This window comes from Taudactylus pleione, unplaced genomic scaffold (assembly GCF_031769625.1).
Source record: "Taudactylus pleione unplaced genomic scaffold, aTauple2 ptg000316l, whole genome shotgun sequence".
Lineage (NCBI taxonomy): Eukaryota > Metazoa > Chordata > Amphibia > Anura > Myobatrachidae > Taudactylus > Taudactylus pleione.
In genome coordinates, this window is record NW_028284717.1 from 1,576,320 (window position 1) to 1,720,498 (window position 144,179).

The 144,179-nt window shown below is 45.5% G+C and overlaps 1 pseudogene; it reads right to left on the minus strand.

The window, feature by feature from the left end:
- Positions 1 to 3,854: 3,854 nt before the first annotated feature.
- On the minus strand, positions 3,855 to 70,485 carry LOC148510552 (uncharacterized; annotated as a pseudogene).
- Between the last annotated feature and the right edge of the window lie 73,694 nt (positions 70,486 to 144,179).

The window sequence follows — 144,179 nt, forward strand, 5'->3', positions numbered from 1 at the left end:
GGCTAAGTATCTGTCCTGTTAGTTTAAAAAAAAAAAAAAACCAGCATGCCACTCTCAGCATGCCTCGTCCCCGTCGCTCTGCTCCCCCACCCCGGCAGCTGGCTGATTATGCCAGGCCACTCAGCTCTCCCCCTCTGTGGCCGCGCACCCCCCTTTTTCCCCCCGTCCTCTCCACGCGTCCTCCTTCCCCCCGTTACCTCCTGCTGCTCACCCGTCAGCCCCGACGGCTTCTTCCCCATCCAGGCATGCTGCTGCGGCCTTCCCAGCGGTCCTGCCGGGTCCCGCATCTCCGGCGGGGTTCGTGCGCTTGGCAGCCTCCTCTGTCTGGAATCCCCTACACGCGGCTCAGGCGGGAGCTCCTTGCCGGCGCTGCACAGTGACGTGGCGGCAGTCGCTTACGCTGCACCAGCGGGAGTGCGAGTGCTCGCGGCTCCTGCTGGTCACTCTGCATCTGACCTGCCGGCGGTTAGCGCCACGGGTCATGTGGGGGCATTAGGTTACAGTCACCGGGGAGCGGGTGGTACCGGTGGCCTGGTTGGCACGACGGGCCCGGCGGCCATTTTAAGGAATTCCCCTGCAGGAAATAGACAGTCCCACAGCCCCGCAGTAAGGCAGACTTCCCCTTCACCGTGGTTGCCAGGACAAACAGTCTCTGGGGCCACGGGTGCTCTACACCCTAACACCTATCAGTCCCATTGGTTCCCCGCTGTCAGTGACCCCCCTTCCATTTACAATGCACCCCCCTTGTCTATGGCCGGCCCTTCCTGGGGTCAGGCTTCATGGAGCTCTGGGGTGGCGCCCCTGTTTATCCCTCCACCTCAGTCGTTTCTTCTTCCCCTTTTTATCCCACCTATACTGCACCCACTTTTGGATCTTACCCTTACCCAGGGTTTTATCTGCAACTTTACTACCCTTATTTGCCAACTTCACAACAGAGTTCAACAATAGCCTCCATGCCTCTGCTCCCTTCCGCACCACCTGTAATGTATAGTGAAACCCCCACCAGTGTGCCCTCGCATCCAGCCTTAGTCTGGTTCTGCCAGCTTGTCTGTTAACCGCGCCTGCACCCCTTCCTCCTGCCCCCATCATGGCCAACCCCCCTGCGCAGGAGGTAGTGCCTGCCGGTTCTGTAGCTCATCAGTCTACTCCAGTTGCAGATAACGGCTTGACGACTGAGGCTCCTCCAAGTGACCCGTTACATGGTGCGTCTGCTGACCCTGTGCGCGTGGAGACGGGACCGGCAGGTGAACCTTCAGCCGTGACGAGTGATCAAGTCGAGGAAGCTGTTCCGGGTCCTTCTGGTGCTGGTGAGCATGATTTGTCTTGTTCGTCAATGTCTGACTCTTCCTCCTCTTCTCATTCTTCTGGTTCCCCTGCGCGCCCGCGTAAAATAGCCAGAATGGTTGCTAGGCGTTTAGCCAAGAGGTCAGGTGGTACGGCTACACAAGGCGTTAGTGCTCGTTAGTGCTGAGCAAGTAACATTGGTGGCAGGGGCTGATTCGGTGCATTGCGCAAATACCACTGTTCTTCGCGATTTGCGTAAAAGTGTGAGGGGGAGAATTCGCAAAGGTAAATTTGTCGACTTCTTTACCCTATCCGATGATATGAAGAAAGCTTTTAGTCAAGCTAAGAAGGCAGGGGGTATTGGTGAAGAGGCTTTCTGTAGTTTTACCAGTTGGTTGAATGGCATGCTATTTGCGGCGTGCTATTTGGAGACGCGGGCGGATGAACATGTTAACATAGTAAAATATATGTTTTTGGTCCTGGACATGTTTGTCCATTTGCGGGCCTTGGCATGGCGTGAATATGACGTACAATTTAGAAGGAAGCATGACGGTAGCATGATCATTCCTTTCGGAGCAAAAGAAGTGGAGGTGTGGCTAGAGGTGTCGTAGCCCCCCTTGGATACGATGCCCTCTCGCAGGGGATATCCTACCAGTAAACCGGGGGTGACAGGAGTTATGAGGGGCAAATGTTTTGCTTTCAACAACTCCCGGTATACACGGGGGTCGGCCTGTCGTTTTTGACACTCCTGACGCATATGTGGAGGGGAGCATCCGGCCAAGGATTGCAGTTGAGGGTCTGCTAGTGCCACCCAGGATCGTAGTGAGGAATGAAAAGGAGCTGCTTAAGGCTAATTCTCCTATTTGTTTAGCTGCACTGGCTCGCTGGTTGGATTTATATCCTCACAAGGAGGATGGCTTTGTTTCTGTTAGAAGGTTTTTTGTTTGGTTTTCCTCTGCCAATAATGTGTCCTTTATGGGTCAGGGCCCCCCGCAACTTGCGCTCGGCTAGAGACTACCCAGAAGTTTTGCAGGCTAAGGTAGGGGCGGAGGTGCTGCTGGGGAGGATGGAGGGTCCTTTCCCTGTTCCTCCGTTGCAGGATCTTTGTATCTCTCCGGTGGGTGTATTGCCCAAGAAGGCACCTGGTAAGTTTCTCTTGATCCAGCACCTGTCATATCCGACGGGTTGTTCGGTGAACGACGCCATACCGGATAGTTTTTGTAGAGTAGAGTATCAAAGTTTCGACGAGGTGTTGGGTTTAGTGCGCAGTTTTGGGCATGGCGCTCTGCTTGCAAAATTAGACATTGAGTCAGCTTTCCATTTATTGCCGTTACACCCAGACGCTATGCAGTTTAGGGGATTCAAGCTGGATTCCGGTTACTTTGTCGACAAATGTTTGCTGATGGGTTGTGCGGTTTCCTGTGCCTATTTTGAGAAATTCAGCTCTTTTCTACACTGGTGTGTTCATTCCAGCACAGGACAAGCAGGCGTGGCGCACTATTTGTATGACTTTCTCTTCATAGGTCCAGGAGGGAGCAACGTCTGTTCAGACCTCCTCTTTTCCACGCAGGCTCTTTTTCGCGTTTTAGGGCTTCCCATTGCATATGATAAGACGGAAGGTCCCGTTTCTTGTCTGTCATACTTGAGGATTGAGATAGACACAGTTGCAGCTTGTTGTAGGTTGCCAAGTGACAAAGTGGACAGATTGCTGGAGCAAATTGCGGGTTGCTTGGCAGTGGACATGGTGAGAGTGCGCGGAGTGCAGTCACTACTAGGTTCCCTTAATTTTGCTTGTCGTATAAATCCCATGGCCAGGGTTTTCTGTAGGAAATTGGAGAGGGCCACTGCTGGGTGGAGACGGCCGCATCATCATGTTCGTTTGTCGGCGGAGATAAAGGATGATCATCGTGTTTGGATCAAGTTTCTGGTTCAATTCAATGGTGAATGTATTTGGCCAGCTCCTTCGGTAGCGAATGGGTCATTACAGCTTTTTACTGATGCAGCTGGATCGTCTGGTTTTGGGGCCTTTTTCAATGGGGAATGGTGTGCTGCTGCTTGGCCTTTAGTTTGGCGTGAGGAAGGCTTAACGAGTAATTTGCCAATTGTTGTGGCTGTGGAACTCTGGTCAGCATGACTCAGTAACCAGCAGGTGATATTTTGGTGAGACGATCTGGGAGTGGTACACGCCATCAACAACCAGCGATCGTCCTCTCCATTAGTTTTGCATCTGCTTTGTCAGTTAATTTTGTGCTGTTTAGAGGCCAATATACGATTTAGAGCTCATCATGTGTCAGTTGTTGTTAACGAGATCGCAGGTGCGTTGTCTCGTTTTCAATTTGAGCATTTTCAGGCGCTTGCACTGTCTGCTTCTGCTGTTGGTTTGATATGCCCCTCATTTGTGTGGCAGATCATCGGGCTGGCTTGGAGGCTTTGGCGATGCAATCGCTCGCTCCATCAACTCTCCGCAAGTACTCGGCTGCATGGCGGGAACGGAGCGGTCACTGAGTGCGCCGAGATTTGGAGGGTAAGTCTCCAAAGGAGTTGCTTTCCTCCTTTGTTTGGGAGAAGTATCAGCAAGGGAGGTCCAGGGCCTCCATGGGGTCTGTGCTGGTGGGAGTCTCCTTCTTTTGCGACCTAAAAGGTTTACACGACCCAACCAAATCTTTTCTTCTAGTTAAGGCTCTGAAGGGTTGGGCGAGGGAGGCTCCTGCTCGCTCCGATTCCCGTCGGCCGGTTGACACCCAGCTTTTGGCAGCGTTGCTTAGTATCATGAAGAAGGTGGCTTCTGATATGTTTGAGACTGCTCTTTTCCGTTTGGCTTTTTCTTCTGCATTTTTTGGAGCTTTCAGGGTTAGCGAATTAGTGGCGGTGAATAAATCATCTGTGTCCTCTGGGCTGTTGTTCAAGGACATTGTGTTTAGAGATTCAGCGGTGCTTTGCAAACTTCGCTTCTCTAAAACAGACCAGACAGGTAGGGGAAAATGGGTTACGCTTGCGCAGCAGCAAGATAGTAATATATGCCCGGTTCATTTAGCATCTCAGTACATGATTGTACGCCCAGTTGGGGGGTTTCAGTGGTTGGTGCATGCGGACTCCAGGCCTTTTACGAAGCTTCAGTTTGCTGCAGTTTTTAAGCGAGGTTTAACAGAGTTGGGTTTAGACCATTCAGCTTATGGCACACATTCGTTTAGAATAGGGGGAGCCACTTGCGCAGCGCTTGCTGGGTGTTATGTTCTGGGTTGTTTTTGGCCCGGGGTGGTAGCAGGAGCGATCACAGAAGCGGGTTTGAATAAAAAACTAGGATTTTTAATATGTGCTTGAGTAGACAAACTATGGCAGTAATTAAAAGTCCAGGAATATATAAATGTGCAAAAAAGTTCTGTGGTGGGAGCAATGGGTTAATGTCCAGGCAGAAACAATTAGAGCTGTCCAGGTGTGCAGGTAGTGAGACTGAAAATGATCAAGCAGGTATGCAGGTAGTGATGCAGGAAATAAAAAGCCAGGTATGCAAGTAGTGAACTGAGGCAAATGAGCAGGATGTCAGCAGGCTCAGGCACTCAGGTATGGGCAAGGGTGATGGAGGAAGTGGGGTAGTCCAGCGGAAGCTAGGAGCTGACGGGCAGACTGGCAGACAGCGAATTCACAGGAACAGGATAAGCACAGAGAACTCCCTCTCAGCTAGGCTGAGATACACGTTGCACTGGCAATGCAAGGGAGCTCTGAACTCCCTTAAATCCTCAGTGCTCAGCTGTGAATGGTCAGGGAGGAGCATGCTACACAACAGGATAGGGCACCTAGGTCACCTGACCGGAGACAAGATGGCGGCGCCCATGCCAGAACGGAATGGAAGCACCCCCAGGCCTAACCAGACCAGAGTGACAGTATTCCCCCACAGAACCACGCACAGCCAATGCTCTTCGCCAGGCACCACAGCCACCGCCAGACGCCCCTCGCCATAGCGTCCTCACAGGTATTAACCGTTGACTACCATGCCGAGAGACCCTGGTCGTGACACTGGGGCATCTCCTTCGGTCATTCAAAAGTTGGGGCGTTGGAAGTCAGGGAGTTATAAGAGATATGTGCGCTGCGATAAGTTGTAGGTGCGCACCTTGCGATAACCCGAAAACGTTGCTTACCTGCCAATCGTTGAACGGCTAGCGTTCAACAATTGGGGGTGTGAAGGGATTTTTTAATTTTTCCTCCCGTTAGCCATGATCTGGCCCAATTTGGTTCACGGGTAGGTTATTTAGTTTTTTCTTCTTCACTCGGGTTCCTGTTTTCCCCCCTTTTTGCATCCCTGCTAGTTAGTTGCTATGTGTTGTTCTTAAGTTGTGTTGTTTTGAGTCAGGTTTGGTGTGGTACTCATGGCCAGGGTTTCTTCTTTTACAGTGTTGGCGAAGGAAGACGGGCAGGTGTGGCTAGTGGGCCACTCATATATTTTTTGGGCTGAAAGGCATGTCTCGGGTCGGAGTAGTGGTTTGTCATTTGGTGGTCGGACGGTGCGTTGGATAGGAGTGAGAGGTTTGCGTGTGGAAGCTGTTTTGGCACTGATTGTTTCCTCTGTGGCAAAGTGGGGAATGTCTGACTGGTTGGTTCTGCACATTGGTGGGAATGATGTCGGTCAGCTGACAGGTGTGGGATTAATTGTGAGTTTGCATGAGATTTTGGATACGATTTGCATGCGATGGCCGTCTGTTCAGATTATGTGGTCAGAGATGATGCCCCGTTTGACATGGATAGGAGTGAGAAAGTGTGGTGCTTTGGATAGAACTAGGGATGTGCGCCGGACCATTTTTGCCGGATTTGGATTTGGTTCTAATTCGTCGTCCGGCTTTGGATTTGGATTTGGATTTGCCAAACTGCGGTGACTGGCTTTGGATTTGGATTTGGATTTGGATTTTTTTACAAAAATTGACAAAAAAAGCTAAAATCACATAAATTGGTCTTTTTTTTCTTCCTAGAGTATTATTAACCTCAATAACATTAATTTCCAGTCAATTTAGACCATATCACAGCTTATAATATTGTTTTCAACATTATTGGCCAAAGGTTGCAGTGAGCTGACTGGTTACTAAGCGACAAAGCAGCGGCACAACGACACAGACACCACAGTATAAAGCACATCTATGACACATTGCCACACAGCAGTGGCAGAAATGAAAAGTAGTGCACCCACCCAGTGGGGTACGGCCAGCAGAGTCACAGTACTTGTTTACAAAGTGGGCTACGGCCCTAGGAGTCACAGTGCACAATCTTATTAGCATTACACCGCACATAGGGCCTGATTCACATTACACCATAAAGTAGTGTCTCTTATTTATGTTACGACACACAGTAGTGCCCCTTTTACACAATGCCCACAGTAGTGACCCTTTTACACAATGCCCACAGTAGCGGTGTCCCTTACACAATGTCCCCCAGCAGTGGTGCCCCCTATGCAGTCCCCTTAGTAGTACGGTCCACTATGCAGTGCCCCCAGTTGAATGCTCCCCAGTAGTATGCCCCCCATTAGCAGGCCCCCCCAGTAGTATGTCCCCCATTAGCAGGCCCCCCCAGTAGTATGCCCCCCATTAGCATGCCACCCAGTAGTATGCCCCCCCAGTAGTATGGCTCCCCCAGTAGTATGGCTCCCCCAGTAGCAGGCCCCCCCAGTAGTAGGCTGCTCCAGTAGTAGCCCCCCCTGTAGTATGGGCCCCCCCTGTAGTATGGCCCCCCCTGTAGTAGGCCCCCCCAGTAGTATGGCCCCCCCCAGTAGCAGGCCCCTCAGTAGTATGGCCCCCCCAGTAGCAGACCCCCCCCAGTAGTATAGCCCCCCCCAGTAGCAGGCCCCTCTGTAGTATGGCCCCCCAGTAGTATAGCCCTGCCCAGTAGCAGACCCCCCCAGTAGTGCAGACCCCCCCAGTAGTATAGCCCCCCCCCAGTAGCAGGCCCCTCTGTAGTATGGCCCCCCAATAGTGCAGATCCCCCCCAGTAGTATGGCCCCCCCAGTAGCAGACCCCCCCCCAGTAGTATAGCCCCCCCAGTAGCAGGCCCCTCTGTAGTATGGCCCCCCCAGTAGTATTGCCTCCCCCAGTAGCAGACCCCCCCCAGTAGTGCAGACCCCCCCCAGTAGTATAGCCCCCCCAGTAGCAGGCCCCTCTGTAGTATGGCCCCCCCAGTAGTATAGCCCCCCCCCAGTAGCAGACCCCACCAGTAGTGCAGACCCCCCCCCCCCCCCAGTAGCGCCCCCGGACCTTTGACAAGTAAAAAAATAAAAAAAATAAAACTTACCTGTATCCCCGCTCCCGCGCCGTCCGCTCTGTCACACGCTGAGGAGGGAGCCGGAAGACGGAGCTCATGTGTGAGCTCCAGCCGGCTCCCTCCGTGCAGCAGCCAATGAGAGTCTGTGTGACTCTCATTGGCTGCTGTAACAAACACACAGCTGCCGCTGGCGGCTGTGTGTCTGTGTCTGTGTAGGGCAGAGCGCTATCACTGCGCTCTGCCCTACACGCGAGGAGACCTGATGTCGGATTCTCTAGTGAGAATCCGACATCAGGCGGCCGCCGTTCGGCCCCGAATGGGGATCCGAGTCAGGCGGTGAACACCCGAACAGGGTTCGGGTGGACTCGGATCCCCAATGTTCGGAGCGGTTCGGATTCCACAGAATCCGAACCGCTCATCTCTAGATAGAACGTGGAGGAAGGTGAACGTGGCAGTGTCTAAGCATGTCGTGTCTATAGGTGGCTTGGTTGTGAGTCATGGCTTTTTGGAGGGTGATCTAGTACATTTCTTTCGTCATGATGGGGTGCATTTGAATGGTCTGGGTATGAATCTTTTCGTGCAGGATTTGTTTTCTTTTCTTGGTTTGTTATGTTTGGGTGGTGGGCCAGTCTCTATTAGGGCCTGGCTTTGGCGGGAGTACCCTGCAGCTCAGTGGCTTTATGGGGCGCAAGATAACTGTGCGGGCACTTGCCCTCTATGTACATGGTGAATTTGTCCTGCTCCGCACGAGGGGATCCGGGCGTTTTTGCACGAAGCGCTTTGGATTGGCCCAGGAGGGAAGTGAGACCCTCACGGTTTAAGTGCGTCTAGAAGGGGGAACGTGTTAGTAGTTCCCTGAGTATTTTGGAGTAAGTTAAAAGCTAGAACTGAGGGTCTCATTCAGACCCGCTTGTGAGCGCTGAGCGCTCGCAAGCGGGTTGATATTTCCCAAATGCGCATGCGCACGATGGAGGAGCCTCCGGCGTGCGCATTCGCGAGACCCGAATAACGACGGGGTAGTTGTCGTTATGGGTCTCGCACCAAAGGGGGCATGCTGTCGATGGTGATTGACAGTACGTCCCCTTTGGTGGGTGTGCCGGGGGCGTGGCTGCCCAGACGGAGGCGTTCCCATGGGAACGCCTACCGTCTGGGGCCGGCCCCACTGACATCACTAGTGATGTCAGTGGGAGTGATTTTGGCTCTGATAGAGCCAAAATCACTCCAGGGCTTGCGGCAACGAGACCCTACTGCAAGGGTCTCGTCGCAAGCCCGATGGTCGCGATGGTCTTGACCATCATCATGGATGCTCGCATAAGCTGTGGGTGGTAACCCACAGCTATGCGAGCGTCCAAGAGGCCGCCTCGGAAAAAGAAAAAAAACACGCCCTGATTCAGAGCGGGCGCTCGTTCAGAGCATCCGGCTCTGAATCAGGCCCTGAGTCTGCAGCGTCTCTTTGCCACCCTGATTAGGTTGATTGATTCAATTATAAATAAAAGCTGTGTCCTTTTTAGCCAAGCTATGGTGTCTATGGCCCTCATTCAGAGCCGGACGCTCTGAGCAGAGCGCTCGCTCTGAATGAGGGCCGTCCTCCATAAAAATGGAGCATCCTCCTGGACGCTCGTATAGCTGTGGGTCACCACCCACAGCACATACGAGCGTGCAGGATGATGGTCACGATGGTCTTGACCATCGCGACCATCGCCACTGCGACCAGAAGCCTGTGGTCGGGTTTTTCGACCACAAGCCCTGGAGTGATTTTGCCTCTATCAGAGCCAAAATCACTCCCACTGACATCACTAGTGATGTCAGTGGGCCGGCTTCTGACGGTAGGCGTTCCCTTGGGAACGCCTCCGTCTGGGAGGCACGCCCCCGGCACGCCCACCAAAGGGGGCGTGCTGTCAATCAACATCGACAGCACGCCCCCTTTGATCAGACACAACGAGCGAAGGAAAGTCCTTCGCTCGTCGCGTCTCGCGCATGCGCACCATCGACCCACTTGCGAGCGGACAGCCGCTCGCGAGTGGGTCTGAATCAGGCCCTATGTCTTTATTTGTAGTTAAGTTAAGTAAGCTAATCAAGGTTGATAAGGTTTGGAAGTAATAAACATGTGTAATTCTTATAGCAAACACCCCATGTGTCTGGTGCTATTTTATGTATTACGAGTTAGCAGAGAGTGACTGGCACCCTGAACCAAATGGGCTATCACAGCATTTTGTAGGACCATGAAATACTCTCTGGTCGACACCTAGTTGGTCAGGCATTCTTCCAATGGACGATTTTCTAAAAACAACTACTTGCAGCATTTCCATCTCGGACTATCTCGGCATTTACATCTCGGACAATCGGTGCACCATCGAAATTTGTGCCAGACCTATGGGCACTGTAGTTCTCCATCTGCGTGTGGCATCCTGTGTGAGCGGTTCAGCATCTACGGATGCAGCTGCTTTCAGTGACACACACATAACACTCCAGCGTCAGCTTAGCCACCCCCCTGTTACATCCCAGGCATGCCAACTAAAATCCTCAGACCCTGCGCCAAATACTGTACTGCATCTCTGAGCACTAGCAATCGGTACGCAATGTACTCTGTGACTCAGACGCATCATCAGAATTACAACATCGGGCAAATGGTGCTACATTGACATTGGGGCCTATTCATTAACACATAAAATTCGATGGAGGTAATTAGGTTTAGAACTCGCATGAAGTTCTACCTAATTACAGGAGGAATTCATCATTCCTCCTCTCCATCAGTATCTATTCCGAAAAGCTGTCATTTTTGCAATGACAGCTTTTCGGCAAATAGATACTTTTCCCTATGTACCCAAACTTACCGCAGCTGTAATCAGTGCTGCGCATGCGCCGTTACATCCGTAAAAGCAGCGCATGTGAAGCACTGACTACAGCTGCGGTAATCCCACCTTCCTTACCAAACAGCCGCCCCCTTACCCCCCCCCACTTTACAATGCCAGTAATCTCGCCATTGTATAGCAAGGGGCGGAGCCGCGATGATGCAGTCGTGCCGCAAAAAGTGGGCTACAAAATGTCTGTGTGTGGGTCTGTCTTTTAAATAATCTCTATCAGTGCTAGGTCCTAAATGTATGTACGTGGGCAATAATCATTGCGTAGAGGAAAAAAGGGGTTAAGAAGGGTTATTGACTCTCAGCAGAGAAAACAGTAGCAGCTCACTTGAGCTTAAGTCAGTGGTTTTTAAAAAACATTCACCAAGATGCTTTCTCTATTCGTTGACTGGTCTGGGATCAAAGTGGTTGCAGCATATCCATGTAGAGTCTCCGCTTTCTATCAAAACACTGCAGGCAGTAAAGCCTGTAAAGAATCAGCTGTTTGTTTTGCAGCTAAGGACAGGCTTAGCTGACCAGGACTATAGACAGCTAATACAAAACAAGCAAGACTGTACTGAATGTTTATTTTATCAGCTGAATTCTAGCACTAGAGAGATGAATAGGATGTTATGATGTGTTTAAAGTCCCACTGCAAGGTATGGCAAGGCAGACGGAAGCATTAAAGATGTATATAGAACAGATTTAGAACAGTGCATTTAATAATAATTTCTTAAATATAGGAGTAAAATTGATCAATCCATTTTTTTTAAGAATATCTAAAAATTTGGGGCTGGGGATGTTGATTGGGGACTGGGGTTGAGACTGATATCCAGTGTGCCCAAATAAAATTCAGAGGCTAAATTACCTGTATCCACTACTGGGGCAAAGGAAACCGCTGAAGCAGGCGGGGCTGCGAGGGAGAGGCCGCACATATTCCCTATCTGCTGTAGGAGGGGACCTAACTGCGCCCACATATTGTATGACGCAGGCACAGACGATGCCGCACCAGATGACTCCGCTCCCCCAGACTGCGGAGACAGCAGGGGTGTAAGAGCACCCACCACTGCCACCAGCAGCCCCGCAATGGCCCCAGTATCCAGGGCAGCAGCACCAGCGTGGCCAGCTGCGCCTACATCAGAACTACAAGAGTGGAGGACAGGGGCTGCCATAGGGGACCCCATGACAGCAAGCAGCCCTTGCTGCACTTGATCCGCTCCCCTATACCGGGAAGATGGCAGCTGGCCCCTCCCCCGGTCCGAGAGGATGGCCGTTGGCCCCGCCCCACCATCACTATGGAGTGAGCTGGCGCCATGACAGGCTCCCGACTCACTCTCCCATGCCTGCGCTTGGTCCCCCAGCTGATTAGATCCCTAGAGCGGGACTCAGCCAGGGTGACAGGGACTGGCGCCGGGTTAAGGCCGCTCCGCGCGAGCCCGCGAAAGCGGTACTGAGCGGTGGCTACAGTACCAGCCGCGCCTGCCTCCCCAGAGTGTCGGGAGGACCGGCGCGGCTGCTGGGCTGTGACAAGGGGAGCAGGGGACAGCGGCACTAACGGGGAGGATATGATCCCAGGCCCGGCAGCATCAGCCAGCCGGGTGGGGACAGAACGGGCATGCTATGGGCGAAACATGTAGAGCAACAGAGAAAGACAGAAGAGAGAGGGAAAGAGAACAATGGAGAATATGAAGGTTGGATAGAGAGGTAAAGAATAAAGAGAAACAGAAGTAATAAAAAACCAGAGCTCTACAACCTGCGACTGAACAGCAAGCAGATCAAATTCAAAAGAGGCAGTATAACCTTACAGACCAACCCACACTCCTACTAACCACACCCCGTAACACAACACTCACTAATCCTTTCCTAATGCCAACCTGCCCATCATAAAACTAACACTCCCTTCACTAACTTTATTAACTCCACGTATTCCTGCCTAGGGGTTTACATGCCCTCTGATATTTCCGAGCCTCGTGTAGAGAAGCCCTTGTAATTATACAAATATCAGCTGAGCTACTATTAAACTTTAATATTTCAGCGCATTTCTGACAGAGCACACTGCTGAGCATTCAAAGTGGAGAGTGTACAGGGACATATTAATGGTCACATGGGACTATAAGGGTGGGCCTATAAGGGTGCCTAAACCTAACCCCCCCCTGCTCATGCTGCACATCACTCCCAGCTAGTGCTGAGGTTTGTCTGTGCTGCTCATGCCCCGTCCGCTCAGTGTCCTGTCAGTGAGAATGGAGATGGCTCTCTGCAGCCCCTTGCTCACAGTGTGTATTCCCAGCATGCTGGCATACAAGCTACATGCCAGAGTTTCCTCCTAAACCACAGTAGCCATGTTGGACTCTGTCACCTGACGCTCTTCCTCCACTCAGAGCTCTGCTCCTAGACCAACTGATCGCAGCATCCAATCCCTGGGGATCCTTTCCTATAAATTCCATTTACTGACTGGCCTCTGAGGCCAGTACAACATTGTTTCTACTGAAGCTACAGCTCTGTGCAAAGCTCCACAGAGCTGTAGCTCTGTATCTGAACGGTCCCAGTCCATTATATTCCAGCTCCAAGTCTGGTTATCGAGTCTCCTATTCCATCTAACATTCCAGTTTGGTTTTACCAGAGAGACTTGTTAAATTAACCTCAAACCGATCAAGTTCTTCAATTCATCAACATCGGTCTGAAACCGATCAAGCTCTTTAATATATCAACATAGGTCTCAAACCGATCAATTTCTTCAATTCATCAACATCAGTCTGAAACCGATCAAGTTCTTCAATTCATCAACATCGGTCTCAGGGCCTGTTCATTACGGATCGCAACTGCGATTACGCACGCAACCATCCCAAACCGATGAAGTTCTTCAATTAATCTACAGCGGCCTCAAAGTGATCAAGTTCTTCAATTCATCATCATCAGTCCCAAACAGATCAAGTTCTTCAATTCATCAACATTGGTCACAAACCGATCAAGTTCTTTAATATATCAACATCGGTCTCAAACTGATCAAGTTCTTCAATTCATCAACATCGGTCTCAGCTAGGTTTTAAATATAGGGGGACCCCTACGCAATTTCACCCCCCTATATTTAAAACCAGGACTGGCCATACAGCCTGGTGCTGGTTCCTAAATTACGGTTGAACACCCTACTCGTTTTGTTCCCCTGTAATTTTAGGAACCAGGACTGGCTGACAGTCCGGGGCTGGTTATGCTTTTGGGGGGGACCCTACGTCAATTTATAAAAATATTTTAACATGTTTTTTTCAGGTACAACACAAGCAGCCTTCACATATCTCACTGATATAGCAGTCGGGTGAGTTTGGCAGAGAGATAAACACTGCAATCTCGGGTGAATAATCTTATCTAAACTCGCAACTAGGGGAAGGAATCTCGATCTACTTCACCATCGGAAAACTCACTTTCAGCTAAACTCACTTCTTAGTAAATTTGCGAGTTGAATAACGGAAAACTCACCTGAGTTTCGGCGAAGTAAAGAGTGTTTAAAAAAAACAAAACTCGACCAAACTCGATACTTAGTAAATTTACCCCATAGTATCTTTTTGCTCGAGAAGAAACCTCCACTTTTTAGAAGCTTTAGTAAATCTACCCCTTAGTATATTTATGTGCGTGAGTCACATTACCAGGAACATAATTGTTACCTCATTAACAAAAATGTATCACCAAATTAATCTTCTGGCGCTAAGACAATCCCGGAGAAGCATGTTGTTCTCCCAATCTTCTCATAAGGTTTCACAGGGAAATACGGCGTGTGACTTTAAGAGAAGATTGGGAGAACAACAGACTTTTCCAGGATTGTCTTAGCGCCTGAAGATTAATTTGGTGATACATTTTTGTCATTTGATTGTTTTAAGAAGGTGTGTTTAGGTGACACTACTACACCACACGATCTATGGGCTGCTGTAGTGCCCACCTGTTTCTGTCTCAATTATTTTTTTTTGTATTTAACAAACCCCATTACATATAGCACTTTGACAACCACATTGCATACTGTAGATTTCATCTCCAGCCACATTGTACAGACAATCTTGCACTGACCTTATTGCAAGTACATTACACAGAAAACCACTTCCAACCACTTTACATGGAACCAATTGATGACTACAATGTCCAAATGTCATTGCATGGATCCTTAAGGCGCACATCCACTAGCAGATATTAATGGACAACTGAACGATAATGACATCGTTATCATTCAGTCGTCCATTAATTGTGTATGAATCGGGCACTAACATGTCGGAAACGACCAGCGATGCGCGCTCCTGTTGGTCGTTTCCGACATCAATCATCACCTGAACATGCCGATCAATCTGCCGATAATGACAGAATGACCATATTCAGGGATAAGCGATATATCGGTCAGTGTAGGCACTGCACAGTTTAATGAATGACTGGGTGATAACGATATCGTAATCGTTCAGTCCTTCACTAGTCACCTAGTGGATGTGCCCCTCAACTTTAGTTACATTGCAAACACTCAATCACAAAATCAGACCCCATTGTATAACTAACATTGCAGGCTCCGTGCAAAGTAACAGGGCACAGCACAATACAAAGTGTGTATGGTGCAGCAGAGACCCAGAGGCACACAGAGGTAGGGAGTAGATGGACAATATTTGAGCTGTGTTGCATATATGGGAAAGTAACCTGAGTTGTATTGGTAGGGTAGAAAGAGGAGAGGATGGTGGGGAACACAGGACATGATTCAGAGTTGTACACTAATGCCAACGTCACTGGCTCTGTGTACCCAGCTGCTGTGGGAAATATTGAGCAGCCCACCTGCGGCTTTGCAAATCCAAGCACCTGAATACAAAGGGCCTTATTCACAATATTGCGTACGCATGCAGTTCAACTTCGATAGTATGCTAATCCATTGCGATCACAATGCAAACTCAGCACTTCATAAGGACGTCCACTTTACATTACACAAATCTATACTTAGCAGAATAGCGAAACCATTGGTACCATCGAGTACCATCGCAGCCTCACGCACCCTGCAAAGGCGTGCATTTCCCCTACCACCCCCCAGGTAACCACCCACAAACGGTGCTTCCTGTCAATCAATCTCCGAGGGGTCTGTGTAGCCCCTGCGACCGTAGTCCCGATTGCAATAGCTAGTTCGTGCACACTCACTGTGATGCATACGCATGCGCAGTACTCAACAATCGGCGATTGCGTGCATTTTAGCAACTGTGGGGGTCATTCAGACCCGCTCGCGAGCACAGGACGCTCGCAAGGGGGTTGATGTTCCCCCACTGCGCATGCGCACAACGGAGGGAGCTCCGTCGTGCGCATGCGTGAGACCCGGCGAGCGACGGGCTCTCCATCGCTCCGGGTCTCGCACCAAAGGGGGCGTGCTGTCGATGTTGATTGACAGCACGCCCCCTTTGGTGGGCGTGCCAGGGGCGTGGCTGCCAGACGGAGGCGTTCCCATGGGAACGCCTACCGTCTGAAGCCGGCCCCACTGACATCACTAGTGATGTCAGTGGGAGTGATTTTGGCTCTGATAGAGCCAAAATCACTCCAGGGCTTGCGGCAGCGATACCCTACCACAGGGTCTCCGTCGCAAGCCCGATGGTCGTGAAGGTCTTTGACCATCGCGACCATCTTTTTGGCCGCTCGCATAAGCTGTGGGTGGTCACCCACAGCTATGCGAGCGGCCAGGAGGCCGCTCCAAATTTAGCTGGGACGGCCCTGATTCAGAGCGAGCGCTCTGGTCAGAGCGTTCAGCTCTGAATCAGGCCCTGTGTTCCTTGCTGAATCAGGCCTAAAGTCAAAGTATCAGTTGCAGATTATTCATTTAGCCTAGGGGGGGACAATAAGCGGCCCTCCAGCTGTTGAAGAACTAAACATCCCAGCATGCCTTGCCACAGTTTTGCTATTTGGTCATGCTAAAACTTGCAAGGCATGCTGGGAATTGTAGTTCAGCAGCAGCTGGAGGGCCGCTTATTGCCCATCCCTAATTTAGCCTATGGTCCTGCAGAATGGGCACAGGAAGTGAGAATCTGGAGCCATATTTCTTGCATATGTGAACACAGGCTTCCTCCTAAAGAACATAAATACATTCCAATGAAATTCAGAAAAATAAAAATATCTTTTAATACAAACCAACTTTGTCGGGTGGGTGGGATCACAAACTGGAAAGAGGAAGATGAATCCTGGCCCAGATTATATATAACAAACTAAAACCCACCTACCAGGAACTACTGATTGGCTAGCTAAGTCCACTGACAATTAAGTACACCAATAACAAACTACAACAATTAACCAGTAACAGCTATCTTTGCTCCAATAAAAAAAACAGGTGCTTATATCCTCTCCAGCTTAAGCAAGCTCTTCAGTGTATTAGGGGTCTATTTATCAAGCAGTGAAAAGTGTGGAGAAGTGAACCAGTGGAGAAGTTGCCCATAGCAGCCAACCAGCTCCTACCTATTATTTTATAGACTGTACTTGATACTGAAAGCTGATTGGTTGCTATGGGCAACTTCTCCAATGGTTCATGCTAGTCCTGCAACACTAGTTTACAGTAACCAGGTAATACTGAGCAGTGCCCTTACCACCCTGAGTGGGAGATGCATCAAACTTTCTAAGTGGATAATTTGCCAAAACCAACCAATCAGATTTTAGCTATGATTTATCCAGCATAATCTATAAAATGACAGTTAAAAGCTGATTGGTTGTCATGGACAACACCTCCACTTGATACACTTCCCCCTATGTCTCATGTCTGCACCTTTATATCTATCACAAATAGATCAGCCATGTTTTTATGTTTAACTTGTATTTTATGTTATCATGTTTTATGTATTTCGCATTTGTATATTTGCTGCTTATAATTGTACTTGTGTGGCTTATACTTGTAATTTGTATTTGTATGGTTCTTTATTGGTGGCGGTTCCTACCTTTATCTCCCATGGGGGGCTGGTGCCCACTACCAGACCGGTCTGAAATATGCGCAAATCAACAAGCAGGCTTCTAGGGACTGCATCAGCTACAGCCTGTAGAAGGGTATCCAGTCAATTGGTCGAATGCATTCTCATTGACAATGGAAAGATCGACAATAGAAGATCGACAAACAGTACATCGTCTGGTTTAATTCATAGACAAGTGGAACATCGACCCTGGCAAAAGATCGACAAAGAATTACTCAACGACAATAATAGATTGACCATATCTACACATGCTAGCTCAAGACTAGTAATGGTCGACTGTAGAAGTCAGATTGGGCAGTCATGATAGCAGGGGAGTGGCTTCCCATTGGAAGTGCCCTCTCCTCTAATTGCAGTCTGGCCTGGCAGTTCCAGAGGGAGAAAACGCCTTTCCTGGGACTGCCTTTCCGGCTGTGATAAGCAGGGATCACTTCCAATAGGAAGCCACTGCTAGCCTGTCCCTGCAGGTGGAGGATTTTACTGGGGATGCTGCAGCCCTGTAGTCCCTACATAATATCTGCCACTGTATATTATTAAGGGGTCTATTTACTAAGCAGTGTTAGGAGACAGTGGGCCTGATTCAGACCCGCTTGCGAGCGCTGAACGTTCGCAAGCGGGTCGATGGTGGCCCAGTGCGCATGCGCACGACGGAGCCGGCTCCGTCGTGCGCATGCGCGAGACCTGGATAGCGACAGGCAAACCGTTGCTCTGGGTCTCGTACCAAAGGGGGCGTGCTGTCGATGTTGAGTGACAGCACTCCCCCTTTGTTGGGTGGGCCAGGGGAGTGGCTGCCCAAAGGGAGGCATTCCCATGTGAACGCCTCCATTTGGGGGCGGCCCCACTGACATCACGAGTGATGTTAGTGGGAGAGATTTTCGGCTCTCTGGGGCTTGCGGCAACGAGACCATCGCGACCATCTTCCTGGCCGCTCGCTATAGCTGTGGGTGGTTACCCACAGCTATGCGAGCGGCCAGGAGGCCGCTCTAAAAAAACAGAAGCCGGCCCTGATTCAGAGCGCGCGCTCTGTCAGAGCATCCGACTCTGAATCAGGGTCAGAGTGAAAAGTGATAAGGTGCCAGGCAATCAGCTCCCAACTGTCATTTTTCAAACACAGCCTGTGAGATGGCATTTTGGAGCTGATTGGCTGGCACCTTATCACAGACTTATCACTTTTCACTCTGTCTCCTAACACTGCTTAGTAAATAGACCCCCTATATCTTGAATATGTGTAATTTGTGTGCTGACTGTCCATCGCTGCAGAATTTGTGGCGCTGTATAAATAAACACCTATGGTATTGGTGAAAATTTAGGCGGTGTCACATTTTTGTCCTGAGTGCACCATTTCCAGCCACTAACTCCTTATGCATTTTTACAACACACACATTACTGCAGTCTGCCAGTTAAGTAAATGACTGTTACACAAAGTGATATGCCTTCTGGAGAAATGTAACCTTGTTTTTATCATACAATATGACTTTAAATATGCAAAATGCACACAATATAATATTAGGAAATGTGTCCTCTGAGAATGACGTGTTCAAATAATAACAAAATGTAGTATTATCTATACAAATGTCACAATTCAGCTCTGTTTGTTCTCACTCTTTGCTTTATTTTCAGCATATTTGTAACAGTTACCTAATTTTTAAACAAAAGAATGTTTACCCTGCACAGAGTGATGGACAGAGAGACGCCAAGTACTGTACACACCGTACAATTACAACTCTAAGACATATTTTGTAGGCTCTCTAGACATAAGAACATTTATATAATTAAAGGACAATCAATCTCTCAAAGCAATACAAAGATGTTGACCTTTGCAAAGTAAATGTCAGCATCAATATTTGTACATTATGTAATGTAAAACATCACAGTGAGCCCTAAATACCTGACAGACAACAAGGGTAAAACATATCAGTACAGAATTGTTACATGGTACCATAACATCAACAGGAAAAATTGCGTGAGGCTCATTTAAGGTTGGAGACATTTGTGCATCGAACTTTTGTAGGAAAACACAAATGCAAGAAATATCGACTTGTGTGTTTGTGTCAAGAAGTGCCCAGCTCAAAAACAATAGGAGCCCTGTACCTTGAAAAGCCACCACGTAGAGTGTACATTGGATGTTCCAGGCACTATGCTTCCCCTAGTCCTGGCATCAAGCCACCGCAGAGCCACCCGGAGCATCCTTAGGATGCTTCAGATGCTCAGCTTATGGCAAGAGGTGCAGAGCCACCTGGAAAATACTAAGAACAACGTGGATGGTTAGCTTTCCTCTAATCTCAGGGGTAAAGCCAACTCAAAGCTTCCCTTAGGGTCCTGCTCCCTCGTTGTGATACCACAATGTCACATTTTTGTGGGCAGGGCCTGCACAATGCACCCTATGGACTGGTTGCAGCCCTACTGTAACTATCTATCTATCTATCTATCTATCTATCTATCTATCTATCTATCTCATATCTATCTAGCTATCTATCTATTTCATATCTATCTATCTATCTCATATCTATCTATCTATCTATCTATCTATCTATCTATCTATCTATCTATCTATCTATCTATCTATCTCATATCTATCGATCTATCCATCTATCTCATATCTATCTCATATCTATCTCATATCTATCTATCTATCTATCTATCTATCTCTCTATCTCATATCTATCGATCTATCCATCTATCTCATATCTATCTATCTATCTATCTATCTCATATCTATCTATCTATCTATCTATCTATCTATCTATCTATCTATCTATCTATCTATATATCTCCTATCTATCTATCTATTTCATATCTATATATCTTCTATCTATCTATCTATCTATCTATCTATCTATCTATCTATCTCATGCACAGAATAGCACTGCACCAGAGCCTACTATGCGTGTGCAGATCTCTGTGAAAATGGAGTCGGCAATTTCTCCAGTACGTACAGTATGCACAGATCTTCGGGAAAATGATTACAGCGGCACTAGTGGAGAGGTAAGTATATAGACTATGAGAATAGGGCTACGCTCATTATAGATACGCAGGTATAGCGAGTATGCTCGCAGTTTTCCAATTAGTAGAAAACTGCAGATGTGCAGGACACGCTCACAGATCTCCCAAGTCACAGCATGATTGACATAATGTGGTGTTTGGGGGGCGGAGTGGGTGCATGCCTGCCCAGCATTCACGGAAATGTGTTTGTATGCGGAAATACTGCTGTCATTTGCATTGGACATATCTTGAGACATGTGAGATTCAAGACACACATGTAAGTTTGCAAGTGTCGGTTCGGGACAAAGATGCCAAATTCAAAATAAGAGCCTTAATGGAAATCTAAAGTGAAGTTTCAGGCTCCAATACCTGAATGGAAAAGTAGGAACATATAAACATATGTAAGTCAGAAACGTGTTATTAGGAAGAAGGATAAAAGTTTCTTTAGCCAGATACTCAATAGATGCCAAGGAATAAATAGATAGAAAATGAGGGAATTATATTTTGGACCTTTCGGACGCATTCATCATGCCGTGGGGCCCGTTACACAGGTATCTCTGGGGGCCCCTCTACCCCCTCAACACAACCCACACATCCCTCCCAATACATGTATCACCAAATATATACACTGTAATTGTGCTATCTATCTATACAGCAGTAGAAAAGGCCAGGTGCCCTCCATGGTGAATCAATAATCAAAGACGTTTAGGAAGACAGCGACACTCAGAAAAAGGAATATACCTGTATATAAGAAAAAATATTAGATTACCTTGACAAAAGGGCTTGCAGGCCCTGAAACGTTGGTATGTTTAGATATGAACTTCTCATAGTGCTGCCATCCTCCTTCACGTCTTTGTGGGGGAGAGAGAGAGAGAGAGAGACAGAACTGGATGGCACTCTGGAATAACAATGCAATATACCAACCCACACAGGAGTTGTAGACTACAACATCTGTGTGGGCTGGTTTATTGCATTGTTATTCCGGAGTGCCATCCAGTACCCTTTCTCTATATGTTGCTGCACAGGGGTGTATCTACCTATTAGCCAGGATGGCACTCGCCAGGAGGCCAGCCTAGGGGGGGAGCCATCTAGCGGTGCCACCCGCGGCCAAGGTGTAGAAAGTCTTCCAATGAAAATAGGCCCGTTGCTCAATCAGGAACCGCTGGTGACACAAGCATTTTTTTCCTTAAACAGCCTGTCCGAGCTAGCCGAGCGAGGTCCAGCCCATTAAACACTGCCGGGTCACCATCAGTGTCTCTTCCTGGTGACGTCACCTACAGGGTCAGGTATGCTGCCGGCCTCCTGCCCGCCCGTAGATTCAGTGAGAAGCTAGAACTGAGTTCCATGAATGCGGCATGGGAGGGACTTCTACTCATCGAGACCTCACTACTGGCATCGCACTGCCTTTGCAATTACTCACCAACACATTTAGAAAGATCCTTGGGACTTGTGGACATCCACTCTAATTAAGAACTATTGTGGAACGGAGATTGTCAAAGGACCGTGAGCCCTGTTTTATACACCTGGGATATAGTGATATATGCTTATCTTATTTTGTTGAAATGTGAGAGTATTGTATGAATAAAACTTTTTGTTTGGATATAATTCAATATTACACTATGTGTCTCTATCTTCTTTCTTCGTTGAGATAAAAATGGGTTTTTCTTTGGAGATCATTAATCTGGATTAGAAGATGCTAAAGTCTGAAAAAAAGAAAAAGACTAAGTGGAATATTTATGTAAGAATATTTACACATTGGGTGGACAATTGTGAATGCGCCATTGTTGCACACTATTTTTATTGTCAAGTATCTATTTTAGAGTGTGGTGAAGGCTCTGTTTGTGTCATACAGGGCGGCTTTACGTTAGGAGTTTTTACACATTACAGATCACCTTGTCTTATAAACATTTAGAAAGCTCCACAGGTGGAGTTAATTATTACACTTGTGATTCTGTGAGGAGACCTAGAAAACATGCACTGTTGGCAGCTCTCAAGGACCAGGGTTGACTACCCCTGCCTTAAATCATAGATCTTACACTTGAGGCCACTAACTATGTTTTTTTTAATGTCCCTGTACAGGTTGGGAAATTATTTTTCATGTGGAAAGCACAACTAGAAGTCTTCCTAGTCCCCTTCTGGGATGAGAAAATCAACTCCCAGCAGCAGCAGCAGCAACAGCAGCCATGCTCAAGGATTCTTCTGTGGCAAGGACTGATGTGAATGTATCACATTTTTTTGTAAATGCCTCCTCCCATCCCCTTCTCCCTCATAAATTTTCTTCAGAATCAATAAATTAAATTAAATTTACAACCAATCAACCCTTCCTGTCCCTGCTCTGCCTCCAACTACATACATACTCCAACTCCCTCAGAGCTCTCTTGAATAATAAGTGTTTCCTGATGTGCCATGTTTGAAGTTAAACTGCCATGTGTTTGTGCCGCCCACTGCTGCAGCTTAGTTTAGTCAGCCAGCTAGTTAGGTGCAAATTTTGGGCCTAAACTGGATGAAAACAATATAGTGAGCTGTGAGGTGGTCAAAATTGACTGGAAATGAGTGGAAACAAATGTTATTGAGGTTAATAATACTGTAGGAACAAAAAAGGCCCATTTTATATTTTATATGATTTTAGCTGTATTTATGATTTTTTTTAAGAAAAAATCCAGATCCAAAACCAAAACCGAAAAACAAAACACGGAGGTGAGGTTTTGTCAAAACTAGGGGTGTGCACCGGCCACTTTTCGTGTTTTGTGTTTTGGTTTTGGATCTGGATCTTTCTTCGTGTTTTGGATCTCGATTGGTTTTGCCAAAACCACCCTTCCGTGTTTTGGGTTCTGGGTTTTGTGCTTTGGATCTGTATTTTTTTGAAAAAAAAAAGCATAAAAACAGCTAAAATCACAGAATTTGTGTGTTTTTCTGCTCCTATGCTGTTATTAACCTCAATAACCTTAATTTCCACTCATTTCCAGTCTATTCTGAACACCTCACACCTCACAATAGTGTTTTTATGTCCAAAAGGTTGCACCGAGGTTGCTGGATGACTATGCTAAGTGACATGAGTGGGCAGCACAAACACGTGGCCCATCTAGGAGTAACACTGCAGTGGCAGACAGGATGGCAGTTTGAAAAACTAGGCCCCAAACAGTACATAATGCAAAGAAAAAAAAGAGGTGCAAGATGGAATTGTCCTTGGGCCCTCCCACCCACCCTTATGTTGTATAAACAGGACATGCACACTTTAGCAAACCAATCATTTCAGCGCCAGGGTCTGCCACACGACTGTGGCTGAAATTATTGGTTCGTTTGGGCCCCCACAAAACAAGCTGGCAATTAATCTGTCACTGCACAAACTGGCTCTACGGAGGCAAGATGTCATCCTCATCCTCCTCATCCACCAATTCCTCTTCAGTGTTGTGTACATCCTCATCCTCACAGAGTATTAATTCATCCCCGCTGGAGTCCACCACCACAGGTCCCTCTGTACGTTCTGGAGGCTGGTCTCCCTGGAAGAGTTGATAATTCATTTTTATGAACATCATCTTCTCCACAATTTGTGGAAGCAACCTCCTACGCCTTTCGCTGACAAGGTTCCCGGCTGCACTAAACACTCTTTCAGAGTACACAGTGGAGGGGGGGCAACTCAGGTAAAATAGAGCCAGTTTGTACAGGGGCCTCCAAATTGCCTATTTTTCCTGCCAGTACAGGTACGGACTGTCTGACATGCCTACTTGGATGCTGTCACAGATGTAATCCTTTAACAGACAGACGCATGCTTGTCGCTGCTGCTTTGAGGATGCAGGTGCGGCTACAGCCAACACAATTCACAAAGACAGAAAAAAAAAGAATTTTTTATTTTTTGTGGAGCGCACTTTGAGGGTTGCGCCACCCTTTAACAGACAGACGCATGCTTGTCACTGCTGCTTTGAGGATGCAGGTGCGGCTACTGCGCATACTTTTCACACACAAACACAGAAAAAAAGATTATTTTATTTTGGTTGGAGCGCACTTTGGGGGTTACACCACCCTTTAACAGACAGACACACGCTTGTCGCTGCTGCTTTGAGGATGCAGATGCGGCTACAGCCCACACAATTCAAAAAAAAAAGAAAAAAAAGAATTTTTTTTTATTTTTTGTGGAGCGCACTATGAGGGTTACACCACCCTTTAACAGACAGACACACGCTTGTCGCTGCTGCTTTGAGGATGCAGGTGTGGCTACTGCGCATACATTTCACACACAAACACAGAAAAAAAGATTATTTTATTTTGGTTGGAGCGCACTTTGGGGGTTACACCACCCTTTAACAGACAGACACACACTTGTCGCTGCTGCTTTGAGGATGCAGATGCGGCTACAGCCCACACAATTCACAAAGACAGAAAAAAAAGATTTTTTTATTTTTTGTGGAGCGTACTTTGAGGGTTACACCACCCTTTAACAGACAGATGCATGCTTGTTGCTGCTGCTTTGAGGATGCAGGTGTGGCTACAGCCCACACAATTCACAAAGACAGAAAAAAAATAATTTTTTATTTTTTGTGGAGCGCACATTGGGGGTTACAGCACCGGACAAGCCATCCATCCCTTTACTTATGACACAGGCGCACGTTTGGCGCTGCTCCTTTGTTGATGCACATGCAGCCACAGTGCACACAATTCACAAACACAGAAAATAATTCCTCCACCATTCTGTCAGTGGTGACAGCATCATATGCAGTGACAGTTGACATGTCAGAAATTGACATTGTTGGCACATCCTTCAGTCCGGACCAGATGTCCAAACCGGCCTTTGACTTATGACACAGGCGCACGCTTGGCGCTGCTGCTGTGTTGATGCACGTGCGGCTACTGCGCATACATTTCGCACGCAAACACAGAAAAAAAAGAATTGTTTATTTTTTGTGGAGAGCACTTTGGGGGTTACACCACCCTTTAACAGACTTATGAGACACAGGCACACGCTTGGCGCTGTTCCATTGTTGATACAGGTGCAGCCACAGTGCACACAATTCACAAACACAGAAAATAATTTTTTATTTTGTTTGGAGTGCACTTTGGGGGTGACAGTACCCTTTAACGGCCCTTTACTTATGACACAGGTGCACGCTTGATGCTACTTTGTTGATGCACGTGTGGCTACTGTGCACACAATTCACAAACAAAAAAATTATATTTTTTTATTTTTTTTGGAGTGCACTTTGGGGGTTACAGCACCCTTTAACAAACAAGCCAGCCGGCCCTTTATTTATGGGACACAGGCGCACGCCTGGCACTACTTTGTTGATGCACGTGTGGCTACTATGCACACAATTCACAAACACAAAAAAATATTTTTTTTTATTTTGTTTGGAGTGCCCTTTGGGGGTTACAGCACCCTTTAACGGACAAGCCAGCCGGCCCTTTACTTATGACACAGGCACACGCTTGACGCTACTTTGTTGATGCACATGCGGCTACTGTGCACACTGGGGGTCATTCAGACCCGCTCGCGAGTGGAGGATGCTCGCAAGCAGGTCGTTGTTCCCCCAATGCACATGCGCACGACGGAGGGAGCTCCATCGTGCGCATGCGCGAGACCCGAATAACGACGGCCAAGCCGTTGTTATGGGTCTCGCACTAAAGGGGGCGTGCTGTCGATGGTGACTGACAGCACGCCCCCTTTAGAGGGCGTGCCGGGGGTGTGGTTGCCAGACGGAGGTGTTCCCATGAGAACGCCTACCGTCTGAGTCCGGCCCCACTGACATCACTAGTGATGTCAGTGGGAGTGATTTTGGCTCTGATAGAGCCAAAATCACTCCAGGGCTTGCGGCAACGAGACCCTACCACAAGGGTCTCGTAGCAAGCCCGATGGTCGCGATGGTCTTGACCATCGCGACCATCTTTTTGGCCGCTCGCATATGCTGTGGGTGGGCACCCACAGCTATGCGAGCGGCCAGGAGGTCACTCCATTTTAAGGTAGGAGGGCACTGATTCAGAGCGAGCGATCTGGTCAGAGTGTCCAGCTCTGAATCAGGCCCACAATTCACAAACACAAAAAAATATATTATTTTATTTTTTTTGGAGTGCACTTTGGGGGTTACAGCACCCTTTAACAGACGAGCTAGCCGGCCCTTTACTTATGACACAGGCACATGCTTGGCGCTACTTTGTTGATGCACGTGCGGCCGTAGTGCACACAATTCACAAACACATAAAATAATTTTTTATTTTGTTTGAAGTGCACTTTGGGGGTTACAGTACCCTTTAACGGATAAACCAGCTGTCCCTTTACTTATGGGACACAGGCGCACGGTTGGCGTTACTTTGTTGATGCACGTGCGGCTACTGCGCACACAATTCACAAACACAGAATAAAAAAAAAATTTTTTTGGAGTGCACTTTGGGGGAGCACCCCTGATGCACAGATCACCCCCTGGACAACACTAAGGCACCCCTCTAGGACTACAGCCTTTATGGGACACTGCACAACACAGTCCTGCCAGCCCCTATAGACTTTGGAGTGGACACAGCCCCTATGACTGCAACTGACTGCACAACACAGCCCAGCCAGCCCCTATGACAGCAGCACAACACAGCCCAGCCAGCCCCTATGGACAACAGCAGCACAACACTGCCCAGCCAGCCCTAGCTCCCACCCTCCCTCTTCACTGTCCACAGCCGGAGTGAGAAATGGCGCCGACACAGGGACCTTTTATAGAATCCAAAACCCGCGAGATCCGGAAGGCGGGATGATGACGTTTTGCCTCGATTTCAGATCCGAGTCAGGCGGGAAAAGTCGAGCCTGACTCGGATACGACTCGGATCAGGGGGGCTCGGGGGGTTCGGATTTCAGAAATCCGAACCCGCTCATCCCTAGTCAAAACCAATCCAGATTCAAAACCAGGGGAGATCCAAAACCAAAACACGGGGGTCAGTGCACATCTCTAGTGAATTTATGTATGTTTTTTTTTTTCCTGTGGGGACGATGAATTTTTCCTTTGGTGGACAATGTATGTGTGTTTTTTCCTTTGTGGACAATGGCCCTCATTCAGAGCCGCACGTTAACAACAGTACGCTCGTTGCGTTCCGATGTTGACTAACCGCGCATGCGTCGGTGTTACACTGCGCATGTGCGTACGGCAGATTGCGAGTTTTTTTTCTCTCGTTCCTAAAATAGCGTACAGGAAGTGACATGTCAAATGTGATTGACAGAACAGGGCGTTTTTGGGTGTTGACGGGGGTGGAGATGAAAAAACGCAGGCGTGGCGAGGCGTTTTTGGGGCGTACATACATTAGCAGATGCGAACGTCAAATGTGTTCGGACCGTCTCATACGTCACTGGAACATCCGCTTTCCCTTCAAAATGCTCGCACAGCTTAGGGTCAGGATTACTCGACCACATTGGCGATGGCCTTCTCCTCCGTCCCGGGACTCAACGATGGTGCTGCGATTAATCGCGGCTGGTCAGTAAAGTAATTAGTGTTGGATTGAAAACCGGCTTGGTATGTGTTTGGAAAGCAGTTTATTGGGATAGCACAAAAGCGTACGCAGGTGGAAATCAGAGCTGCTAATGTCATGATTACACAATCAATTAGCGTACATTTTTGGTGTTTTATTTTGGCCACAATTTGTTGGTTATGGCCTATTGTAACAATAATGTCATCATGTTTTAATTAGCTCCCCTTTTTTTTGGTTTACTGTGGAATTTGCATCGCTATGTGATTTTTTAAACGTTCCTTAAAGAGGCCTTTTTTTTTTTTTAAGAGGGTCAGTTTTTGCCTTTAGGGCCAGGATTAAATGTAACCCATTTGTACAATAATGTCACAATACAATCTCAGTTTTTTGTTTTAAATTTATTGTTTAAACACAAACAAATTGGCCTAATATTTTGTTGCCTTTTTTTTGTGGCAAAGATATTTGTTAAAAAAAAAAAAAAAGCCATAACTGGTAACATAAACGTAAATACCAAATGTAAAAAAATTTCACAAGAAAGGAGAGGGAAGTTTTGACCAGAAAGGAATATGAGCCAAGCACAGAAGGAGTGTGGGCAAAGTCGCCATTGCTGTCACCGTTTTCTCGCCCGTTTGGCTGGGTGAGGGTGGGCGCCAGACCGGGTCCGGGATGCCATCGGGCTGGCCTGTCCAGAGGCAGATGTTGTGGCCTCTGGACTAGGCACAGGGCTAGGCACATTTGGAGGATTGGCTGATGTTGTGCCAGAGGTGGAGGATCCGGATGTTCCGGCAGGAAGGGAGGTCGGCTCCACCATGTGCTGGCGAACGAGCTGCTCCAGGGCATCGGCGATGCGGATGTTGGCCCTGGTATTTTCCGCCAGGGCCTGAGCAATGGTCACGTTGGCCGCAGCATTTTGCTCCAGGGCCTCAGCCACCCGTATCAGACTGGCGTCCATCCTCTGCAGAATCTCCGTATGGAAATCCGATTTAAAATTGAGTTCTGTGAGGAGGCCCACTGCCTGCGAGGGGGCACGCCCTGGACTGGCTTCTGCAGGGTCCTCAGCCGGATGTACTGGTTCCTACCCTGCAGAGCCAGCAGAAATTCTGCGGCCAAGGCTCCCCTCTGGAGCAGACTCATCCGCCTCTGTCTCTGTTAGGAAAATTGCGAAAAGACTCACATTAGAATCTACATATTGGCACAATAGCATTTCAGAGTTGGTGACATCACAAGACTTACCTTGGCCAACATGAGGAGCCGCAAAGTCTGGCATGTCCGTATCCATGTTGGACACGCCAAACACCTCCACAGCCTGCACACACCCCTGTGCCAGCTCTTCTAAGTCTGTCAACTCCAATGACACAGGGGTGGGACCCCCACCTGTCCCCCTTGCATGCCTAGCCCTGTCGGCAAGTTTTTGCTTGAGACGATATTTGAAGTCTGCCCATCTGTGGAATGAAATTGGAACCATTATCCTTTTTTTTACAATGGGGTTTGTTTATAGGATGGGAAAGTGTTTACTTACCGCCGTTTGACATCCCGGGCTAGACGGACATAATCACCCACCCTATTGACAGCAACGGCGACCTCCTCCCACATTCTCCACTTCTGGCTTTGGCTCATATTCCTGGCTGCCTGGGGCAGGATGTCAACGCACTTCTGGATCAAAACCTCCATCTCCTTGCTTGTGAAATGTGGCTGCCTTTTTTTTTTGGCAGCTTTGGCGGGTTGACTGGGGCCAGCAGTCTCTTCCATGTCATCCTCCTCACCTATTTGGGTAAATATGCAGATTTAGCCACTTCACAACTTGCCCAATATTATGTTTTAAAATAATCATTGAGACAAAATGCATGAAGGCCTTACCGCCGGATTTTTGGCCATTGTTTCCCTGGTCTGAAGCCATGTCTCTGCTTCCAGAATGAAATCAACCAGAAATTCAATGTGATTTCGTGACGTATTTATACATGCGTCCTTTGTTTGCGGCCGCATCATTGATTGTGCGTCCCTATGATTCATCCTTAATTTGTGCGGGAAAATAAACACTATTTATGGCTTGGTGTGTGTGGAGTCGAGGTTGGGTTGTTGGATTGTTGGCGGTTAAGTTGGTTGGATTTGGTTGTTTGCGGTTGGAGGATTTGGCAGAGTTGGTTTTTTGTTTGGTTTTGCTACAGTTGTTTTGGTTTTCCGTTCGCATTTTTTTGCTTTTTTCCCCATCCTTTCCTGATTTGGTAAGTTTTGTGCAGTCTAATTTGTGGCCAATTGGTGTCTACTTCTGTTTTTTGGTTAGCTATTTTTTTTTTTACACTAATTTCATCTTTTTTAGTTTGTTTTGGCTTTCGGACCCAAAGACCTTTTTTTTGGAAATCTTATATATTCGAGTTGGGTAAGTCCATTTTTTTTCTTGCATTTGCGAACTAATTAACGCATTTTTGACTGTTGGTGTAGTGACTTGCATTTGCGAACTAATTAACGCATTTTTGACTGTTGGTGTAGTGACTTGCATTTGCGAACTAATTAACGCATTTTTGACTGTTGGTGTAGTGACTTGCATTTGCGAACTAATTAACGCATTTTTGACTGTTGGTGTAGTGACTTGCATTTGCGAACTAATTAACGCATTTTTGACTGTTGGTGTAGTGACTTGCATTTGCGAACTAATTAACGCATTTTTGACTGTTGGTGTAGTGACTTGCATTTGCGAACTAATTAACGCATTTTTGACTGTTGGTGTAGTGACTTGCATTTGCGAACTAATTAACGCATTTTTGACTGTTGGTGTAGTGACTTGCATTTGCGAACTAATTAACGCATTTTTGACTGTTGGTGTAGTGACTTGCATTTGCGAACTAATTAACGCATTTTTCGAGGCTTATTCATCATGTAAACCAGTTTTGCTTTTCCCTTTTCCATTTTTGGGGTCCATTTGAACCCTATTTGACGTACGGTGTGCAATGTCGTTTTCATCGATGGCCAAATGTGTGTTTCGCCTATTTTATGTGTTGGCTTGCAACAATTTGACAAACAAAAATTCACCCTCTAAATTTTTGATGTCTCATTTTTGGCTTTTTTACAGTTTATACGTATCATGACAATACCCCGGCATGTAAGCAGCTATGGATGGTATCAGAAAGCTAAGTTGTTTTATGTTACTTTTGGGGTGGCTCAAAAGCCTTACATTGTAAACTTTGAATTTCAGGTAGATCTGGGGCGAATTGTTCTGGCCCTGCTCCCGGAAGACGACCAACCTCAAACTCGTCCCAGGCGTAGGCATCGTAGGCATGCAAGGCCCCAGATATTTCGAACACGTGTCACCCTTTTTGGAATGCCCGATGATGAGGTTTTAAGACGCTACATTTCTGTGCCTCAGGATCGTTTCAAACAACGGTGGGAATAGTGGCGGGCATCTCCCAATCCTCCTTTTCCCGGATCCTGAGGGCAGTGATGGAGGCACTTTTCAAGCACCTCCATCATTTTATTAAAATGCCTTTGGATATGGGTGCCCTTAGTGTGGCCAAGGCCAATTTTTACCAAATAGCTGGCTTCCCACACATCATAGGGGTTGTGGATGGTACTCACATACCACTTCAGCCTCCAGCACGGCTGGTGGCCATATTTAGAAACCGTAAACACTATCACTCCCTGAATGTAATGGTGGTATGTGATGCCTCCCTCCAGATCCTGTCCCTGAATGCTAAATTACCCGGAAGTGCTCATGACTCCTTCGTCATCCGGCAATCTGGGATATGGCAGAAATTAACCAACCTACAAGCTGGTGATGCGTGGCTTCTGGGTAAGTGGAGACCTTTAGTACATAACAATGTTAAGCTTGATACACAGTGTTCCTGATGTGGTATATTTTTGTTCACAGGAGACAGTGGATACCCTTGCATGTCCTGGCTGCTCACTCCTTATTTGGCTCCCACACCAGGGCCACAAAGTGCGTATAATTCCACACTTACAGCCACCAGGCAAGTGGTGGAGCGCTGTATCGGCCTTTTAAAAGGCCGATTCAGATGCCTCCACCGCTCTGGTGGCGAGCTCATGTATGTGCCGGATATGGTGTCTAAAATTGTGGTCCTGTGTGGGATATTTCACAACATTGCCATAAGGAGTGGTGTCCCAATGCAGCCAGAGGATGCCTTACCTGAGGATGGCCCCCCCGAGGTTGGTCGAAGGTCAGTATGTGGGGGGGCCATACGCGATGATGTGGTGGCCAGATTTTTTAGGTAAGTTTGAACAAAACTACAGTGTTTATACCTAATGTGTTTGTGTTTGTTTGCGAACATCTAATTTTGTTTTTTTTTTCTCACCATCTTCTGTTTGTTCACATAATCTTTGGCACTCCAACGCTCACTACTTCCTGCTACCCTTACCAAACCTGGATCTGGTCCTTTTGGGCATATATTCTGGAACACATATCGCAATGCCATGTTTGTGGAATCATGTTGGCATGGTCCTTCGTCAACCAGTTCTTGATTTTTTGTTTTTATTTAATTATTTCTTGGTATGTGTTGTATTTGAATTTATCACTGTGTTCTTTTTTTGGGAGTGACCACTTTGTTTTCTCTGTTATGTTGTGAATAAATGTTTGGAGAGTGAAATGGTCTTCCTTTTTTGGGACGTTAACAGCAAGTGTAACCAGGTTAACACAAGTTACTTTTGACTAAGGGGTAAACCAGTACTGACGCCAGTTGAGCTAAACTGAAATATGTTTTCAGCTTCCCAACCCACACCAAAAGGAAGCCTGGCCCAACCTTGGGATTTGTAAGATTGGCCTAAGCAGCTTGCGCACCAACTAGGAACCTGTAAAATGTAGAAATATGTAATTGACACTACACCCAAAAAGGGAAATGACATTGTTACTGTTATGTTTTTCTTGTGTCTGTTTGACATACAAAGACAAAACACAATCTAACTTTTAAAAAAGGGAAATCCTTGCAGGAACAGTCTACTTATGTCATGCTAAACTATCTTGGTTTTGGATTTTAAAAATGAGCCACAACGTATATTTGTCTGAATAAATTTATTTTGAAAAGATAACAGAAATAAAAAAACTACTGCCGAAGGAGGCCAGACAGCCGGTCGAGGGCCACCAGAATGCCGATGACATGTTGCCGCATCTGCCCCACACAATCCGCCACCTCTTGCCGACGCCTCTGTTCCTCTGTGGGTGAGAAAAGTGTGTGGGTTAATACAACAATAGGGAATCCACATTAAAAAAAAAAAAACACAACCAAATCACTCCTAAACCGAAAAAAACAAAACAAAAGGGGGGGCTGGCAAAAATACAAGGCCTAGGTACAAATTCCCACAGGTATGATATGTGTATGTTGAAATCACCAGGAAGAGGTAAAGGCAAACCTTCAAAATCACCAAAAGTCAAGCCACAAAAACACGAAGAAAGGCACGACACATGATTACATACAAACAGTTTGTGCTTTAAAAAAAAAAAAAAAAAAAACATACCGGGAGCCAAAACGGGAGCTCCGGAAATACCTCCATGATCCTCCTCGGAGGATCCGTCATTCCCCAAAGAATGGGGAGGAGTTATGATGGACTCCGGGGAGGGGGTAATTGGAAGAGGGGTGGGTGGAGGAGAGGGGGAAGTGGGACGGAGGGGAAGGAGGCCCGACATTTCCGGGAGAGGGTCTGGGAAGGATGGGGAGGAGTGGGGAATAGGGGAAAGATTTGGGGTGGAGTGTTGGCTGGGGGTTGGGGATAGTGGCCGGGAATGCCGTCTGGACGGACGGTGACGGCGGAGTCTTGGCTGTCCCCCTAAAATATGACAAAGAAAATGCGGTTAGTTTATGGACAAATCCGGGCAACAAAACTAAAAATAAAAAAAAAAACAACAAATAAGCCAAATAGCAGTAGAACGAATAAATCAGAAATAGAGGGAAAACATGCACACGCAGATATGAGTACAAATAATAAATAGGACAGACAGGAAAACATGCACACGCAGATATGAGTACAAATAATAAATAGGACAGACAGGAAAACATGCACACGCAGATATGAGTACAAATAATAAATAGGACAGACAGGAAAACATGCACACGCAGTTTGCCCCACAAACACAAACATTAAAACCACAATACATAACACTTACTTTCCAGGATCTGCATGCGAAAGCATGCCAGCAAGCGGGGCGTTCCCGTTGCAGGTCGGACCACCTGCGCTCCAGCTGCCTGATGTTGCGGCGTGAGCCGAAGGACCGCAGGCGGGACCGTGCCTCCGCATACGCGGAGCGCTTCTGCCGGTTGGTCATGGGTTGAGGTTGGCTGGTGATCCGGCGATCCATGACCTCCGTAAGCACCAGCAGCTCGCGCCTGGTGAATGCGGAGGCTCTCATGATGGCAATGGTGTTTTTCTTAAAAATCATTTTTGATAAAGTGTGTAAAAATTTTCTGATTGGCTAATGTATTTTGGAAATTAACAGGAGCAATTTTATTGGTTAGTGTATGAGTCATGTGTTCGACAGGGCCAGAAATCTCTGGAGAGTTATGATAGGCTTGATGCAGTGACATGCGTAAGCAAATTTAAATAAAGAAATGAACCCTGGGAAATATGCGGGGATCCACAGCAATAGTAAAATTGTTTAATTGTGGTTCACATGTTTTTTGAACAATAAAAGCGAATGTTTCATCCGTACGTATTCTGCGGGTAAACACAAACACGGACAAGAGTAAAGTTTCTTGCATTGTGTTGAAAAAAACAAACAATTAAGCTAATTGATACATTGATTGGCATGATACGATTGATGGAGGTAGGCAGAATAAAGGAGCAGGTAATCGACATCTGACAAGGCCACTTCCTGTTTATACTTGTGCGTGCGTTCCTTTCAAACCATTTCGGGGATGTACGCTCGCTATTTCGTACGCTCGTTAGTTAGAGGAGGGGTCGTCAGAGTTTAGGGAGGAATTTTAGATGCGAACGAAAATACGAGCGAGCCATTGAATTTAAATATTTTTGTACGTACGCCTAACGTACGTGCGCCCGCTTGCGAGTGGGTCTGAATGAGGGCCAATGTGTGTGTTTTTTTCCTGTGGCAGACAATGTATGTGTGTTTTTTTCCTTTGTGGACAATGTGTGTGTTTTTTTCCTGTGGCAGACAATGTATGTGTGTTTTTTTCCTGTGGCGGACAATGTATGTGTGGTTTTTTTTTCCTATACCGGACAATGTGTGTGTTTGTTTTGCTGTGGCAGACAATGTATGTGTGTTTTTTTCCTGTGGCGGACAATGTATGTGTGGTTTTTTTTTCCTATACCGGACAATGTGTGTGTTTGTTTTGCTGTGGCAGACAATTTTTGTGGTTTTTTTCCTGTGGCAGACAATGTGTGTTTTTTCTTTTTGTGTGGTGAACAATGTGTGTTTTTTTTTTTTCCTGAGACGGACAATATGTTAAATTAAAAACTGGGGAATATCTTTTTCGGTTAATAAAAGTATTAATTATGAAAATAGCTGAATTTGGGTGGAGGGAAGGGGTGGCCCAAAATTTCTTGCACAGGATGCAAGTAGACCTGGGGACGGCCCTGACAATCATTGAGGGGCACTGATATAAAGAGCCGTATTCAATTAGAGGCAAAGTTTTCGCCTGTCCAACTGTTCGTTTCATTCGCCTGTTTCAGAGGCGAATTTATTCCGTGCTCGTCCCCGCTTTTCGCCTAATTCAATTGCAAAACAGGCGAAAACGGAAATAGGCGAATGCGGAACAGGCGAAAAGTACTGATAGAATTGGGGAAATCAGTCTGTACCCCAGAAAAAGATATATTAACCTAGGGAATCAATATAGATGTATACTAATAGCCCTAATAAGACTATTTTGGGTACTTAAGTTGTGTAAATTGCTTGCTATTAGCGTCTTTGTAAAAGTGGTGAAGAATGGCATAAAGCTGTATTTTTTGGTGAAAATAAGTAGTCCTGTCAAATTTGGGGTACTTGAAAATGGGTACTAGCATGTTTTTATGTCTCTAAATTGAAATTTTAAAAAACGTGAAAAATCCACCTGCTGCATGCACCTGCAATCCCAAAAACACCTGACCCATACTTGGGGACCACCAAGAATTCTATTTCGTTACTTTTATGTTTATCCCCCCACTTTTTACATTTTGACCCCAAAAATTACATGTCTTTTTTGGGGTGTTCTTAGGTTTTAGTTTCTGGTTTTTTTTGCGTATTTGTCCTTTGGGGGGCTGTCCCAAGGGGTCTGAGTTGTTTCCCCATGTTTGCACCCTAAAATATAGATTTTGCATTTCTTTTCACCAGCTATTGATTGGAGAATCATTTCTGGAGAATTGTTTCCACTTAGGCAAAATTGTCCTGGAATTGAATTTGGCAAAATTTTTTTTAGGCAAATTTTTCACAAAAAAACAGGCAAATATGGCGTTCCGCCTCTATTTGAATTCCCCTCATAGAGCGGTCACTTATGGCCCTGGGTGTAACAATAAGTATTGATGGATGGGTGCCAGTGCCTGCTACAATCAGTGTGTGTGTGGGGGGAGGGGGGTGACACTGATATATAAAGAGGTCACTAATGGGTGTAATAAGTATTATAAGGGATGGGTGCATGCTAAAATCAGTGGGGGGCACTGATATATAAAGAGGTCACTTATGGGTGTAATAAGTATTATAAGGGATGGGTGCCTGCTACAATCACTGAACTAAAATGTGGCAACTGAGTGGTATAATAATGGAAATGAAAGGGATATGGTGCAATCAGTGTAGGTGGGACAGTAATATAATACAGTCAGTGAGTGAAGAGTACAGTATAATAACAGTAATTAGGGGGATAGGGGCCTGGTACAATCAATGAAGAAGGTACAGTAAAATGATACAGTCATAGAGTGAGGGTGCAATAATGGGAATTAGAGGGTAAGGGACATGGTGCAATCAGTGAAGGGGGAAAGTAATATAACAGAGTCTGTGAGTGAGGGGTGTAATAATGGGAAGCTGTGCAGTCAATCGTAGAATGATAACCTAATGTAGGCGGGCTGCGAGCCCTAATGAAGTACAGTAAATGATCAATTCGCATGAAGCCTGGCTCTGATGAGTTGTGAATCTTATATTGCTTTTATACCTAAATTCCGGGTCTGACCCGGAGGTTGGAACAGGGTTCTAAACCGGATCAGACCCAGAATTTATCCGGCACTAACCCAGAAAATTCCCGAGTCGGCGCTGTCCACACAGGAGCCGGGGTCTACAGTGACCCGGCTCTTCCAGCATGGAAGTGGACGCTTGGAGATGACGTCACCTCCAAGCGCCACTGAAGCCAGCTAATCGTCTGGTTTGCGGCACGCTCCAGTTCACCGTGACCCAGATTGCGCCGTTTACACTGCAGGGTTTCACAAGTTATTCCCATGTTAAACCCTGCAAGTTACCTGGGTTGGATGGCTGGGCATGAATCAGGAACGAAAATATAGTGCTATGGATTGTTTGAGGTTTAGGGTTACCGGTATCTTGCCTAGGGTCCCATGAGGCCTGAATCTGGCTCTGAATGGGTCACACTATGAGGAGTGCAGCACAGAAGTCACTGGGTGGGCCTGTGTGCTCTGAACACTCTGCACACATGACCAATATAATAGAATAGTAAAATATATAGTTTATTTTTCTAGAGGCACAATTTCACACAAGAGATTCAATACTTCCTTATTTTATTGTTGAAACCTGCAGCTGTTATGATTGTACATCTTCTCTCACGGTTTCTTTGGCTTGTCATGTTTCATTATGCCATAGAAAGATATGTGGACGCATTATTCTTAATTAGCTGAAGTCTTATCCTTAATTTAGATAGCTTGCGCCAGAGAACATGACTGCACATAGCACAATATTGTATATGACAAATAGAGGCATAACCGCTATACAGTTCCCTGGCATAGATACAACCAATCTGCAATTATAAGTCAACTAAATGGAGAAAAAAACAGTAATTAACATATTATTTCTGTGACGCTGATTACAAGACATTACAGTATAAAACCCACAAATAAGCTCTATGCAAACCCAAATATACTCGCCCAAGGTAACATGAAATATCACCCACAGGCTCCAGTTACCAGTATATCATGGAGTATAAAAGAACAATTGCTGATATATTTTATCAAGCATTAACCTCTTAGCAAAGAATACATCAGTAATGGAATATGCCTTATATTTTTTTACAGTAAAAGTATGAATTGTGTTGAAAATAGGTGATAATGTTTCTGTCTGCCAGATATGATTATTTCACAATGTGATTTTTAGTCTAGCATTTATACTTCCTTATATATATTTCTTGATTTAGGTTATTAACAACAAGACAATTTGAAAAGACCCAATAGTCCAGCATATACAGCAGCTTTTTGCACCGCATAGCAGACGATTTGAAAATAACCTTTGAAGGGTCTCAATTGGGTTCTTCTCACTGTGTCCTCCTGTTGCCCCCATTCTTACAAATACTGTATAGACACTGATGTGTGCACAAGTCATTATCTGTACTTGTCTTTTTGCATGTTTTCACACTGTATATGCTACAGAGCTAAGGGCCTGATTCAGACCCACTCGCATGCGTGTCGACGTTAGGCCACTGCGCATGCGCGCGCTGTAGCCGGCTCCGACGTGCGCATGCGCGAGACCTTGCTAGCGACGGGTGCTCCGTCGCTCCGGGTCTCGCACCAAAAGGGGCGGCTGTCGATTTTGATCGACAGCTCGCACCGTTTTGGAGGTGTGGCGTGGGGATGGCTTCACAAACAGAGGCGTTCCCATGCGAACTAGGGATGTGCGCCGGACCATTTTTGCCGGATTTGGATTTGGATTTGGTTCTAATTCGTCGTCCGACTTTGGATTTGGATTTGGATTTGCCAAACTGCGGTGACTGGCTTTGGATTTGGATTTGGATTTGGATTGTTTTACAAAAATTGATAAAAAAAGCTAAAATCACATAAATTGGTCTTTGTTTTCTTCCTAGAGTATTATTAACCTCAATAACATTAATTTCCAGTCAATTTAGACCATATAACAGCTCATAATATTGTTTTCAACATTATTGGCCAAAGGTTGCAGTGAGCTGACTGGTTCCTAAGCGACAGAGCAGCGGCACAACGTCACAGACACCACAGTATAAAGTACATCTATGACACATTGCCACACAGCAGTGGCAGAAATGAAAAGTAGTGCACCCACCCAGTGGGGTACGGCCAGCAGAGTCACAGTACTTGTTTACATAGTGGGCTACGGCCCAAGGAGTCACAGTGCACAATCTTATTCACATTACACCGCACGTAGGGCCTGATTCACATTACACTATAAAGTAGTGTCTCTTATTTATGTTACGACACACAGTAGTGCCCCTTTTACACAATGCCCACAGTAGTGACCCTTTTACACAATCCCCACAGTAGTGACCCTTTTACACAATGCCCACAGTAGCGGTGTTCTTTACACAATGCCCCCAGCAGTGGTGCCCCCTATGCAGTCCCCTTAGTAGTAGGGTCCCCTATGCAGTGCCCCCAGTAGAATGCCCCCCAGTAGTATGCCCCCCATTAGCAGGCCCCCCCAGTAGTATGCCCCCCATTAGCATGCCACCCAGTAGTATGCCCCCCTTTAGCAGGCCCCCCCAGTAGTATGCCCCCCATTAGCAGCCCCCTCAGTAGTATGGCCCCCCAGTAGTATGGCCCCCCAGTAGTATGGCCCCCCCAGTAGTATGGCCCCCCCAGTAGTATGCCCCCCCCAGTAGTAGGCTGCCCCCAGTAGCAGGCCCCCCTCAGTAGTAGGCTGCCCCAGTAGTAGCCCCCCCTGTAGTATGGCCCCCCCAGTAGCAGGCCCCTCAGTAGTATGGCCCCCCCAGTAGCAGACCCCCCCAGTAGCAAACCCCCCCAGTAGTATAGCCCCCTCCAGTAGCAGGCCCCTCAGTAGTATGGACGCTCAGTAGCAGACCCCCCCCAGTAGCAGACCCCCCCAGTAGTATAGCCCCCCCCCAGTAGCAGGCCCCTCAATAGTATGGACCCCCAGTAGCAGACCCCCCCAGTAGCAGGCCCCCCCAGTAGCAGACCCCCCCAGTAGTATAGCCCCCCCCAGTAGCAGACACCCCCCAGTAGCGCCCCCGGACCTTTGACAAGTAAAAAAAAAAAAACAATAAAACTTACCTGATTCCCCGCTCCCGCGCCGTCCGCTCTGCTGTCACACGCTGCGGAGGGAGCCGGAAGACGGAGCTCATGTGTGAGCTCCAGCCTGCTCCCTCTGTACAGCAGCCAATGAGAGTCTGTGTGACTCTCATTGGCTGCTGTGACAAACACACAGCTGCCGCTGGCGGCTGTGTGTCTGTGTCTGTGTAGGGCAGAGCGCTATCACTGCGCTCTGCCCTACACGCGAGGAGACCTGATGTCGGATTCTCTAGTGAGAATCCGACATCAGGCGGCCGCCGTTCGGCCCCGAACGGGGATCCGAGTCAGGCGGTGAACACCCGAACATGGTTCGGGTGGACTCGGATCCCCAATGTTTCGGAGCGGTTCAGATTCCACAGAATCCGAACCGCTCATCTCTAATGCGAACGCGTGCCGTTTGTGGGCGGCCCCACTGACATCACCAGTGATGTCAGTGGGAGAGCTTCCAGCTCTATTAGAGCCAGAAGCTATATGAGACTTGTGGCTATGAGACCCTACCACAAGGATCTCGTTGCAAGCCCGATGGTCGCGATGATTTTGACCATCACGACCATCATCCTGGCTGCTCGCAATAGCTGTGGGTGGTGACCCACAGCTATGCGAGCGGCCAGGAGGCCGCTCCCCCCCCCAAAAAAAAACGCCCTGATTTCAGAATGTCCGGCTCCGAATCAGGGCCTAAGTGCAGTGATATAACTTGGGGTGTGCATGCAATGACGCTGCCCAGGGCGCTCAACCACAGCACCTGCATTTGGCTTTTATGGTTTCTGTAATCAGCGGCGCCAAGAGGGGGGGCGGGAGCTAATTACCCGGGCCCGTGCTTGCTGGAGGGGCCCGGGTCTGGCACCAGTCCCCCTCCCTTTTACGTCACAGCAGCCCAGCACATGCTGCTGTGTGCTGGGCTGCACTGAGAGGCTCGAGGCTGCTAATGCAGCAGCCGGAGCAGTCTCCTATGCCTATGGGGGGATAGATCATGCTGATCGCGCCCCCATTGGCTGTGCGCCAGGCTGAGGGGCACACAGCGCTGCAAAAATAGTTTTTTTTTTCTAAGGAGGCGTGGCCACGCCTCCCATGATTAGTTCACGCCCCCTGTCATCTAGGCCCGGCGCGGCTGTCGGTGACCCTGTCTTTAATAGTGGAATCCTTAGGACACTCAAATGCATTTTTCAGATGTATATTTTGCACCAAGGATAGGGCTGATGTAAGTGTGCATTGATAAAAATAATGAATATCGAACCAAGTAGATAGGGGAGAAATTCTGCTTTCAGTTCTATGTATGCAATGTGGGAGCAATGGCGTCCCATTTAAATTAAACTGTGCATCAGGCCCATAATGATTTCAGATCCAAATGCAGCAGTGTATATAAGTACCTTAAATGTGTGTGCTATTTGGTGACGGTGTGTTAATAGCACAACTAGCGGAATTAAGACACACCAAACAGTTCAGGTGCTGAACCAGGTGTCAGGTTTATTTGAAGTCTAGTAGTTACTGCTAAAGCCCTACTCACAGTTATACACTGGTTGATCTGAATTAACTGGAGTATATACATCACCAGCCGGTGTTGGACGTAGGTAGCGGAACTTGTATACATGGGATGCTGTTGTACAAGTAGGCCAGGATGCAGGATATTCTGGCAGGGCCTCTAGAGCTAAGTGGAACAAGTCCATGTCCCACTGTGGTGCTTATACACATTGACAAGATGGTGCTGTGAATGCGCAGAACACCAAGCAATGGCCATCTTGGTAAAGGAGAATGCTTTAGTGATGGAGCATTCATGAATGTGTGATACCCAGTTGGTAAGAATACAGATGGTGTGGTGCAATTGTAAGCTGGTGGCAATTCCTAACTCAGTCCATACCCAGCAGAGAGGCAAGGGTACCCCAACCAGACACAGACAATGGGAGACAAAATGTATGCAAAGGCAATCTGGATTTATTTCTAGCAACCAACCTCACTGGAATGGGTCACTGTTATAGAATGGTAGGCATGGTAAAATGAAAACACAATAAATCACATAAATTACAATAACAAACTATTACCATTTATCTAATTGACTAGTCCTATAATAGCAATGTCCTTTACAAATTAGTAGAATGTGCTAATACCCTAATATAGATGACATATAATTTATAACCCAGGTTATGGGTAACTCCTTGTTGGGGCCCTTAAAGCGTATTTACAACTGAAGGTCAAACAGCAATGTTGCAGCATTGATATATAAAGTAGGAGCATTGGGGGAGACATTCTAAGCCTTGGAGAGTAATAAGGGGAGAGAGATAAAGAACCAGTCAATCAGCTCCTAGCTGTCATTTTTCAAATACAGCCCGTAAGCTGATTGGTTGGTACTTTATCTCTCTCCACTTTATCACTCTCCAAGGCTTAGTACATCGCTCCCTATATCACTCACAGAAGGTCTGTGTAATAATGGGTTCCTCTCACCATCTGAGGGCCTAAATCAGGATACGACTTTCCATCCAAAAGGTAGCCACAGCAACAAATGATCAGGACTCTCATCTTTGCTTTCAATATGGCACTACAAGTCCCAGCCACTATTCTATTTTTCTCTGCCTCTGTCTCTGCTGCCTATCACTGTACAATGTCACCCCTTCAGCCCTGCTCTCTCCACAGCTCCAACTGTTACTCCTCCAACTCATCTTTTTGTTTTAAATTGACTTTATTTTAACACAGATGCAGCACAGTAGTGCACTCCATATTTCAACTAATTGGCTATAGTGTAACAGGTGCTTCCTCTGTCTGAGCTGATTGTAACAACTACGAAACTACCATCCAAAAGAAAGATGGCAGTCACAGTAGTAGGCAGTGATAAAGAACAGACAACAAAGCCTAGTGAGCGCAAACAATAATAAAATATGAGACCAATAATAAAATATGAGACTGTTCAGAAGTTTAAGTATCTTTATGTTTCTAAAGCTGGGTACACACCTAACAGATATATCTGCAGATGGAGATGTAGTTATGTCGCGGCCGCCTTTCTCAATCCCGATGCTGGAATCCTGACTAATACCGATACCCATCTTAATCCCGATGCCAGAATCCAGGAGGACACGTGCCCGAAAGAAGGTAAGCCGGGGCGCCCTTAGTGGTAGCCGTGGGGGGGGGGGAGATTAGCGGGGTTAGTGTTAAGTTTTGGGGGGGTTAAGGTTAGGCACCCCTACGGGGGAGGGTTAGTATCAGGCACCACTGAGGGGGGGAGGGGTTAGAGTTAGGCACTAAGGGGGGAGGGTTAGGTTAGGCATGAAGGGGGGAAACTTAGGTTTAGGCACTAACTGGGTGGGTTAGGGTTCAGGATGGGGAGGGTTAGGGTTAGGCTACAAGAAGGGAGGGTTAGGGGAAGGAGGGGGGAGGGTAAGTATACTTACCCGACCCCTATCGGAATACCAACCATTGGGATGCCGCTGTCGGATTTGTGACAGGAGGTATCCCGACAGCTGGCATTACATACCCTCTCCCTGCAGCTGATGGTTGTTCATACACACTAAACAACTATCATATGTCATCTGGCTGCAGTTCCCGCTGCCCGGGGGTCGCACTGCAGCCCCATCCCTGCAGCCTCCGCTGTAAGTGTACAGGTGGTCGACTGATCGTCTGTACATACAGCACGATGGACAAATATATCTGCAGATATGTCTGCCATTGGCTGTGCAGCACGTCGTTCACAGACATATCGCTGGTACAGACTGGCCGACGACCGGCCAATATATCTGCCAGTGTGGACCCAGCATTAGAGTTTACCGAGTACCCCACTAAGGTCTGGAAATGTTTACCAAGGTCAAAGAGAATAACAGGACTATTCAAGAATTTGTGCAGCAAGATGGCAAAATGAGTGAACTTGCACCTGCTGTTGAACGATGGATCATTGGTGATGATAGTTCCTACTAGTACAGGCTAACTGCAAGTAAAGGTACTGTATGTAGATGGCCAAATAATTAGACTTCATAAAACCACTTAACCCCTTATCAATCTTCTTGCAATCAGAATGTCACAGCAAAGTCCTGCTTACTAACAAGCTTTGACCAACCTTTTTTAAAAAAAATTTTCTCCAAAAATACTGCCCATTCTAAACTCCTTTATTTTTTGAGTTATTATAATTAACATTACAGTGACACTCAGGGGACTTTGGGACACTCTTTTACTACATGTGACATTTTTATTTTTAGATTTTTATTACATGACTATTTGGTTGCATACAAATCAGGCATGCTCAATAACGCTAGATAGCCAAAAAACAAATGCTTCCACTGAACGTATGGGACAGCTCCATTTCATTTTATGAGCACCTGTAAAAGTCTGGTACTCTTGTGGGAAAATAAGGCTCTCTGACTCTGTAATGAAAAATTTCACACTCAAAAAAGTCACATGCAATAAATTAACCATGAGCGCGTAGAGGAATCAGGTCTTTAAGCTAAAAATGAGGTAAACTTTGTAGCATTTCAAAAAAGAGAAAACAGGAAGCTAATTTAAAGAAAGTGGAGGTGCTAAGGGCAGTGGCGTAACTAGGGTCTTTGGCGCCCAGGGCAAGATGAAAAATAGCGCCCCCCCAACTATGTGTGTCCCACCAAAAGTGGGTGTGGCCACATGCCACAAGGGGCATGGCCCATGAAAAATGGGTGCGTGTGAACATGACATGCCACTGTTTCTCATCACTCTGGGAACATTCCTTTCCATCTATATGCACCTTAATTCCCCCAGTAGTAGTGCCCCTTATGCAATGCCCACTGTAGTAGTGTCCCTTATGCAATGTCCCCAGTAGTGGTGCCCTTTATGACCCCAGTAGCAGTACCCCTTATGCAATGTCCCCTGTAGTAGTGTCCATTATGCAGTGGCCCCTGTAGTAGTGCCCTTTATGTAGTGCCCCCCTGTAGTAGTGCCCTTTATGCAGCGCCTCCTGTAGTAGTGCCCTTTATGCAGTGACCTCTGAAGTAGTGCCCCTTATGCACTGCCCCCAGTAGCAGTGCCCCTGTAGTAGTGCCTCTTATGCAGTGCCCCCAGTATTAGTGCCTCTTATGCAGTGCCCCTTATGCAGTGCCCCCAGTAGTGCCTCTTATACAGTGACCCCAGTAGTAGTGCCCCTTACACATAAAACACACTGAACACAAAACTATACTTACCCGAATCCCCGCTCCTGCACCTGCCACCGTCCACTCCTCCCGTCCCACTCGGGACTATGAAAAAGACATCATGACGTCTCTCCCTTCACCCACTGCGGGAGCCTGAAGGCCCAGCTCATAAGTGAGCTCCAGACCGGTGCCGGCCCTGGGTGTAGGAGCCAATAAGAGACTGTCTGACTCTTATTGGCTTCTAAAACAAACACCGTCGCCGGGTAGTACACTCACCGTCAATGAAAGTACTAACCGGCGCCGGCAGCACTGTGTATGTTTTAGTGTGTATAAGTGCCGTGGACCGCACAGACCTGGATGGTGGCCGGTGGTGGCCCCCCCACACTACCAAGTCCAACAGCGTCCGGGGAACATGTCTTGCTCGACCCCCCCTAGTTACGGACATTGATGTGATGTGCATCTCCTTATTTTCCCTCCTTTCCACCAATGGAACCAAGAGAGGTGGCGGGTAATGACTACCAGGGCCTAGGTCTCTGTAGGGGATTTGGATTGAAGGAGATGTGTAGCCATGCCACCACTATGCCATGGCCATGCCCCTCCTGTGGCCACGCTCACCCATAGCACTCAAGCACACCAGGAGTGTCAGTGGGCATGGTGCACTACTAAGTTATAAAGTCTTTGGTGTGCTGGGAAGACGACTTCGGCACACCTGGGCTCAACATAAGCATTAAACACTATGATTTGCAAATAAGGCACAAAAGATGCAAACTTCTGTACCAAAACTCACTTTCTGGCACACACACACACACTTGTTCCTTTTAATATTTTATGTTATGTAACTATTTTTTTGTAGTATCCCAGCTTTATATCTCAATATAATGCTATAGAATATTTAAAAAAAAAAAAAAGTTCGACAGCTTATAAACTTTACTTAAATTAATGAAGGTTTCAGTGTGGACTGTTTATGATTTCCCCCCTCTGTTACTGTAGAGTACAGCTAATGCTAATTCACATTCATCTCAGTCAGCTATCTGAGGGTTCTCCATAGGCCCATTAGGCTCCAGGATATCTGACCAGCACCTTATAAATACACTGTAAGATGAGGCCGCCACTGATGCTAGTTCTGGGGGAAAAGATTTACTTGAATAAAGAACTGTAATACTGTTAGTGCATTTTATTCTCCAGCATTAGTCATTATTTATAAAGCCTACAGTAGTTCTCACTCGGCAATGAAGGTTTTCTCAGGGCGACAATTTGACTCAAACAAAAGAAAAATAGCACTAAATCTTGTACAATAACCGATCAGCAAAATAATGATAGATAAGATAAGCTTAGGTTTCATCTTATTTTCCCCAACATAACAAGTAACAAATCTGATGCACATCTGAGAACTACATACACAGGTGCGTAACTAGACATAGGGGGGCCCCATAGCAAAATTTTCTTGGGCCCCCATATGTCCCCGCCCCCGCCCTCCTTACTCCCCTCTTCTCGACTTACCTGCTCCGTGGTCGCGCTGCGCTTGGCAGGCACACCTCCTCTCCTGGTCGTCTCCATCTCTCCTCACTGACTGATGCGGCCACGCTTCCTTCCAGTATCGGTCAATGAGGAGAGCCGGAGGCAGAGCTGACCGGGAAGACGCGACTATGTAGGGCGGGGGTGCGACCACAGAGCAGGTAAGTGGAGGGAAGTACAGAGGGTGGGAGTGCGGAGGGGGGAGCATGGACTGTGGCCTGGCACCATAGATGCCGGGGGAGGGCCGGGCCCCGGGTCGGTCAGGGCCCCATAGCAGCCGCACCCCCTACACCTACGGTAGTTACGCAACTGTACATACAGTAATATGCAAGACAATAGATTTAATATGCTAGATAGTTACAGCTGCAAAATATTACTTGAGTAGTTTTTTCCGATTTCAAATTATTTTCCTAATGCATAATAGTATTTTGGCTTGTGATCCTCAGGCATTCACTCTCTGTAGCAGGGCCCCAACAATTAAATGTAGCTGTATCTCTCCATAATAGAGTAGACACAGTGGATCTACAGCTTGTATGACATGTACTGTCTGTATGTATTATTCTTATCATCAGTGGCTGATTTTGCCTAGGGGCTGCGAGGCTGCAGCCCCCCAGTAAAATCCACCACTTCAGTGTGAAGTCAATGCAGTCTGTGACTGCACTCTCTACTCTACTGTGGCTGGCAGTGGCTTCCTATTGGAAGCGCCACCTGCCAGTCAGGTCTACAACAGGCAGTCTCAGGGGGAGGTGACAGTCCGGGCTGCTATTAGCAGTAGGAAGCCGTTACTCTGCCTTTTCGCCAGCCCTAACTGGCTCCTGGGGGCTGCAGAAGATGCAGCCCTTTGGAAGCCGGTTACATGCGCGTCTCCCAGCCGCTAGTGCACATGTGCCAGTACTGGCGCCTGACAGATTGACGCTGGGACCCGCAGCCCTCTTCATCTAAGAGGGTAGGAGCCGCCGCTCTTTATCATGATTTAGTAATTTCAATCATAGCATTCAATTGTAATTGATAAAACTGGCAACACAACCCCTACTTGCATGTTTTGTTTTTGGCTTTGGATCTATATTTTTTCTAAAAAAATCATAAATACAGCTAAAATCACATAATTTGGGCCTGTTTTTGTTCCTACAGTATTATTAACCTCAATAACATTTATTTCCAGTCATTTCCAATCAATTTTGACCACCTCACAGCTCACAATATTGATTTTGTTCATCTAGTTTAGGGCCAAAAGGTTGCATCCAGCTAGCTGGCTGACTAAGCTAAGCGACAGCAGTAGGCGGCACTAAGATGTGGCAGTTCAGCTTCGAACATGGCACAGAGTGGCATTGCAGTGGTAGACAGGATGGCAGTTAAATAAACTATACGACCCATAGGAATTTTAAAAAACAAGAATGTTTTCCTTAACTAGGTCAGAGGCCCGATGGAGTTGGAATGTTTATGGACTGAAGACAGGGAAAGGACAGAAGGATTGATTAGTTTTTAAATATATTTAATTTAATGTTTTGATTCTTAAAAAAAATATAAGGGAAGATCAATCTAGGGTCAAGTTCTTCAGTTCCTAAAAGACATCTTAGATCTGGAGGAGGTTTTTTTAAAAATTTTATACATCATGACCTAATGAAAAAATGAGGTGGCCTTGCTTGTCGAGGTGCTGCTAGAACATACTGTAAACAGACGTTTACGAGGTTGTTAGGGATAATGGGACCAAGACTTGCTGTTTATATCAGAGGAAAGCAGCCTGTAGTTCTCCGGCTGAATTAGAACTCCCAGCATCTGTGATGTTTGCTGGGCCTACTGGAAGTTATTTGTCAACAAGAGGTGGCGTGCTTCAGGTTACCTCAGCCTGCTTTACGCACTGTATGTACCATGTAAATATATTTGTATGTGACCAATATACACAACTAATTTTTGTATTAAACGTATTTGCAGTGCACTTTATTGCACACATCCTAGCAGGAAGATGCTCTGTGCTGCTGCTCATATTTGCCCACCCCATGAAATTGGTGGTTCAGAATTTTATTTAAAAAAAATGAAAGGGGCATTCAGGAGATGCTGTCTGTGGCCATTACAATTTCTGGACATTCAGAAACCATAAAATTAAAAATGTCAATCACCATAATGGAAAGGAAAATGGTGCAAATGGAATTGTCTTTGAGCCCTCCAACCCACCCTTACATTGTATATATGAAGCAGGACATTCACAGTTTAACAAACCAATCACTTCAGCGACAGGGACTGCCACTTGTGGCTGAAATGATTGGTTTGTTTGGACCCCCCATAAAACAAGCTGCCAATGCGCAGTGGACATTGGTGGCAATGATCCCATCCCAATGTGTACATCCTCTTCTTCACACAATATTAATTAATTCCTGCTGGAATCCACCATTGCAGGTGCTTCTGTATTTTTTTTTACTTAATTGCTGGTAAAGGTCTTCTTCGTGGAATTTGTAATTCATTTTGATGAACATCATCTTTTCCACATTTTGGGGAAGTATCCTCCTATGCCGATCACTGACAAGCTTCCCGGCTGTGCTGAAAACTCTTTCAGAATACTCACTGGAGGGTGGGCAACCTAAGTAAAGCAAAGCCAGTTTGTGTAAGGGACTCCAAATTGCCTCTTTTTCCTGCCAGTAGTGAAATGGACTGTGTGACATGCCTATTTGGATGCTATCCTTAATAGGCAGTTCCTTCAGACCCAACCAGATGTCATTAGGTTTTGCTGAGTGATCTGCATCACCACCAGGAACATTTTCGTTGGAAAATTTAGTTTTTTCCTGGCAGCCAAAGAAAGTGAAGGAGGAGATGCTGCTGTGTCACATGCCACTTGAGCTGACAATTTTTTCACCAACAGCTCTTTGCATCCTTTCAGATTTATGTCAGTCAGAAAGAAAGACACAAGGTATGACTTAAACCTAGGATCAAGTATGGTTGCCAAAATTTAGTGATCTGATTTCAAGAGATTGACGACGCTTGGATCCTGGTGAAATGAATCAAGGGCTTGATCTACAAGTCCTACATACTTTGTGGAATCACTCCAGTTTCTCCAGCTGCTTTTGCAAAAGTCTGATTAGGGGAATGACCTGACTCCAGCGGGCTGTGTCTGCACTAACTTCATGTGTGGCAAGTTCAAAGGGTTTGAGAACCTTGCACAACACAGAAATTATTCTCCACTGCGCTTGACTAAGGTGCATTCCTGCTCCTTTCCTTATGTCATAGGTCGTAGTGTAGCCTTGGATGGCCTTTTTCTGCTCATCCATCCGCTGAAGCATACACAGGGTAGAATTCCACCTAGTTACTACCTCTCGCTTCAGCTGATGGCAGGACAAATTGAACAGTAATTTTAAATTTTAAACAAAATGTTGCTCAACCAAATTGTGTGAGCAAAACATGGGATGTGCTCGTATTCGCCCACATGTAATGCTCACACAATATTGCTGGCATTGTCAGAAATCACAAATCCTGAGGAGACTCCAAGTGGAGTAAGCCATTTTGTAATGATTTTCCTGAGTTTTTCTAAGTGGTTTTCAGTGGTATGCCTATTAGTGAAACCGGTGATACACAGAGTGGCCTGCCTCTGATTGAGCTGGCATTTGTTAGATTGCTGCTGCTGTTTGCACTGTTGGAGGCAATACACCTACCTAGTGGGCTGTCACAATCATGTAATTTAGTTTGCCCTGTCCCACTTGTCCACATATCTGTGGCTAAGTGGACAGTGGGCACAACGGCATTTTGGAGGACACTAATAAGATTTTTTTTATTGTCCTTGTACAGATTGGGAATTGGTATTCTAGAGAAGTGGAATCTAGAAGGGACATGGTAGCGGGGCACACAGGACCTCAATTAACTATCGAAAACCCACTGTATTAATGACGGATACTGGACGCACATCTAATACCAGCATAGCTGTTATGGAGTCAGTATTCCGCTGTGCAACTGGGTGTTTGCTGTCATACTTATTTCCCATTGCAAAGGATTTTTGACAGTCAACAACTCCTAGAAGATAGCGTCATCCATACGCAGGTAGTTGCTATAATCCTATGGGTTGTTCTCCCTAATCTCCATCAGCAGGGGCATATGGGAGCGAGTCTCCCTCCTCGTCAGCTACTCCTTGGTCCAGCAGGACCTCATCCTCCTCCTCCTCAGCTCCTTTAAGTTTCAGCTTCAAATAACCATAGGCTAGCAGAAGCTTATAGCAATAGGAATCCATCAGCAGATGATAGAAAGCAGAATAATCACACTTTGTAAAAGGCAAGCCTTAACACAAATCAGAGCACAATAGCAATTTACAGTGTTCAGCAGGGTATAAAACCAAACCTCACTAGTCACAGAGCAGAGTATGCACAGACAAAATGGTGGCTGCCTTTTATACCCCCTAGATAAGCCCTCCCCTATTCAGATTCCAGCAGATTCATCGTGAGGATTTTGGCTATAAACGATCCATCCTTAATGATTAGCAATCGGATACAGTGGCGGAACTCCCGGAGACAATAGAGTCAATTGCCGCCGGACGCCAGCCCTGAAGGGGGCACCTGGCTCCATTGTCACTCAGGTCCTGGCCATTCCACCTACCTTCTTCTTGCTAGTAGTAGAAACAGAGCCAGAGGAGCCGCTGAGCTGAGCGCTGATCAGCATCAGCGGCACTCCTTCTCCGGCTCCACCACGTCTGCACTCTGTTGTCTCTCTGGTCACGGGCTTCTCGTATCATCTGACTGCCTGTGACCCTGTGCCTGACCCTTCTGAGGAGCCGTGGCTCCGACACTGCAAATTGGCGCTGGTGGCTGGTACAGACTGCGAGGCAGGCCGTGGAGAGTGGCAGGGACCCGGGAGAGAGGCTCTATGGGCTGTGGGACTGGAGACACTGACAGGCAGTAAAACACAATATAGTAAGTAAGTCTGTCTCAGTGTCTGACTCTGACAAGTGCAAGCCAAGCCCGATGAGGGTGGGGTGGGGTCGTTGCCTGGCGTTGGACTCGGGAGGGGGGGGGGAGTCATATTTAAAGATCATATATTTTATCACTCTGCCATGTTAAATTATTCAACATAACCGAGTGATAAAACATATGCTCTTTAAATATATCAGCCCCCCTAACATTACAGAGTGATAAAACATATTGGGCCTGATTCAGACCCACTCGCGAGCGGCTATCCGCTCGCAAGTGGGTCGATGTTATGGACTGAGCATGCGCACGACGGAGGGAGCTCCGTCGTGCGCATGCGCCAGACGCGACGAGCGAAGGAAAGTCCTTCGCTCGTTGTGTCCGATCAAAGGGGGCGTGCTGTCAATGTTGATTGATAGCACGCCCCCTTTGGTGGGCGTGCCGGGGGCGTGCCTCCCTGACGGGGGCGTTCCCACGGGAACACCTCCCGTCAGAAGCCGGCCCACTGACATCACTAGTGATGTCAGTGGGAGTGATTTTGGCTCTGATAGAGCCAAAATCACTCCGGAGCTTGCGGTTGAAAACCTCAACCGCAGGCTCCGGCTCGCAAATTCGATGGTCGCGATGGTCTCGACCATCGCGGCCATCACAATGCACGCTCGTATAGCCTGTGGGTGGTGACCCACAGCTATACGAGCGTCCAGGAGGACGCTCCATGAAAATGGAGCCCGGCCCTCATTCAGAGCGTGCGCTCTGCTCAGAGCGTACGGCTCTGAATGAGGGCCATTGTCCTTAAAAATATCACCCCCCCTAACATTACAGTGATAAAACATATGCTCTTTAAATATGTCACCCTCCCTTTTATTTCCATAGCACTGGAGGTGTATCTCATCTATCATAAAGACATTATTAAGATATATTTACACACTATCTTGCTCTTTAAATATATATAAAGAGCAATAATGTCTTTATGAAAGAAAGATCAGATATGTATCATTTTGCATGCTTGGTGTGTTTGCATAACCATAAGTCAAGTTTAAATTTGTTTTAAGTCAGGTTATAAACTTGTGGGGGGGGGGCACCAACATTTATCTTGCCTCCGGGCAACTGAGATGAAGTTACGCCACTGATCGGATACGACGCATCGGTATCGTATGCTCGAATGTACAATCGTGTACACCGGTTGACAAATCGTATAGAGAATTTCGAGGTAAGAATCTCAAGGGAAATCTAACACACATCTGAACGATGGGACATCGCACCATGTACGGCCTGCTTTAGGGTTAGGCTACAATTACTGTTAGGGTTAGGCGATAAGTAGTGTTAGGGTTAGGCTACAATAACTGTTAGGGTTAGGCTACAATTAATGTTAGTGTTAGGCGACAAGTAGTGTTAGGGTAAGGTAACAATTAGGGTTAGGCTACAATTAGTGTTAGAGTTAGGGTTAGGCTACAATTATTGTTAGGGTTAGGCTACAATTAGTGTTAGGGTTAGGCTACAATTAGTGTTAGGGTAAAGTAACAATTAGTGTTAGGGATAGGCTACAATTACTGTTAGGGTTAGGCTATAATTAGTGTTAGGATTAGGCTACAATTAGTGTTAGGGTAAGATAAAAATTAGTGTTAGGGTTAGGCTACAATTATTGTTAGGGTTAGGCTACAATTAGTGTTAGGGTACAATTACTGTTAGGGTTAGGCTACAATTAGTGTTAGGGTTAGGCTACAATTACTGTTAGGGTTAGGCTACAAATAGTGTTAGGATTAGGGAACAATTAGTGTTAGGGTTAGGCTTCAATTAGTGTTAGGGTTAGGCTACAATTAGTGTTAGGGTTAGGCTACAATTAGTGTTAGGGTACAATTCCTGTTAGGGTTAGGCTACAAATAGTGTTAGGGTTAGGCTACAATTAGTGTTAGGGTACAATTACTGTTAGGGTTAGGCTACGATTATTGTTAGGGTACAATTACTGTTAGGGTTAGGCTACAAATAGTGTTAGGATTAGGCAACAATTAGTGTTAGGGTTAGGCTACAATTAGTGTTAGGGTTAGGGGGCAATTAGTGTTAGGGTTAGGCTACAGTAATGTTAGGGTGAGGCTATAATTAGCGTTAGGATTATAATAGTATTAGGTTCAGTGTTACGGTTATCCATACTCACCTCGCCAATCGATATCCCCATGTTAAACACGTCAACATGCAAACATGCAACATGCTAAATGTCGACATAAGTTGACATATTAATGTCAACATTGAGGGTGTATGAAATCCTGGTGGCTGAAAACACTCATGCCGGAAGCCCGAACATACATAATTCTGACTGAGCAGGTAAGTGCCCTAACCCTACCATTCTCCCCCCTAACCCTAACCCTCCCCTAGGGGTGCCTAACTCTAAAACACCCGGGGTGGTGCCTAACCATAAGTCCCCCTCGGGGGTGCCTAAACCTAACCCTCCCCCTCGCACCCTAAACCTAACCCTCCCCAGGGGTGCCTAAACCTAACCTCCCTCCACTGGCTCCTAACCCCCCCTTCCCCTAGCCTAACCCTAACCCTCCCTGGGGGGCTGCCTAACCCTAAGTACTCCCTGGGGGTGCCTAAACCTAACCCCCCATGGCTAACTACTAAGTGTCCCCGCTTACCTTTGTTCAGGAAGCTGTCCTGTCGGGATTCCATCGTCGGGCTAAAGATAGTCGTCTGGATTTAGACGCCTGCCTTTAGACCCGTGTCGGGATATAGACAGCGGGATTCCGACGGACAGTTTCCCGTCCGTCGGTATATTGACTGTATCCCTGTGCCAGATATGTTCCAGAGAAAAATGCAGCCTTATACTCCGTAGGTATCGTAATTTTGAAATCAGGCAGCAGTAGATTAGTAGTTTAATACTTTTCATTATACAGCAAGTGGTAAGGCTAACAAACAAACAACTGGAAATGTGAGAAAATGACTCATCTAACTCACTAGGGCTGTATAATTCAGCCTCCCGGTAAGATAAAATGTCAGATTCAGGTGTTTCTAGACTGAGCGGTATATTTATCTTGCCTTGTCTGGGCACATCTGTGCTTCCTTATTCATGCAATATTAATAGTTATTGATTGTTTTTTTATTTATTATTTATTTATATCATTAGATGTAGCACAGAGTAATTCGGGAAGCGCATTTTATAGCAAATCCCTCTGCAGTGATGGGTATAAATTTGCAATGTGATAACGACGGCCTTTCCTCAGATGACTTGCAAATCAAAGTCGTAATCAGAGAGTAAAAGAACAGTTGTATATTTCACTGAGCAGAACCAATATCAGGCCACAGAGAGAAAAACATAGAAAAAAGAAAAATAAATATCTGAAGCTAGAGGGAATTAAGGGCAAGAGTTTTCATAGCGCCATTGTGTCAGTGTAAGCTCAATATTGCTTTTACCAATACCTAGAATTATAGTTAAAACAGTATCTGCAATAGAATGACAACAAACAGGGCAAATCTAGATCTGCTGGGCTTCCTGGATGTAAAAGATGTCAAATGCCCTTTCTGCTCTATCCCAAAACTGGCTCCATCTATATTTATGCCTGTTCTCAAAACCATGCAGTACTTCATAATACAGCATTAAAATGAGACCAAAACGAAACGAGAAACATACAACATGGAAGAAGTCACAAGACACTATGGGGTCTATTTACTAAGCTCCTACCACAGCTTAGTAAATAGACCCCTATGAGTGTAATTCAGGGGTATAGGCAATGTCGTAGTGCTCCTCCATAAGGCTGGTGCAATGTCCGATGTGCGACTGATGGTGAATCTTAGTACGCCGATGGGCGTCTTTGTACAAATCCTATCAGCTACCGGATTCGCATAATCGCGCAGTCACGCTGAGTAAAAACACAGTTGTGGCTGAATTAGCGTCCACCTTTGAATCAGGCCCTAGAGGTCACATAAAAACCACATAATGGCTGAGACTCAGTACAGAATCAGCTTTTGTCCCCCATGTGCATTGATTTGTAGATGTTGCAGGCAGATCTCTGCCCTTGCCCATAGGTTTGCAGAAGCAGAGGGAAGTATTTGTGGAGGTGCAGAAGCATGAGGGCTTTCAATGCAGAGTACAGACACATCTCCAGTGGCCTATTGTCGGAAGGAGTGCGCTCCTTAGCTGCTTCCTCCCAGTATTCAGTCAAGGTAGGCTGACTCGGCGGTCACTAGGACATGGCGGAGTCCATTAGACAGGTATGACCACTTCTGACCTGTGCTGCTGCATATGTGCATCATCTTTGCGCGTCTTTACACCCTGGTGTTCCGTGGGGATGGTAGGACCCAGGATACTCACAGCATACAGGGCCATACAGAGCCGCAATACGAAACAGGAAGTACCCTGTATCACCGCTGTTAGTGCATAGGGCACCAATGCTACCATCAGCCAGACTATTTACTGCACTCACACCCGGCGCACTACAACACCCACCAACACCCTAATCTCCAGGCTGCTGTTACTTACAAATTCTATATACTAGTGTTACACCTGACATCCCTTTTGCCAGGAATGATGATGTTTGTCCATGCAAGATGACGTTTAGCCTCTTTCTGAGTCCCGTTTTTTGGAGGGAACAATCCGAACTCGGCGTGCAAATTCAAACCTATCCGAGCCTGCACATTCCTGAAAAAAAGCTTTACACACATAGGGGAATATACAATTGCAGCCAAAATTTCGAAAAACTCTGCGATGTGGAATTTTCCCTATAGACGTAAAGTTTTTTCTATTCAATTGCCAGGTCGAAAATCAGTCACAGTAATTTCTATAGGAATCACCGCTGCTATTATCTAGCAGCCCCACAGCAGGTCTAAAAAAAATAAAAAAATCCATATTTTTAATTAAAACTGTCGGGGACCCCTTCAGGACCCCTTGGAAACCACCACCCCACACACACACAATGGCTATTTAGGCAATTAGAAATTTTCAATTAGCCTAATTGGTCCAATAATTACAAGTCTTTATTGGTTTTTAAAACCAATAATTGCCTCAAATTACCCCAAATTATTATTTTTGCACCCCCAAATCTAAAAAAAGCATTTATTTAAACAAAAATAATTGCTTTTTTTCCTTTACTTATTTAATTTTATATGGCCTAAAATTACCCCCAAAATAACTTTTTTGCTACTTTTTTTGCATTGTTCATTTTAATTGCTTGTAATAAAATAAAAAAAGTTTGCGTTTTATATTTTTTTTTGGCAAAATTCAGTCATTTAATGCATTTGAAAAAAAACATATTTTTCTTTGTGACACTGTTACCCAATATTTTTTAAACATTTTTTTTTAGGGTACAGGTTGTTTCCCATTTTTTACTTTAAATTTCCTGCAAGGTTTATCCTGAAAAAATGTTGTGACCGATTTTTGTCTGTTGAATACTAATATCGGGAGCGCGTATATCCCATGGGGAAAACCTCCCCTGCAGTTGGATATGCCCCTAAAATAAAAAGTGACACATGTATGATAACATTTCCATATTCTTATGATTAATCTAAGCAGTAAATTAGACTAAAACCAGGCAGTGTATTGATACAGTTTATTTAATAAAAATGGTGGATATAAAGTGGTAGAAGGAGGGACTGTGGCCCTGATTCAGAGCCGCTCGTTAGCGGCAGCATGCTCGTTCCGAGCGATGTTCGCACATCTGCGCATGCGTACGGTTTTTAGTACGCATGCGCGAACCAGTCAGTGCGGCCGAATATCGTTTGTACGCTATATAGCGAGTGCCTGCTATTTTTAGTGACAGAATGAGGCGTATGTGGGTGGTAACAGGGGAAGGTGCTTGAAAACAGGGGTGTGGAATTCGAACGCAGGTGTGCTTAAAGGTCAAAACGGGCGTTTTAAGGGAGTGCATAATTAATACAGCAGCGTCATTGACCATGTCACTTGTTTTTTTTTAACTCAGAACTGCTCGCAAAATAGCGGTTGAAAAAACCAACCACAAGAATAGCGAGTAGTTCATATGCTGTTTGATGTACTCGATTAATCTAATAAATAGCGGACATGACGTATGGTGCGAGCGGCCAGGGGGCGTTTTTATCAAATAAACGAGCGTATGTTTTGCTCGCTCGTTCAGACTTAGAGGTGTGAACAGACCGCAATGTGCGAACGGATCATTTGAATAGCCACCCCTTGTTTTTGAACGAACGACCGCAAATAGCGAACGGCTCTGAATGAGGGCCTTTGATCTGACAATTGCACTTTTTCCCAGTGCTCCTCTTCGAACCTAGCACCTTCTACTTAGCAAGAGCGGGGAGAAAGAGATCACATGAATTTGCTCTGGGCAGACCACGTACAGTTGGTGCACTGGTGTGAAACCAGAGTGTTTTTTGTCAGGTATCAAGCGTTTCTCTTGTAATTGTGTCCCACTGTCTTCTATCATAACAATATTAAGATGGGAAAAAGGGGGGAAGAGGAAAGTCGGTCCACTGCACTGGAGATTATTTAACAGGTAGATATGTAATATAGTTTGAATGGTTCCTAATTCAATTCACTGGACTAATTACATCCTTAGAGGGTGCACCCTTGGAGCAAACCATAGTTATATAGAAAGCAAAAGAGAAGAAAGTACTCCTATTCTAGGGCCACACCTCAGTAGTCTCATAAAATATATATTTAAAAAAATACAGGAATCATTAAACATTTGAGCTAGATAAATGTAATTCACCAAAATCCAAAATTCCATAGGAAAAAAACCACAAGAAACATATATAAAGAATTTGTACACACTGCAGAAGCAGTCTTTTACTTACTTCACTGTGCCATTACTTTGAGACTTTCATCCCTAGTTATATGTTCTGCAAGATTGGGGAAAGCAGATCCAAACATATGTAAGCACACAGGCTCTAAATGTCCTCTTTATAATTGTGTATTCTTTAGGAGGATACCCTGTGGCAGATCTACATTTTTGGGGCCCTGAAGCTTCAACTGTTACGGGTGCCCCTTTGCAACTATCAACAATAGGGCAACATCCAACAAGGTCCAAAGGGCCTTGATGCTATTGCAAAGACCTTGAGGCCCAAATGGCAGAGATGTAGATAGCCCCCAGAGAGTGAGAGACTGTAGGTAGGTGGGTAGATAGATAGATAGATAGCTGTAGAAACCCCCGAGAGAGAGAGAGAGAGAGAGACTGTAGATAGATCACATAAAAAACCAAAACTTACTCACGTTCTCTGTAGGAACCCAGCTATTGATCCTCCTGAGTGGGATCTCTGGAATCCCCCTGAGTCAGGTCTCTCCCCCATGCTGCGTGCTCCCGTCTCTGTGCTGCATGCCATCCCTCAGTCAGCTCAGTTTTCAGTTTGTGGTCAGCTCTTCAGGGCTGATGTCTGGCAGATGGGACAGCACAAATGGAAATGGGAGCATCTAGTGGCACCTGGCAGTACTGCACTCAGCAGTGACACTGACAGCAGCTCTCTATTCTGTGCCCACCCGGCTCCATAAGAACCATCCTCTGATCGGAACTGTAGACAGAGTGTCTGCTGGCCAGTATTGATCAAGGGGGGTTCTGGGTACTCTAAACCCCCCTACATGCACTACCATAGAGCATATTCTAAGGTCATTATTAAGTACTTCAGCCCATTGGCTTATGATTCTATCACTAAAATAACCTTATTTTAATTGCACACTTAAAAAACAAGTGCGATACAGCACATTCAAAAGACCGACAATCCTGATCCAGCATGCCGACGGGTGCTCTGTAACTACACTAACCTTCCCCCTTTCACCCCCTAACTCTCCCTTCCTGCACCCTTACCCTCCCCCCACACCCTAATTCTAATCCTCCCCATTAGTGCCTAAACCTAATCCTCCCCCCTTAGTGGTGCCTAAACCTAACCCTCCCCCCCTTAGTGCCTAATCCTAACCCCCCCTGGTGGTGCCTCACCCTAACTCCCCCCCCGTGGTGCCTAAACCTTACCCCCCCAGGGCCTAAAGCTAAGCCCCCCCTGTGGTGCCTAAACCTAACCCCCCCCCCCTGTGGCATACAACTATACCTACCCGCTGTAGTTCGGGGTCCTGGGCGCCAGGATTTAGACGCCGACATCTCATAATCCCATACCACGTCTGGATTCCAGCGTCGATCTTTAGTGGTACTTCGGGATATAGGCATCGGGATTTTGACGGCCGGATTCCAAACATTGGCAAATTAACTACATCCCTTAAAAAACTCAATTTTGATGAAAAGTTCACTCATTTAAAAAAAAAATTGCTTCAGGGCCGCTCACCACAGGGTAAGGGGCCCTGATGCTTAAGCTTCATTGGTTTCACAGTAGATCCACCTCTGAGGATATCTGGTGCCCTACTTAATAATCAATACATTTTCACAATACACTGAGGGACGCCTCAGAAATTTACCAGTATATACTACCAATTTATGGACAGAATTTTGGTCTTGATGCCTTTTTAAATTGTGTGTTTTTCACATTATTTTGTTTATCTTTTCTGTATATTTTCAACGATATTTGCCCTTGTGGTAAATACTAAATACTATCACATATCACCACTAATCACACTATATATTTTTTTCACTGTGAACAAAATCTTTATATATATATATTTCTTGTGCTTCTATTTCTATGGAATTTTGGATTTTAGTGAATTACTTCTATCTAGCTCACATGCTTATTGATTCCTCTATTTTTAAAATATAGACAGGTTGAGTCTCCCATATCCAAATATTCCAAAATACGGAATATTCCAAAATACAGAAGATTTTTTGCATGATTGAGATAGTGACACCTTTACTTTTTGATGGTTCAAGGAGCACAAACTTTGTTTAAGGCACAAATATATTAACACTAAAGTATAAGATTACCTTCAGGCTGTGTGTATGAGGTGTCTATGAAACATAAATTAATTTCATGTATGTACACAAACTTTGTTTGAGCCACAAAATTATTGAAAGTATTGTATAAAATGACCTGCAGGCTGTGTGTATAAGGTGTATATAACACATAAATGCATTCTGTGTGTATATTGGGGTCCCATTCCCAAGATATCTCATTATGATAAGCAAATTTTCCAAAATACGGAATATTCCGATATCCAAAATACCCCTGGCCCCAAGCATTTTGGATATGGGAGACTCTACCTGTAATTAAAAATGTTTTTTTTTATGAGACTACTGAAGTGTGCCCCTAGAATAGGAGTACTTTCTTCTCTCTCTTTTGCTCTCCATCATAACAAGCAAGTGACTATTGCAATCATTATTTTTCCACATTACCGACTGTCACCATAGGGTTAAAAATGGTAATTGGTGATTTCTGCATGACTAGCAGATATCCTGTGTGAGGCCCAGTGAAGAAATGATCACATCACTGTACACATACTTATAGCAATGCATACATCCTGACAATGGCCAAATATAAATGACTTTTAAGGTCAATCCAAAATATGTGGTAAAATCTCAGTTTTCAGAGGTTTACTGGATCGCCATTTGTATTATAGGTTTGCAGTAGATAGCAGAGATATTTGCTGCAGAACCGATGCACAGCTACAGTATGTGCCCATATGCAGCAAGCTCAAGAAGTATAACTTCCAGTGCTCAATAAGTAATGCCACCTATAGATGGCATTGCCTATATAAGCCTATGGGCTTCTTATCACAAAAACTCCCTGTCTATCGGCTTTCTGAAGAATCCCTCTACGGTACCTGTTTCTTATGCATGCACTGGCCAATGGCTGCCCCCTTCTGGACTTTACCTCTTAGCTACCGGTAGGAGGTGAGAGGGGCTTGCTGGGGGTCATGGCAGGGTTGCTAGGGGGTGGCACCTGGAGACCATGCCTCCGGGCGCTCTGTCAGGAGTTCCACCTTCTACACAAGCAGGCTTTCATCTGATTGGCCTGGATAACTAATGGCTAGATATGCCTAGCCATCTTCATATGTGGAGAAAATGACAGGTGCACCCTGCTTCATCCTAATTTCATCCATGACACACTAAGGGGTCTATTTATCTTATATACGAGGGTTGTTCAAAAAGTAATGCCTAAATGCTCATAACTCTGAAATAATACGCAACATTTATTTGAAACTTTGTCAGTTTGTACTTTAATATGTCTGCTAACTATATATGTAGTTTTGTTTAGGTAGTCCAAGACATACCATGGAATCCAAGATGAAACAAAGAGCCGTCATTGAATTTCTGGAAAAAGAAGGCTGCAGTGCTACAGAAATCCACAGAAGACTGAAAAAAGTGTATGGTGAGCGTACAATTGACTATAGCAATGTCAGAAGGTGGATGAAATGTTTTCAATTGGGAGAATCGTCCGTGTGCGATAAACCTCGTGGTGGCAGACCATCAACTGCAGTGACAGCAGAGAACCGACACAAAGTCGATGCCATGATTCAGAAAGACCATTATGTGACCATGAGAGATATCAGTGATGAACTGGAATGTATCCATGGCACTGTAGAAACACTAATCAATGATTTGGGATATTGTAAACTGTGTGCTAAATGGGTTCCAAAGCAATTAACCAGGGATCATAAGGCCCAGAGGGTGGAAGTGTGCAATGACCTTTTGACCAACTTTGAAGCCAACCCTGAGATGGTTTTGGAAAATGTCATTACAGGAGATGAGACCTGGGTATTCCTTTATGACACAGAAACAAAGGCCCAATCAAAGCAATGGAAACACCCAAGTTCACCTAGGCCAAAAAAGTTTAAATCACAGCGATACTTAAACAAAGTCATGGCCACATTCTTCTGGGATAGCCAAGGTGTTATTTTCATCGATTACTTGGAACAAAACCAATCAATCAACAGTGATCGATGCATTATTACACTTAAGAAGCTGAAAGAAGCCATCCGCAAAAAAAGGTCAACAATTCGACTGTCAAATGTCATCTTACACCACAACAATGTCAGACCTCACACTTCGATGGCAACATCTGCGGCGATTGCCAAAATGGGGTGGGCAATAATACCACATCCACCATACAGTCCTGATTTGTTCTGACTTTCATCTGTTTGGGCCTCTCAAATACTGTCTCCGTGGTCAACATTTTGAAGACATAAAGGTTGTTAAAAATGCCATATGTTCCTGGGTAAAACACCAACCACTGGAATTTTTCCAAAGTGGATTCACAGCTTGGGTTGAGAGGTGGAGAAAATGTTTGAGGGCAGATGGTGAATTTTTTGAGTAGAGTCATTCTGTTACTAAGACTTCATAGTATTTTACTGAAAATCTGTATCTATAATAAAATTTGAGTTGTGAGCATTTAGGCATTACTTTTTGAAGAATCCTCGTATTAAATTAATTTGTATGTTTGTTTGTCTGGTTATGCATTCGGACACCTCTGAACTGGTTGGGATGAAACCAACACAATGTGGTCCAGTTGGATCCTGGCTGGGTTTTAGGGGGGTTAGTGTACTGGTGGGACTTCCCGTTGGTGTACGCTGAACAGAACTTTGACCCGGGGAGCCTGTTTTGAGCCTTCCACTGGATGGATTTGGAAAACAAACTTCACAGAGTGGTAACATTGGATCCCAGAAGACACACTAGGGGGCTGAGGTCCTGGTCGGACCTCACATTGGTGTACGCTAGGTGGAACTTTGACCTGGGGACGCTGGGAAGAACTTTGTCGCAGGGAGCCTGTTCTGGGCCTTCCACTGGATGGATTTAAATGAAAACTTCACAGAGGTTTGGCAACTGGACTGAAATGTCTAATGGAGTGCTTATGGTACCGGTCGGACCTTGCGGCGGAATGCGCTGGAAAGAGATTTGACCCAGGAAGCCTGTTGTGGGCCTTCCACTGGATGGATTTAAATTACATCACATAATTTGGATGAAAACATTATCCCCTAATTGTGGGAGGCAAGGAGACAGTGGCAGCAGTCACCCTGGTCTCCCACTGCAGCCCAGCACACAGCAGCATACATAGAGGGGTGATATTGGATCCCAGAAGACATATTAGGGGGTTGAGGTCCTAGTTGGACCTCCCGTTGGTGTACGCTGGGCAGAACTTTGACCCATGAAGCCTGTTCTGAGCCTTCCACTGGATGGATTCGGACAAAAACTTCAGAGTGTAACCCTGGCTCTCCAGCCCTTCAGCTTAGAGCTGGTAGAAACCACTGGGACCCAGGTATACCAATCTACTGTTCGGATAAGTCTGGCCAGAAGGGGTCTTCATGGAAGAATTGTAGCCAAAAGCCATACCTTTAACGTGGAAACAAGTCCAAGCGACTCAACTATACACGAAAACATAGGAACTGGGGTGCAGAAAAATGGCAGCAGGTGCTCTGGACTGATGAGTCAAAATGTTAAATATTTGGCTGTAACAAAAGGCAGTTTGTTTGCCAAAGGGCTGGAGAGCGGTACAATGAGTGTCTGCAGGTAACAGTGAAGCATGGTGGAGGTTCCTTGCAAGTTTGGGGCTCCATTTCAGCAAGTGGAGTTGGGGATTTGGTCAGTATTAATGGTGTCCTCAATGCTGAGAAATACAGGCAGGTACTTATCCATCATGCAATACCATCAGGGAGGCATATGATTGCCTCCAAATATATTCTGCAGCAGGACAACAACCCCAAACATACAGCTAATGTCATTAAGAACTATCTTCAGTGTAAAGAAGAACAAGGAGTCCTGGGAGTGATGATATGGCCTCCACAAAGCCCTGATCTCAACATCATCGAGTCTGTCTGAGATTACAATTCGAGACAGAAAGATTTGAGCAAGCCTTCATCCACAGAAGATCTGTGCTTAGTTCTCCAAGATATTTGGAACAACTTCCCTGCTGAGTGTTTCAAAAACTGTGTGCAAGTGTACCTAGAAGAATTTAAGAATTGATGCTGTCTTGAAGGCAAAGGGTAGTCACACCAAATATTGATTTGATTTAGATTTCTCTTCTGTTCATTCACTTTGCATTTTGTTAATTGATAAATATAAACTATTAACACTTCTATTTTTGAAAGCATTCATACTTGGCAGCATTTTTTGGTATAGGGATATCTGCCGCAATCCCCATTTTTGATCGCAAAAGCATCCCCCAGAAATTTCTATAAGGATTCTAAAATTTAAGGGATTGGTCGCAAGTTTTATAAATTTGCCCCTAAAACCACAAAACACTAGCAAATTACTCCCATGCAGAACCCCAGTGGAGAAACTGCCTGCAAGTAGGATTTCCCCTTTTACAACCTTACCTTAATGGGTCAATTCAATTAGCTGCGAGTAAGACTAATACCACTTTCAGACAGAAAAATCCCAAAAACCCGGGTTTTTCCCGTATCGCTCAACCCGGGAAGTACCCGGGAATTTGCTCCTTACCCCCTTTCACACGGCACATAATTCCCGGGAAATTCCTGGGTAGACCCCTTTCACACAGAACCCAGATTATCCTTGCAATATACAGTGTGTCATAATAAATTGACTGCTTTTATGGCACACAGAGATGAGGTCATGAAAAGTGGGGGTGGCACCTGGAGACCATGCCTCCGGGCGCTCTGTCAGGAGTTCCACCTTCTACACAAGCAGGCTTTCATCTGATTGGCCTGGATAACTAATGGCTAGATATGCCTAGCCATCTTCATATGTGGAGAAAATGACAGGTGCACCCTGCTTCATCCTAATTTCATCCATGACACACTAAGGGGTCTATTTATCTTATATACGAGGGTTGTTCAAAAAGTAATGCCTAAATGCTCATAACTCTGAAATAATACGCAACATTTATTTGAAACTTTGTCAGTTTGTACTTTAATATGTCTGCTAACTATATATGTAGTTTTGTTTAGGTAGTCCAAGACATACCATGGAATCCAAGATGAAACAAAGAGCCGTCATTGAATTTCTGGAAAAAGAAGGCTGCAGTGCTACAGAAATCCACAGAAGACTGAAAAAAGTGTATGGTGAGCGTACAATTGACTATAGCAATGTCAGAAGGTGGATGAAATGTTTTCAATTGGGAGAATCGTCCGTGTGCGATAAACCTCGTGGTGGCAGACCATCAACTGCAGTGACAGCAGAGAACCGACACAAAGTCGATGCCATGATTCAGAAAGACCATTATGTGACCATGAGAGATATCAGTGATGAACTGGAATGTATCCATGGCACTGTAGAAACACTAATCAATGATTTGGGATATCGTAAACTGTGTGCTAAATGGGTTCCAAAGCAATTAACCAGGGATCATAAGGCCCAGAGGGTGGAAGTGTGCAATGACCTTTTGACCAACTTTGAAGCCAACCCTGAGATGGTTTTGGAAAATGTCATTACAGGAGATGAGACCTGGGTATTCCTTTATGACACAGAAACAAAGGCCCAATCAAAGCAATGGAAACACCCAAGTTCACCTAGGCCAAAAAAGTTTAAATCACAGCGATACTTAAACAAAGTCATGGCCACATTCTTCTGGGATAGCCAAGGTGTTATTTTCATCGATTACTTGGAACAAAACCAATCAATCAACAGTGATCGATGCATTATTACACTTAAGAAGCTGAAAGAAGCCATCCGCAAAAAAAGGTCAACAATTCGACTGTCAAATGTCATCTTACACCACAACAATGTCAGACCTCACACTTCGATGGCAACATCTGCGGCGATTGCCAAAATGGGGTGGGCAATAATACCACATCCACCATACAGTCCTGATTTGTTCTGACTTTCATCTGTTTGGGCCTCTCAAATACTGTCTCCGTGGTCAACATTTTGAAGACATAAAGGTTGTTAAAAATGCCATATGTTCCTGGGTCAAACACCAACCACTGGAATTTTTCCAAAGTGGATTCACAGCTTGGGTTGAGAGGTGGAGAAAATGTTTGAGGGCAGATGGTGAATTTTTTGAGTAGAGTCATTCTGTTACTAAGACTTCATAGTATTTTACTGAAAATCTGTATCTATAATAAAATTTGAGTTGTGAGCATTTAGGCATTACTTTTTGAAGAATCCTCGTATTAAATTAATTTGTATGTTTGTTTGTCCGGTTATGCATTCGGACACCTCTGAACTGGTTGGGATGAAACCAACACAATGTGGTCCAGTTGGATCCTGGCTGGGTTTTAGGGGGGTTAGTGTACTGGTGGGACTTCCCGTTGGTGTACGCTGAACAGAACTTTGACCCGGGGAGCCTGTTTTGAGCCTTCCACTGGATGGATTTGGAAAACAAACTTCACAGAGTGGTAACATTGGATCCCAGAAGACACACTAGGGGGCTGAGGTCCTGGTCGGACCTCACATTGGTGTACGCTAGGTGGAACTTTGACCTGGGGACGCTGGGAAGAACTTTGTCGCAGGGAGCCTGTTCTGGGCCTTCCACTGGATGGATTTAAATGAAAACTTCACAGAGGTTTGGCAACTGGACTGAAATGTCTAATGGAGTGCTTATGGTACCGGTCGGACCTTGCGGCGGAATGCGCTGGAAAGAGATTTGACCCAGGAAGCCTGTTGTGGGCCTTCCACTGGATGGATTTAAATTACATCACATAATTTGGATGAAAACATTATCCCCTAATTGTGGGAGGCAAGGAGACAGTGGCAGCAGTCACCCTGGTCTCCCACTGCAGCCCAGCACACAGCAGCATACATAGAGGGGTGATATTGGATCCCAGAAGACATATTAGGGGGTTGAGGTCCTAGTTGGACCTCCCGTTGGTGTACGCTGGGCAGAACTTTGACCCATGAAGCCTGTTCTGAGCCTTCCACTGGATGGATTCGGACAAAAACTTCAGAGTGGTAACCCTGGCTCTCCAGCCCTTCAGCTTAGAGCTGGTAGAAACCACTGGGACCCAGGTATACCAATCTACTGTTCGGATAAGTCTGGCCAGAAGGGGTCTTCATGGAAGAATTGTAGCCAAAAGCCATACCTTTAACGTGGAAACAAGTCCAAGCGACTCAACTATACACGAAAACATAGGAACTGGGGTGCAGAAAAATGGCAGCAGGTGCTCTGGACTGATGAGTCAAAATGTTAAATATTTGGCTGTAACAAAAGGCAGTTTGTTTGCCAAAGGGCTGGAGAGCGGTACAATGAGTGTCTGCAGGTAACAGTGAAGCATGGTGGAGGTTCCTTGCAAGTTTGGGGCTGCATTTCAGCAAGTGGAGTTGGGGATTTGGTCAGTATTAATGGTGTCCTCAATGCTGAGAAATACAGGCAGGTACTTATCCATCATGCAATACCATCAGGGAGGCATATGATTGCCTCCAAATATATTCTGCAGCAGGACAACAACCCCAAACATACAGCTAATGTCATTAAGAACTATCTTCAGTGTAAAGAAGAACAAGGAGTCCTGGGAGTGATGATATGGCCTCCACAAAGCCCTGATCTCAACATCATCGAGTCTGTCTGAGATTACAATTCGAGACAGAAAGATTTGAGCAAGCCTTCATCCATAGAAGATCTGTGCTTAGTTCTCCAAGATATTTGGAACAACTTCCCTGCTGAGTGTTTCAAAAACTGTGTGCAAGTGTACCTAGAAGAATTTAAGAATTGATGCTGTCTTGAAGGCAAAGGGTAGTCACACCAAATATTGATTTGATTTAGATTTCTCTTCTGTTCATTCACTTTGCATTTTGTTAATTGATAAATATAAACTATTAACACTTCTATTTTTGAAAGCATTCATACTTGGCAGCATTTTTTGGTATAGGGATATCTGCCGCAATCCCCATTTTTGATCGCAAAAGCATCCCCCAGAAATTTCTATAAGGATTCTAAAATTTAAGGGATTGGTCGCAAGTTTTATAAATTTGCCCCTAAAACCACAAAACACTAGCAAATTACTCCCATGCAGAACCCCAGTGGAGAAACTGCCTGCAAGTAGGATTTCCCCTTTTACAACCTTACCTTAATGGGTCAATTCAATTAGCTGCGAGTAAGACTAATACCACTTTCAGACAGAAAAATCCCAAAAACCCGGGTTTTTCCCGTATCGCTCAACCCGGGAAGTACCCGGGAATTTGCTCCTGACCCCCTTTCACACGGCACATAATTCCCGGGAAATTCCTGGGTAGACCCCTTTCACACAGAACCCAGATTATCCTTGCAATATACAGTGTGTCATAATAAATTGACTGCTTTTATGGCACACAGAGATGAGGTCATGAAAAGTGGGTGGTGTCTGCTCACTGCATACATACAATAACATAGTATAGACGACACAAGTCTTGTTTTGCAATCAAATTTTTTTTATTTTAAAGCCTCATGTTATGTACATGTTATGTCACATGTAACACCTGCTGTATTAAATTTTTTAAAGTGCCTCTTTTATTTTTTAACAAATATGCATTAGCCATTAACAACATGGCCTTAATGCATTAAACAATTTAAATATATATATATATATATATATATATATACACACATTAGAAAAATATGTTGTGCTGTCATGGAACTGAAAAATATAATAGGGGAGGCACCCCAACTATTAGAACTGTGTGTCAAGGCCAGCCTTAGAAACGACACATATACACTATACATTTGGTAATACAGCGGCCACACATGGCAGAAAGCTCACGACTGGCCTGTTAAGTGCAGTATGCAAATTTTTAAATACAAAAGAAATGGAGGTAATGTGTGTACATTCTAAATTATGTACACCCCTATATATACACACGTAGCTGACTTAAAGGGCACCCACACATTGCCCTAAGCTCTTGCCAGGCCTGTTAACGGCAGGATAAACAATATTGTCAAAAACAACAAGCTTCAACAAAAAAGAAATATAAAGTAGACAGCAAACATGTAAAACATCATATAAGTCTGCAGCTGTCTGTAGGCAGTGCTGATAATAGTGCTAAGTGGAGTGTTATGATGAGTGCCATCTGAATAATTATGCCCTCTGCCATCCTGTGTATTAATCCCCGTGCCATCTGCATAAGTATGCACAGTGCCATATTGATTAGTATTTCCTGTGCCGTCAGGACTATTATGCACAGTGACATGTGGAGTGCTAGGCACTGTGCCCTCTGGACTGGTATTGGCATGTGGACTGCTCTGTACAGTGACATGTGGATTACTATTCCCTGTGCCATCTGGATAACTATGCACTGTGCCATGTGGAGTAGCATGAGGTGGATTGGAGGGGTTACTTTGCAGAAATGGTAGCCCTCTGCTATGCTGTTGGTAATTTCTAATAGGACCCTCAGAGTACTGAGGAGGATACATTACATAAGGTTGTGGAGTGTGTAACCTAGACACTAGACCGTTAACGAAGGATATCTGTGCCTCTCTGTTTTCACGTGAAATTCATTTGTGTAGACCAACGAGCTGACTGACAAATTAATTTTGTAACTCTCTTTCATTGTCAAAGAAGTGCTGGAATCGGGCATCCTCCTGTGCCTGGAATTCAGCATCAGAATCTCGCAGCTGATTTACCAGGATTCTGGTCATTGTGCGCGTTGCTAGCTCCATCTTGGAAGTTTTTTTCTTCGGCTCTGGTACTTCAAAGACTAGGAATAGAAGAAAAGAAAAAATACATTTACAAATGAATTCAAAGCCGTAATGTAAACATATATGTGCTTGCGGCCTACTGCACACTAGCTTCACATTGCAACAGATACATTAAGTTTAGATTTCAGCATAGTAAAATCAGCATAGTCATACTATAATGACAAGTCAATACAGGACAATGTTAACATTCCCAAAAATAGTGGGTGCATACTAACTTACTGTTCCTGCGCAATGTCGGAGTCTCAGTCTGTGCAGGAGTTGGCGTCCCACTCGTACTGCTTCCACTCGCCTCAACCACACCCTCAAGTGTATTGGTGTCTGGGACCCCCGTGGCAGCTATCGGATCTGTGTCACTTATCTCTGTGATGTCATCAAAGAGTATTGGTGGTGTCATTGGGCAGGATTGGCTGTTCTCCGGGGTAACACTTCGTGAAGATGCTCAACTAGACGATGATATGGCAATGGGATTAACCAGTGCAGAATTGCCAAAGACTTCATTACACTGATCGTAGTAAACCCATTCCATTCTGGCAGCACCACTTTAATGCCTGTTATGGTCGTGAACCTTGTTGTAGTAGTTGCGTAGAGCTTTCAGTTTGTTCACTACCTGCTGCTGGGTCCGCACAATGCCCCTTGAGGTGAGGACCTTAGCTATGTTTGTGTAGTCTATCACATCCTTCACTGTGCCACTGATCTGTTTGTGGATCTCCTCCTCCTCTCTGACTACCAGCAGCTCACGGATCTCCTCATCCTTCCAGTGCGCCATGATTCTCTCTCTCTCCTTTTCTGCAGCACAATTATGACATCAGACGCTCAGCCAATCAGGGAGACCCAGCCGCACAGCCAATCAGCCTGTGCACCGCCATCTCAGCCAATAAGCGCTGTTTACTATGCCCCTAGTTGAAAAACCCGGGTCGGCACCTTTCAGACAGCCGCCAACCCGTGTAAGACCCAGGAAAAACCCTGGTAAATACCTTGGTCAAAGTACCGGGAATCTGGTCCCGTGTTGACCCTTTCAGACAGAAAAAAAATCCGGGTCGACTCAGCAAGCGCCGGAAAATTACCGGGTTCTTTTCTCTGTCTGAAAGGGGTATAACAAAACAAACCCCGTGGGCGAGTTCTTAAACAGTTATTCCACTACAAAATCACTGATAAACATATTTGTTAAAAATAATTCATGTGTTTTAGCTCACACCGCCCAAGCAGGTGAAAAGTTTTTCAAAGTTGTCCTTTCGATCTTAAAATGTCAGGATATTTTGTTGAATGCTCGGTAAACTCCTTCTGAGTATTAAAAATTGATTTTTTTTTTTAATAAAATGAAGGACTTCTAAAAACAGTCACAATACCTTAGTTTAAAGCTGTTTTTTGTGTATTTTCATGTAGGACAGGCATGGAAGTGATGAGCTGAGCTTTTGTTATATTGTGGTAAAGACATAGAGTAATTTTTTTCCCTCAAATATAAACCTTTGCATTATTCAATACAAATAAAAAGAGCTGAACACGTTCCATTTCTTTGCCTGTGTCATCAATTTTTTTTTAATAGAAATAATTGGAAAAAGGGTGTTTTCACACCCTTTTCACATTATTTTTGTTTCACTTAATGTAACAAAGTGTTTTTGGAGCAGTTTTTGTAAAAACTACTCCAAGCTCTTTATTTTGCTTATGTGTAGTAAGCAAATCACATTTCCCATACTTGTAATGGGAAATGTGATCTGCTTAGATTTACTAGAAATTAATTGTAACAAATACCGGGGAAAGTTCTGTGATAAAAAGGCCATCTAGCAGGCAGAGTAGAGTCGGTAGCTGGCCCCTGTAATCAGCTTTGTGCATCCAAAAAGACACACACACAAAAAAAAATATAGTAAAAAGAAAAACCCAACACTAACCTGCATCAATATAGCTGGGGATTGGTTCTCCGGTGAGCTCCTCTGGGACTCCGGTCAGCTGGTCTCCGGGCTCCTGCACTGTGCCCCCGGTCAGCTGCTCTATGCCGGCATCTCAGTGTACAGTATGGAGCAGCTGACCAAGGTCACAGTGCAGGAACCCGGAGACCAGCTGGCCGGGGTCTCAGAGGACCACACCGGAGCACCAATCACCGGGCAGGTAAGTGTAAGCTGAGCTGGGGATATTGCACGGGGGAATCATGTGGGGGGTAGCTGGCGGCGTATGCTGGTCACACTGTCGGTGTTTCTTGCAAAACTTACTCTGAAAAGTGTGCAGAGAGGATTCACAGGGGCAGAACTTTCTCGCAAGCTCTGTCCTGAATGTAATATTTGATACAAACTTGTGATGTATTCAAATATCACAATGCAAATTTAGGCAATATTATCACAACCCATCCACATCTTTGATGCGGATTGAGATAAATAGAGCCCTATGTGCTGCATTTGAGGTGATTAAATAGGTTCTTTTTCAATTACTTATTTGATTGGCTGGGTAGCTGACACTGTACTATAGGCAGTGGCAAAAGCAGATTTTCTAGAGGGGGGTTTCCAAATGCTTTATTTTAGAGTGAGTGTGGCCCGTCCATAAAGAGGGCATAATTAGCACCTAACTAGCTTTAATATGCATCATACAGAGTGTAATATGTGTCATAATTCCAGCATATACAGGACCAGCGATCACAGTAAGCCATTAGATGCGGCAGTAGGCCCATCCTGCCTGAGCTGAATGTTATTTTATTTTTTGATGTGGGCACCATTCCAGAGCATTGGAGCAAGTCCAGGAGTCTGGGGGAGCAGCAGAAGAATCTAGCACTGCCCTGGCAGTGGCAAACGCAGGATTTCCAGAGGGGGGTTTCCAAATGCTTAATGTTAGAGCGAGTGTGGCCTGTCATTGAAGAGGGCAGAATTGGTACTTAATGAGCTTTAATAAGTGTCATACAAAGTGTATTGTGTGCAATAATTCCAGCATATACAGGACCAGTGTTCACAGTAACCCATTATATGTGTCATACATAGTGTATTGTGTGTCATAATTCCAGCATATACGGGACCAGTGATCACAGTAACCCATTATATGTGTCATACATAGTGTATTGTGTGTCATAATTCCAGCATTTACCAGACCAGCGATCCCAGGAAGCCATTATATGCGGCAGTAGGGTCATCCTGCCTGAGCTGAATGTATTTATTTTAGATGTGGGCCATTCCAGACTATTGGAGCAAGTCCGGGAGCCTGGAGGAGCAGCAGAGAAACCTAGCACTGCTCAGGACATATATGTATATATTGGGCTCTATAGCAGTGCATCTCTAACAGTGCATGTTTTCCAGATCTCCTATTTGGTGTACAGGTTATTTATTACTGGCTGATACACGTTAAAAGATCCACAGGTGGTGCTAATTATTTCATTTGTGATACTGAGAAGAACATGCAGCGATAGTAACATTCTATTATATTACTATTTCTATTGCGGTCATGGTGTGGTCTGGGGAGGGGGGTTTCCAGGCAGATGGAAACCCCCCCTGCGTTTGCCTATGCCTGGACATATATGTATATATTGGTCTCTACAAGTGCACCCCTAACAGTGCATGTTTTCCAGATCTCCAGGTTGGTGCACAGGTGTATTTATTACTGGCTGACACATGTTAACAGATCCACAGGTGGTACTAATTATTTCATTTGTGATACTGAGAACATGCAGCACTAGTAAAATTCTATTATATTACTATTTCTATTGTGGTCATGGTGTTGGCTGGGGTGGGGGGTTTCCAGGCAACCAGAAACACTAAAATAATGTGAAATACTGAAAAAATTTGAATAAGGGTGTATTTTTACACATTATTTTAGTTTCACTTAATGTATTAAAGGGTTTTTGGAGCAGTTTTTATAAAAAAAACTACTCCAAGCTCTTTAATTAACTTATTTTTAATTTTTTAGTAAACAAATCACATTTCCAGTTCTTGAAATGGGAAATGTCATCTGCTCAGATTTACTAAAAAATAATTGTAAAAATACCAGGGAAAGCCCTGTGATAATAATGCCATCTTCAGATTGGGGCTTTCCCCCATTTCCCCGACTCCTGCCCTGCTCTAACAGGCAGAGCAGAGCCAGGAGCCTGCCCCTGTGATCAGCTTTGTGTGTCTAAAAAGACCACAAGCCAATCACTTATGCTGGGCACACACTATACAATTATCTGTCAGATATCTGTCCAATCTGGCTGGTTGGAATGAAAACCTGGTAAGTATGGGAGCAAATGACAATTGATTATATGGTTTTAAACACTGGAAAACCACCATCGATGGTAAAAGCATTCGACATGGGCCATAAAGCATCGATGGTCGATGGCCATCCCTATGCAGCCCTGCACCTCCTAGGGCAAAACCCGTAGGATACTTCTCTGAATCCTAGTAGGATCCTTCTCTGAAAGGATCTGCGTTATAGCAGCCCATACTATAGGCTAACACTTTGTATTTTGGAGCTTGAAAAATCCGACTGCATAGCAGCCCCCATAGAAAACTATGGGAGTTGCATTGCGGTCAGAAATGGAAGAACTATGGCAAATATAATAATTAACTGCTGCGGTCACTCCTTCTTAAAACAAGGGGATCCTTAATACAGTATTTGCCAAGTACCAAATATTTTTTAATAAGTCTACAGATAACTGTTAATAATTGAGTTGATATATTCAGTCGCATATAAACTCTGGGTCTGTTACATAGAACATGTGGAAACTACTGTTTTCACATATAAGGGACCTGTTCACCTTGATGATAGGCCCCAAGCACTTTACATCAACAGCTTACAAATCAAACCCTTTAGTGATGCCATTTATTTCATTATTCACTGCTCATAATAAAATAAAAATAATCTCTCTGGCATAAGATTTTGTCACATGCGGAAAACTCGAACCACAATACATGACATACGCATTTCCATATTATGCGTCCGCACCAAAAATGTATACGCTGATCGCCATACAAAGGTTTTTGTGCATTGCTGACTTGTGTTAAAGGTGGTGGTTAGCATAGGATGAATACAGTAATGGCGTTTTCATAATTATTTGTGGATGCATCCACAGCCAAATGGTGTAACAAGTCACAATGATGATGACTATTAGCCAGGGCCGGATCCAGGAGTCGGAGCACCCTGTGCCACCTCTCCTTGTGCGCCCTAACATCGCGCCTCCAAACAACATCAGGCTGGGGGAGAGCCTCACTAGCTGGGCTTCCCCCAGCCCTTTCCCGTCACTGAATGGATGCCGCGCACATGCGTGCAGCAGCATCCATTCAGACTTCGGCTGCGGCGGTGGGGGTCCCCAACCTCCCGATTTGACCACCTGCGGGGCACTTCGGCCCACGGGTGGAACAACGGGACAGTAATGTCCCGCTGAAATTGGGAGGTTGGGGAGGGGTGTGCACTCTATGGGTGGCGCCCCTGTTCGACCGCACTGGTCGAACACCTCTAGAGCCGGCCCTGCTATTAGCGGCACTATCTCGCACCTTCTGAAAGTCTGACTGTGTATTGGCTGCTCCGGCTGAAAGTACTTAAAGCAGCAGCAAAAGCATCATGATGGTATAGCCATGACTGTTTTATCGCATTGCTGAATTGACTTTTGTATTTGAAATACAGCAGGAAAGAATATTTTCGTTTGATTTTGAAAGGGTTAAATAATAGAGGTGTTTGTATATAACATAAATATAACTTTAATTGTGACTTTCACATATAATAACTGTCAAGACAATATTCTCTCTTGTGCATATGTATATATATATATACATATATATATATATATATATATATATATATATATATATCCAAAAGAAGTCCTGTACGTAACAAGAACAGAGGGCACTCACCAATAGCCAGTAATTTATTTTATTCCATATCTCACATGGGTGAATAGCTTTAATCGACGTTTCGATCCCGGAGGACCTTTGTCAAGATAATCATCACTTGTACTTAGTAGCCGGTAGTATCACCAACACACGTGTATCACCCGTGACATCATAACATGTATTAAACACACAGGCCCCAATTTATACCATACCTGTTACTGCAGCGCGCCTAGTCACACGTGCAACACATCACGGAAGTGACAAACACTTCCTATCATGTGGCACAGACATCTCGCTGCGTCACAACCCGTTGCTATGCAAACAAAGAATGCTAATCATGGACGCTATACGGACACATAACAATAGTACACTGAATGCCGGCGCATTGCTAAGCACCAGAGAAGCCACTGATCTAGCTCACAGGGCTTATATAAAGCCAACGTGACCAATCTATAAAGTGACAGCCAAATAAATAAGCGTTAAGTATAGCGTCACTGATAAGCATGCCATGGTAGTGTACACAGTATTATATACCTAACATCACGGCGCGTTGCTATGCAACCCCGGGATACCAATCTCAGACATGTGACGAGCACATGTCCACTTAATCAGCATGCCCAATGCGCTATGTCCAGGCGCGTTGCTAAGCACCAGAGAGACAACTCATCTAGCACACAGGATTTATGCAAAGCTGACACCACCAATAAACATAGCAACGACCAAATAAGCAAACATCAAACATTAAACATGGTGCCACTAATATGCATAATGGGGTGGTTTGCACAATGTTATACATTATGTCTTATAAACTCCAACTATATTAATCGCAAACAATGGCACACATAATCATAATCATAGCTAGTATAAGAGACATGATATAAATAAGGGCCCGTGATACATAATAAAATACCAATACAAATATAGAAATACATATTAAAAAAGCTACAGTCCACTGTCAGTATAAAGAACTTTATGAACTATCTCAAAAACATAGTCAATGGATTGGACTCATTTAATCCACGCGGGGTTAGAGTCCCAAGTCGAAAAATCCACCGACTTTCTAATTTACGCAATCTGAGTACCCGATCTCCTCCGCTTATGAGGGGTGGTACCCAGTCAATTAGTCTACACCTCAGGGTGGCTACCTGATGGTTCAACTGCCAAAAATGTAAGGCAACTGGTTTGTCCGATACTCCTGAGGTTAGGGCTTGATGGATGGATAGTCGATGATTAGCCATCCTCTCTCTGAAGCAACGTGTGGTCATGCCTACGTATCCCAACCCACACGCACATGTGAGTAGATATATGACATGATCCATAGTACACGTTAGTTTATACCTAATCTTTATCTGACGCCCACATCAGAGGATGTGGAAAAGAGGGACCCATCTGCATAGTGTTGCAGGTGACACAATCCGTACACCTATAGCATCCAGGTTTCTGGCTATGGAGCCAGGTAGGCATATGTTCTAGTGTAGGTCTCAGCATAGTCCTCAATAACATATCTTTGAGGTTGGGTCCTCTTTTATAAGACATCATAGGTGCTTGCACACCAACAGCTTCCAGCTTTTTATCTGATGAAACGATGGGCCAATGTTTTCTTGACCAAAGGTGTCTTATTGTCATATGTACTGACATATACCATCCGATCAGGTTTATCCACAAAATTTCCTCGTAATCCCGTTAAGGCATGACGGGCTTTGGATTTGGTGAGGCACCTCTGTATCACATCTTTTTTATAGCCCCGTTCAACAAATGTCATCGTCATCTCGGTCAATTGTTCTTCCATTCTCACGTTATCTGTGTTATTGCGAAGGACCCGAAGATATTGTGAAATTGGTAGACTTTATAGTAAATTAGTTGGATGAAAGCTTGTAGTGTGTAAGATAGTGTTCCTATCAGTGGCTTTTGTGTACAAGGTAGTTCCCAGCCGATTTCCATCTTTATAAATTGAAAGATCTAAAAAATTGACCTTCACACCATCAATTTGATAGGTAAATCTCACTGGGTTATCCAAACTGTTCAAGTGGGTCATCATATGAATAAAACTCTCTTGAGTGTCACTCCAAATTAAAAATATATCATCTATGAATCTCTTGAAGAAGAGTATCCTGTCCTGGAACCGTGGGAATATCTCAGTAGATTCATACTCCGCCATGTAGATGTTCACATAGGCCGGAGCGAGATTAGAACCCATCGCTGTTCCAGAATGTTGCAAGTAATAATCCCTCCCATACATGAAGGAATTATTACTCAAAATCAATAGCACCAACTCCAATACAAATTCAATCGGTGGATGATTGAATCCCTCATCACCCCTCCAACTCCTGGTTAGTGAGGTGCGAAAGGCATCAAGACCTCCTTTGTGTGGAATTATAGTGTACAGTGAACATACATCCATTGTCACCAAATACACATGCGGTGGAATATTACCAATCGCTTTTAATTTCACCAAAAAATCACTTGTATCTCTAATGTAGCTCATGTTATTAACCACAATGGGTTGTAACAATGAGTCTACATAGACTGCTAATGGTTGTAGTGTAGAAACCCTAGCAGAGATTATTGGCCTACTTGGTGGGTGCACTGGATCTTTGTGCACTTTAGGCAATGTGTAAATAATCGGATTAAAAAAGCCGTCGTCTTTTGATCCCCAATCCACTAATCTGAGTCTCCGTACATTTATGAGATTGACTGAACAAGATGTTACTAATAATCGGGGCCCTCGTATATTTGATAATTTGACCAAAGATGAAAGGTTGGCCCTACAGTCCCTACGTAATAATGCTGATCTTGTGTTTAGACCGACTGACAAGTTCTGCTTTAGCAATGCTATACAGTGTGTGGGTATATTTGATATATATATATATATATATACACACTGTATATATTGTAACATAAGTACTGGAGAAGTGTGGAATGGCTTCTATATCTGTCCCAGATTCCTGTCCTATGTGTTTTAAAACCCCCAGGAGAAGTCTGTTGGACAAAGCAGACTAGAAATGTTGGCTTTTGTGAAAAGCCGGAATGGGTCCTGGGGGTGTGGATGTGAGTAGAGGGACGGCTCCATCCACAGGCCACTACGGGTGTTGGGCCTTTCAGCCTGGTAGCAGGTCATTAGGGCTTACACCTGGAAATGGCTGTGATAAGCTAGGTTTACTTGTGGCTGAGTGTCTCATACCTGGGAGAGCAGGCCCGCAGGTTAGCTTGCTCTGAGACACTGTTGGCTACAAACCAGAAGGTACTGTGATTGTGAACTTATTTTAGTGTTCGGTTAGTGAGGGAACTTACTGTCTAGTTAGAGCCAAGATGGGCTAGGATTTATTTTATGTTTGTTTATTTGGTTATTGATGTTGCACAATAAAAACTGGTGCCGGCCAGCTTGCTCGAAAATCCACGACTGGAGTGCTATTTCCTGGCTGCTGTGTGTAAGGAGGTGTCCATCTACCCCAGGAGAGAGACCCCCTACCCCGATCATATCACAAGATATATATATATATCAGGCACATTTTTAAGTTGATAATTTAGTATGACACGCAAATGATTTTTGAAATGTCCAAATGGCCCTTGGCATAGAAAAGGTTCCCCACCCCTGGTGTAAATGGATCCACCTGGGTACAGGGACCCGGGGATCCAACTCAGGTACTTTGCAGGTCGTTCCCGTGGCACCCTGCAGTGTAAATGGCGTTATCTTGGTCACAATGATCCAGATCATGCTGCATACCTACCGATTGGCCGGCTTCAGTGGGGCTTGGAGATGACATAATCTCCAAGCGTCCACTGCAACACCGGAAGAGACAAGTCACTGTAGACCCGGCTCCGCTGTGAGCGGCGCCGACTCGGGAATATCCTGGGTCGGCGCCGCAGTATGAAAGGGGTAATTTCCAGGTCTGACCCGGATTGGAACCCTGTTCCAACCCCTGGGTCAGACCCGGAACATTGGTATAAAAGTGGTATTAGTGTGTGTGGGTTTAATGAGTGCTGGTAGGGTAAGTGTGTGTGTAGTTGGGGGTAACTGACACATATGTGTCACAGATGTGTGACAAATATATTGTGGCATGGATGTGTGGCATAATGTATTGGGGGCACAGCTGTATGCCATACAAAGAAATTTGGGGCACGTCTGGCATATGTACTAGGGGCATTGTTTGGCATAATTCAGGGCTATGTGGCATATAATAACTTTGGTGCACAGCTATGTGGCATATTATGTATTGGGGGCACAAATGTGTGGCATGTTATGTATTGAAGGCATTGATGTGTAGCATAATTATGAACTGGGGATAAAACTGTGTGGCATATAATGAATTGTAGAACATAACATTATGAATTGGGGGCAGTGTTATGAGGCACAATATGATTTTGGGTCTCTGCTGGCATATTATAAATTAGCTTCACTAATATGTGGCATAGTACAAATTGGAATAGCAGGGGTGGTGGGTGAAAAGTTGCCTAGGGCGCCCAGAAACATTGCACCGGCCCTGGTCTTGGTAGCTCTGCACTTGATATACTGTATGTCTTTCCTTTCACAAACACTGTAATAATGTTTTTGAGCTGGATGCATCAATGTACACACATCACTTTGCCTTCTTTTGTGTGCGCCTTTCCCATTGCATGTTCGGAGCACAAATGTGTCCCCTAGAGTTATACAGACTATAAACCGAATAGCCTAATAACTGGTCTGAATGTAAACCATGCTGCCCTCATAGACGTGCCCTTTTGTGATCAAACTTTTTCAATCACATCACCACCTAGACCATTCTCAATATATAAACACAGAAAAAAGAAAAAGAAAACTAATTATATGTTTCTGTGTTTGATTTGGCAATTACATTCAGTGTACCACTTGGATAGTTTGCTTATTACAGATGAGATAGGAGCGGAACCTCCTGACCGTTCTACAGAGATAAGACAGAAATTATTTGGTCTCCAATAGTACAGAACATGGGAAATCAGACAGTCTTATCACCATTCAATCAAGGTAAGTTAAAAATACAATACATGAGATTATTAATCAGTGTCTTGCATTCGATGAATTATATTATTTGTATTTTTATTAAAAGGAATATATAACTGAAATTTTCTTTTCATACCATGTTGGAATTTTGTTTGCGCCTCAGTTATCTTTGCTTTTTTTTTCTCCTGGTATCTTCTTTGTTCTATCACTAATAAAACAAAGCAACCTGAAGCTGTTACAAAGGGATGGAAAGACTTGCTTGTAGATATCACCGTATTCCTTTTGAAAATGTAGCCTAACATATCTACACTACTTTTTAATAATTTACACATTTGAAAGTGTAAAGTTGGGGACACATTAGCCGATGTGTACCCACCGCGATATCGCCGGTGCTGGAACCCGGCAAGCGGCAATTGCACACACACTTGCCGATGCCAGGTCCGACATGCATGTCTGCAACATGACATCGTTGGGTATACACTAGGCGATGTACACGATATGTCAATCCCATCCGCGGGATTGGACTACATATCATCTAGTGTGTACCTACCTTTACTTTCTTTATAAAAGGAGACCATGAAATCATTAAAGTGCGATGTCTACAATTTATGTTATGTTTAAATGGTTTGACAGAGGTACAATAATTTCATAAATCAACTTATTAATGGAGCCCGACAATTAAATTACTTATGAGTAAGAATCAACAATTATCATATGGCAGCACAGTTAGCAATTCCTGAGTGATGTCTGACCTGCCTTAACTGTGCGTATGGGTCTGATGTTACTCGATGTTATCCATTACTGGGATCATGGATTTGATTTCACCTGGAGATGTGTGTGGAGATTATTTGTTCTCCTCAAGTTTGCGTGGGTTTCCTCCTGTTGCTCTGATTTCCTCCCACAATCCAAAAATATACTGGTAGGTTTAATGACTTCTGACCAAAAATGAACATAATTGGTATTTGTGTGTGTGTGTACATGACCAAATATACTGTGCAAAGCTCTGCAGAATATGTATGCGCTATGTAAATAACTGTTGATAATAATGTAAAAGTTGTATTTAAATAGTGAAGTTGAAAAAAAGTCCATCAGCTTAAATCTTGTATACTGTATAATCTATGGAGGTGATTAATTCTGCTGGAAGCGCAAATTCACACCTTCAAAATCACATACATCGTAACTAATTTTCACATACAGTAGCGTCATTTGCGATGATGTAACACATTAATTCTACAGGGTGCACCTTAGAGAAGTGCATGAAAGATTGGTAAAGTCACCCTGAACCCCTTCAAAATGGCATATAACATAGCAGAACAGTATTTGAAAACAGCTAGGGCTATAAGCAAAGTATTGGATGTACTTAAAAAAAAATTAAATGTCAGAGCCAGCAAGTGTTTTTCAGCTTGTTAAATAATTAAAAATGATGGAAAATACACTATTATCTCCCATCTGCAAGGTGAAAACACACTTTCCCATCATTACAACACCTCACTTTACATGTCCTGAAAATCACCTGAGGTGTACCAGAGGTTCTGCACTGTGGGCCTGATTCAGAAGCTCTGAGTCAGGTTGTTTTTTTTTTTTTCGGTTCGGCCTCCAGGCCGTTCGCAAAGCTGTGGGTGACCTCCCACAGCTAGTGCGAGCGGCCTGGCGATGGTCGCGATAATCTCAGCTCCCGCAAGCCCAAGTGGACTTCCTGCTCTAATAGAGCAGGAAGTCCACTACTGACATCACGAGTGATGTCAGTAAGGCCGCCCACAAACAGCAGGCGTTCCTAAGGGAATGCCTGAGTTTGTGCAGCCACCCCCCCATCCCGCCTATAAAACGGGGTGAGCTGTCAATCAACATCGACAACCGCCCCGTCTTGTAGTGAACCCCGAGGTGATGGAGCTGCCGTCGCTCGCTGGGGCTCGCGCATGCGTACGCCGGAGGCGGTGTATGCGCAGTGGGGGAAAATCGACCTGCTTGCGAGCGGGTCTGAATCAGGCCCAGTGTCCCAACATTTTTTCATAAAATAAGAACTAAGAAATAAGAGCTGAGCCCGTAGTGCTATAGGAATCAATATGTCATATATATACTGTATATATATATATATATATATATATATATATATATATATATATATATTGTGAGTGTATATGCACTACGGAGTGGCACAGTTTTGGTTTTAATTCATCGTCATATTTTGGTTTTATCAAAACCACCCTCAATTGTTTTGGTTTTCTTTAAAATTTGATAAAACAGCTAAAATCATGCAATTTGGACCTGTTTTTGATCCTACAGTGTTATTAAACATAAAAAAGCATTAATTTCCAGTTATTTCCAGTCAATGTTGACCACCTCACAGCTCACAATATTGTTTTCACCCATATTGGCCAAAGGCAGCAGCTAAGTGAAACAGCAATGGCACAAATATATGACAGTTTCAATAAAAGAATATAGCAAATATAGTGGCACAGCAGTGGAAGACAGGATGGCAGTTTAACAAACTATTCAATCCTTTTCATTAATCAAATACAAATATCCTAAAAATAAAGGCCTAGTGAAAAATATTATTACCAACACACTTATCCAAATAGCAAATCACAGGCCTCAGGTTAGTAGAGGCTAGTAGAAAAATAGATCACTATCAAACTTACTCCAAACAGCAAATCACTGCCTCAATGCCAGTACAGGTGATTTTATGTGGAGTATTTAGTGGAGGATAAAACTTTATCTATTTACTATATGGAAGGTAAATCATAAACATGGAACAAACTGTTAAAAACCAAGCTTTCATATGTGAATTTTCAAATGCAAACTGATTTCAAACAGCAAATCACAGGCCTCAGGCTATTGCTGCTGGAGTAAAGGCTAGTAGAAAACTAGATCACCATTAAACTTGCTCCAAACAGCAAATCATAGGCCTGAGGCCAGTATAGGCGATTGGAGTTGGAGTTTTTAGTAGAAGGTAAAGCATTGATTACTGCAAAGGAAAATCAAATTAGAAACATGAACAAGCTAATAAAAAACAAGCTTCCAAATGTCAGTTTTTAAATGCAAAAATCCAAACATCAAATCACAGGCATCAGACCAATACGGGTGTTTCAAGCCAGAGTAATAGCCTTGTAGAAAAGATAACAAACTTTTCCAACCAGCAAATCATTGACCTCAGGCCAATACAGGTAAAAGGAGATGGAGTAATAGGCTAATAGTCTTTGCACTAATACAGCAAGGTGGGCAAAGCCCTCAGTGAAAAGTTGTGAAAGACAGAATTATCATTGGCCCCCCCACTCAAAAAAAGACATGCTCAGTTTAACAAACCAAACACTTCAGTGACAGGGACTGCCACTTTTGTGGCTGAAGTGCTTGGTTTGTTTGGGCCCCCACAAAAGAAAAGATTTTGGTGATTTGGATAAACCAAGCTATCAATGAGCTTAAGGATACAGGGGGTCATTCAGACCCGGTCATTAGCGCCGATGCGCTCGGACCAGGTCGATGGCCCCCCATAGAGCATGCGCACGACGGCGCCGGCGCCATCGTGCGCATGCGTGAGACCCACTACAACCGACAGCGCCGGTCGTAGTGGGTCTCGATCCAAAGGGGGCGAGCTGTCGATGTTGATTGACAGCTCACCCCATTTGGAAGGCGGGCCGGGGGGGTGGCAGCCCAAACGGAGGCATTCCCATGGGAACGCCTACCGTTTGGGGGCGGCCCCACTGACATCACTAGTGATGTCAGTGGAGAGCTTCCGGCTCAGACAGAGCCAGAAGCTCTCCGGGGCTTACGACAAGGGAGACCCTACCCTAGGGTCTCGTCGTAAGCCCCGATGGTCGTGATGGTCTCTGACCATCGCGACCATCACCGGAGCAGTCATTAGAGCTGTGGGTGTTAACCCACAGCCTAACGACCACAACAGAGGCGGGCGGTCAGGATGCAAGTGGCCGCCCAGTTTCTGAGCGACCGCTTGCATCCTCCGACCGCCTCTGAATGAGGCCCACAGTGTTTATCATTCTCAAAATTAAAGATGTCATCATCCTAATCATCACTGTTGTTAAAATCATCATCACACAATATTAGCTCATCCCCACTGGAATCCCCTGTTATAGTCTCTGTTTGTAATTGGTGGCAAAGGTGTTCCTCTTTGAACGTGCAGTTAATTTTGATGAACAGCACTTTTCACCTTTTTTGGAAGTAGCCTCCTATACTAATCGTTCTCAAGGTTCCCTTCTGTTTAAAATACTCTTTCTGAGTACACACTGGAGTGTGGGCAGCTACAGTAAATCATAGCTGGTTTGTACCAGGGGCTCCAAATTTCCTATTTTTCTTCCCAGTGTGAGTTGCTAATTTATACATTATCATTAAAGTAATCATCCTCCATTCTATTGATGCATACTGAATCATGGGAGAGGTGTAAATTCATGTAATCATTTCTTTCAAGACTGACCATATGTCATAATGTTTCACTCTGGTGCGCTAAGTTGACTCATTACCATCAGTGGGTCTCATGGTCAGTTTGTTTTACTGACAGTAGCATTTGCAAGATAAACTGAAGCATATGCCATTTAAGCTGACAACTTGCTTGAAAGGAGCTCTTTGCATTTCTTAAGATCTGTGTCAGTTAGACTACATATGACGTAAATCTAGGATCAAGCATGAGTGCCAAAATGTAGTAATCCTATTTCAAGATGTTGTCTAGCTGTTTTTTCAGTAATTTATTCAAGAGTATGACCTGATTCATACTGGCAGTGCCTGAATTCACTTCATAGGTTACAATTTCATATGGTTTGAGTAGCTTCATAAAACCGAGAGTGAGCTGCAGTAAGTTAACCTGACCCCCGCTCCCTACCTTATGGCTTGACCCCCGCTCCCTACCTTATGGCTTGATTTGATGGCTTGTTGCTGTTCCTCCAGTCACTGAAGCATATAAAATGTGGAATTCCACCTTGTCAGTACCTCGCGATTCAGTTGGTGGCTTGGCAAATTTAACTTTTCTACATGCAGTTGCTGAATGCCAAACATGCCCAGAAATTGTATAGGCTACAGCCGGCATCTCCTGTATAAAATATAATTTTTAAAAGAAATTCTGAAGCACCAAGTTTGATGTGTGCGCAAAACATGGTACGTGTTGGAATTCACCCAGTTGTAATGCTAGCAAACTGGTACTTGAGTTATTGGAAATGCCAAATCCTGAGGGGAGGCTTAGCAGGGTAAGCCATTTTGTTATCACAACCCTGAGGTTTTACAACAGATTGACACTGTTTCTTAGTGAAACTGGTGAAACAGAGAGTAGCCTGCTGGTGGATGAGATGGTGTTGTGTGTTAGATATTTTGCTGAATGCAATACATCCCCTCAGTGAGTTGTCACAGTCATATAACATGTCATTTGACAAGTACCGCTTGTACACATATCTGTAGTTAAGTGGATAGTCGGTACAATAGTATTTTCTAAGCAAAATAAAACTTTCTTTTTTAACGTCCCATTACCGGTGAGGAATTGCTGTTCTGGTAAAATAGAATAGAGATGGAATTTGGTAGTGTGGACAGCTGACCTTAGCGATTCAACTAAAACCAGATGCATTGATGGCAGAAATTGGACACAGATCATAGCCGTCATGGCTTCAGTGATCTGCTATGCGACAGAATGGAGGATGTCATATTTGGTTCCTCTTGCAAAGGATTGTTTCACAGACAATTGATGATTGAAACTACTAGGCTTCTTGGCCCCCTTCTGAGATGAAGATTCACCCACAGCAGCAGCAGGCCAAGCATGCAAGGATTCTTCTTGGGAATCATGGATTGCATTAGGGCAGTCAGTTAGTCTTTGCAAATTGGAGGCAGGAGGATTACCTCTGATCGATAGTGAGAAGGTTAACGATAAAGGTGTTGGCAGTTGAGTTTGTATGTGCTAGTATCTATCCGTGCTGCTGGCAGCTGATGATGCTGGACTGCTTGTAATTATATATAATTTTCCACATTTTGATAAACCACTTGAATGAATTTGCTGCAAATGATGTAACAGGAAAGAGGTACCTAGATGTCTAACATCCCTACTTCTACTTACTTTGAGATAACAGATGCCTTGACAAATGTTGTCAGGGTTTAGGTAAAAATGTTTCCATACAAGAGAGGTGGCTTTTTTGGTCTTATGCCCAGGCATGGCAATGGACTTATCTTATCACGGGCAAAAACTGCTGCCAGTGGTGGCTGATTTACTTTGACATAAAACAACATCCTCCTTACTTTAATCAACTTATGCTTGTCCAACATATTCATCATCAAAATCCTCATTAAAGTCAGATACACAATTATCCTCCTCACATATACAACTTCCACAGTAGCATCCTTATTTTCTAGTAAATTTACTAAAGCGAGAGTTTTTAGAAGTGGAGATGTTGCCCATAGCAACCAATCAGATTCTACTTAACATTCAAATACACATTCTAGAAAATAATAACTAGAATCTTATTGGTTGCTATGGGCAACATCTCCACTTCTAAAAACTCTCACTTTAGAAAATTTGCCCTTTAGAGTCTCCTCAGGAATCTGTGAAGATTGTGAAAATACAATTTGTTCTTATGCCTTAGTGTTCTTTTTTGCACTGATTTGCCTGTTTTAGAGGTGCCACATATATACACTCAGAACGAGAAGGTGGTGTATGGAAGGTTACAGAAGATACCTGACTGTGTTTGGCCCTGGCTTTCACAATAGCATTCTAGTGCATACATTTTAAAGAGTAGCAGCAGAACCACAACTAGCAAATAAAAGCCATCGACTGAGCCTTTCCTTGCCACTGGGTGTGATGTATGGCATGTTGAAAACTTTATGTTTTTAGGCAGTAACTGTTTTATTCATAGGTAGAGGTGATGTATTCTTAAAGATTGTCAAACATTGTTTAGGTTTGGATTACCCTTGCTTGCACTTTCTTCTTACCTCTTATCCCTTTTTAAAAGTAGATGTTAAAGAAGTACTATAACTGCCAGCACTAGTACTAAGTACTAAGTTGCTCCTGCGACTCTTTAGAATGATTCATGATTGATTTACACCAGGACAGGAGAAAGGCTACTGTGCTTGAAATTGTAACTGCCACCACCCCATGTGAATGTACAATGAGATAGGGAAATTACAAACCATGCATTTATATTAAAAGACGAGTTTTTTTTTAACCAGAAAAAAAATGTATTTTCATTTTTTATTATTTTGGGATGCAACTGCAGGGATCACAACACCCACTAAGTACAACATTTGATTGCTTCCTGGCAGATATCCACTGCCCCTCAAACACACACAGTCTTCCCTATGGAAATATAAACTTGTATTATAAAGTTTAATTAAGAGGCTTGAGAACTTAACAAAAAAATGGCTTCTTTCAACTTGTATTATTTTGGAGTGCAGCTGACGGGGCCAAAACACCCAGTAATTACAGTAATATACACAGCTCCTTAAACACAAAACATCTTCATTTGAAATATATATTATAAAGTTTAATTAATGACTAGAGATTTTTTTAAAACAGTTTTAAGTACAGCTCATTTCAAACAAACATACACAGGAGGTGCCTGTATTGCAGATTGATTGCTAGGGGTATACAGTATTTACTAAAGTGCAGGTTTTTAAAAGTGGAAATGTTGCCCATAGCAACCAACCAGATTCTACTTAACATTTATCTAGCACCCTCTAGAAGATAATAGCTAGAATCTAATTGGTTGCTATGGGCAACATCTCCTCTTCTAAAAAACAGCACTTTAGTAAATAATATACCCCATAGTGTCTGACCCATAAGGTGCCCAACCACTTGCCGATAATACTGAGCGATTGCACGAATACAACATCGTAATCGTGCAATCGCTCAGTTATCGGCTGCAAATCGGGCATTTAAATGTCTAAAACGACCAGCGAGGCACGCGCCCGCTGGTCGTTTCCGACATCTATCATCGGCCGAACATGATGGTCAACCTGACGACCGTCGTCAGGTTGCCCATCTTCGGGGATGATTGATGTGCATACACTGAACGTCTGCACTTCACCCCTAGGGAGACGACAGCATGATTACGATGTCGTAATCTTGCCGTCGTCCCCGCATCTACAAGTGGATGGGCACCTTTACATACACACAGATGAAAGATGTCTCCTTATCCACCCTTTCCACACACTCCAACCACCTACAATTCTCTCAAATGGAGACTATTGCAGCAAAGCTACAGCCTATAACCTTCTCCATGAACTCTCCTATCTACAGTAAAATGGCACCTGAAATCACCAGGCAGGGGGGGACTTATATGCCATCCAAAACATGCAAGATCCAAGATTTCTGGGAAAATTATGCTGTACCTCATATTGAAAAACGAATTTGGCAGGAAGAACCGAGCCATGACTCGGTTCAACTCTGTACCCCAATATACGGTACTGTTGGATTTATCAAAATCCGGACCACTCATTTCTAGTATGTACACATGGTATAAAGTCTTGGGCAAAATGCATAATGATATACAAAATGTCCATACCCTCTTTAGGCCCCTCCCACTGCAACGGCTATAGTTCCACCTCTTTATAATATTTCTTTTTTTCACTTCAAGTACAATAGTTTTACCTATATGAAAGCTGAGGACCTAATAATGTGCCCTTTCCAGGCTTTTTTTTTAGCAACTATTTTTTACACTTTTGAACGCATCGCGCTAACCGTGACAAAAAAAATGACACATGTCTGAATATTTCTAATCTCAAGTAATACTTGAGAAATGTATCTCTATTAATAATGCAAACATTTCAATTACATTTAAATTAAATTATATAAATGATAGCTGGCATATTAATCAGTGATGATTGCAATTAAAGCAATGACAGCAGTGAAGATTTTGATTGAATTTTCAATCTGGGTTCAGTCACTGTACATCACGCTTTCAATATATTAAGGGTTCACACTGGATATTATTTAGTGGACAGTATCACTCAATTCTCCATAGGGTGGAGAGAGACATATTCTCAAATTTAGATTCTCAGAATGACTGACATAATTTATGCTACTGCAATTTATAGCATAAAGAGCATTATTATTATTATTAACATTTACTTATATATCGCCAGCATATTCTATTGTGCTTGACAATTGGGAACAAAACAATAATGGAACAGTCAGGGCCGTGGAGCGCTCTATTGGGCCCAAATACATGCCCCTCCCCCCAAAAAAACTCCTGTGTCAACTAGCCAATGGCAGTCTGGGGGGCGGGCAAATTCACGAGGGAGGCCGCTGATTGCTCTGTCCCGATGGATGCGGCTGTGATAGACGCAGCTGATCCCAGGTGAGCTTACCATTCTCAAAGACTCCCGGCAATATTAATGAAGTGTTTGCAGGTACAGTTAGTGTTTTTGTGTAATGCGGCTCCCCTCTGGTAGTTTTGTTCTGCACTGCAGCCCTGGCATTGCAACTGCCGCTGGTAATAGCAAACAAAGAGGTACAGTAAGAAGACCCTGCTCACAAGCTCATAATCTATAATGGGCCTGATTTGGAGTAGCACGTAAAGCTCCCTTGTTCAGAAATAAATGTGTATTTCTCATTGTATTCAGAGTCAGACGCAGGGCCGGTTCTACCATTACGCATGGTACGCAGCTGAGTAGGGCGCCACATAGTGGAGGGCGCCTCAGCTGCAACCATGCGGGCCGCGGGCAGACTGTGTCTCTGTGACACAGCTGCACTGCGCGTGTAGGTGCTGACCGGATGGAGTTCGGTCAGCACTACACAGTGACAAACACAGAGGCGCCGGCAGCTGTGTGTTTGTTTTGATTAGTAGCCAATGAGAGTCAGTCGGACTCTCATTGGCTACTGCGCCCACTGCCGGAGCCGGGCTGGAGCTTTCTGGCTCCCGCAGTGGGTAATGGGAGAGACGGACTGAGGAGCGGATGGCGGCCGGAGCGGGAGCGGGGTTTCTTGTTAGTGTTTTTATTTTTATTACATGTGTGTCTACTTGAGGGGGGGTGGTACTGGGGCACTGCATAGGGGGGGAACCTCCACTGGGGGCACAACAAGGGGGGGACTACTACAAAGAGAGGACTACTAAAAGGGGGTGGCTACTACTGGGGCACTGCATAGGGGGGGAACCTCCACTGGGGGCACAACAAGGGGGAGACTATTACTAGGGGCACTACAAATGGGCACCACTACAAGGGTGGGGACTACCACTGGGGGCACTGCAAGGGGGGGGACTACCACTGAGGGCATCACATTGAGGGACCACTACTGGGGGCACTATATAAAGGGCAATACTGGGGCACTGCATAGGGGGGAACCTCCACTGGGGGCACAGCAAGAGGGGGACTACTACAGGGGGGTGGCTACTACTGGGGCACTGCATAGGGGGGAGCCTCCACTGGGGGCACAACAAGAGGGGGACTACTGCTAGGGGCACTACAAGGGGGGGACCACTACAAGGTGGGGGCTACCACTGGGGGCACTACAAGGGGGTGGCCACTACTGGATAGGGGGGAGAACCTCCACTGGGGGCACAACAAGGGGGGGACGATTCAAAGGGGGGCTACTACTAGGGGCACTACAAGGGGGGACCACTACAAGGGTGGGGACTACCACTGGGGGCACTTTATGGGGGGGACTACCATTGGGGGCACTGCATCGAGGGACCAATTCTGGGGGCACTATATAAACGGCAATACTGGGGCACAACAAGGGGGGGACTACTACAAGAGGGTGGCTACTACTGGGGCACTGCATGGGGGGGAGCCTCCACTGGTGGCACAACAAGGGAGGGACTACTACTAGGGGTACTACAAGGGGGGGACCACTACAAGGGGGGATTCCACTGGGAACACTACAAGGGGGGGGAGTACCACTGGGGGCACTGCATGGAGGGACCACTACTGGAGACACTATATAAAGGGCAATACTGGGGGTACTGCATAGGGGGGGAACTGGGGCCTCTGTTTAAAGGGCACTGCATAAGGGGTACCACTATAGGGGGCACTGCAGGGGGGCATGGGGGGGACTACTACTGGGGGCACTATATAAGGGGCACTGCATAGGGGGGAGTACTACTGGGGGCACTATATAAGGGGCTTACTACTGGGGGCACAAGGGGCACTGCACAGGGGGACCACTACTGGGGGCACTATATAAAGGGCACTGCATAGGGGGGCACCAAAAGATATATATTCGCTTGCCAAAAAATTTGAGCTAGGGCCGGCCCTGGTCAAACGCATCTAGGGGGTGCCGAGAAGGGGGGGGGAGCAGGTAGTAATTACCTAGGCCCAGGCTTGTGGGAGGGGCCTAATGGAGACCTGGGACTGACACTGCCCTCCACTCGCTCTTACTTGTCAGCAGCCCAGCACACACTGCCTCTCCCAATGTGTGTGGGGGGGAGCGATCACACTGATCATGCACCCCCCTGGATTTGCACGGGGCTGATGAGCTCACAGCTCCCACCTCCCCAGCACTATTATATAGTTTTTTTCTTTTTTTTCTAAGAGGGTGTGACACAGGGGAGGGCTGGGCCGGGGGGCAGGGTGCCATGTGCCCCCCAAGCCACAGCATTACCTACTGTCCCGGGGCGACTCCTTCCGAGTAATGGCCAAAATTGTCCACCATTAAGAAGGAGCCAGCAGGCAGGTGAGGAGTGGTCCGTGAATGGTGATTGACTGAGGAGGAGCCAGTGGGCATGTTAGTATTGGGGACATGAGAAGACCCGAGTCAGGGCTTGATTCTACTCAGAACCCCAAAGTGATTCCGAACTGGGACTCGTTTTGACTCAGGACCTTAAGTTTGGGTGTGCTCGGTGTTCTCAAATATTTAATTGCTCAGCTGTAGTGATTATATTTTGAGGTAAATTTCTACCACTATTCTTGGAATCATAACTTACAGAATTGTGCAAAGTGATTATTTTGCTGTCAGGTTTTCACTATATACCAAACTTACATTTATTCAAATATGGTCTTCAAAAAGAAAAACTGAGATACAGGGGTCTATTTACTAAGCAGTGTTAGGAGACAGAGTGAAAAGTGATAAGGTGCCACCCAATCACCTCCCAACTGTCATTTTTCAAACACAGCCTGTGAGATGGCAGTTAGGAGCTGATTGGCTGGCACCTTATCACTTTTCTCCCTGTCTCCTAACACTGCTTAGTAAATAGACCCCACAGTGTAACGTTTTCTCAGGTAGAGAGCTAAAAATGATATTTATGATGTGAAATTGAAGGAGTTAAAATTGTAATTTCTTTTAAATATCTCTTTGAAGTAAAATTCAGTTATAATAAATGATAATGATAATTGAGTTATAATAAATGGAAAATCATACATAAGGATTGGTCTAAATGTGTTCTGTTCTCCTGGAGTGTATCAAAAGACACGACTTTGACAGTATGGAACAAATGGGTTCTTACATGAAATTAAGCAGGCAATTGGCCAAGTTTTTGTATTAGCCTTACACAATGACAGCAGCAGAATTCTTTTCCTAAATTGTATTTGGTTTCTCTGCCTTGCAAAACAAATTTAATGAATTTCAGAAAGCTGTGGTTTGTAATACTCTGACACAAATACGCATTCGCGAGCATATTTTTGTTCATTTCTTTGACACCATATTATACTTAAGAAACTTAATATCAATCATTTTGCCATTAGCCTCCTGTGAAATGCTTATCGAATTTCCATGCAGCATTAAGCTTTGCGAAGTGACTAAACCAAATGAACTACCCATTATCTTGAGATGATTTTACAAAGGTCATACATCTAAGTGATATTGTTGTCATAAGTTTTAGGTTATTGGCATATTTTGCAATGGGAGACTGCCAAGGCAATCAATCTAAGTTTTGATGCTCTACATGTGGTACAGAAACTTTATGTTAAAAAAAAAGTGCAACCCTGCCGACTTACTGTATAGAGTCTGAGGCTACCTGCTGGTGAGGTGGCTTATTACATGACATCTCCCTCATCTGCTTTCTTTCTAAGGGGTGTATTCATCATCACTTAATTTGTACAAAAGCAGGTGAAAATGAACATTTTTACCTGCAATTGTAGAAATTAAGTTATCGGGCCATTCATCTAGAAGGTAAAGCAGGAGATATCACAAATATCTCCTGCTTACCTTTCCCTCCCGGAATGGCCCGCTGTCCCCATACACTAGTATGAGGACATTAATTCATTAAGTTTCGAAAATACAATATTTTCGGAGCTTGAGTGCAGGAGCATTCGCCATCTTCAGATGGCAGATGCTTCTGCCCCGGGGCTTGCAACCCGCTCCTTCCATATGGAAAGGAGTTCCGGTTTGTGAAGAAGGAACCTTTCGGATCCCTTCGCTCCTCTCCGGCTCCTTCTGCTGGACGTTGGGGCTCTTGTGCACATGCGTGATCTGTAAGTGACGTATGCGCACTAGTGTCACTGCTCTGAAAGGAGCAGTGAAAAGATTTGCAGTCTCCGCGCCGAGACAATGATGAATTGCTCTGGCGCTCGCGGCGAGTTTGAATGTTAAATATCGGACCTCGATAATTAACATCATGAATAGACCCCTATATGCTGTGCACCAATGGTTCTTAACTCCAGTCCTCAAGTACGCCCAACAGGTCATGGTTTCCAGATTTCTGTTTGTGGAAATAGGTGGGAGAATTACTAAGCCAGCAAAATAGATCACCTGTGCAATATTCAAAAAATCCTGAAAACATGACCTGCTGGGGGTACCTGAAGACTGGAGTTGAGAACCATTGCTAAAAACCACGGTCTGCCACTGTCACAGTGATACATAAGCTTAAATCATGTCTATAGTAATCAGTATACGCTTTGGGACAGGGCACTATTTACAGCTGGCATTAAGCTTTGTGCAAGGCACAGTTCTATACGTGGTAAACATGGTGGTCGCAGTGGGAAGAGTGGCTCTGTACTGTGCTGTATGTGGTGTTAAAGGGATTGTATGTGGTAAGCATTGGGTTGTGCTTTATGTTGAGGAGGAATACATTTGAGATGTAAATGCTCATGTACTGTAATTTTCTGGAATGCAGATTTGAACTGAGCTAAGTCTGAGGCAGTAGAGAGCAGGGGAGATAGAGACTCCAAGAGACATAGGGGTCTATTTACTAAGCATTGGATGGAGATAAAATGAATAGAGATAAAGTCCCAACCAATCAGCTCCTAACAGTCATTTTTCAAACACAGCCTGTGACATGGCAGTTAGGAGCTGATTGGTTGGGACCTTATCTCCATTCACTTTATCTCCATCCAAGGCTTAGTAAATAGACCCCATAACACCAGAGCTAGAGTAAGTGCTAAGAGATAAGAATAAACAAGTACTACTTGATGAGCCTATCACACTCTTCCTCTACCACACTGCCATAATTTACACCCACACAGGAATTACATGTTTATGCTGAACATTGGGTGGTATAATACGCTAGATATTTGGTTACAGATTGTGCTGGACAATTTGGTCTACTATGGTATGCACAGTTATTATTGTCATGCTGAACACACAAACAAATTATGTTTTTGCTATATGGTTCACACAATTACTTACATCACTTGCCTCAGGTTAATATCATGTCTGTCTCTCAATCATCCATATCTTTACACCTCTAGGCCTCTGTCCCATACAGACCTGGGTATCATCTAGGCCTCCCCCTATCTTGGCCTTTGCTCCATTTGGACCTTTAGATTGAGGCTTCACTCATCTCACCCTTCAACCCACCCACCTGCATCTTGGTCTACCCTGTACCCATCATATCCTCCCCTAACGCAAACTGGATGGTGGAGTCTCTACCCCCTGCCCACCTGCCCCTCAAAAAGCAGTATCCTGAGTGTCATATGTGACCAAGATGGCTTCCTCCTATTCGGGTTGATGTGTCAAACAGAGACAAGAGTAAAGAAGTGGACCAGTGGAGAAGTTGCCCATAGCATCCAATCAGCTTTGAGGTAGAATATATCAAGTACATTCTATAAAATGATAGGTAAGAATCTAATCGGTTGTTATAGGTAACTTCTCCACTGGTCCACTTCGCCACTCTTTGCACAGCTTGATACATCAACCCTATTGTCTCTTATTATTCCCTCTCTTTAGAGGAAAGGCAAAAACAGCATGGGACCTCCACCCCCCTTTTCTATAGGCCCAGACCGGGTTTAGAAGTCCGGGGCTGGTTATGCTTCTTTACACTTTAACACACAAAGGCCTGCACAGATCTGGGCAGGCTTTGAATCCACAGGCGACTGTCAGCGGATTCAGCATTCTATTTGCCTGCTGAATCAATGTAAATGGGGCAATTCGACTGAAATTGCACATGGAAGAAAACGAGTGTCACCATTGTAACAAAATAGTCACTTAAAAATGGCGATTAATAAATTTGTGATTTTGACCTTCCAAACAGCCGACGATCTCCAGCGATTTGGTTTAGAAGTCAAACACGATTCTTAGTAAATTTACCCCCTACAGTACATGAAAAGCATGCTGACTTATTATTTAGACTTCTGAGATCTATATACAGTTATGATTCACTGTACCTTATCTCATTATTGTCACACTTCAGTACAATGAAATCATTAAATTTCATATCTGCTTTGACACTTTCATGTTTTCAGCAAAGCCTCTAATCCAGTTCACTGCCAATATAAATTTTTCAGATCTGTATTTTTGAGCTTTGAGAGAAACTGTCACCGATGATGTCTGACCAGTAGAGGGAGCTATTGTCAATCTAATCTATGGCTCAGTATGAAAACAAAATCCATATTTAAAACACAGATGCTCTTATAATCATTATTTAGAGTTCTTTATAGACTGCCAGAACCCTCACTCAATGTTCTTTTATATTACAAAACTCAGAAGCCATGGCTTCAAATCATTTATAAAGGACTAACACACGGGGTTCTTTCCGGATTTCACTTCACAGTCGCAGTGTCTCCTGACAGAATGAGAACAAGATTTTTAAAAATAAAAAAAATTAATGAAATGTTTGGTAGGTTTTAGTTATTTCACAAATGCTTTTGTCTTATGATATTGCAGAAAGATATTTAAATCTATAAACAGCAGCTTGCATACTAAAAATGTATTGCATCAATTAAAAAAATCTTTATTTAAATTGTGATTAAGAACTTTCCATGTCAGGCGGAATCCCTCTTAAAACTCCTAATTGAATAAATGATACTATATTCTTTCAGTTTGACCCATGCTTAGCTTTGCATGAAGACAGGTTTAGTAGGGATGTGTGCGGACTCCTGTGTTTTGGGTCTGGATTAATCTTGGTGTTTTGATTTTGGTTTTGCAAAACCACCCTCAAGTGTTTTTGTTTTGGATTCAGATAAAAATTAAATAAAATCGATAAAAACAGCTAAAATATCCGAATATAAAACCAGAGTTTGGTAGTTCCGAACCTGCAACAAATCTGAACCGGGAATTGATTCGAACAGAGTCACAAATGTGAATCCGAACCTTGACCCAGTTCTACTCGGAACCCCTAAATTCGGGTGTGTTTGGATTTCAGAAATCCGGACCCGTACATCTCTTGTTTAAAGACATTTAAACAATTATTGATTTGGAAAGCACCAGCATTTCCTGTACTTTTGTTCAGTGTAATCTACAAATATAGGGCATTGTAACAACTGTTTAAATGAACGTTTATACTGGGATTTATTAGGAATAAGGACCTTTCCAAAAGAGCTTGCACTCTAATTACATGATTTATTTAATAAAATTATAGCAATAAATGAAATGTAGAAAACAGCTGTTTTGGAACTACAGGACAAGTCTCATAAGACTATGGAGTAGAAAGCTTGTCACTAAGGCAAGTAATGAAAGTTTCTTAATAAAAAGTTAGTAGAGAAAAAACAAGCAGAAACTCATGAGACAATCAGACAATGTCATATACAAAGTCTCTTCTGCCAATTTTATTCTGCCTTCTGTCAATTTAGGGGGGGTGTGGGGGGGTCATTTTTATAACTGCGTTACCCGTCTTAGTCAGTATGCCACTCAACACATATTAACAAAGGAAAGAAAGAAGCTGACAGTCAGTAAATCAAGGTCAGCATGTAATGCAAGATTCATCAGGTTGGCAAGGATATTCAATTATCTGTTATCTCTACAGTTACAAACACATGTTAAAGGTTAGCAGTTAGCTTAGGGTACTACTTAATACTGCCTACAAACATAACATTTAACCCTACACAATTAGTAAATAGTATTTTAGATTAAACTAGCTGGAGTACCGGACGTTGCCTAGGATTTTAAAAATATTTGTTTACACATCATCCTCCAACAAACCTCTCCTTAGGCAGGCCTCACGAGGAGTGTGACAAACTTCCCCATCCACAGTCCTAAGGTCTTCGAAGGAAGTAGGACCAGAGTTGCCTACCCTCCCGATTGTAGTGGGAGGCTCCCGGTTTTTAATGAAGCCTCCCGCTCCCCCGCAAAGTGTACCTCAACTCCCGGTTTTTGGGAGCCACTGAACTGCGCATGAGTGATTCTGGAAATGTCAGGGGGCGCGGCCTGCGGGGGATGTCATGACGTCACGATGCGTTACGCCATCTTACCTAAAGGCCGGCCACCGCAGGGTTGTGGGTAGCGGTGGCCAGCGCTAATCTGATGTGCGCACACAGTGTGCTTGGGCATTACAGCAGCGGCGGACAGAGCCTGGTAGCAGCGCTGCACTGATCGGGACAGCAGCGCAGGTGTTGGGCACCTGTAAGAAGCCGCATGGAGACAGACCATACACCACAGTTTCTGTCTCCAGCGGCAGTGGCCGTAGCAGCGGATCCCTCTCCTACCTGCACATGGGAGCCGCGGGGGACTGAGACATGGTGGAGGGGGAGCTGACCCAGTGCAGAGAGAAGCTCTGGTCTGGCGGAGAGTGCGCTGTTCGGTGGTGGCTGGGTCTGGGAGCTCGGTGGAGAGGCTGGAGGAGGAGAAGTGCCCGGTCCCAAGGTGAGTGCACTAACATGTGTGTGTAGGGCATCTATTAATGTGAATGTATTTGTGTGTGTAGGGCATCTAGGAGTGGGTGTGTGTGTGTGTGTGTGTGTGTTTGGGGCATCTAGTAATGTGTGTGTGTGTAGGGCATCTAGTAATGTGAATGTGGCAGGGTAGATATCTATTAATGTCAGTGGGGGAGCTAGGGTCTCAGTTAATAGGAATATATACGCCCATAGGTGGAGCTAGACACGCACTTTTTGACCAGACGGACCACGTCCCCTCAACGGCACGCAGCACGCGGCGCATTCTGCTGCAATCTCTCTGAAAGTATTTTTCAAAAGTAGGCAAGTATGTGTAGGACCTGTAACAGTTTAAAGCAAACTTCGGAGATAGAAGCATTAAAAATTTGTCGGATGTACAGTGTAAATATAGCCAAGAGCTTCTGTTGCTCTGATACCAGGATGACTGTCTACTTCCTGGTTGCTGGATAGCATTATGAAATGCACAGCAGCTACTTCCAGTTCCTTGTGTAGCTGTTTCCGGCATTCACGGTCTCCACGGTGTATAAGATTCATCCAATCGGTTTTACCCTTCAGCGGCTGACAAAGGAATGAACCGGAAGTAGCCTCTGTGCGTTCCATAGTGCGGTCCAGCAACCAAGGAGGTAGAAAAAAAAGTTTGGTCGCCACTGTTGACACCATCTAGTTGTGTAAGCTCATGCATGAGCAAGTATGAATAAAAATTTATGCTGCAGAGCTGTGTTTTTGCATCCAAGTATAGTTGCCATCTTTATGGGCCTGATTGTAAATCAGATGGATCTCGCCTCATGAATGCAGATATCAATTTTTACCATATTCAGACTCATAATAAGCCTGGCTTAAGATCAATAGTGGTTATAAATTCTAGAGATGTGCGCCGACCCTCGTGTTTTGGTTTTGGATCTGGATCTCCCCTGGTTTTGGATCTGAATCTGGTTTTGGTTTTTTTCCCTTGATGTTTTGTTTTTCGGTTTTGGTTTTGGATCTGGATTTTTTTTTAAATATCATAAAAACAACTAAAATCACATAAAATGGGCCTGTTTTTCTTCCTACAGTACTATTAACCTCAATAACATTTATTTCCAGTCAATTCCAATCAATTTTGATCACCTCACAATATTATTTTTTTCATCTAGTTAAGGCCAAAAGGTTGCATACAGCTAGCTGGCTGACTAAGCTAAGCGACACAGTGGGCGGCACTAACATGTGGCAGTTCAGCTTCCAATTTCAAACACAGATACTGGGCCTAATTCAGACCCACTTGCGAGCGCTGAGTGCTCGCAAGCGGGTCGATGTTAGGCCAGTGCGCATGCGCAAGATGGAGACGGCTCCATCGTGCGCATGTGCGAGACCCGGATAGCGACGGGCAAGCCGTCGCTATGGGTCTCGCTACAAAGGGGGCGTGCTGTTGATGGTGAGCGACAGCACGCCCCCTTTGGTGGGTGTGCCGGGGGCGTGGCTGGCCAGTCTGAGGCGTTCCCATGGGAATGCCTACCGTCTGGGGCTGGCCCCACTGACATCACAAGTGATGTCAGTGGGAGTGCTTTCGGCCACGAGACCCTACCACAAGGGTCTTGTCGCAAGCCCGATGGTTGCGATGGTCTTGACCATCGCGACCATCTTTTTGGCCGCTCGCTATAGCTGTGGGTGGTCACCCACAGCTATACGAGCGGCCAGGAGGCAGCTCTAAAAAAAGAAAGGGAGGGCACTGATTCAGAGCAAGCGGCATCGAGAGGTTTTGCCTCGGGTGAGGGATCCGGGGCAGGCAGGGATCCCCAAAATTCGGGTGGGTTCGGTTCTTTGAGAACCGAACCCGCTCATCCCTAATAAATTCATACAGCATTTTAAAAGTACTGTAAACCCCACACGAGAGCCATAGTAAATGATGTTCAGAGACTTAGATTATATGCTACAGAATAAAATTCCATAATTCCTGTAGCAAAATGCATGTTATAAAATCAAATTCTGAAATTAAACAAAAATAACATGTTAATATTTTTATTATTGACCTTGCAGATGGCCCAAGAAGAATGGTGTCCAACTCAGCATCTAACAATAACCCAAACAACAATGCTTATATTCTTCTTTGGTGTTTTAGGTGTAGAGATGTTGGCTTGTAAACTGTGGGTTTAGGGCCTGATTCAGAGGCGCTCGCTATTTGCTAGCGCTCACTCTGAATCAGGGCGGATTTTGTTTTTATTTAAAAATCACCTCCAGGCCACTCGCATAGCTGTGGGTGACCACCCACAGCTTTTGTGAGCGGCCTGGCGATGGTCATGATTATCGCGACCATCGGGCTTGCGACGAGACCCTTGTGGTAGGGTCTCGGCTACCGGAAGCCCGAGTGAACTTCCTGCTCATCTAGAGCAGGATGTTCACTACTGACATCATGAATGATGTCAGTAGGGCCGCCCACAAACGGCAGGCGTTCCTTTGGGAACGCCTCCGTTTGTCCAGCCACTCCCTCTCCCTGCCTACAAAACAGGGTGAGCTGTCAATCAACATCGACAGCCGCCCCGATTTGTAGCGAGCCCCGGAGCAATTGAAGTTCTCACTCGCTCCGAGGCTCGTGCACGCGAATTGCGCTCGCGAGTGGGTCTGAATCAGGCCCTAAATCCTTTTCTAATTCCATACCTGACCTTTAGAGGGCGAATGCTATGCAAAAATTGTGGTTTTTAATTACTTAAAAATTAAAAGTAATTAATTTAGATTTCAAATTTTTTTAGTTGCCTCTGCCGTATTTTAATACGCTCGTATGTAAAATTTCACGATCTTGGCTTGTAAACTGTGGATTTGTATAGAAAGACAGAACGACAGAAGGACACATTTCCGTTTTTATATATATAGATTAGTGGTGTGCACCGGCCACTTTTCGTGTTTTGTGTTTTGGTTTTGGATCTGGATCTTTCTTCGTGTTTTGGATCTGGATTGGTTTTGCCAAAACCACCCTTCCGTGTTTTGGGTTCTGGGTTTTGTGTTTTGGATCTGTATTTTTTTGAAAAAAAAGCATAAAAACAGCTTAAATCACAGAATTTGTGGGTTTTTCTGCTCCTATGCAATTATTAACCTCAATAACCTTCATTTCCACTCATTTCCAGTCTATTCTGAACACCTCACAATATTGTTTTTATGGCCAAAAGATTGCACCGAGGTAGCTGGATGACTATGCTAAGCGACACGAGTGGGCGGCACAAACATGTGGCCCATCTAGGAGTGACACTGCAGTGGCAGACAGGATGGCAGTTTGAAAAACTAGGCCCCAAACAGTACATACTGCAAAGAAAAAAAAGAGGTGCAAGATGGAATATTCCTTGGGCCCTTCCACCCACCCTTATTTTGTATAAATAGGACATGCACACTTTAACAAACCAATCATTTCAGCGCCAGGGTCTGCCACATGAGTGTGGCTGAAATGATTGGTTCGTTTGGGCCCCCACAAAACAAGCTGGCAATTAATGTGTCCCTGCACAAACTGGCTCTACGGAGGCAAGATGTCGTCCTCATCCTCCTCATCCACCGATTCCTTCGATAAAACAGGAAAAAGGGATTTAGGTGTCCCTGGACTGCTTACGGTCTTAGCCAAAGTTTCTGAACTTGACAGTAACTTTTTATGAATGTGCTGCAGGTGCCGTATAAGGGAGGATGTTCCTAGGTGGTTAACGTCCCTACCCCTACTTATTTCACCTTTACATATGGTACATATGGCAAGACAGTTGTTGTCCGGATTTGGATAGAAATATTGCCAGAGCAAAGAGGTGGAATGTTTGGTCTTCTGCCCAGGCATGACCGTGATGGGCTTTTTCATCCCACGGACAACAACTGTCTCCCCCGGAGCCTGATTTAAACAAACCACATCACCATCAGAATCCTCCTCGCCAACTTCCTCCTCAGTGCCAGCTACACCAGTATCCTCATCCTGTTGTACTTCAACAGTGACATCTTCAATTTGCATATCAGCAAGTGGACTGTGGGTGCTCCTTTCAGCACTTGCAGGGGGCGTGCAAATGGTGGATAGAGCCACCTCTTCCCGTCCAGTGTTGGGAAGGTCAGGCATCGCAACCGCCGCCACACTTGGACTCTCCTTGGGGATTTGTGATATCTTCTTAGAACGCACAGTTCTTCGCTGTGCTTTTGCCAGCTTAACTCGTTTGATTTTTTTAGCGGGAGGAGGGCTTCCATCGTCATGTGAAGCTGAACCACTAGTCATGAACATAGGGAAAGACCTTAGCCGTTCCTTGCCACTCCGTGTCGTAAATGGCAAATTGGCAAGTTTATGTTTCTCTTCAGATGATTTAAATGTTTTTTTCAAGGTCATTTTCCTGAACTTTGTCATTTGGGATTGTATGTGCCCTCTACTATGACATTGGGCATCGGCCTTGGCAGACGACATTGATGGCATGTTATCGTCTATGTCATGACTAGTGGCAGCAGCTTCAGCACTAGGAGGAAGTGGTTCTTGATCTTTCTCTATTTTATTTTTATCAGAGAAAGTTTGGTCCTCCATTTATGTTATATTGATATATACGTGCGGCTAAAGGCGCACACAAACACAGAAATTATTTTTTTATTTTTGTTGGAGACTAGTGCACTTTGTGGGTTACACCACCCTTTAAGAAATGAGCCAACCGGCCCTTTACTTATGGGACACAGGCGCACGCTTGGCGCTGCTCCTTTGTTGATGCACGTGCAGCTACAGCCTACACAATTCACAAACACAGAAAATATTTTTTTATTTTGTTTGGAGTGCCCTTTGGGGGTTACAGCACCCTTTAGCGGTCAATCCAGCCGGCCCTTTATTTATGGGACACAGGCGCACGCTTGGCAATACTTTGTTGATGCACGTGCGGCTACTGCGCACACAATTCACAAACACAGAACATATTTTTTTATTTTGTTTGGAGTGTACTTTGGGGGTTACAGCACCCTTTAACGGTCAAGCCAGCCAGCCCTTTACTTATGACACAGGCGCACGCTTGGGACTACTTTGTTGATGCACGTGCGGCTACTGTGCACACAATTCACAAACACAAAAAAATATATTTTTTTATTTTGTTTGGAGTGCCCTTTGGGGGTTACAGCACCCTTTAGTGGTCAATCCAGCCGGCCCTTTATTTATGGGACACAGGCGCACGCTTGGCACTACTTTGTTGATGCACGTGCGGCTACTGCGCACACAATTCACAAACACAGAAAATATTTTTTTATTTTGTTTGGAGTGCCCTTTGGGGGTTACAGCACCCTTTACCGGTCAAGCCAGCTGGCCCTTTATTTATGACACAGGCGCACGCTTGGCACTACTTTGTTGATGCACGTGTGGCTACTACGCACACAATTCACAAACACAAAAAAAATTTTTTTTTAATTTTGTTTGGAGTGCCCTTTGGGGGTTACAGCACCCTTTAACGGACAAGCCAGCCGGCCTTTTACTTATGGGACACAGGCGCACGCTTGGCGCTGCTCCTTTGTTGATGCACGTGCAGCCACAGTGCACACAATTCACAAACACAGAAAAAATATTTTTTTTTAGCACTTGGGGGGAGCACCCCTGATGGACAGAGCACCTCCTGGACAACACTACAGCACCCCTTTAGGACTGGGACACTGCACAGGACTTTGGAGTGGACACAGCCCCTATGGACAACTGACTGCACAACACAGTCCAGCCAGCCCCTATGGACTTTGAAGTAGTGGACACAGCCCCTATGGACAACAGCAGCACAGCGCAGCACAGCACAGCACAACACTACACTGCACTACACTACACTACACTACAACACTACACTACACTACACAGCCCAGCCAGACCTAACTCCCACCCTCCCTCTTCACTGTCCACAGCCGAGTGAGAAAATGGCGCTGACGCGGGTACCTTATATAGGATCCAAAACCCGCGAAACCCGGAAGGCGGGATGATGACGTTTTGCCTCGATTTCAGATCCGAGTCAGGCGGGAAAAGTCGAGCCTGACTCGGATCGGCCTCGGATCGGGGGGGCTCGAGGGGGTTCGGATCGCTCACCCCTAATATAGATGTATCGAAAAGTTATTTTACCTTGGAAAGTGATAGTTGTTTGTTTCCCTCAATGTTGGTCATTTTCCTGTCTCGGTTTTTTTTTTTGTTTATGTGGTTTTAGCTGAATCTGACATTTATTATGTTACCTTCCTGCAGTTATTTGGTTCAGTCTTACAGGTGCAATTCAATTTAATTCTACCAATATCATTACATGGAATCGGTATGTTATACCATCGGACCTAAGCCCGGCGGATGAAATACCGACGCCGGAAGGCCGGCAGATGGACATCCTGACAGGGTAAGTATTAATCCTATCCCTACCCCTCTCCCCCCTAACCCTCCCTTAGTGGTGCCTAACCCTAACCTCCACCCCTAGTGCCTAAGCCTAACCTCCCCCCAGGGGTGTATAAACCTAACCCTCCCGGGAGGTGCCTAACCCTCAGTTCCTCCCGGTGCTGTCTGACGTTAACCCTCCCCCCGCGCATGGCTAACAGCTCCCGACGCCCGATTACCTACGGTCAGTATGCCGGGCATCCGGATTTCGGTGTGGGGCAGATGATATGCATCGGTATCTAGACGCCTATCATTAGTCCCATGCCGGGCTTTCACTGTTGGGAAGCCGGCGGCCGGCATTTCGACCGCCGGCTTCCTGACTACATCCCCATTACATGTGTGGCCAAACTTAGCTGTGAAGATGAACAATTCAGTATGGTAAGTAACAACAGGCCTGTGTCAGAGGCGGACGCTATTTATACGCAGTTGTGATTTCTATCAGATTTGCCAAGTGCAAAAATATGCAAATACCAGTTGAAGCATCGCCATGTGCAGTAAGGTGCGACGGGCTAAGCAACCCCTGCAACGCCCACTTTGCATATCTGAGCAATGCTGAAATCCGCTGGTGGATCAGACTACTCCACCATTGACGCATTATCAGTCGGAATATTTCTTTTAACTTTCTCAAAATATGAGAACGCAGCCACATGCCGAATCACGCGTCCATGACACTCCCATAATACGCCCTTGAAGCGCCTCCTTTTGCATCCACTTCAGGCCACCTCCCAGTCTCCAACCTGAAATGCACAATAAGGGTTTCCTAGAATTTTCGTTCATGCACAGAAGTAAAAAAAAAATCACTCAACTATGTCAACATCAACTGCGCACCGTATCTTCCCTCTGAGTCACGCCCAGTGACCTAGCTCGTTCATGTAATATGTCTTACAGATTTTAGAATGTGAACGGAGAAGTTGGAAATAAATAGATGTGCTGGGTAGGGATCAGTGAGGATCCTGAGGATGCTCCGGCATTGCTGTAATCACCTGCGATTGTGGTCCCGCCCCCGTGTGACATTACATGGAGGGGGTGTGGTCTGCACCAGCCCCGCAAATAATGTTATATACGGTATATCAAAATGGCCCTCTGCAGAAAAAAGGTTCCCCGTCCTTAGTGTAAATTATAGAACTGAGTTTTACTAGTAGATATGACTCTGTTTTGTAATAATGTTTACTCTTATTTTGCTGTAATATGAATGTACTTTACGGATTCATTGCAGAGAGAACCCAATGAATGTTTAAAATGGTACTTGTGTACTTTACGTATACAAGTACCGAAAGTTGTCCCCACCTAAAGAAGAAAGTTGTCCCCTCGCGGGCTGCACTCTCCACGCTTCGGGCTTGGTGGCTCGCTACGCTCGCCACAAGGTTATATTTCCCCTCTATGCCCACTTGGATGGTAGGGAATGACGCTGGACACTGGCTGATGACGTCAGGGTCCTCTACATGAAGTGGATTTAGACATTACCATGATTGATAATAATAATGAGTGCAGGACACTTGGGTTCTCTCTGCAATGAGTCCGTAAAGTACACAAGTACCCAAATGTTTACTTTTAAATCATAGGCAAACGCATGAGGGTTTCAGGTTGCCTGGAAATCCCCATCCCCAGCCCACACCATGGTGGCCACAATAAATATAGCATTAATACTAAAGGTGCATGTTATTAAGATCCCCTCAGTGTCACAAATAAAATTAGTACCACCTGTTGATCATTTAAACTGTGTGAGCCAATAATGAATACACGTGTGCACCAATTAGGAGATCTTGAAAACATGCACTGTTAGGGGGTGCACTGATATATACCATCTATAGGGTTAATTTTTAATACTGTATAATAATACACTATCCAGTGCATAAATAGTCACTATAATGAACCAAGGTACATAACTGAAAATATATTTTTTTTATTATTGTTTTTCAAGAGAAATTTTCCTTTTAAGCCAGAAAGCAATAAATAGAATCAGCATTCGCAATATGCAGCTAAAGACTGTCTATTGCAATACATCATGCAGCTGAGAACAGCGACTTTTCAAACAAATATGTCAAGCAGTTTCTATGGCTATACAAGCCAGGGCTAGTACATGTAACAGCAACGTATGAACCAATCAGACGTGAGCATTTGGTCTCTGAGATTACCGTTACACAATGCTGAGACAATATATGGTTCAAATGATTCCATTAGTTTAATTAAATTCGATGTTCAAGTATTTACTACATAACATAAAAAAACCAGTACATAAGTCACAGATCACAATGTGGCGACCACATAATTGTCCAATAAATCAGATGAATGGCCTTTTAGAGATGACCTAGCAATGTATTAGTTACGTTACATCAAATTAGGTTGAGCGATGTAAATCATAACAAACAACCTGTGATTCATTTGTTTCCAATGGGATTAATGTTATTGAAAAGATGAATGGGTGCTTATTACTAGAGATGTGCGCCAACCCCTGTGTTTTGGATCTCTTTTGTGTTTTGGATATGGATTTGGTTTTGCCCAAAACGCTTTTGCTTGTTTTGGTTCTGTACTTTTTTTTCAAAAAAATCATAAAAACAACTGAAATCACATAATTTGGACCTGTTTTTGTTCCTACAGTATTATTAACCTCAATGACATTTATTTCCAGTCAATTTTGACCACCTCACAGCTCACAATATTGATATCATCCAGATTAGACCAAAAGTTTGCATCGAGCTAGCTGTCTGACTGAGCTAAGCGACAGCAGTGGGCGGCACAAACATGTGGCAGTTCAGCTTCCAACATGGCACAGAGTGGCACTGCAGTGGTAGACAGGATGGCAGTTTAATAAACTATATGACCCTATAGGAATTTTAAAAACCAAGAATGTTTTCATTAATCAAGAACTAGGTCAGAGGCCAGAGGGAGTTCTAGTATGTTTATGGACTGAAGACAGAGAAAGGATTGATTAGTTTGTAAATGTATTTATTTTAATGTTTTGATTATGAAGAAACACTATGAAAGAGGATCTATGTAGGATCAACTTCTTCAGTTCCAGAAAGACATCTTTGATCTGGAGGAGGTTTTTTATACATCTAATAGCAGCACCTCCATGCTTGTGGAGGTGCTGCTAAATAGTACACACTGTAAACAGACGTTTACTTTGTGCTCAGGGAGGTTGTTAGGGAAAATGGGACCAAGACTTGCTGTTTACATCAGAGGAAAGCAGCCTGTAGCTCTCTGGCTGAACTACAACTCCCAGCATCTGTGCTGTTTGCCGGGCCTGCTGAAAGCTGTTTGTCAACAATGGGTGGCATGCCTCAGGTTATCTCAACCTGTTTTACGCATGGTATGTACCATGTATGTATGTATGTATGTGACCAATATACATAACTAATTTTTGTATTAAGATATTTGGTCTTTATTGCACACATCTTGGCAGGAAGATGCTCTGTGCTGTTGCTCATATTTCTGGTCTCTTGCATGACACCCACCGTCTACATTATCCAGTTATTCCACTTAGACTCACCTACATACAAAGGAGGCAGGTGTTTATTGACTGAACCATTATTAATAACAGCCTATCAATTCACCAGGGTCCTGGGGCAACCGGTTGAGGTGAGGGACAAAGAAAAAAACTGGGTCAATTTAAAAATCTACCACTGTTTTGCTCTCCCAATCAACTTGGTGGTACGGGATTTTTTTTTTTTTTAAATGAAAGGGGCATACAGGGGATGCGGTCTGTGGCCATAAAAAATTCTGCACATTTTTGGCATTCAGCAACTGCATGTCGAACTTCCAACATGGCACATCAGGAAACAATTTTTTTTTTTTATTAATCAAGACTGAGGCCTGAGGGAGTTGGAGTATGTATGAAATTGAAGGCAGGGAAAGGAAAAGTTGATTCATAGTAAATTTTAGTTAAGTCTTTGCCCCAGTTGAGCCTTTTGGTGGTTCCGCATTTTTTTTAAAACAAATGAAAAGGGACAAGCAGGAGATTCTGTCTGTGGTCATAAACATTTTCTGGACATTTTTGGCATTCGACAAAAGCATGTCGAAGACTTCAGCAGCTGTGGCCAACATGGCACATCTAGGAAATAGAATGGCACTGTAGTGGCAGACAGGATGTAAGTTTAATAAACTATAACAATAATGTTTGTCATCTACACAAAAAGACAATCCGCAATGCCCCAAACAGCACATAATGCAAAGAAAAGAGGTACAAGATGGAATTGTCCTTGGGCCCTCCCACCGACGGAAGTAATGCCGGTGTCGCACCTGCCCATTTAGATTCTTAAATGGGTGGATGAATTATTAATGTGGGCGCACACAAAACGGAAGCTCTGACAGGAAAGGGGCAAATGGATTTAAAAGTCTGGTACTAAACATCCCTTATTGTATTTCTGGGATTATGTATGGGAAGGTTGGGAAGGGAGGATGGAGAACATCTCCAGATACCATCACAAATAACATCTCCATTTGGTGCTTGAGTTGCATCTTACCAAATATGGCTGTTATGATCAAGGAAAGCCAAGCCCACCAGGATGGTATCTATAAATCAAGATTGAAAAATGGCATAAGAGTATTTTGCAAGTATACCTATTTTAGTTTAAATAAATACAGTATGAAGCAAAAAAATACAAATAAGCGCCAAAGCAGCGGCACAAATGCACAGTGCTTATATGGATACACTGGGGTACGGCCTGCAGCGTCACAGTAGTTGGGCAAAATTTACTAAACAGCAGGTTCTAAACCCCAGAGTTTAGTGACGGTTTAGTGACGGTTTGACAGCCCTATTCTATTCTATTCTAAAATTTGTTTTGACGGCGGTTTTGCAGCGGTTTTGGCCTTAGTAAATCTGCAGATAGCAAAACTGTCGCCAAACCGGTTTTAGAACCTGCCGCTTAGTAAATTTTGCCCCTTGTAGGGATACACTAGGGTACTGCCTGCAGTGTCACAGTATTCGTATGGATACACTGGGGTACGGCCTTCAGGGTCACAGTATTTGTATGGATACACTGGGGTACGGCATGCAGCGTCACAGTATTTGTATGGATACATTGGGTACAGCCTGTAGCATCACACTATTTGTATGTATACACTGGGGAACGGCTAGCAGCGTCACAGTACTTATATGGAATCTGGATACACTGGGTACGGCCTGCAGCGTCACAGTACTTATATGGATACGCTGGGGTACAGCCTGCAGCATCATAGTGCTTATATGGATACACTTGGGTACGGAAGCATACACTAGGGTATGGACTGTGGCGTCACAGTGCTTATATGAATATACTGGAGTACGGAAGCATACACTGGGGTACGGCCTGCAACATCACAGTGTACGCAGGACCCGCAACAGAAATCATGGGGCCCCACATCCCAGGGTCCCTGGCAGGCACAAGCCAGTTGCTTGAGAGTTTGCCTTACCTATATGCAGGGCAGTTTCTAGCCAATCTGGCTCCAAGTGCGAGCATTCAAAATGCGCCCCCCCCCCGGTTTTAATATTTTCACTAAAAATTATGACAATTGTTTAAAAACAATGTAATATAATTGGAAATATAGATAGTTTATTGAAAACAGTCAAAAGCCTTTATTTGCAAGTTTACTTGGTATATCTTATAGTTTACATTTATTAATATATACTTCTTAAATTACAATAAAAAGTCAACATGTTTCACTTGTATTAAGAACATATTAAGAATTACTTTATGCAAGCACCCAGGACAAACTTTGTTCATATTTTATCAGGTTCAAAATTAAAACTACTTTAATCACAAGAAAGAGGTCAAGAACCTCTATAGTGCACCATAAGACAAAAAGGTCCACAGACACTTGCACTAAGTGCTCCAAACAAAAAAACCTCAGTTCAAAACCAAGATAAACTTTGTAGTACTTAAGAGGACATTTAAGACAAAAACACTTTAATCACAAGAAAGAGGTCAAGAACCTCTATAGTGCACCATAAGACAAAAAGATCCACAGACATCACTTGCACTAAGGGCCTGATTCAGACTCAGCGCTTGCGACCGGGTCAATAGTGGCCCACAGAGCACGCGCACGACGGAGCCGGCTCCGCGTGCGCATGCGCGAGACCCGGCTAGCGATGGGCAATCAGTCGCTCCATGTCTCGCACCAAAGGGGGCGAGCTGTCGATGTTGAGTGACAGCTCGCCCCATTTGGTGGGCGGGCCGGGGGGTGGCTACCCAAACGGAGGCGTTCCCGAGTGATGTCAGTGGAGAGCTTCCAGCTCTGTTAAAGCCGAAAAGCTCTCGGGGCTTGCGATGAATGAGACGCTACCACAAGGGTCTCATCGCAAGCCAGATGGTCGCGATAGTCTTGACCATCGCGATCATCATCATGGCCGCTCGCTATAGCTGTGGGTGGTCACCCACAGCTATGTGAGCGGCCAGGAGTCCGTTCCAAAAAAGAAAAAATGCCCTGATTCAGAGCGAGCGCTCTTTCAGAGGGTCCGACTCTGAATCAGGCCCTAAGTGCTAAAAAAAAAACCTCAGTTCAAAACCATGATAAACTTTGTAGTACTTAAGAGGTAATTTAAGACAAAAACACTTTAATCACAAGAAAGAGGTCAAGAACCTCTATAGTGCACCATAAGACAAAAAGGTCCACAGATATGACTTGCACTAAGTGCTCCAAGTCTAAAAATGAGCAAAGGCCAGGGCAATCACTTCAAGGAAAGAAATGTAATGTTTTCTTACACAAAGGGCTCTTTTCTAGACTTTACAGCTGCAAAAGTTTGTATTGCCTTAGTATAATCAATATTTTCTACCATTTCACTCTCAATAGACAATATAGACAAAACAGACATTGTGGAATGTAAATATGTCTTTATCAATTTTAATTTACTAAATCTTCTTTCACCACTAGCAACTGTAATTGGAATGGTCAGTAAGATTCTTAGCGTGACCCATACATTTGGAAATAGCCCTTGTGTCTCTGTTTGATAAATATGATGCAGCACTTCAAGGGGTGTGACAGAATTTTGCACAATTGTAGGCTGAATGTAGCTTAGTTCCTCTGACAACTGAAAGCCATCAATATCAGAATCTTGTGCTGAATCATTAATGCTCAATATATGCTCCAAGTGCTTGCACAGTTTAAGCAGCTCTTCCTTTGCAGGTAATACCTTGATGTTGTAGAGAAAGCTCCATGTTTTGTTGTGTTTGGACTAGAGATGAGCGGTTCGGATTCTGTGGAATCCAAACCGCTCCGAACATAGGGGATCCGAGTCCACCCGAACCCTGTTCGGGTGTTCCCCGCCTGACTCGGGTCCCCCAAACGACGGCCTCCTCATGTCGGATTCTCACGAGATAATCCGACGTCAGGGCTCCTCTAGTGTAGGGCAGACCACTGTGATAGCGGTCTGCTCTACACAGAAACAAACACACAGCCGCCAGCGGCAGCTATGTGTTTGCTATAGCAGCCAATGAGAGTCACACAGACTTTCATTGGCTGCTGCATGGAGGGAGCTGGTTGGAGCTCACTCATGAGCTCCAACTTCCGGCTCCCTCCTCGCGCGTAATAGAGCAGAGCAGATGGCGGCAGGAGCGGGGATTCAGGTAAGTTTTTGTTTTTATTTTTTTATGCGTGTGTGTAAGGGGGCGCTACTGGGGGCATGCTAATGGGGGCACTGCTACTGGGGGGCATACTACTACTGGGGGCATGCTAATGGGAGCACTGCTACTGGGGGGCATACTACTGGGGGGCCTGCTAATGGGGGCACTACTACTGGGGGGAAATACTACTACTGAGGGTATGCTGACGGGGGCACTACTACTGGGGGCATACTACTACTGGGGGCCTGCTAATGGGTGCACTACTACTGGGGGCACTACTACTGGGGGCACTACTACTGGGGGCATACTACTACTACTGGAGGCATACTACTACTTGGGGCATGCTACTAGGGGCACTGCTACTGGGGGCATAATACTAAGGGGACTGCATAGGGGGCACCACTACTGGGGGCATTATGTAAGTGGCACTACTACTGTGGGCATTGTATAAGGGGCATTACTACTGTGGGCTTTGTGTATAAGGGTCACTACTGTGGGCATTGTGTAAAAGGGTCACTACTGTGGGCATTGTGTAAAAGGGGCACTACTGTGGGCATTGTGTAAAAGGGGCACTACTGTGGGCATTGTGTAAAAGGGGCACTACTGTGGGCATTGTGTAAAAGGGGCACTACTGTGGGTATTGTGTAAAAAGGGCACTACTGTGTGTCATAACATAAATAAGAGACACTACTTTATGGTGTAATGTGAATCAGGGGCACTATGGATCTCATTCAGAGCCGGTTGCACAGAGCGTGCGGTCGGTCTGAATGAGGTGAGGACGTCTTGAATTTTCAAGACTTCCTCCTTTGCGGTGGTAAGGCTGTGGGTTAACACCCACAGCCTTACGACCGCCTAAGGTGATGGTCGCGATGGTCAAGACCATCGCGACCATCGGGGTTACGACGAGGCCCTAGTGTAGGGTCTCCCTTGTCGTAAGCCCTGGAGAGCTTTTGGCTCTGTCTGAGCCGGAAGCTCTCCACTGACATCACTAGTGATGTCAGTGGGGCCGCCCCCAAATGGTAGGCGTTCCCATGGGAATGCCCCCATTTGGGCTGCTACCCCCCCGGCCCGCCTTCCAAACGGGGCGAGCTGTCAATCAACATCGACAGCTCGCCCCCTTTGGATCGAGACCCGCTACGACTGGCGCTGTCGGTCGCAGCGGGTCTCACGCATGCGCACGACGGCTCCGGCACCGTCGTGCGCATGCTCTGTGGGGGGCCATCGACCCGGTCCGAGCACATCGGCGCTAACGACCGGGTCTGAATGACCCCCTATGTGTGGTGTAATGTGAATAAGATTGTGCACTGTGACTCCTAGGGCCATAGCCCACTTTGTAAACAAGTACTGTGATTCTGCTGGCCATACCCCACTGGGTGGGTGCACTACTTTTCATTTCTGCCACTGCCGTGTGGCAATGTGTCATAGATGTGCTTTAAACTGTGGTGCTTTGTCGCTTGGTAACCAGTCAGTCAGGCCAATAATGTTGAAAACAATACTATAAGCTGTGAGGTGGTCTAAATTGACTGTAAATGACTGGAAATTAATGTTATTGAGGTTAATAATACTCTAGGAAGAAATAAAGACCAATTTATGTGATTTTAGCTTTTTTTGTCAATTTTTGTAAAAAAATCCAAATCCAAATCCAAAGCCAGTCACCGCAGTTTTGCAAATCCAAATCCAAAGCCGGACGACGAATTAGAAGCAAATCCAAATCTGTCAAAAATGGTCTGGCGCACATCCCTAGTTTGGACAGTTGAACAAAACACCTTTCAAGAGAAGTAGTCATGTTGTCAATCAGTGGGTAAAATACTGTTGATTTTAAACAAGCTTCATCATCTTGTGGAGTCTCATCATGGGCGTCATACTCAAACATTATTTTCTTTGTTGTCTGTCTTTGTAGCATATTTATCTTTGGCTCAACCCCTTAAACTGTGGCTATTTCTTTTGCAGTAACCATAGCTGATATGTAGCCAGAACTTTTATACTCTTTCACAAAGTTGATGCAGACCTCAAGTAGGTTGTTGCAAAGCGGACGATCAATAGACTTAGACTGCATGGATTTGCTTACAATGTTTACTTGGTAGAGAAGGTCATACCATATAATAAGAATAAAACTGAAGTCTTCCAAATGTAAAACAAGTGACTTGGCCTCTGATGATAATGATGGATAATCAATCTTTTCTTCTATGTTCAAGAGAGCAATAGCAATTTAAACAATTGGCAATAATTATGCCCAATAAATCCCTAAAATCAACCAGTGGAATACAAAAAGTAAAAGGAAGTTTTCACCTTTCTCCCATAAATGCAATATTAAAGGTAAAGTTATTTGTCTCCACTCAGGCGCTTTTAGGTATCACCATGAAAACCATAAATCCATTAAAGTTTCTTTGTAAACAGTATATTTCATCATTAATCTTCACTGTGGTTCTGTATATAAATGATGATGTCCCTTAGGTCATATCCTCAAAGAAGAGAACCAGAAGATATGTAAATAAAACAGAGAAATGATAGTGCAGGGATCTCCAGACAAACAGAATAACATTTAATTCTCAAATATTGCACTCACATATTAAAAATAAAATACAAGCATATAAGCAGACCATCTGCTAATGTAGCATAAATCCTCCCACTAGAGCTGAGGTGAATAACAGGAAAGGTCGAGCCCTGTTCCGGATCCTCAGCTCAATATTCAAGAGAGCCCCATGTATCTCGGCTAACTGATACCGTACTGCTTTCAATTCTGCATTCCTATCGGGTTTCACATAGTTTTTCCAACTAAATATTTTTGTCGTGTTCCCTCAGAATGCTCCATCATTTTGTTGATGATGCAAACAAATGAAACAGTCTTTGAAGTACTCCAAAAAGAGAAACAGACTTCACCGAAGATTTAGCAGCATCGCAGATTACCAAATTTAAGCTGTGGCAACCACACGGGTTAAAAAAAGCTTGAGGATTTTGCTCAAGTACTCACTTTTGGACACCTTTGTTAATTCCAATCATGTTGGCTCCATTGTCATACCCCTGTCCACGGCAATTGTCCATATCGAGACCACATGCTGAGATTTCACAGTAAAGAAGATCGACAAGTCCTTTGCCAGAAGTGTCATTTGCTGGACGATAAGATAAAAAATGTTCCTTTAACAGAGATGTCTTCTCGTGCAATATGTACAAATCGGATAGTGAGTGACAACTGTTCTGTATGGCTAACATCTGGAGTACAATCCAAAATAACTGAAAAATATTTTGCCTCTTTGGCCCTATCAATAATTGCATTTTTCACTTGACTCCCCATTAAATTGATGAGTTTGTTCTGAATAAAATTGCCACAATAATGACTATGAATGTCTTCAGATGTCACTTTGCGTAAATGATCCAACATAACTGGGTCAAATTTACCTAATAACTCTATCAGGCTTAAAAGTTTCCATTATTGGATGTGAATATCTTATTGGATTTGCCACAAAAACCCAAAGTTATTTTTTTGCCAGAAACACCACGACTGCCATAATTCTTTCTAGTACAGCCTTCCAGCGACTCTCTGATTGTATTTGAACTTGCATGTCTTTATCTATACCTTTGTTTCTAGTTAGGCATATTTCTGCAGAAAGTCACTTTTCACTAGATTTAAAGTGCTCTGGAGATCCTTCATGCATTTTCAAATATGCACCAATATGTTGCCAGTTATTAACCCCGTCAATCCCAAGTTTGGATTTGGGCTTTGAAACACATAATTTACAGCAAAAGCAGTAGACTTTGTCAGACAATACGGAATATTGTAGCCATCGCCTGGTTACTTTTTCTTTATTTTGTAGTATGTGTATTCCATAGGAAGTTGAAAAGTGCCTATTTTTTTATCCTTAGGATAACAAAAATTTGAGGATGGCAGGGGTTGTGGTCCTTCCATAACAATGTGATCACGTATATTACTATCTATTGACTTGGGCCATAAAGAGATTTCTTTGTACCTACCGTATTTACAAATTGGTTAACATTTTTCAAAACCACTTGACTACATAAGATATATATTCAACACAGCCTCCTTGGCCATATTAGCTACATAATTTTCAACAGATAATTGACTACATGAGACTTGTGGTTCACAGGATATGTTCAACTCGGTTTCCACAGAAGTGTCAACTACATCATCTTCACCAGGAAACTGACTACCCGATACTTGTGGCTCATTCAGCACATGTAAGTCAGCTTCATCTGTAATATATGTTGCATCAGCATCCCTAGGTAATCGTCTACCTGAGACTTGTGGCTCAATCGACACATTCAGCTCTGCTTCCACAGTAGTACCAGCTGCATCATCTTCACCTGGAAACTGACTTCCTCAGACTAGTGGCTCAATCGACACATCCAACACAGCTTTCTCAGTAATATCAGCTGTAATATCCTCAACAGGTAATTGACTACCCAAGACTTGTGGCTCAATCAACACATGCAAGTCTGCCTCATCAGTAATATCTGCTACATCAGCATTCCCAGGTAATCTACTACATGAGACTTGTGGCACAATCATCACATGCAAATCAGTTTCCTCGGTAATATCCACTACATCATCGTCACCAGGCAATAGTTTCTGCTGTTCGAGTAATTTTGGTTTAATCTTTTTTTCCTTCCTTAAGAACAAAGCCATGGTTTTTGAACTTTGAAGGTTCTGGAGCATTTGCTTCTTTTTTCTTTTTCGATTTTGTGCCTCAGAAGATTTTTTTGTCGACATTTTTAGAGTTTGACTCACCTGTTAAAAAGAGACTTATATGAGGATTCTATTCTAAAACAAGCCTCATGCTAAAGTAAATAAAATTATAGAAAGTATTAGAATTTTATTATTTCAAAAGGTCCCCATCAAGTATAAAAAAAATAAATAAAAAAAGGGACATTGTGTGCAGATAATGAATTTATGCCAATTTTTGCACTGATAGTTCCCAAAGAGTCTCCACGGGTTTAGCCATCGCAACAAGTTCCTCTTGGGCACCCACATGGATAGTTTATAGCACAATTAAGCTGTCAACCCCCAGGGGGTGTGAGCTAAAATGCCACAGTAGCAAAAATTGAATAGCTCAGTCTGCCACGAAGGGGAGTCAGCTTCCTGCACAAAAAAATTATTTACGCTTTATGATGAAACAATCAGATACAAAAATAATCAAAAATGTTTTCATAGCACACACACACACACACACTCTATCACTACAAATTACATGGATTTTACTAAAAGAAAAATTACAAAACTGTGTAGACAATGAATGTAGAGAACACAAAATGTGGTGAGTACTCACAGTTTGTGAAGGCTCGGAAACAGAATGCTTGGATCCTCAAGGCAAATGTCTGTTCTGCTCTGATTGTGCAGATCTTTTATAACACAGCAAAGAATACAATGCTTAACCCATTGTAGTGAGGAAAACCACTACTTACTGTATATCTAACATACTGGCTTTACATGGCCTTAAAGAATTGAGCATATTCCTTTCTGCACTTTACAAATTAGGAGATAATACAGCTATATAAGGACAATGGGTATTAACTAGTAACAGACAGACAGACGCAGAGGTAAGAGTGCCCAGCCCACAGGGGCGGATTAACCGCTAGGCAACCAAAGCAGCCGCCTAGGGCCCGGCGCGTCCCATGGGGCCCGGCGCGTCCCATGGGGCCCGTGGGCAGGCCCCCCTGAAATACATCCCTGAAGAGGACCTGGCCCTGCTGCGCTGTGTTTCGCACACAAGCAGGCAGTAATGGAAGCAGCAGCACTGCCACTGGGGAGGAGGAGGGAGGAAGCAGGGGAGGGGGCGTAGTTACAGGGCAGGGTTGAATAGAGCGCCACACGTGACATGTGAGTCACTTACTTGGCCACCCCCCCCTGCCCGCAATAACACTGTCACTGACTGCCATGACTGGGAGGGAGGCAGAGGAAGGAAGAGCCAACTGAGGAGCCAAGCCATGCTGCCAGCACCGGATAAAAATGGGACGGGAGGCGAGCTCCGACAACATCTTGGTCGCCACTTCATTAGAGAATGTACCAGCACAGAGTGCTGGGATCGCGTAATGATCCCCAGCGCTGGAATAGTAGCAGCACTGCAAGTATATGTTTCTCACTGGGGACACATCTCATTCGGCAATCAGCACTGCAGCGATGCTAGGCTAGCCTGGAGAGGAGATGCATGTCTCCTTAAATACATAAATAATGGAGAGATCCAAAAAATTGCTTACATTACAATATCAGGCAGTAGTGCAGGGGGTGAGAGTGAGATGGAATCAGTAGAGAAAGGGGCAGGGCGTGAAAGAGGGAATCGGGCAGATAGAAGTGTGGGGGGTGAGAGAGAAGTCAGAGGTGCAGGGGGTGAAAGGGTAGCAGGGAGTTAGAGGTGCAGGGGGTAAGTACTTAAGAGAGAGACACAGGTGATCACACACAAAAGGAGAGTAAAGGGAGTAAAAGGGTGGTTAGGTCTAGACAGAGGTGGTGTTCTGGACCTATGATGCCACAACCACATGACCCATGACAAAAGAGAGGGGCAAGGTACTGAACAGGGGGCCAAAAGTGTCCGCTCGCCACCATTCAGGTTCAAGTTTATATTCCCCCTCTATGCCCATGTGGATAGTAACACTGGTTGTGGACCGGCCCTGCTGCAGCGGTCTCGTGGTTGTGACATCAGAGGTCCTTTCTCCAACTTGGATCTAGAAACAACCATAAGGGTGTTACCTAGGATGAAGATATGGACACATGAGGAGAGTGACAGACAAAGGAAACAGATAAAAGAAAGTAGATGGGACACAGCGAAAGCTAACAAAAGTCATAGCCGATGTTTCAAGGCCACGGTGGACCTTTTCTGCAAGGTGCTGTGCATGAACATGAATCGGTAATGAAAATATAGTGCTATGGATTGCTAGAGGGAGGGGGGGGCCCAAAACGGTATCTTGCCTAGGGCCCTATTTGGTCTAAATCCGGCTCTGCCAGCCCATATGTCAAAATCAGACATTTTACAGGAGACCCATCTGTAACTAGTACAGGCCAGTCCAACGGATTCAGTATGATTTACCACCAGCCATGCTGACAGCGGCAACCTGACAGAGGAGGAATCCTGATCATCCTTTGGCTAAGTATAACAAACCTAATTCCCCCCCTAACCCTAACCATCCTTTAGGGGTGCCTAACCCTAACCTCCCCCCGAAGCCTAACCCTAAGTCCCCCCGCATTTGCCTAATAACCCTAAGCCCCCCCAGGAGCCCCTAACCCTCCCCCCCTTCGATCGGTAAGCCGGGTGTCAGGCTCGCGGTGTAGGTCTAATGACAGGCTTCGAGATTTTGACGCCTGTCATTTGTACCTTGCCGGGATTAAGCAGTCAGGAAGCGCCGGCTTCCCGACTGCTTCCCAGCCCAACATGTCGCTGTTGTGATATTACAAGTCCAAGCATGCCCTGTCACAGTTTTGCTATTAGGCAATGCTAGAAAAGTGGCAAGGCAGCATGCTGGTATGTATAGATAAATAACAGCAGGAGAGACACAGGTTGGCCAGACCTGAACACTAGTAATACCAAAGTAATCACAACCTTCAATTCCTTAATGCCCCTGTTCAAATAAACATAACACACAGGGCTATTTTTCTGGACAAATAGGCTCAGGAACTCTGGGTGGAGCTAATGGGGGTGGAGCTGTAGAAAACAATTATATGTATATTATATATACTTATTTATATAAATAAATACATATAGTATTTAGAAAAGAACACATTCAAAAGAGTCTTTAAAAGACAACTTTTCATATGGAAAATACATTTTGGCCCAGTAGTTAATGAGAGGTTCAGGAACTGAGGGCCTGATTCAGAGCTGGACGCTAAGATGCGCTCGCTCGCATTGAGCGATTTTTCGCAATGTGCGCATGCGTATGAGTCACAATGCGCGTGTGTGAACCAGTCATTGCGATGGGAAAGTGCTCGCCTGTAGCCCGCAGTCGGGCCGCTATTTTGAGTGACAGATAGTGCCATTTGTGGGTGGTAACAGGGGAAGGTGCTTGTAAACGGGGTTGTGGATGTTCGCACGCAGGCTTGCCCAATCGTCAGAATGGCGTTTAATGGGTGTGCATAATTAGCAAAGTAGTGTCATTACACATGTGACTGGGTTGTATTTTAGCCTGAACTGCTCGCAAGGTTGTGGTGGGAAAAAGCTACCACAAGCGCTGTGAGCAGCTCCGAAGGCTTTCGATGTTCCCGATTAATTCTACAACTGCCGGAAATGACATGTGTTGCGAGAGGCAAAGGGGCGTTTTTATACAGGTGCGAGCGTATAGTGCGCACTATTATTTAGTGGGCGGCTTTACACGACACAGTGCGAGCACATGATTTAAATAGCTGGCCCCTTTTAGCCAGCGAGAGGACGCAAATAGCGTCCGGGTCTGAATCAGGCCCTGAGTTCTGTGGAAAAATAGCACTATGTCTCCACCTATTTGCTCTGTATCCCCCTTCCTTGTCTGTATGTTCTTTATTGTGCTCCTCACCTTCCCCTTTATGTTTTTGGGCTCTATTTACTACAAGCCGCATATTGAATGCGGATTGTAGTGTGATATTACCGAGTGAATTCGCATTGCGAATTCAGGCAATATCACAGGGATTTACTATAAATCCCTTGCAGGGACAGAGCTTGCGATAAAGCTCTGTCCCTGCGGATCCCATCCGCACTCTAGTCGCGGTATTTTCTGAAAAAATACCGCGACTAAGAGCCCGCGCATGCGCCGACCGACCACCGCTGCTACCCCCGCACCGACGCTAAGCCCCGCCCCGGCGCTAAGCCCCGCCCACCAGCACTAAGCCCCGCCCCGTGATCACGGACCCCTGCGACTCCCCCTCCCCCCCCGCGACCCCCCCTCCCTTCATTACACTTACCTGCATCCTCCTGGCCTCCGGTGATCTTCTCCGGGCTTCCCGATCAGGTGATCTCCCATACTGCACTGGGGCCCGATCACCTGATGACCGGGCCCCAGTGTACTATGGGAGACCAGCTGACCGGAGAGGAGCCATCACCGGAGGCCCGATCACCGGTCCCTGGATTCAGGTAAGTGAAAAAAAAAATGTTTAATTTTTTTTTTCTTTTTTTACAGTAATCAGCTTGCGGTCTGCTTAGACCACATAGCTGATTACAGGTACCGGCTCCCGCCTCTGCTCTCCCCGTTAGAGCAGAGTGGGAGCCTGGTAACCGGGGGAGACCCTGGATAACGCCACCTCCAGGTGGCGTTATTATCACAGGGCTTCCCCCGGTATTTTTTTACAATTTATTTTTAGTAACTTAGGTCGGATCACATTTCCCATTACAATTATGGGAAATGCGATCTGCTTTACTAAAAATAAGTGATACTGGGGGTTGGAGTAGAATTTTACTAATTCTACTCCAATTGCCCTATAGTAACTACAGGTGAAACTAAAATAATGTGAAAATTATTTTAGTAAAAATAATGTTAATAAATAGAGCCCATAGTGTGTAAATGTGCGTATTTACTTAAAGACTTGGAAATGAATGCACGATTACGACATTGTAATCATGCAGTTATTTCCAAGTATGTGATGTGCCTACACTGAACGATCAGTCATTCAGTGTAGGCTCATCAATCATCCGCTAACATGCTGAACCTGATGTTATCATCAGGGTGACCAGCATGTTCGGGCGATGATAGATGCCTAAAACGACCAGCGGGAGTGAGCATCGCTGGTCATTTTACACATTTAAATGCCCAATTTGCCAACAATTAACAAGCGATTAAACAATAACGATGTCATTATCAGTCAATCGGCCTGTTTAATCACCTAATGGATATGCACCTTTAGTCACCTCCCCAAATCTGCATGTTCATTAGTAATTACAAGTAACATGCCACAGACAACGCTGCTACACCCCCTTCCCCATCTTTCTGTATCGTGCTTATCTAGATGCTTTCCACATCATAATATGCTTTACACCCCCATCATAATATACTCCAGACATACCTCTCCTATCATAATATGCTCCAGACATACCTCTCCTATCCAAATATGCTCCAGACATCCCTCTCCTATCATAATATGCTCCAGACACCCCTATTCTGGTATACCTTAGACATCTCCCCTTCATCATAATATGCTCCAGACACCTCCCCGAGTCCCCTGTCACAAAAAGCTTCTCAGTTAGTGGTGCTAAATACCCCCATTGTGTCATAACATGCTCCACAAACAACCTTACACTCCCCAAACATAACATGCGCCATACCTACCTATCATAACATGTTCCATACCCCCTGATATTGTATGCTTCACCACACCCCTTTGTATAGCCTGCTCTATCCCCCACCTGGAACAGTGGCACAGTATGTTCCACACCCCCCTGGCACAGTATACTCCACACCCCCCTGGCATAGCATGCTCCACACACACCCTGGAAAAGCATGCTCCACACACCCATGGCATAGCATGCTCCACACCCCCCTGGCAAAGCATGCTCCACACACCCTGGCAAAGCATGCTCCACACACCCATGGCACAGCATGCTCCACACCTCCCTGGCATAGGATGCTCCACACACACCCTGGCAAAGCATGCACCACACACCCATAGCACAGCATGCTCCACACACCCATGGCTTAAGATATCCACACACACATGGCATAGCATGCTCCATACTCTCCTGACACAGCATGCTGTACACACACCCTGACTGTAATAACATGCTGCACCCCCCTCCAACTGACATGGCACATGCTGCATCCCCCCCAACTGACATGGCACATGTTGCACCCCCCAACTGACAAAACACATGCTGCACACCCCCAACTGACATGGCACATGCTGCATCCCCCCAACTGACATGGCACATGCTGCACATCCCCAACTGACATTACACATGCTGCACCCCCCAACTGACATAGCACATGCTGCACCCCCCACTGACATAGCACATGCTGCATCCCCCCCAACTGACATTACACATGCTGCACCCCAACTGACATAGCACATGCTGCACCCCCCAACTGACATAGCACATGCTGCACCCCCCCAACTGACATAGCACATGCTGCACCCCCCAACTGACATAGCACATGCTGCACCCCCCCAACTGACATTGCACATGCTGCACCCCCCAACTGATATAGCACATGCTGCACCCCCCAACTGACATAGCACATGCTGCACCCCCCCAACTGACATAGCACATGCTGCACCCCCCCAACTGACATAGCACATGCTGCACCCCCTCAACTGAAATAGCACATGCTGCACCACCCCCAGCTGACATGGCACATGCTGCATCCCCCCAACTGACATGGCACATGCTGCACATCCCCAACTGACATTACACATGCTGCACCCCCCAACTGACATAGCACATGCTGCACCCCCCACTGACATAGCACATGCTGCATCCCCCCCAACTGACATTACACATGCTGCACCCCAACTGACATAGCACATGCTGCACCCCCCCAACTGACATAGCACATGCTGCACCCCCCCAACTGACATAGCACATGCTGCACCCCCCAACTGACATAGCACATGCTGCACCCCCCAACTGACATAGCACATGCTGCACCCCCCCAACTGACATAGCACATGCTGCACCCCCCAACTGACATAGCACATGCTGCACCCCCCCAACTGACATTGCACATGCTGCACCCCCAACTGATATAGCACATGCTGCACCCCCCAACTGACATAGCACATGCTGCACCCCCCCAACTGACATAGCACATGCTGCACCCCCTCAACTGACATAGCACATGCTGCACCACCCCCAGCATATACATTACACATCATTTTGCACCCCCCATTGATATTACACATGCTGCACCCCCCCAGCATATACATTACACATCATGCTGCACCCCCCATTGATATTACACATGCTGCACTCCCCCAGCATATACATTACACATCATGCTGCACCCCCCCCCATCTATCCACTACCATTACAGATATGGGGATTGAGGGTTTCCAGCATTTGCACAAACAGAGGCAAAGTAACACCACAGGACCTGTAAATGGATCCCCGGGACCTGGTGTGTGACACTGATGAACATAGGATCACAGGGGGTGCCACTTCAGCACTTCCTTCTTTGCTGGACCCCCTCCCTCCTGGACATACACTACTCACCTGGACTCACCTGACCGCCCAGGTGAGCAGTGTATGTCCCGGTCTAATGGGGGGGTGGAGTAGCCCATAACCCGGTAGAGGGGAAAGTGCCAAAGCGGCACCTCCTGTGCCGGCTTTTGCACATGACTATGCTGATGATATAAAATATCCCAATAGAGAGTCTTCAATCTGTTATTGGGAAGGGCTGGATCTATGTTTGGTCCTCTGGATTAGATGAGCTTGGCAGTAGGTCTGAATTTGTCATCATGTGACCTGAGTTTCTCTAGAGTTAAGTTCTGGGCTTGGTAATGATTCCTTATAGGTCATTGACATTGCAATCTATCTGAAAGTTATACAAAGGAAACAAAAAAACCTGTACACCCACGCCAGAGAAATATCTCCTGATATGGTAAATATTTTTTGTAATTCAAGTAAACTCTGGTAAAAGAAACTGGGTGCAGATCTTTATTAAATAAAAAAAAAACATTTAATATAACATGCAATATCCCCTATCATATAGAATTTTATATCACACATTATCAAAAGACAATAAAATGCAACAAGGTAAAATATAGTGTGCTATACAGTTTGATATATATATAACAAATGCACAAATATAGTTGTAAGACAATGTAATAATGGCACTGTAAGTGTTAGTGTCTGGGAACATTGATGGCTTTTAGGACCATAAATGTTATACACATGGAACCGTATGGGACAACATAGTGGTCCCCCAATTTCATTAAATGGTCAAAATATCTTAGAATTAATTGTCTTTAGCTGATCCAGAACAAATTATCGGTGGTGGTGTACACACAGGGATGTACAGTCACTGTCATACTCCTAAAATTTGATATAAACATGTTTAGAATAATACAAAGAAGATATTTATAACTTATAAACATCTTCTTTGCTTATTGTAATAATTTTTATAGTTAACACTCACTAGCTTTGTGGAGCTCGCTGCAGGGATACGAGAGATGAGGCAGCAACAGCTCAGCCTCGCTTCTCTATAGCCAGACACTGCTTGCAGAGCCTAGGGCGGGGCCACTGGCAGTAAGCTGCACAGAAACTGAGCTAATAGAGGCATGCCTCTGAGTATAGGGGGCATGCCTTGAGCACTGATGGACACCTTGGATGTGTCATGTGACCGAGAAGTGCACTGCAGTGTTTAGAGTTTGGAGTTCAGTCAGCAGAAGCAAGAGAAGACCCAGTGATGCAGATAGGAGAATCAATGGACACTGAAGCTTTGTGTAGTGAGGGGAGAGCTACAGTGTGTAGGGGGTAGGGCAGGCTTCCAGCACTCAGACCCATCTCCATGTGCGCCTCCCCAGCCATTGACCTCACCGCATGTCACTGTGTGTACACACCACTGGTCCAAATCATCTCAATGCAATATCAGTCCAAAGTAAGTAGCTGGAAACAAATAAAACGCAGTTTGTTGGTAACGTCAGCAGAGGTAGTTAAGTGTATTCCATGAGAGGCTTTAAATAGTATGAACAAAAGTTATACTAACAACAAAAAATTAAATTTAAGAAGTTCAAATTTAAAAGTAAAATCTGCAATATAGGGCAGTTATTCTTTACACCAGTGTAAAACATATTAAAGTATAATAGAATACCATCATGTAATTTGTTTTTGTCATAAAATGTACAGTACAGTATTTTACTTGTCCGAGTTCTCAATACAAAAAGTTGTGTTAGTGCAACATCAATGGTAAAAAGAGATCAAAATCGATATACAAACAGAGTCAATGACTTAAGTTACTCCAATGTGTTAATTAATTAAACAGGTAGAATTACAAATGTCCTCATTATGATACCTATGTTTCAGAAAAATACGTTAATTTTCAGCATAAAAATTAATTGATTTCTAAGTTCATAAATATTCAGCACTAATATATTATTTAAACAAATAATAGTTGACTTGTCATCAGGAGCATTTCAAGAGAGGAGGGGGCCCGTGTGCAGTCTCCGTCAAGAGCCCACTGCTCTCCAGCAGCACACTGAGTGCAGTGCCGCACTGATAGACTCTGGGCACTAGAGTTTGCCCAGAGTCTACAGCGCATGCGCAGGTCACCGGGAAAATGGGCGTGGTAGCCATTTTCCTTGTGTTTTCCATAATGCACATGCGCAAAATGACGGGAATGTGGCCGTGGTGGCCATTTTCCAGGTGTTTTTTACAACACTGATACCAGAGTGGTAAGCATAATATGAGTGCAGGGAGTGCCGTGCAGGCCCCCCCTGGACCCATGAGTCCATGTGCACCGCACACCCTGCCCCCATTATAAATATGCCCCTGCTTGTCATGTATTATATCATTTGCAAAATTGATTGTCCAATTTTCAAGGAGAACATCCTAAACAGAGCCATAACTAGACATTTTGGTGACCTGTTAATTTTTGTTTTTGAGAGATTGCGCTATTTTCATCCACCATAGGGTTTGATATGTAAATAAAACATCTTATTCCAAAACATTTTTTATTGAGAAAAGGATTTTTATTTATATTCTCTTCTCATTTAGGGCTCTATTTACTACAATCCGCATTTGTAATGCAGATTGTAGAGTGATATTACCAACTGAATTCTCATTGCGAAATCAGGCAATATCATAAGGATTTACTACAAATCCCTTGCAGGGACAGAGCTTGTGATAAAGCTCTGCCCCTGTGAATCCCCTCCGCACACTTATCACAGTATTTTTGCAAAAAATACTGTGACAAGTGCCGATGCATGCGCCGACCAACCGTCGCCAAGCCCCGCTCCCAGGTGCTAAGCCCCACCCCCCATGTTCATGGACTCCCCATGACCCCTCCTTTCTTAATTACACTTACCTGCAGTCATCGGTGCTCCGGTGATGTCCTCCGTGGCTCCGGTCAGCTGACATCCCATACTGCACTGGGACTCGGTCAAGTGATGTCTGGGCACCAGTGCAGGCTGGGAGACCAGCTGACCAGAGGGAGGACATCACGGGAACCCCGATCACCGGTCCCTGGACTCAGGCAAGTTTTTTTTTTTACTATTTTTTTTTCTTCTTCTTACAGTGTATCAGCGTGTGGTCTATTTAGACCACACAGCTGATCACTGGGGCCGGCTCCGGGCTCTGCTCTGCATGTTAGAGCGGAGCAGGAGTCCAGTAACTGGGGGAGACCCTGGATAACGCCACCTCCAGGTGGCGTTATTATCACAGGGCTTTCTCTGTATTTTTACACAATTTATTTTTAGTAACTTTGGCCAGATCACATTTCCCATTACAATCAGAAGTGCGATCTGCTTACTAAAAATAAGTGATAATTAGGGCTTGGAGTAGAATTTTACGAATTCTACTCCAATTGCCCTGTAGTAACTTTAGGTGATACTAAAATAATGTGAAAAGGGTGTGAAAACACCCTTTTTCACTATATTTTAGTAAAAATAATGTTAATAAATAGAGCCCTTAGTGGGCACATAACACATATATTCAATTAAGCAACCGGTTGTTCATACAGTATATAAAAAATTCAGACAATATGACATAGATTAAAAATTAAGTTATGATCATAGATCTATTCTAAAATAAATTCACGATGGTATAACTATTAAATGTTTGTCACAATATCACCAACTGGTATCAAAAGCAGTCTCCTTCTAATTCAGGTGGATATACAGTAAATAATCCCACCTGTCCTCCCAAATAGGTGTAGACAGTAAACAGAGCTCCTCCACTTGCTTGAAGTAACAACAATTTGTATTAAGTAAGATGAACTTTATAATAAACTGGTAAGTTCAAAAACCCACATGTATGTGTATATAAAGGAATATGGAGAATCAATTTTTGTACTTATAATTCAAATACAAATAGGTAGCCATGCTGTTGGATCTCCTGCAGGGCAGGTTTCACAAATTTTCCCAGACCATGAAAGTAAACTGGCCGTTAAAGTGCGGTGTATAGAGCAGTGGCTTTTTTTTTATATATCTCACCTACCTTTTAGCTTACAGGTTATGGCGTCTGAATGAGGCTTTGCATATCAGGCCACGGCATTGCGTGGGTGTCTCGCTGCAGCTCCCGTCACTCCTCTCCCCTGTCTGTAATCTCTAACAGGAGAGCGGACCCTGGTTGATCTCCAAGCAGCTGTATAGTCTCTGGGCCTGATTCAGAGCCGGACGCAAGTGGCCGATCGCTTGTCCGCCGTACGAGCGGAAATATTTAAATCCAAGCGCTCGCTCATATGTTCGCTCGTAGCTAACCTTCCACCCCATATTCTCCCAACCCCTCCTCTAGCTAGCGATCGTTCAAAATAGAGAGCCTCCGTCTCCTCTTTGGTTGCAGGGAGCGCTCGCACAAGTCAAATCCGGAAGTGGCCCTGTCAGTTTTTGATTGCCTGCTATTTCATTCTGCAAACATACTTGAATCGATTACTGGCAATCACTATATTAATTACCTTAATTGTTATTCACATGTTTGCAATCCTGTTTTTTTTTTCAATGTCAATAAACTTTATTCTTGTTAGTGTTTGTCATTTCTTCCGCAGAATACGTACGGTTTGACCAAGGGGATAGTTGTTCGAATTTAAAAGTTTGTTTGAATGCTAGTAATGGGTTTAGGTCACATGACTCATACACTAACCAATAGAATTGTTTCTGTTAATTTGCAAAGTACATTAGCCAATCAAATTTTTTCTAGGTCCTTTATTAAAACTGTTTTGTGTAAAAAAAATCATTGCCATCATGAGAGCCAACGCTTTCTGTAGGCGGGAGCTAATGGTGCTTACAGAAGTGATGGACGAGCGCATTACCAACCAGCCGCACCCCATCACCAATATACAAAAACATAGGGCCTACGCGGAGGCGCGCTGCCGCCTGCGTTCCCTCGGCTATCGCCGAAATATAGGGCAGTTAAAAAAATACATGTCTACATTGTGTCAATTAAATTATTTTGTTGAAATAATTACCTAAAAAAACGGGCAACAATTTGATCGCGTATGGCCCCCCATATACTGACCTCCGACCAACCTCTGGGGGGCCGTCCTCAGGCAAGGCATCCTCTGGCTGCATTGGGACACCACTCCTTATGGCGATGTTGTGAAAAATCCCACATAGGACCATAATTTTGGAAACCATAGCCGGCAAATACATGAGGTCGCCACCAGAGCGGTGGAGGCATCTGAATCGGCCTTTTAAAAGGCCGATACAGTGCTCCACCAAATGCCTGGTGGCTGTAAGTGCGGAATTATACTGACTTTGTGGCCCTGGTGTGGGAACCAAATAAGGAGTGAGCAACCAGGGCGTGCAAGGGTAACCACTGTCTCCTGTGAAAATATAAAAAACAACATCAGGACCATTGTGTACCAAGCTTTGCATTGGTTTCAACAGAAGGTGTCAACTTACCCAGAAGCCACGCATCACCAGCTTGAAGGTTGTTTAATTTGTGCCAAATCCCTGATTGCCGGATGATGAAGGAATCATGTGCACTTCCTGGGAATTTGGCATTCAGGGACAGGATCTGGAGGGAGGCATCACATACCACCATTACATTCATCGAATGAAAGTGCTTTCAAATCCTAAATATTGCCTCCAGCCTTGCTGGAGGTTGAAGTGGTATGTGAGTGCTATCCACAACCCCTATGATGTGTGGGAAGCCAGCAATTTGGTAAAATGTATCCTTCACCACATTAAGGGAACACATATCCAATGGCATTTTAATAAAATGATGGAGGTGTTTAAATAGTGCATCCATCACTGCCCTCAGGATCCTAGAAAAGGAGGATTGGGAGATTCCTGCGACTATTCCCACGGCGGTTTGAAAGGATCCTGAGGCACAAAAATGTAACACTGACATGAATTGCGTAAGTGGTGGTATTGCTGTAGGACTGTCAATTTGCTGTTCAAGATCACTATCTATTAATGAGAGAGTGTCTATGATGATTTGTGGCGGAAAACGGTAGCGCCTTAACACCTCATCATCTGGCATTCCAAAAAGGGTGACACGTGTTCTATATATCTGGGGCCTTGCACGCCTACGAGGCCTACGCCTGGGACAAAGTTGAGGTTGGTTGGGTTCTGGAACCATGGCCAAGAGAATACGTCCAACATCAACCTGAAATGTTAAGCCAGGTAGTTATTGTTTTAGACAAATGTGTTAAGAAAAATATACTTATCTTTTCAAAGAAAACCAAAGAATCTTACAGGCCTGGGTAGTGTCATGTGAAAAACCACCTACATTTCCAAAGGATAAAAAAAAATTTAGATTAATTTTATAAACTAGGAATTAAACCAAATATATATATTTATATATATATATATATATATATATATAAAAAATATATATATATATATATAAATATATAGTTTACTAACCTTTAGAGAAGGGAGCACACATCAGTTCGCAAAATAGTACGCTACATTTAGACTTAAGACATGATTGTACACAGAACAAGCACACATTAGTTCGCAAAATAGTACGCTACATTTAGACTTAAGACATGATTTTACACAGAACAAGCACACATCAGTTCGCAAAATAGTACGCTACATTTAGACTTAAGACATGATTTTACACAGACCAAGCACACATTAGTTCGCAAAATAGTACACTACATTTAGACTTAAGACATGCTTTTACACAGAACAAGCACACATTAGTTCGCAAAATAGTACGCTACATTTAGACTTAAGACATGATTTTACACAGAACATGCACACATTACTTAGCGAAACATATTATAAGACCAACACATCTAATTTGTTAATTAATAAAACCAAAAACACTTACCAAAAACAGACAAATATCCAAAAGTTATAAAAGGTCACTTGGGTTCCAGCCAAAATAACTGTAAAAAAAATAAAAAAACAAACAATAAAAAAATTTTGCAACAATTTATTAATAAATGTTTATGGGAATTATTGAAATACTTACTCAAAAATATAAATAAAAATAGCAAATAAAAATACGCAAAAATGCTAACTTAAACAAAGAAAGTAATAAAAAAAGCTCCTTCAAAAAAAAACAACAACTCCTTCACGTTCCACCAACCAAACAACAAACCACTCTACACCGAAACACTCCAACAATCCAAAAATGCCACCTCGAATGGAGTCACACCAAGCCATAAATAGTCTTTATTTTCCCGCTCAAATTAAGGATGGACAATAGGAGCGCATAATGAATGATGCGGCCGAATAATGCTGACGCATGTATAAAAACGACACTGAACGCCCAATTCGGTCTGCTGCATTGAGAAAAGACAATGAGTACAGAGCAGCAAAGTACTAGCCAAGAGGCGCCATGTAAGTATTTGTTTTTTTATGGGAAAATGCTTATGTTTAACATTACATTTTGAAACATTTTACTTTAAAATTTTTTAAACCATTTAAAAAAGGGTGTGGAGGATGCCATGGAAGAGGCTGCTGGGCCTAGTAGGCAAACTAGGGCCAAAAAAAAAAGGCAGCCACAATTCACAAGGAAGCAGATGGAGATTTTGGTGCAAATGTGCAATGACAATTTGGCACAGGCACAAAGGAATATGGGTGCAACCCAGAGATGGAAACTGTGGGACGACATAGCCAGTGCTGTTTGAACGTTCAACCCGGGAGCTCAAACGCCGGAACGTAAAAACTACATTTTACTAAAAAGTGTTTACAGGTCCAAATACTGCAGTAATAATGCCAACTTTTTAACCAACAGATGGAGCGACTTCAAATATCGGCTTAAACAAAAACTGGCTAATAGGGCTAGGCATGCAGGGGGGACAGGTGGGGGTCCCACCCCTGTGTCACTTGAGCTCACGGATTTGGAGGAGCTGGCACAGGGGTGTGGGCAGGATGAGGAGGTGTTGGGCGTGTCAAACATGGATACCGACATGCCAGATTTTGTGGCTCCTCATGTCGCCCCAGGTAAATGCTGTAATGTTAACAACTCAGAAATGTGTTTTGTAAAATATCTAGATTATAATTTTACTCTTTTCTCTTTTTTCTCACAGAGACACAGGCGGATGAGTCTGCTCCAGAGGTGAGCTTTGGCCGCACAATTTCTGGCTCTGCAGGGGAGGAAGCAGAAGATCCGGCTGGGGACCCTGTGGAAGACAGTACAGGGCATTCCCCCTCGCAGGCAGTGGCCCTCCTCACTGATCTCAATGTTAAATTGGATCAGCACACCGAGATTCTGCTGAGGATGGACGCCAATCTGCTACGGGTGGCGGACGCCCTGGAGCAAACTGCTGCGGCCAACGTGGGAATTGCAAATGCCCTGGAGCAGCTCGTTCGCCAGTACATGTTGGAGCCGGCCTCCCTTCCTGCCGGAACATCAGGACCCTCCACCTCTGGCACAACAACAGCCATCCCTCCAAATGTGCCTAGCCCTATGCCTAGTCCAGAGGCCACAACATCTGCCTCTGGCCAGGCCAGCCAAAGGAGATCCCGGACCCGTTCAGGCTCCCTCCAACCCCCGGCCAAACGGCCTAAAAGGCGATGACAGCACTGGCTAATTTCCCCACAATCCATCTCTGTGTTTGCCCCATATTTCTTCATGCCAAAAACCTCCCTCTCCTTTCATGTGAATTGTTTTTATTTTATTTTTTTTTAGTTCAAATGCCACTTATTTTGTTTGTGTGTGGCCAAAATCATTTCTAAATTTTGTTACCTTAAAATAAATATGTTTATGTAAAAAAAAAAAAAAAAAAAAAAGGACACAATCATTTAGTAAAATTATGTTCAAAATCTGCAAAATTCTATTGTTGATTTATTCAAAAACTGGTTAAAAGGTAATCCCTCAAACAAACTTACAAACAATACCACGGAAATAGAAACATTTAATATTTAAAAAAAAAACAATGGTTAAAAACAATTTATGAGTTTTAATTAACACTTATCAAAAAACAAAAGGACGATTGGTTTCTTGGCCCAAAAAAAATATATGAAAAAAAACAAACATGCGTACAATGGCCCTCATTCAGAGCCGTTCGCTATTTGCGGTCGTTCGTTTAAAAACAAGGGGTGGCTATTCAAATGATCCGTACGCACATTGCAGTCTGTTCACACCTCTAAGTCTGAACGAGCGAGCAAAACATACGCTCGTTTATTTGTTAAAAACGCCCCCTGGCCGCTCACACCATACGTCATGTCCGCTATTTATTAGATTAATCGAGTACATCGACCAGCGTATGAACTGCTCGCTATTCTTGTGGTTGGTGTTTGCTACCACAAATTTGCGAGCAGTTCTGGCTATAAAATAACCCAGTGACGTGGACAATGACGCTGCTGTTTTAAATATACACACCCATAAAACGCCCGTTTTGACCTTTAAGCACGCCTGCGTTCGGATCTCCACTCCCCATTTTCAAGCACCTTCCCCTGTTACCACCCACATACGCCTCATTCTGTCACTCAAAATAGCAGGCACTCGCTATATAGCGTACAAACGATTTTCGGCCGCACTGACTGGTTCGCGCATGCGTACTAAAAACCGTACGCATGCGCAGATGTGCAAACATCGCTCGGAACGAGCGTACTGCCGCTAACGAGCGGCTCTGAATGAGGGCCAATATTCTTTCCCTAAAATAGAAACACTTACAAATATTTTAAAAGCCCACAAAAAAAAACACATTTGTTAGCTAATTGATTGTATGACACAGAAATTAGCAGCTGAGTAGTTCATCTGCGTTCGGTTTTTAGCTACTAAAAAAGGTCTATTTGCTAAACACCTTACAAGCTGTTTAGCAATTAAAAGATGATTGTTTTTGTGGCCTCAATTGATAAATCGCTACACTATCGATGAGCCCAGGGAAGTACGAAGAGACCATCGTCATTGTGGCAGACTATACCAGACCACAAGCTGAGTGAGCAGTCTTAATGGAAATTGGATCAGACAGTGACGTATCACTTGTTCCGTTCACATTTGGCGCTCGCATAAGATAATTTATGTACGCCCAAAAAACGCCTCGACACGCCTGCGTTTTTCCATCTCCACCCCCGTCACCACCCCAAAACGGACAGTTCTGTCAATCACATTTGACATGTCACTTCCTGTTCGCTGTGTCTTCGATCGACTGAAAAATTACCGCAATCAGACGTACACACATGCGCACTGTTACACTACGCATGTGTGGTTGTACAACATCGTCTGACTACGAACGAACAGCCGCTTACGAGCAGCTCTGAATCAGGCCCTCTGTGCGGCTATATGGCAGCAAATGGCTGATGCTGGGAACACTGTTGTGGTCTCCGATGGATATCTCAACCTCAGATAGGTCTTAAGATGCCCATCCACTTAGTGATATAACAAGCCGATTGATCGATAACAACATCGTTAGCGTTCAATTGCTTGTTAATCGCCTGCAAATCATGAACTTTAAAGTCGGAAACGACCAGTGATGCGCGCGCCCGCTGGTCGTTTCCGACATCTACAGTATCATCGGGCAAACACGCTGGTCAACCTAACGATAATGGCAGGTTCAGCATGTTACCAGATGATTGATGTGCCTGCACTGAACGACTGCTCATTCATTGTAGACACATCACAGACATAGAAAAGACAGCACAATTACAATGTCGTAATCATGATGTCATTTCTATGTCTGCTGTACACAAGCATTTGTAGAGTGATTTTGCTGCTGTGAACAATATAATATTTTTAGGAACAGCACCTGGTTATTTTTGTTTTTGGAAAATTATTTTGGTGTCCTGTGCCAGAAAGATCACCGGTGACCCCATCATTCTTTAAAGAGTGTGGTCTCATGGGGGAGTGGCGTGGCCTTGCGGAACTCCCCTATAAAGCATGCCGAAATGGAATCACAGACATTACCACAGAAGAACTCAGCATCCAATATGACCCACACTTGCCTCTTTGATCCTCATGTCTGCATCCCCAACACCTGTACCCTCATGTCTGTTTCCCCAGCACCTGTACCCTGATGTCTGTATCCCCAGCACCTGCAACCTCACGTCTGCATCCCCAGCACCTGCACCCTCATGTCTGTATCCCCAGCACCCTCATGTCTGTATCCCCAGCACCTGCAGCCTAATCCCCAGCACCCGTACCCTCATGTCTGCACCCCCAGCACCTGTACCCTCATGTCTGCATTCCCAGCACCTGTACCCTCATGTCTGCATCCCCAGCACCTGTACCATCATGTCTGCATCCCCAGCACCTGCACCCTCATGTCTGTATCCCCAGCACCAGCACCCTCACGTCTGTATCCCCAGCACCTGCACCCTCACGTCTGCATCCCCAGCACCTGCACCCTCATGTCTGCCTCCCCAAGACTTGTACCCTCATGTCTGTATCCCCAGTACCCTCATGTCTGTATCCCCAGCACCTGCAGCCTCATGTCTGTATCCCCAGCACCTGCAGCCTCATGTCTGTATCCCCAGCACCTGTACCCTCACGTCTGCATCCCCAGCACCTGTACCCTCACGTCTGCATCCCCAGCACCTGTACCCTCACGTCTGCATCCCCAGCACCTGCACCCTCACGTCTGTATCCCCAGCACCAGCACCCTAATGTCTGCATCCCCAGCACCTGCACCCTCATGTTTGCATCCCCAGCACCTGCACCCTCACGTCTGCATCTCCAGCACCTGCACCCTCACTTCTGTATCCCCAGCACCTGCACCCTCACGTCTGCATCCCCAAGACTTGTACCCTCATGTCTGTATCCCCAGTACCCTTATGTCTGTATCCCCAGCACCTGCAGCCTCATGTCTGCATCCCCAGCACCTGCACCCCCACGTCTGTATCCCCAGCACCTGCACCCTCACATCTGCATCCCCAGCACCTGCACCCTCACGTCTGCATCCCCAGCACCTGCACCCTCACGTCTGCATCCCCAGCACCTGCACCCTCATGTCTGCATCCCCAGCACCTGCACCCTCACGTTTGTATCCCCAGCACCTGTACCCTCATGTCTGCATCCCCAAGAATTGTACCCTCATGTCTGTATCTCCAGCACCTGTAACCTCATGTCTGTATCTTCAGCACCAGCATATTGTCTGTATTCCCAGCACCTGTACCTTCATGTCTGTATCTCTAGCACCCTCATGTCTATATCCCCTGCACCTGTACCCTCATAACTGCATCTCTAAGACCTGTACCCTCAGGTCTGCATCCCCAGCACCTGTACCCTCATGTCTGTATCCCCAGCACCCGTACCCTCATTCTGTATCCCCAGTACCTGTACCCTCATGTCTGTATCCCCAGTACCTGCACCCTCATGTCTGTATCCCCAGCACCTGCAGCCTCACGTCTGTGTCCCCAGCACCTGTACCCTCACGTCTGCATCCCCAGCACCTGTACCCTCACGTCTGCATCCCCAGCACCTGCACCCTCATGTCTGTATCCCCAGCACCTGCACCCTCACGTCTACATCCCCAGCACCTGCACCCTCACGTTTGTATCCCCAGCACCTGTACCCTCATGTCTGCATCCCCAAGACTTGTACCCTCATGTCTGTATCTCCAGCACCTGTAACCTCATGTCTGTATCTTCAGCACCATCATGTTTGTATCCCCAGCACCAGCATATTGTCTGTATTCCCAGCACCTGTACCTTTATGTCTGTATCTCCAGTACCTGTACCTTCATGTCTGTATCTTCAGCACCTGTACCCTCATGTCTGTATCCCCAGCACCTGTACCCTCAGGTCTGCATCCCTAGCACCTGTACCCTCATGTCTGTATCCCCAGCACCTGTACCCTCATGTCTGTATCTCCAGCACCTGTACCCTCATTCTGTATCCCCAGCACCTGTACCCTCATGTCTGTATCTCCAGCACCTGTACCCTCATTCTGTATCCCCAGCACATGTACCCTCATGTCTGTATCCCCAGTACCTGTACTCTCATGTCTGTATCCCCAGCACCTGTGCCCTCATGTCTGTATCCCCAGCACCTGTACCCTCATTCTGTATCCCCAACACCTGCAGCTTCATGTCTGTATCTCCAGTATCTGTACCCTCTTGTCTGCATCCCCAGCACCTGCACCCTCATGTCTGTATCCCCAGCACCTGCAGCTTCATGTCTGCATCCCCAGCACCTGTACCCTCATGTCTGCATCCCTAGCCCCTGTACCCTCATGTCTGTATCCCCAGCACCTGCAACTTCATGTCTGCATCCCCAGCACCTGCACCCCCATGTCTGTATCCCCAGCACCTGTCCCCTCATGTTTGCATCCCCAGCACCTGCATATTGTCTGTATTCTCAACACCTGCACCCTCATGTCTGTATCCCCAGAACCTATTCACCCATGTCTGTATCCCCAGCACCTGTACCCTGACGTCTGCATCCCCAGCACCTTTACCCTCATGTCTGCATCCCCAGCACCTGTACCCTCATGTCTGCATCCCCAGCACTTGTACCCTCATGTCTGCATCTCCAGCACCTGCACCTTCATGTCTGCATCCCCAGCACCTGTACCCTCATGTCTGCATCTCCAGTACCTGTACCCTCATATCTGCATTCCCAGCACTTGTACACTCATGTCTGCATCCCCAGCACCTGCTCCTTCATGTCTGCATCTATAGCACCTTTACCCTCATGTCTGCATCCCCAGCACCTGTACCCTCATGTCTGCATCTCCAGCACCTGTACCCTCATGTCTGCATCCCCAGCACCTGTACCCTGATGTCTGCATCCCCAGCACCTGTACCCTCACGTCTGTATCCCCAGCACCTGTACCCTCACGTCTGTATCCCCAGCACCTGTACCATGATGTCTGCATCCCCAGCACCTGTACCCTCACGTCTGCATCCCCAGCACCTGTACCCTGATGTCTGCATCCCCAGCACCTGTACCCTCATGTCTGTATCCACAGCACCTGCACCCTCATGTCTGTATCTCCAGCACCTGCACCCTCACGTCTGTATCCCCAGTACCTGTACCCTCATGTCTGCCTCCTGATAAACAGGTGCAGCTCCCGCCCCCCCGGAAAGGCAGGCAAGCCTCCCGCCTGCTGCCGATCCCCCCTCCCCATTACCTGATTAACCCCCGCAGCGGGGGGCCGCTGATGCAATTCGCATCATTTTGGCCCCACCCCCTGCTTTGCAATGCCTTTTTTCCTGCATTGTGTAGCGGGGCAGGTCTAAAATGACGCGATCGCATGGCCCCGCCCCTATCATGCCCGCAAACCGACCTCTGCTCCTTTGGACCCGCCCCCTTTTGCCAGCCACGCCCCCTGGTCTGCCGATCTGGCTGCTCCCTCCAGGAAGGAGCAGCCATATTGTAGGCAAGTATGACCCTCACGTCTGTATCCCCAGCACCTGCACCCTCATGTCTGTATCCCCAGCACCTGTACGCTCACGTCTGCATCCCCAGCACCTGCACCCTCACGTTTGTATCCCCAGCACCTGTACCCTCATGTCTGCATCACCAAGACTTGTACCCTCATTTCTGTATCTCCTGTTCCCTCATGTCAGTATCCCCATACCTGCACCCTCACATCTGTATCCCCAGCACCTGTACCCTCACGTCTGTATCCCCAGCACCTGTACCCTCATTTCTGTATCCCCAGCACCTGTACCCTCATGTCTGTATCCCCAGCACCTGTACCCTCACGTCTGTATCCCCAGCAGCTGTACCCTCATTTCTGTATCCCCAGCACCTGTACCCTCATGTCTGCATCCCTAGCCCCTGTACCCTCATGTCTGTATCCCCAGCACCTGCAGCTTCATCTCTGCATCCCCAGCACCTGCACCCCCATGTCTGTATCCCCAGCACCTGTCCCCTCATGTTTGCATCCCCAGCACCTGCATATTGTCTGTATTCTCAACACCTGCACCCTCATGTCTGTATCCCCAGAACCTATTCACCCATGTCTGTATCCCCAGCACCTGTACCCTTATGTCTGTATCCCCAGCACCTTTACCCTCATGTCTGCATCCCCAGCACCTGTACCCTCATGTCTGCATCCCCAGCACTTGTACCCTCATGTCTGCATCTCCAGCACCTGCACCTTCATGTCTGCATCCCCAGCACCTGTACCCTCATGTCTGCATCTCCAGTACCTGTACCCTCATATCTGCATCCCCAGCACTTGTACCCTCATGTCTGCATCCCCAGCACCTGCTCCATCATGTCTGCATCTCCAGCACCTTTACCCTCATGTCTGCATCTCCAGCACCTGTACCCTCATGTCTGCATCTCCAGCACCTGTACCCTCACGTCTGTATCCCCAGCACCTGTACCCTCACGTCTGTATCCCCAGCACCTGTACCATGATGTCTGCATCCCCAGCACCTGTACCATGATGTCTGCATCCGCAGCACCTGTACCCTCACGTCTGCATCCCCAGCACCTGTACCCTGATGTCTGCATCCCCAGCACCTGTACCCTCATGTCTGTATCCACAGCACCTGCACCCTCATGTCTGTATCTCCAGCACCTGCACCCTCACGTCTGTATCCCCAGTACCTGTACCCTCATGTCTGCCTCCCGATAAACAGGTGCAGCTCCCGCCCCCCCGGAAAGGCAGGCAAGCCTCCCGCCTGCCGCCGATCCCCCCTCCCCATTACCTGATTAACCCCAGCAGCGGGGGGCCGCTGATGCGATTCGCGTCATTTTGGCCCCACCCCCTGCTTTGCAATGCCTTTTTTCCTGCATTGTGTAGCGGGGCGGGGCTAAAATGACGCGATCGCGTGGCCCCGCCCCCTATCACGCCCGCAAACCGACCTCTGCTCCTTTGGACCCGCCACCTTTTGCCAGCCACGCCCCCTGCTCTGCCGATCTGGCTGCTCCCTCCAGGAAGGAGCAGCCAGATTGTAGGCAAGTATGACCCTCATGTCTGTATCCCCAGCACCTGCACCCTCATGTCTGTATCCCCAGCACCTGTTCCCTCACGTCTGCATCCCCAGCACCTGCACCCTCACGTTTGTATCCCCAGCACCTGTACCCTCATGTCTGCATCACCAAGACTTGTACCCTCATTTCTGTATCTCCTGCTCCCTCATGTCAGTATCCCCATACCTGTACCCTCACATCTGTATCCCCAGCACGTGTACCCTCACGTCTGTATCCCCAGCACCTGTACCCTCATTTCTGTATCCCCAGCACCTGTACCCTCATGTCTGCATCCCCAGCACCTGCACCCTCACGTCTGTATCCCCAGCACCAGCACCCTAATGTCTGCATCCCCAGCACCTGCACCCTCATGTCTGCATCCCCAGCACCTGCACCCTCACGTCTGCATCTCCAGCACCTGCACCCTCACTTCTGTATCCCCAGCACCTGCACCCTCACATCTGCATCCCCAAGACTTGTACCCTCATGTCTGAATCCCCAGTACCCTCATGTCTGCATCCCCAGCACCTGCACCCTCACGTTTGTATCCCCAGCACCTGTACCCTCATGTCTGCATCCCCAAGAATTGTACCCTCATGTCTGTATCTCCAGCACCTGTAACCTCATGTCTGTATCTTCAGCACCAGCATATTGTCTGTATTCCCAGCACCTGTACATTCATGTCTGTATCTCTAGCACCCTCATGTCTATATCCCCTGCACCTGTACCCTCATAACTGCATCTCTAAGACCTGTACCCTCAGGTCTGCATCCCCAGCACCTGTACCCTCATGTCTGTATCCCCAGCACCCGTACCCTCATTCTGTATCCCCAGTACCTGTACCCTCATGTCTGTATCCCCAGTACCTGCACCCTCATGTCTGTATCCCCAGCACCTGCAGCCTCACGTCTGTGTCCCCAGCACCTGTACCCTCACGTCTGCATCCCCAGCACCTGTACCCTCACGTCTGCATCCCCAGCACCTGCACCCTCATGTCTGTATCCCCAGCACCTGCACCCTCACGTCTACATCCCCAGCACCTGCACCCTCACGTTTGTATCCCCAGCACCTGTACCCTCATGTCTGCATCCCCAAGACTTGTACCCTCATGTCTGTATCTCCAGCACCTGTAACCTCATGTCTGTATCTTCAGCACCATCATGTTTGTATCCCCAGCACCAGCATATTGTCTGTATTCCCAGCACCTGTACCTTTATGTCTGTATCTCCAGTACCTGTACCTTCATGTCTGTATCTTCAGCACCTGTACCCTCATGTCTGTATCCCCAGCACCTGTACCCTCAGGTCTGCATCCCTAGCACCTGTACCCTCATGTCTGTATCCCCAGCACCTGTACCCTCATGTCTGTATCTCCAGCACCTGTACCCTCATTCTGTATCCCCAGCACCTGTACCCTCATGTCTGTATCTCCAGCACCTGTACCCTCATTCTGTATCCCCAGCACCTGTACCCTCATGTCTGTATCCCCAGTACCTGTACTCTCATGTCTGTATCCCCAGCACCTGTGCCCTCATGTCTGTATCCCCAGCACCTGTACCCTCATTCTGTATCCCCAACACCTGCAGCTTCATGTCTGTATCTCCAGTATCTGTACCCTCTTGTCTGCATCCCCAGCACCTGCACCCTCATGTCTGTATCCCCAGCACCTGCAGCTTCATGTCTGCATCCCCAGCACCTGTACCCTCATGTCTGCATCCCTAGCCCCTGTACCCTCATGTCTGTATCCCCAGCACCTGCAGCTTCATGTCTGCATCCCCAGCACCTGCACCCCCATGTCTGTATCCCCAGCACCTGTCCCCTCATGTTTGCATCCCCAGCACCTGGATATTGTCTGTATTCTCAACACCTGCACCCTCATGTCTGTATCCCCAGAACCTATTCACCCATGTCTGTATCCCCAGCACCTGTACCCTGACGTCTGCATCCCCAGCACCTTTACCCTCATGTCTGCATCCCCAGCACCTGTACCCTCATGTCTGCATCCCCAGCACTTGTACCCTCATGTCTGCATCTCCAGCACCTGCACCTTCATGTCTGCATCCCCAGCACCTGTACCCTCATGTCTGCATCTCCAGTACCTGTACCCTCATATCTCCATCCCCAGCACTTGTACACTCATGTCTGCATCCCCAGCACCTGCTCCTTCATGTCTGCATCTATAGCACCTTTACCCTCATGTCTGCATCCCCAGCACCTGTACCCTCATGTCTGCATCTCCAGCACCTGTACCCTCATGTCTGCATCCCCAGCACCTGTACCCTGATGTCTGCATCCCCAGCACCTGTACCCTCACGTCTGTATCCCCAGCACCTGTACCATGATGTCTGCATCCCCAGCACCTGTACCCTCACGTCTGCATCCCCAGCACCTGTACCCTGATGTCTGCATCCCCAGCACCTGTACCCTCATGTCTGTATCCACAGCACCTGCACCCTCATGTCTGTATCTCCAGCACCTGCACCCTCACGTCTGTATACCCAGTACCTGTACACTCATGTCTGCCTCCCGATAAACAGGTGCAGCTCCCGCCCCCCCGGAAAGGCAGGCAAGCCTCCCACCTGCCGCCGATCCCCCCTCCCCATTACCTGATTAACCCCCGCAGCGAGGGCCGCTGATGCGATTCGCGTCATTTTGGCCCCACCCCCTGCTTTGCAATGCCTTTTTTCCTGCATTGTGTAGCGGGGCGGGGCTAAAATGACGCGATCGCATGGCCCCGCCCCCTATCACGCCCGCAAACCGACCTCTGCTCCTTTGGACCCGCCCCCTTTTGCCAGCCACGCCCCCTGCTCTGCCGATCTGGCTGCTCCCTCCAGGAAGGAGCAGCCATATTGTAGGCAAGTATGACCCTCATGTCTGTATCCCCAGCACCTGCACCCTCATGTCTGTATCCCCAGCACCTGTACGCTCACGTCTGCATCCCCAGCACCTGCACCCTCACGTTTGTATCCCCAGCACCTGTACTCTCATGTCTGCATCACCAAGACTTGCACCCTCATTTCTGTATCTCCTGCTCCCTCATGTCAGTATCCCCATACCTGCACCCTCACATCTGTATCCCCAGCACCTGTACCCTCACGTCTGTATCCCCAGCACCTGTACCCTCATTTCTGTATCCCCAGCACCTGTACCCTCATGTCTGTATCCCCAGCACCTGTACCCTCACGTTTGTATCCCCAGCAGCTGTACCCTCATTTCTGTATCCCCAGCACCTGTACCCTCATGTCTGCATCCCTAGCCCCTGTACCCTCATGTCTGTATCCCCAGCACCTGTCCCCTCATGTTTGCATCCCCAGCACCTGCATATTGTCTGTATTCTCAACACCTGCACCCTCATGTCTGTATCCCCAGAACCTATTCACCCATGTCTGTATCCCCAGCACCTGTACCCTGATGTCTGCATCCCCAGCACCTTTACCCTCATGTCTGCATCCCCAGCACCTGTACCCTCATGTCTGCATCCCCAGCACTTGTACCCTCATGTCTGCATCTCCAGCACCTGCACCTTCATGTCTGCATCCCCAGCACCTGTACCCTCATGTCTGCATCTCCAGTACCTGTACCCTCATATCTGCATCCCCAGCACTTGTACCCTCATGTCTGCATCCCCAGCACCTGCTCCTTCATGTCTGCATCTCCAGCACCTTTACCCTCATGTCTGCATCCCCAGCACCTGTACCCTCATGTCTGCATCTCCAGCACCTGTACCCTCATGTCTGCATCCCCAGCACCTGTACCCTCACGTCTGTATCCCCAGCACCTGTACCCTCACGTCTGTATCCCCAGCACCTGTACCATGATGTCTGCATCCCCAGCACCTGTACCCTCACGTCTGCATCCCCAGCACCTGTACCCTGATGTCTGCATCCCCAGCACCTGTACCCTCATGTCTGTATCCACAGCACCTGCACCCTCATGTCTGTATCTCCAGCACCTGCACCCTCACGTCTGTATCCCCAGTACCTGTACCCTCATGTCTGCATCCCCAAGACTTGTACCCTCATGTCTGTATCTCCAGCACCTGTAACCTCATGTCTGTATCCACAGCACCTGCACCCTCATGTCTGTATCTCCAGCACCTGCACCCTCACGTTTGTA